Genomic DNA, 144,179 nt, shown 5'->3' on the forward strand with positions numbered 1-144,179 from the left:
TCAGGTGGCGGATGCAGACCTCTTTCTGCTGCAGGGGGGTGAGATATTGTTCCGGGGTGGGAGGCTTGATTCCATGGTTCTCACTGCACAGACTGTATTTACCGGTATTTGACCGCCTTCATAACAAAAGAAAAAAAAAAAAACATTTAAAAATCAAACAGTTTAAAATAAAAAGACGCAAATCTTTGTATTGCCCTGGTGCGTTTCCTGAAACTCCCTTCAGGCTCCACAACCCAGTCTACAGCTTTCTCGCTCTCAGGAATAAATTCCAATGAAGGACACATTTTATACTGTGGATTGCACGGCTGCCTACAGGAAGATCGGACACTGGCAAAACAAAAATAAAAAATTGTGGGCCAGCCCAGCATAACCCTTCCCTATCCCAGCATGCCTCAGTTTTGTGGCACAACAGAACGATCAAAAACAGAGGTAGGACTTGTGTCCCTCAATGGACATAAGTCACAAAAAAAAAAAAACACAATATTTTTCACCATCCATTGAGGAACACGGAAAATCTCATCGTTCGGCATCCAACAGCATTTCAACCGACATGAGAATCAGAGACTGCCTGCCTTTGGACATATTTGACCTATGGCATGTATGATACTATCCTATAGCAACATCTAGGGTTTGGAGTTAGGAAAGGTTTTCCTTCAAAGAAACTGATGTAAGAAGATGGGAGAAAAAAACAAAGCAAAAACAAAAAACAAACAAACAAACCCACACTTTTATACTTGCACCTAGATGGCTGCAGCATCAATCAGCTGTCCCCGATGCCTCCACACCGAGATCAAAGATCAGTCAGTTCTCATCCCACACTCAGTAGGACACAGACAGGGATTTTTTACTCCTCACCAGGAAGCCCTTAGGCAAGTCTGTGGCAGAGGCGGTTTAATTGGGCATCAAAGCTGCCCGAGCAAATGACTTCTACAGACAGCTCTGGTTCGTCCTCCTGAATCTAGAAAGTTGGAAAACATTCCAGATTCTACTGGGTGAAGGTAAGGCAGGGCTGCTCTGCATATTTGAAGGCCCTTAGCCAATCCCCAGGAGTGGGGCTGGTAGGTGACGGAATGAGGCATGCTGGGATGGGAGTCGGGTGGCAGATGGAGAAGCAGTGCCAAGGGAGTCTGTCGATGGTCCTTGAGGGACCCAGGCTGGGGAGGGGTTTACCTTAGGCCCGAGTGGCTTCTACCACCAAAGGCAGTTTGAGGAGAACCTTCCAGAGAGGCAGCGGGGAGCAAGGAGAGGGAGTGCGTAGATCAGCACAATGCAGGGACGGACAAGGGGGAGAGACTGTCAGCTGTAGCAGGTCTCTCTTGAAGACGGCGATGTACCAAGTCTTCATCAAACCTTGCCCTGGGAAATCTCCAGTGTGTCAGTCGGGTAGGACTGGTGCAGATTGTTAGTCGGGAGGACCATGAAGAAGGAACAGCCAGATGGGCCGTGGCAACCATGTGCCCTAGAATGTCTGCAACCAATAGAACTGGGATCAGTGTCTACAGGGAAGCAGAAGGTGTTGCAAGATGCAGTTCACGCCACATGTGCTACTTTTCAAGGGACTGAGATTTCCTAGCCTGTAAGGGGCTTTTGCTAAACTAACAGTAACAAACTGTGTTCCAAAAAGGAGTACGGAGCTGTACAAGGACAAAGTTTGGTGCAGGAGGAAGAAGAGGAGCTGTAAATAGGGTTATCCCCAGATTTTCGGTTGTCGAGTGGGGCATCCTATAAATCCCTAACCCCATCCAAGATGTCATCCCCTCAATAAAAACAACAAAACTCAAGAACAGTTTTCCAGTGTCTGGATGCACATTGAAAATGGTAAGCGACTTGCTGTGCAGCTGTGGGGGACCCTGAAATTTACAACTCCTACGGGGGGTAGTGCCACACAAGAGAACCAACTTTCCTTCAAATTCTTAATACCTGAAATTCTCTTTAAGAAGGGAACTGTGGACCAGATATAACACAAGCCAAGTGATTTTTAGTGTACTTAACTGCAAGTATACTATTGCCAAAGTTCATTTGGTAGAAAAAGCTAGTTCGCATATGTGTAGGTTTGTGACACTTTGTATGTCTTATAATTGTTGGTAGTTTGTATATGCAACATTCTTGTTGAGTAAAAGCACAAATATTCTACAGGATTTTTTCACTTCCCTGCTTTACTGCACACTAGCTAAAAAGATACAAGCAAAACACAAGGCAATATATATCTGAAAGAAGCAGTGACTGCAAGATACTCTTACAACAAATGTGGCAAAATGCGTGAGAAATACAACAAAGCGTAACGTGCCATGAGCTACTTTGCCACACTTGTGGCGCATAGGGCAGCACACTGAAATCAATGGGGGGGGGGGGGGGGGGTGTTTATATCCAATATCCATTGCATGTTTTCATTCACAGAGTAAAATTAGGTGTCATCCCAATATGGCTGCAAACATGGAAATACCTTTTAGGTGAGCGTCAAAAGTAGCGCTGGTGCCCCATTCAAGTGATCACCATTCAGGGGCCTATAAAAACAGCAGAGGTTGGCCAGCAGACCTGGGCACAGTAGGCGGAGCTGGTGGCAGCTCCACAGACAGACAATCATAGACATTGACTGTCTACCATCTATACAGAGGCAGGCTTCCACATTCGAGTTGTCCTGTCTACATTTCAGGTCATTCCCATGGCTAGCTCATGTCCTCCTCTTACATAAGAGCTTATCCATGGAGTAGACGCACTATACAGAACAAAGGACATGTATTTGATCTATTCCACACAAAGGAAGTCCCCAATATTGGCAAAGTGACCACTGAGGCCTACAAAAGCTGAAGGACTCTGTAGCTCCAGGTCACTCTATAAAAAATTATCTGCATCTCTAGGTCGCTTAAGAATATTGTAACCCAAGGGGAATGAAGGGGAAATATGGATCCTCATGGGTAGGGTGGGTTGAATGGGAAACCGTTTATAGAGTCTCCCCCTACAGGACAGAATATTGAAGAGGAAGAATTTCATAAACATGGGGGATGCATGGACAGTTCATGTGTAGGGTTGGTGGAATGAGTTCAGTTCGAACTCCCCCCTACAGGACCGAATATGAAAAATTCATAACTCTACAATATGGACCTGTATCTCCGGGTCCTTTATGAAATTTAAAGCCAAAAGGAGGAAGACGTGGAAAAGTGAAACTTCCCTTTATAGGTTATATTCTTCTTTAAGATCGGGCAGCACAGAGGCTTAGTAGTTAGCACTTCTGCCTTGCAGCACTGGGGTGTATGGTTCATATCCTGACCAGGACACTGCCTGCATGTTCTCCCTGTGCTTGTGTGCATTTACTCCTACAGCCCAAAGACATACCGGTAGGGTAAATGGCTCCATTTGGTGCGCCCAAGATGGCCGATTCACCTCCTAAGAGCTTTGAGTGGATATCACAGATTTACCCCGCTCAACGGGGGCAGGCCTTAGAGAACAGAGGCCGTATTTGGGCAGCACAGAGGCTTAGTGGTTAGAATTGCAGCACTGGGGTCCTTGGTTTAAATCTTGACCAGGACAATGTCTGCATGGGTTTTGCATGTTCTTCCTGTGCCTGTGTGGGTTTCCTCCGGGTACCTCCCACATTACAAAGATATGCTACCTCCTGTTGGTGGTGCAGTGGGCAAGCATAGCTGCTTTCCAAGCAGTTGACCCGGGTTCAATTCCCGGCTAACGCAATCTCACAAGATGTCTCCCATCATATCTGTTTATACAATGTTCTCTCTACAAAAGATTTAACCAGGGGTGAACAAATGCTGTAACCATATGGGCTGTGCAATCCCATCCTGGCTATGTCCTGGTCAGAGATCACCATAGGCCTACCATAGGGCCATGTGATCCCTTCCTGGTTATGTCCTGGTCGCAGATCACTATGAACCTCTCGTAGGGGCCATGTGATCCTTTCCATGTCCTGGTCGGATCTCACTATGAACCTACCATTGGGACCATGTGATCCCTCCCTTCTTGGCTACATCCTGGCCAGAGGGGCCATGTGCTCATCACATTGATCAAATCATTAATTTACAACATTTATCAAAAAAAAAAAAAAAATTATCAAATGGAAAAATGGTATCAGATTTACCAAATCCAGACAATATAAAAAAAAGGAGATGATCCCTCCACTTTGATGTCAAAACTGTAGCCAATCTTGGGGATGAAGAAGATGATCCTGCTTGAGGTCAAAGGCTGAGACTACCTTTGGTAGGAAGAAAGTTCTGGGTCTGCATGTATGACCCTAGGGGTTCTTTACAACCTAAGGTCACCAGATTACAAACTCAAGTATGAAAATCACACAAACAAATTAGGCAAACTACAAGGTCCAGCTTTCATGTAAAGAGTCAAAAAGTGACAAGGTACTGTAGATCAAGGTCAATTCCATATACCAGAGGTCCTGCAGATTGCCAAAAAGAACAGGTAGCAGTGCGGGATCTGCTATCGGTTTGTTGCTTGAGCTTACAAACTCACTACACACAGGCGATGGCCCCAAGAAATGCAACCTTGTGAGTAAGAGTGTAAAATTCCTGATGTATTCAAAAAGCTGTTTCTGGAGTGCCGAGAGAACCAAATTCAGATCTCCTGGAGTCACATTGGGAGCCACATAAGAGACAATGCACAAAGGTCTTCATCAAATAATGTGAAGACAGCAGACTCTGAAACAAGATCAGAGAACAAGCAGACTGGGACACCGGAGTACAGAAAATGACTTTTCTTGACCTCATGCAAGGGGTAAGTCTTTTTAGTATTCTGGCCATCTGTAGCATACATGATGAGGGCATTCAAAGTGCTCCTTTGAAGGTCATACAGAGGAAAAGATTTTTAGTTGCAAGCTCCACAGCCCAAACACTTCAGCCAAACCTGCATGTTTACCAGTTTAGAAATGAGAGTAGACCAGAAAACACATCCAACGCTGTAGCTCAATGCTGCATGGATGAGTTTTAAATGCTCAGTGGCAGAAATCAACTGCTATAGTGATCAGATTATTTCTTATAACCGTAGACCAGTGTTGAAGTTTGACAGATCAAGGTAATGGCAGGGTGGATATAAAATCAATGATGATAAAAAAAAAAATCGTCTTTTATTTAAAACTATTTTTTTTTTTAGAATTTCTTTTTTTATTTATTTTTTATATATCAAATTTACTTTAATAAAATGCTTTTGGGAGACAAAAAAAAAAAATCTAAAAGATAGTTTTCTATTTTAAGATACAATAATTTAGTTAATTCAGCAGGAATTGGACCTCAGTTACGCAGCATGAGGCTGTATATTCTTCAATAATTACATTTTTGGTAAACGTATTCAGTGAATCCAAGTTCTGCAAGCGGAGATAACATGCACTGCATTGATGCATTCCCTCAATTTCACAGTAACCATGAGATAAAACAAAGTTCAGGAATATTCCTTTATCCCATTGTTTTGCAAATCTATGTACACTACAAACTATGATTGAATCGGTTCCGAAATCGCTGTTTTACTAACCTGACAGCTTATTCTAAATAGGAAACCTTCATTCTGTTTGCAAGTATTATAGATTCTAACTACCAGCAAGAATGTTGGCAGCCATCCAGTCACCTGCTGCTGCCACCACATCCCTCACCTTGTTGCGTCACTGCTGCATCACCAGGCATCCCATTAAATGAATGGGACTGTCAGTGAGTCACCCTGGGCAATGGTAAAAAATAGGTTACAGCGCAGAAGCTGCTTGGGAGATCAGAGGTGGGTCCTACCAGCAGATGCATCCTCCACTGGGATGGTAGACGCTTTGTTAAAAACAACATAATAATGGATCTACAAATAGGGACATCCCACGTTTTAACAATGTCTTTCTCAAATGGATATAGGACTAAGGACATTTGGGACGTACAAACCTATTGGCAGGATGTTTTCAAGCCTCCACTAGCAAAGCCTATGAAATGGTACACAGCCCCAGAACTTTCAGTTGTGTGTAAACTGGAGACACCTGGGAGAGCAGAACTAGCCCCCATGTCTAGAATTAGACAGGTTGTGATGCAAGCTGGACATGTGAATTAGCTCACAGTACAAAAGCAAGGCCTCAGGTACTCCAGAACTCAACTGCTTGGCTTCAGGCATACGGTCAGGTGACCAAAGATTGTAGGCCGGCAGTAGGAACAGACCGAGGATTAGAGTTCCACATATCCCTTGCAAGCATGAGGAGCAGTGGGAATGTACTTCCTCAATGCTTAATGGTGAAAAAAAGAGTGCGGAGCACGTGCATGACACCCACCAAATAACTCCGCTACGAGACTGATAAAAAGTGGGTCATTCGGAGGCACGCAGTAATCCAAACAAGGTAGCTCCCATTGCTCAGCCTAAATGGCCTACTTAAGAGAGTCCTTCAGAGACAAAGCAAGTGCCAAGGTAATGCTACAGCTCTGGACCTGGAAGGCGCTCCATGGCTACACGTACGGGATGTTTGGAAAGCGCCAAAAGCAGTGCTCAGTGCCCAAAAGGTCACATCCCAGCCTTGCCTGCAATGCCCACCCCAACAGGGTCAAGCATGCCAAAGTCCTGTGGAGGAAAGGTCGCTTTTCATATCTGCCAAGAAGAGACAAACTTAAGCAGTCCAAGCAGGAATCTTAAAAAAAAAAAAAAAGAAGGATTGTAAAGCAGGTTAGAGATTTTTTTTCTTAGCAGAGCTAAAGAAAAATACATCAATCCTTGTAGGACACTAGCAAAAAAATAAAAATAAAATTGAGGAATGCTAGGACTAGAAGGGTTATGCTGGGCTGGCCTGCAGTTTTTTTCTATTTTTTGCCAGTATAAGCCGAACAAGAACCCCTACTGCCTACCAAAGAGAGGATATCATTTTAGATTAGGAAAAGTTGCCGACTGAAGCTCAAGTTGGCCTTTCAGTAACGTTTCATCTCTGCCCCTTCAATGAAGGCCTGTCCATTCATATCAGCACAAAGCAGAGCTTTTAGTAACTTCAGAACATTACCACCCTCACATAAACGGACAGGGCTCCCCCCTCCCGTCACTTTAATATTATAATACTTCTCCATCCTACGTACCTGATATTGCCAAAAGTATTGGGACATCTGCCTTTACACTCACATGAAATTTAATAGCATCATAGTCTTAGTCCAAATCATTTGGTGGAGGGGGATTATGGTGTGGGGTTGTTTTTCAGGGATTGGGCTTGGCCTTTTAGTTCCAGTGAAGGGAACTCTTGAGGCGTCAGCATACCAAGACATTTTGGACAATTCCATGCTCCCAACTTTGTTGGAACAGTTTGGGGATGGGCCCTTCTTGTTCCAACATGACTGCGCACCAGTGCACAAAGAAAGGTCCATAAAGACATGGGTGAGCGAGTTTGGGGTAGAGGAACTTGACTGGACTGCATAAAGTCCTGACCTCAACCTGATAGAACACCTTTGGGATGAATTAGAGCAGAGACTGCAAGCCAGGCATTCTCATCCAACATCAGTGCCTGACCTCAAATGCTCTTCTGGAAGAATGGTCAAACATTCCCATAGACACACTCCTAAACCTTGTGGACGGCCTTCCCATAAGAGTTGAAGCTGTTATAGCTGCAAAGGGTGGGCCAACTCAATACTGAACCCTACGGAGTAAGACTGGGATGCCATTAAAGTTCATGTGAGTGTAAAGGCAGGTGTCCCAATACTTTTGATGATATAGCGTAGCTCTGACCTGATTAATGCCATCACATGGTTTGCCAAATCCATAATTCCCTTCTACATGGTTATGTCCTGAAATATTCTATGGGGAGTAAACTCATTTGATCCCTTCGGCCTCTTTCTCATGGGATTCAGCTTGTATTAGAGCGGTGAGAACAGAAGGCTTTGACAAAGCATTTGCAGAGCTTTCAGAAAGCTTTTCAAGCACCATTCAACTCCAGTTTGTAAATGCTGAACGCGGATCCTAATGGGAGTGTTGATTACCACTTTAAAGAAGCTGCTAGCAGGCTTTCAACAAGCTCTAAGAAGTGCTGAAGCCTGCTAGCGGCTTCTTTAAAAGTGGCAATCAGCAGCTCATATGGGCGCAGGCCTCTAAGAGCTCCATCTGTACGCTCTATAAAGAGAATCAATATAAGATTCTATTTCATTGGTATCAGACCCCTGACCTGCGCCACTCCATATACCCCTCGGCCGACCCCCGATGTTGTAAGAATAGGGGGACGCCACTTTAGATCTACTGGACCTGCCCTCTACTAACCCCCTATTGGTGGACGGTGCACTCCCTGCTTAAATGCATCTTTGGTACTGGGATGCTCTTCGACCCGAAAAATAAATAAATAAATAAATACTTTCCTTCCAGGCCTCCCACATACCTCCTTCTCTAAACTGTCAAAAAAGCTCTTGGCACACGTGCAAAATTGCAGCGTGGCGTTTTGTGGCTCTGAAGTGGAAAAAAGAGGGAACCCCCCCCACTGTTTGAACTACACTCCAGGATCAGAGATGTTAAAAGAATGGAGTACCCAACAGCCTCTCTAAATGACAATCTTGATCAACATAATAGAGTATGGGAGCCCTGGGTCCTGTTGGAGAATCCTACAACCCAACGCTCCGTAAACCTACATTTCACAGAAATTGCCAATGCCTATGATTGGTGCCGGGCTTTTGGGGCAGGTGGTTGTCTTCTCTTCACAACTTTCTATACCTGACGCTCCTCAACCTTTTCATTATATCTTTCTCCTCCTCCTCCATTTGCCTTTTATACAGGCTAGATTTTGTTGTACTATCTGACTAACACGAGAATTTTGCATACTGCCAATGGTTGTAAGCTGTGCACGTCTACATCGAAGTATGCCATTTACCAAAATGTTTGGTGATCATATGGCAGAAGTACGCTCACTACTACAAAGTGTATTTTCCTGTATCTTATGTTGAGGGGAAAGATAGATAGATAGAGAGGGGAAAGATAGAAAGAAAGAAAGAAGCCGTGTGAAACAGTTCTTCCTTCCCAGCACATTTCTGAACTGGAGCAAAGACACACAGACTAGGAAGACAGATTACTGCACTCTCACTAATCAAACTCATAACACTTCCCTGCTTTACAGATAATCAGACTAGTAAGCAAGCTGGGTTCACTAAGCAATTAGAAGTTATTAGGTCTGGATGTCCCAGCGCTTCCCCGCTATGTGCCTATGCTGCGATTTCACAGAGAACATGCTTATTCAGTACTTTATTGCAGCTCCCCGTACTTTGCTACGCTCCTGGTCTGACAATAAGGCTCATGTTCAGTATGATGACTACAGGGGAAAAATAAGGTATCCGGGAGGAGTCAGTCACATATCTGTTCTCATTATCTACCATCAATCTGATTGGTTGTTAGGTCTGCTTTGAAGTCCAAATCCAGTGTGCGTCCTCAGCAATGGCCATCAATAATAAACTCTCACTAGCAAAAGTAAAAATGACAAAAACTAGCACATTCGGATTTTAATTTCTGCCCCAACACACTTCATTCACCCAGCTTATCATTTTTTGGGGATTTGGTGACTCTACGTTTGAGTTCTCCAGTCAGCCCACCTGCTGAACCCATTATAAGGGGGTTTCCTTCTCCTAGATAGATCATTTATTTAGCATTCATTGCCTGGATGGTGTACCATGGAAGAAAGCCAAGATATCCGATATCGCCTACCAGTAGTCAGACTAAATTAACCTATTTCAGTTTAGCTTTCACTTTTATATTATATGTAGCTTTTAATGCCATTTGGTAGGCCCTTTTTCCAAAATACAAAATCAGATTATTAGTTGCTGTACCTGGAAGAAGGACTGCTATCACTTCCTTTGTAGGAGCCGGAGGTGCTACTGCTAAGAGAGGATGTTCCATACGGGTCCCTCATAGAGGCAGGAGGCGAAGCTCGCCTGTAATGGGAAAACAAACAACGTTTTGCAAAGCACAGCAACTGGGGGGAAAAAAAAAAAAAAAAAAGGGTTTACATGATGCAGAAGGCAGACTTACCTACGCGAACCAATAGATGGCCTCCTGCCTCCAGGGACGGACATTGGGGCACTGCAGCAAGGGGACACAATAGGGCGGCAGAGAGCACCTCCTACAGTAGGAAATAAAATAGCAGCATAGACTGGCTTTAAAAAAAAAAAAAAAAGGGGGGGGGGGGGGAGAGCATTTCTGAAATCAAACACACAAATCATTTTTAACATAAAAATGTTTTAAATCTCTGGTGATCCTCCCATTAAGCTCCCTGTTCAGGTGCTTCCTAATATAGGGAGACAACAAGCTGTTCTCGTCTCCCACCTATGTCCCATGGGCTTTCAAAGGAGACTACAACTGTATGCACACAGAAGTGGCTGAAAAGAGGAGGCAAGCAATCACCAGCACTGAGGTTAAAGAGAGAGAAAAAAAAAAAAAAGGGAAGAAGGATATGGTTAAAAGCACATGTCAAACAAGGTCTGCGGGCCCAATCCAGCCCACCAGGCCCTGTCATGTAGCCCTCACACTGAGTTTTCCAGCTGGAATATGGCATAACTATTCCTCCACCTCACTCCAGCTGTCATTTGTAAATACCCTGCACTCTGTATCCAGTGCACCCCTGACCCCGTGAACCCTGCACCTAGCGTACCCCGTGGACCGCGCACCCCTGAACCTAGCGCACCCCAGATACAACTGGCCTTTTGGGGCAAACATACAGCTGATGCAGCCCACAATGAAATAGAGTTTGACACCTCTGGATTAAATGGTTTACATAATCCAGGATAAAATAATAAAGATAATAAAGAATTAAAATGGCCCCCCTGCAGGCAAATGACAATGTGCTAATAAGCGCCGCATTTTGTCAGACTTGCCTTTCAAAAGGAGCACTCCTGCGCTGAGCTGTCACTGCTCACGAGGTTCCATCTTCCCCCAGTCTTCCTTCCAGGTTTGTGTTCTCCGGCCCTTTCAATGGCCGGGTGGTGATGACCTCACTACCACCCTTGGAAACCACCATCGTCGCATTGCGCCCTCTTCGTTCACAGAACATTGAGTGCGCCATGAATGTAGACAGTACTGCACATGCGCCAGTGACGCCATCAGCTTCAGCTTAAGCCAATGTTAATATCTAGAAAATGGCACAAGTTCAGGCCGTTTCAAAAGGGAAGACTTTACAAGTGGACCTGCAGGACAAAGTTAAGCTTTTAACTTTATTACCACTTTAAGGGGAACATTATTTTATTTTTTCTTTAAATTGAGTTGTTTTGAGCAACAATACATTTTACTAAAAAGCTACAACTTCACTGAACGCAAAATTTAAAATAGGGAGAGATTCCAAACAAAACCGAACGGCATGGATTAGGCTCAGATCTGTAGCTTCCAAGCGTTCACCATCAGCGCTGCAACTGGTTCTTCCAGCAGCTCAGCAAGGGCTCCGCACAACAATATATCCTGATTAATAAATCATAATGCTATTACTAAAGGATAAAGAAACATCAGGAATCTGACCAATTCAACAAATTATCTTTTATCAGGGAATTCTCAGTTTGCCTTGAATATGAATATTCTCATATGTCCAACTTGAGGAGAACCAGGCTATTCACTGCTTATGAATTGCTTAATGTTTGGTGGATCAGACACATCTGTGTTTATATATAGAGGAGATTCAATTTTGAGAAAAAGCAGATCACCCTGGCTTAACTCTAATTTCTAAGAAAGGAAGCTACAACCAGGCTTAAGGGAACAAGCCTTCCATATCAGGCCATTTCACACCATGTTGATGTGCTGAGCGCTGGAAAAAAAAAAAAAAAAGCATAGAGCAGCACATAATACTCCACTGCACTGTTCCCAATAGAAATTACTGAGCTTATGGACAATTTCATAAAGTTTGCTTTAACAGTGCGATGCAGCAATATCGACGCACTGGTACCGCTGTCATAGCACTGCATGCCATCGGCTGTAGATAAACTGGTGTCTTATTTAATGTATTTATTTAAATCATGTCCCAGTAACACAAACACCCCTTCCCCAGCATAAGGCTAAAGATAAGAACTGATGTACAATGTATTTACAGCCGGTGTCCTATCATATACGGTCCCCCATCGGATAGTGTCTGCTGTGTACTGTGCATGCACAGTACACAGCACACACAGATTCCGAAAATAGCGAGGATGAACAGCGCCTGCACCGCGAGTCCAGGTTCTATCCCGACCATCCAAGTGGACATAGAGTTGGAATATAAAAAAGAGCCGAGCGAAGCGTGGCAAAGGGAAGCGTGGCAAAGGGAAGCGTGGCAAAGGGAAGCGTGGCGCCCTCCAATTTTCCCAACCCTATGTCCGCTTGGATGGTGGGGCTACCACCTCCACTCACGGCGCAGGCGCCGTTCAACTTTGGACATTTTATGAAGCATGCGCAGTACGTGGCGGACACTATATGATGGCAGGACACTATCTGCCAGAACACCGGCCATAGAGGACTTGAATCTTGACTGGTTCAGAGGGAACCAGAAAATATTTGATTCATCTAGGGGAGGGCTAATTGGATCGACTTGGGTACAACCAGCTTGTTGGATTTTTAGCATGCAATTACTGCCTCTGACTATAGCCGCTAGCAGTAATCAGGGCCATGAATAAGAGGGAACTACCAGGGCCCAGGCCAGCAGGGTAAATCATATTTGGCATTTGGCCAGGGAAGGAGATTCAAACCTGAAAGCCGTCTTCTTCTCTTACTCACACCAGGTTCTACCCCATCAGCACTAAATGTGTTGATAGGGGAAATTCAAGCGATTTTCTTTCCTTCCACGCAGCGCGGCCTTCCTGCCAGCAGCAGCAAGTACACAATAGGATCCTTCAGGATGGACAATGGGAGAAGAGTCCGGTGAATATGTTATATTTACCAGCCCCTTCCTTTCTTGAATGAGCTTGAGTGATCGGTACCCATCTCACTCATTGTGTTCATTCATAATTGACGCATAGTAAATTAAAAAGTATTTGGGGCCCCCCCCCCCCCCCCGCCCCCATCTAGTAGGCTGTATGGGGCCCAATAATGTCTAACAGCAGCCCTGGCAGGAAACATTGTGTTCTGCCGGCGGAGAAGGCTTCCCACGCCCCACCACCAGCAGAATACAATAGTGCTGCGGGAGGGATTACCCCTGAAACACTGTGTTGATAGAGGAAATTCAAGCGATTCACGTGGTAGATGGGGGCGGGGAAATCGATCCACCTACGGCTTGCCTAACAAGCAGTCGATCTCCAGAAGTCTGACATGCCCCGTATGGTCACACCTACTTCCCTTCAATTAGCAGGGAGTGTAGGAATTGCTGTTTGGAAAGCTGCAGCTGTAACTGTGCAGGCGGTGCGATGGACCACTGCAGACCGACCATTTCTCTTACACAGTACACAGCGGTCCCTATATATTTAGAATGCTGTCAGAGAAGAGGCGTTTATATGGTTAGATATTAAACAAAACATCTAAGGCCTAATCACACTGAGAATGAGACTCCAATGCATTAGGTGCTGATGAAGAGCACAGGTGCACCGTCCACCCTTACAGCTGGCAGCCTGGCAAACTCCATGAAAAGTTAGCAGTCGCTGCGGCTGGACAGTACACCTATCAGTACTTACATTTAGGGGGAAGTATGCACCAAAGGACAAATGCCCAGAATGCAGACTGATTATGTTTAGGGTATCTGTCCTTGGACGCATGTTACCCTCTTTCACACTGCCGTGACTTAAAAGTCGCACGATTTCAGGGAATGCCTGTGTAAACTTGAGGTCTATGGACCTCAACTCGCATCAAAGTCGGACCAAAGTAGTAGAGGGACTACTTTGAAGTCACAGATATGAATGGTACTCATTGGAAATCATGGGGTATGACTTGTCATGCGTCTTTGCAGTCTCAAGTTCCAGGACAAGTCGCAAAAGTGTGAAACAGGCCCAAGACCCCTTTCACTGCAGGCATTTTTTCAGGTGCTACAGCGCTAAAAATAGCGCCTGCATAGCAACTGAAAAAAGCGGCTCAATTCACTTCAGTGTGAAAGCCAGAGTGCTTTCACACTGGAGCGGTGCGTTGGCAGGGCGTCAGAAAAAGTCCTGCCAGCAGCTTCTTTGGAGCGGTGAACTCACTGCTCCTCCACCGCTGCTCCCCATTGAAATCAATAGGGCAGCGCTGCGATTCTGGCAGCATTTTGCGGGTGGATTTAACCAGTTTTCGCCCGCTAGTGGGGAGTTAAACCCGCCCCACTAGGGCCAAATAGCGCCGGTAAATATAGCGCCGCTTTACTGCTTACGCCCGGGGCGGCTTGGTGTGAAATCCCTCTTAGATACACTGGAATCATATAGAAAGTGTGGTGAGCACCTGTAGAGTCACAGGTGAAATCATTAGAACTCAATCACACTGGGGCAGTGGGGGCTGTAGTGGTAAAGCACCGCTAGTTTTAGGGGCGCTTTACCAATGTTATAGTGACGCTTTGGCCAAGTGTAGCGGTGTTTCGCCAGCGCTGCCCATGCATTCCAATGGGCAGGGGCAGTGGAGGAGCGGTGTATACACTGCTTGCAAGACTTTTTCTAAGGCTACTTTCACACCGAGGCGCTTTACAGGCGCTACAGCGCTAAAAATAGCACCTGTGAAGAGCCCGTCTTGTGTCTCGGTGCGCTTGCAGGACGGAGAAAAAAGTCCTGCAAGCCGCATCTTTGCAGCGCTATAGGAGCGGTGTATTCACCACTCCTAAAGCACCCCTTCCCATTGAAAACAAAGGGGCAGCACTGCAAAGAGCCCCTGCAGCCGTTTTGGCCGCTAGCAGGGGTTAAAACCGCCCCGCTAACGGCCGAATAGCGCCGCTAAAACTACGGAAAAGCAGCGTTAAATATAGCGCAGCTTTACCGCCAACATCCACAACACCCCAGTCTAAAAGTAACTTAAATGTCCTGCAAGCACACCACGCACTCGTGCTTTCACACTGGGACTGCAGATGAAGCATTTTGTCGGGTACTATTTTTAGTGCTAAAGCGCCTGAAAAACACCCCAGTGAGAAAGGGGTCTTAATGAGTTGGTTTTGCAAAATATTAAATAGAAGTTAGATAGAAGAAGTAGTCTGGAAAACATCACGTGTTCGAGATTTCTAAATAAGTGAATGTTTATTTCTCACCTTTTCCTAAACTGATCATACAGACATCAACCAAAAACTGGAAACAGATTTTACCATCGGCATGAGCACAGGGTGTGCCAGACGTGCCCGGGCACACCGTAATCACCCCGTGAGGTGCAGATTTCCCCCAGTAAAGAGATAATTTGTAAACCATTTACTACGCTTCGGTTTGTGATTAAAAAAAAATAAAAATAATAATAATTATAGAAAAATAGATGTAAACAAACGTTTGAGCTTCGGGGTGCACACCTATTGATTTTACCATGATTTTTTGGTGACAAAGTCTGTTTAAATATAACACATTTCCATGATTGGTAAACATAAAGGTTTCATTTATCAATGTCTAACATAAGAACCGCTTGTTAAAGCCACCAACCAGAAAACGGTTACACCAACATCTGTAGTACGATAACATTACAGTTTGGGGCACTTTGATAAATGAAGTCTGATCTATTATTTACTAATAGACAATCTGGAGCACCCAGCGAGGCACTTCATGTAATTCACTCACTTGGCTGATCAAAGTGCTATGAAATGATTGCATCACTTATTGATTTCATTTCACTAAGAGTTCCTGGCACGTGAAAGCAGCGGAAACCTCCAGTGCTGAGGAACTACAAATACCAGGAGACATCATTTATTGTTGATGATGGACCCTGTAGCTCCTCAACACCCAATTTCCGATTGTCCATTCTTTTTTTTTTTACCCAACAAAAAGCTATAATATATTATCTCACTGTCCTATACAAGGATTGCTTATTGCTTTCAGCTCAACTTTTAATTTTCTTCTTCTAGAAAGGTAAACCCCATTCATGTAATTTGAGCTGGGCACATATATCTGTAGCGTTTCCTTATCTCTCTCCAAATCACTATGTCCTGTGGCTTTCTCCTGCTCCATTCTTCTGTTATCAGCCTGATAACTTCTGACAAGTTCTCCGACAGGTGACAAAACCAAGCGGAATATTTTGTCAGGGCGGGTGCTATAAATAGATTAGATTAGAAGAGAGATTGTCTATTCGCAGCACAGCTCTGCCTATGTGGAGGGGGGGGGGGGGGTGTTCCTTTCCAGCTGGCTCACAGTGTGTATGAAAAGAATCCACACCCACAGGTGAATCTGAATTTTCTCTTCCTAAGACCCCTTTCACACCACACCGCCCATTGCGTCGGCGGTAAAACGCCGCTATTTTTTAGCAGCGTTTTACCGCCGGATTTGCGGTGCATTTCGGCCACTAGTGGGGCGCTTGTACCCCCCGCTAGCGGCCGCGAAAGGGTTAAAACCGCCAGCAATACGCTGCAATAGCGGCGTTTTGCCGGCGGTATTACAACGCTGCCCCATTGATTTCAATGGGGAACAGCGGTGGAGGAGCGGTAAACACACCGCTCCAAAGAAGCTGCGCCCCAGACCCCCCCCCCCCCTTTTTACTTACCTGAACCCGGTCTTTCCAGCAACGGGGAGGAGCCCACCGGCTCCAGATAGATTGATAGCAGCGCAGCCATTGGCTCCTGCTGCTGTCAATCAAATCCAATGACATGGGGGGCAGAGCGGTCTGTCAATGGACGCAGAAGCAGAACACGGGAATGCGCCTCTCCAATGGGGCACTCGAGGAGGAGGAGCCAGGAGCGCCACTGAGGGACTCCAGAAGAGGACCAACTGCACAGAGGTGGTATCACGTTTGTAAAAAATAAATAGAAAACAAACACACACACCCATTTAGATATCCTTGAAATTGACATTACAGAGGCTTCAAAATAGGTATTTCCAGAAAACATACACTGAGGATAGTAGACATTTATGGGCTTCGAAAATGATGTTTAAACAATTCTGCAATCTTTTATATATAGAAATAAACCAGAATATATTTTTACCACTATAACAAGCCACTGGGAAATGTAAGCACAGTAAATCAGGAGGCTGCTATATGTGAACAATGCATGCCCACACAGCAGGCCTCAAGTCATGATTAGGGTTTGGGGAGAAGGAGAATGATGTCATACATTGACTTGGGCATCCTGCCCTTCACTCATCGCACATGGTTGCCCCAGCAACAGGAATGATGCTGAATTAAGATTCCAAGCTGTGTCACATTCAGCCTCTCATTTCCTCCACCCACCTCTAGCTGGAAGCGACATACAGCACCGAGGGCCCCACGACAACTTTCACCAGCCACATCTAGAGAAAGACTCACCCTACAAACACCAAAAATCACTTTAATGCAAAATGCACAACATAAATCCACTTGTAGTATATGGGCAGAGTCTGAATGTAAGAACTGCCTGCCTTTCTGCATTAGTCCTACATGCATTCACAGCTTGCACTCATGTCTGATGTCAGCACAGCCCCAGCATCCCATTTTGGGTACCTTTTGAAGAGAGGAATGCATATAATCTGCAGCAATGACTTGCTTAGCACAGATTTGCAGTGTTCTGGACCCAAGAGATCCACCCACACATCAAACCACAGTGAGGCTCTGCCAACACAACACAGAGCAGATGCCCCCAACCTTGCGGGGAGGAAAGTGAATCCTGACGATGGTACGGCTGTAGATGTGTGACCTTCACAATGGCGGAAATCAGGCGGGCCACATTGCTGCAAACACCCCGAGGGAAGGCAATGAATGGCAGAGTGCACATGGAGTGGAGGAGATAGGAGCGATGATAGAGGAGAGCACAAGTCAGGATACAAAGGTTATGTTATGGAGGATGCTGAGTACGTGATGAAGGGAGAGGGCACAACGCTGCTTGTGTGATCAGAATATCTGTAGGCAGTTCATATATATCTATCAATCACACAAGCAGTGCTGTGAATACATACAATCAAACATCCCTGTGTAGGGTGGCCTCTCCTCATTGAGAATAGCTAGGCCCTGTGCACTGTCCAAGTGAGCTCAGTCTATGCAATCCAAGCAGTCCTAAAGCAAGCAAAACAGCAGTGTCACAGTCCGGGTGCCACCACTACAGGGTCCCGTACACCAGGCAAGGGGCCCCTAGAAATCAGATGTCTTTACATAAATCAGAGTTGCCCTTTCTCCAACAGAAAAGCAAGATGGTCACTGTATAATGCAAGGTGACCCTCCTGAGGCTCGGTTCACACAGGGGCGACTTGTCCAGGCGACTTCGCCACCTGACAAGTCGCGCCCCGTTCTGTACTACGGAACCGTTCTAATAGGAGCGACTCAAGTCGCTCCGACTTAGAAAAAAGGTTCCTGTACTACTTTTGCGGCGACTTCTGGCGACTTGCATTGACTTCTAAACAGAAGTCGTTTTGCAAGTCGCCGCTGAGGTCGCGGCGCTGCAAGTCGTGCCGCCTACTGTGTGAACCGAGCCTAATTCATCACAAAAAAGGCATGGGGGGGGGGGGGGGGGGGGGTCCATTTACTAAAACTGGAAAGTGAAAAATATGTTGGAGCAGAAACCAATCAGCTTCCGTCCAGGTTCACACCGAGCTGCCGGGAATGAAGCTGTGCGAGTTCGATTTCACTCCAGATTTCAGAGACATCTGCACAGGTTTCTGCACAGATGTCATTGTAAATCGCAGCCCGAAATTGCAAAAAGTCGTACAGAAACTACTTTTTGAAATCGGTGCAGCACGGCAGATGATTAGGACGGTGCGTTGCACTGATTAGGATGGTGCCATTGATGCCAATTGCCGCCGATTTGATATGTCAAAACACTCCAGTGTGAAACCAGGGCTCCAGGGTATTTTTTTCTCGTCAAAGCTCAAATTGAACAAGCTGAAGTTAGAAGCCGATTGGCTGTCATGCACAGCTGCACCAGATTTTGCACTCTCCAGTTTTAGTACCCCTTTCACACTCAGGCCGTTTTCAGGGATTTTAGCGCTAGAAATAGCGCCTGAAAACTGCCTCCCAATCTCTGCAATAGGTGCTTTCACACCGGGGCGGTGCACTTGCGGGACGTTATGAGAAGTCCTGCAAGCAGCATCTTTGTGGCGGGTTGGGAGAGCCGTATACACCGCTGCCAAAATGCCCCTGCCCATTGCAATGAAAGCGGTGCAACATGGTAGTTTTTAACCCCCTTCTTTTGGGTTAAAAGTGCCCCACTATCGGCCGAAAAAGTGGCAGCCCCAGTGTGAAAGGGGTCTAAATGCTAGTCACACACCTGTCAAAAAAATAAAAAAAATTGTTCAAACGCGGTTTAGAAAAAACAAAACGATTTTGCTAGCACGCAATGACTGAATTTTGATCCATAAATCATTCAATGGATGTAAATTAATCCATCCCCCCCCCCCCCCCCCCCCATTTTGCCACATATGCCCAGTGCAAACAGCTCAGGCGAGAAACGCATTAACCTTCCAATTTATCGTCCATTCGCCAGAAGTTTTCCAAACTTTGCCTAATTTTTTGGCTCAAAAATATCACAGAACCAATTTGTGCCCATAAACTGGACGATAAAAAGAAGGAAAAAGAAAAAAACTGTCCAAATGACAGATTTGCAAAGATTTCTGTCTCCTGAAAATATGCCCCAGATAGTTTTATAATCGATCAGATTCATCAGGCAACAAATGCTCCAAGTGTAACCATTATTCACATTGTAACAGCATAACATAGTGAAAAAGATACGGTTGTGATATAAAAAAAAAAATAATATATATATATATATCCTGGGACCTACAGCAATACAACATCCAGAGGAAGTGAGTGGCAAACATTGATACATTGTATCCACACCGATCATCTGGTGTGACACCCCCTCACCCCCCACACTGAATCTTCAGCTATCTTTGCACACCTAACCTCACATACCAATCACTGGCACCTACCACCAACTTAACCACATGCCCCCCGCACTACCCACACATACCAATCACCTGCACCTACCTACTCACTACTTAACCATCTGCATCTATCCTGCACACACCTACCCACCGATCATGATTACCTGGCTGCACACATCTACTTACCCACCACATAACCTGCACACATCTACCCACCCATACTAATCTACCTACCCACCCCTTAACCGCCTGCAACACACACACACCTACCTACCTACTTAACCTCCTGCACTACACACACATTTACCAATCACCTGCACCCACCTATCTACTTAACCACCTGCACACACCTACCCACCCATACTATTCACCTGCACACATCGACCTACCTACCACTTACCCACCTGCCCCTAAGCCTGCACTACACACACATACCGATCACCTGCTGCACCCACCCACATCACTTGCTTAAAATAACTATATGAAGACACAAAGCTGGGGATGCCTCCGCCCACATCCAGACCCCCCACCCCAATCTGGGTCCCCTGGCCCGGGCGGTGTCACCTGCGGGGCTCTGCATGATGGTGCCGCAGCTCCGGCCGGCGGAGGAGGAGGAGGAGGAGGAGTGGATGGGGAGGGGGGAGGGAGGAGAGGGATGGGGGACACCAGGGAGGGAGGGGGGCGGAGTCTGTGCGTCATCTCACTTTCACTTAAAGACACAGAGCAAGGAAGATTCGTGTCGTGCAGCAGATCAGATTGTGCTGTGTGTAGATGTCTATGAAGCCTGGTGTACTGCACACAGTGTGGAGATCCTGCTTCCCATGGATTCCCATAGTGCCCTCCTTTCCTTATGTGGTGGTCACCATCAGTGGTGGCTGGTGCTCAAAATTTTTGGGGGGAGCGCAAACTGAAAAATTCAGAAAAATACTGAAAAAAATACATTAAAGAGGAAGTAAACCCTGATGGGTTTACTTCCTCTTTTTTTCCCTGCAAAGGTAAAGCATAATGGACTACTGTGCATCGCATAGTAGCTCATTATGTGTCACTTACCTGACACAGGAGCCAGCGATGTCGCCGCTGATCCCTGTAGTCCGCCGCATCCATCTTGCTGGTGGCGTCTCGCAGCTCCGACCAATGACAGCGGCGAAGCCGCGATGACGTCACTCCCACGCATGCGCACGGGAGTCGCGTCTCGCAGCTCCGCCGCTGCCATTCGGCGAAGCCACAATGACGTCACTCCCGCGCATGCGCACGGGAGTCGACAAATTAGGCAAATCCATTCTTGGACTTGCCGCATTTAATGCGCCTGCGCGCCGCTGTCTACGGCGCATGCGCCGTAGACAGCGGTGCCCATTTTCGGGCAAATATCTCCTAAACCATATAGGTTTAGGAGATATTGCTTGGACCTACAGGTAAGCCTTAATCTAGGCTTACCTATAGGTCAAAGTGGTTTGAAGGGGTTTACTTCCTCTTTAAATGCCGCCACTGTGCCCCATTAAATACTACCACTGTGGCCATCAAATGCCACCACTGTGCCATCAAATGCCACCACTGTGCCATCAAATGACTTTACTGTGCCATCAAATGCCGCCACTGTGCCCATCAATTGCAGTCACTGTGCCATCAAATGCAGCCTCTGTGCCCATCATTTGCCATTATTGTGCCATCAAATGCCGCCACTGTGCCATCAAATGCCGCCACTGTGCCCATCAATTGCCGTTACTGTGCCATCAAATGCCACCACTGTGCCATCAATTGCAGTCACTGTGCCATCAAATCCCGCCACTGTGCCATCAAATGCCACCAATGTGCCATCAAATGCAGCCACTGTGCCCATCAATTGCGGCCACTGTGCCATCAAATGCCTCCACTGTGCCATCAAATGCCGCCACTGTGCCATCAAATGCCTCCACTGTGCCATCAAATTTCTCCACTGTGCCATCAAATGCCGCCACTGTGCCCATCAATTGCCGCCACTGTGCCATCAAATGCCGCCACTGTGCCCATCAATTGCCGCCACTGTGCCATCAAATGCCGCCACTGTGCCATCAAATGTGGCCACTGTGCCCCATTAAATGCTCCCACTGTGCCCATCAAATTCTGCCACTGTGCCCCATCAAATGTCACCACTGTGCCCATAAAATGTTGCCACTGTACCCATCAACAGTTGCCACTGTGACCCACTCGCGGTCTGACAGGCACTTACCCTATCTCGGTGGCGGGTTAGGCAGCAGATGACAGTGGCAAGCTGTGTCCTCCATGTTTCTCCTCCCCTCCTCCTAATAGGCGTCCAATAGCTGTGCGTATTCTTTCTGCCAATCAGGTGAGGTGTATTAGACCCGCGCTTCCTGATTGGCAGAGAGGCAGTTCACTGTTAGAAAAGCGAATATTAATTTGCTTTTTTTAACACACCTGTATGGACTCTGAGCGAAATGCTTTGTGCTCCGAGTTCACTGTTTTTGAAGCCTTTTAGAGCCTATGGCCCTAATCAGGTGCTTCAAAAATACACCCCCCGCCGCTGTAATTCAGGTGTCCGGCATCTGAAAGGAGCCTGACACCTGAATAGGGGGTGGCGGGGGCTATGGATAGATTCATGCAATGCATGAATCTATCCATTATTCACAGAGGGGGGTGGCTGGAGAGAGGGGGTGGCGCCCGTGTGCTCTTAATGGACGCACCGCCACTGGTCACCATAGACATGAGATGTGCAGACATGATCAGCCTCTCAGGCATCTCCAACAACCAATGAATTCCTTCATATTAAAGTTGAAGTTTAGGTATGGATATTTTTACAAGATTCCATGGGTCCAGCTTGGACCAAATGAAGACATACTATATTACCAAAAGTATTGGGACGCCTGCCTTTACACACACATGAACTTTAATGCCTTCCCAGTCTTAGCCCGTAGGGTTCAATATTGAGTTGGCCCGCCCTTTGCAGCTAAAACAGTTTCAACTCTTCTGGGAAGACCGTCCACAAGGTTTAGGAGTGTGTCTATGGGAATGTCTGAGCGATCTTCCAAAAGATCATTTGTGAGGTCAGGCACTGATGGTGGACAAGAAGGCCTGGCTCGTAGTTTCCGCTCTAATTCATCCCAAAGGTGTTCTATCGGGTTTGAGGTCAGGACTCTGTGCAGGCCAGTCAAGTTCCTCCACCCCAAACCCGCTCATCCATGTCTTTATGGACCTTGCTTTGTGCGCTGGTGCGCAGTCATGTTGGGACAGGAAGGGGCCGTCCCCAAACTGTTCCCACAAAGTTGGGAGAATGAAATTGTCTAAAATATCTTGGTATGCTGACGCCTAAAGAGTTCCCTTCATGCAGGGGCGGCCCATCCATTAAGGGTGCATGGGTTTACAGTGAATAAAAGCTGAAAACTGTAAGCAACCTTTTCAGTGGTAAATGGTTCGTCTTGTCCCTGTAACTGCTACATGTGCAGAACAGTTTGTTCTTTTGAAAAACAACAGACTTACTGATCAGATCACCAGGTGAAAATAAAAGATGTAAAGAAATCCTAAAAACGGGAAACTAATGCAGCTATCGCATCTAAGAATTGGTGAGCTGCAATATAATAAATGTTTGCTTTTGGGTTTAATACAGTTTTTAGTTTAGTAGAACACATTTGGTAGTTAAAGAGGAGCTCCAGTCTCCCCCCCAACAAAAATGTAACGTCAGCAGATACAAATACTGTAGCTGCTGACCTTTAACCTCTTGGCGCTGACAGCACGCAAATGTGTGACCTCCCGTGAAGGTGGACCTTGGAGCAGAGCGGGCGCATATTTGTGTACAATATTGCAAAAACAGCTGTGCCGAAAGCGTCCTGGCACAGTTACCGTCGGCTAATGCAAAATGACGCTTGCGATTGGCAGATTTCCAGTCATGTGACCACCGTGACAGCCAATCACAATCATGATCATAAACTGCGTCACGCCTCCCGGCATCTTAAACCCCTGAAAAGGCGGGAGGCGCCGGCGCCAAGGGGTTAATATAAGGACACTCACCTGTCCAGAGAGCCAACAATATCCTCAGCCGAGCCGATTCTTCAATTGGTTTCGGGGGGCAGGCGCCGACATCTTAACTAAGGGAAACCTCCTACTGCGCATTTGCGAGCTGCACTGCCCTTCTGAATGGTCCCGCAGACTCTGGGGACCTGTGATGTGATTCTTTTTTTTTGCGCTATAAATTTAAAAAAAAAACGACCGACCAATTTTGAAAAAAAAAACAACAATATTTTTTACTTTCTGCTATAAAACATATCCGATTAAACAAATCTAAAAAAAAAAAAATCTAATTTCTTCATCAATTTAGGCCAATATGTATTCTGATACATATTTTTGGTTATAAAAAAAAACCCAATAAGCGTTGTATTGGTAGTTTGAGCAAAAGTTATAGCGTCTACAAACTATGGGATATTTTTTTTTATTTTTTTACTAGTAATGGTGGTGAACAGCGACTTATAGCGGGCGACATTGCGGTGGACAAATCGGACACCTAGCTGACACTTGTTTGGGGACAGTAATCAGTGCTAAAATAAATATGTACTGTCACTGTACTAATGACACTGGCAGGGAAGGGGTTAACATCAGGGGCGCCATGCTGGGTGCTCACAGGTCACTCAACTGTGTTAGAAAAGCAAATGAATATTCACTTTCCTAACACTAAACCACCTCTCCACCAATCAGGTTCTGGGATCTGTTACCCGTCACCTGATTGGCTGAAACGACAAGCGCTGTAATTGGACACCAGGTGTCCAATCATAGCAGAGGATGGGAAGAGAGGACGGGAGAAGACATCGAGGAGCTGTCCTACCGAGACAGATGAGTGCAGACGGCGGGCGGCACACTGGCAGCATTTGATATGGCACAGTGGCTGCGTTTGATGGGGCACAGTGGTGGCAATTGATGGGCACAGTGGTGGCAATTGATGGGCACAGTGGGAGCAATTGATGGGCACAGTGGGAGCAATTGATGGGCACAGTGGTGGCAATTGATGGGCACAGTGGCGGCAATTGATGGGCACAGTGGGAGCAATTGATGGGCAGAGTGGTGGCAATTGATGGTAACAGTGGCTGTGTTTGACAAGTCAACACAGCATGAAATTATCAGCCCCTGATATTTACTGGCAGTTGTAAAAAAAAAAACACAGATTTTTACAAACTGTCAGTAAATTTACTGGCGGTTGGCAACTCTGATGTAGCCTCAGCTATATACAGTTTATCCCACACATCCAGCAGCCACACATGTTAGTGAGGGATGAACCAAATGAACTATGTAAAGTATATCAAAAGCTGGAGTTCAGCTTTAAGTGCCAGTTCACAAAGGTGCGATGGGGGGAAACACTGCGAAATCTACTGCGGGTTCCCACATCGCACCCAACTCGCGAGGTAGTTCACAGTGCCATATGCAAACTGCTGGGAGTGTCAATACAATGTTAATGACACCCCCATTTCAGCTCGCATATCGCACTGTGAACTGACAGTTCGGGCATGAATCGGATTGCATGGGTGTGAACACCCATGCGATCCAAGTCTGGGGTGGACCAAAAAAAGGGTCCTGTGTGAGTTTGGTCCGAATGCGATGTGAGTTCAGCCATACTATCTGTATAGCTGAAAGCACATCTCATGGACATCACATGTGATTTGCACCGCAGAGTGATGCAAATCACATGCGACATCGCACAGCACACCTATGTGAACTGGCACTAAAGGAATTCTCTCCAAAGTCACTGTAACTAGTGTCCCCTTTGTAAGATTACGCTCAATTCTGTTCCAGCGGCAACTAATGTTTTTGGGATTTTGCCATCACTTTCAGTCCCAATCACAATGGTCACGTGGCAAATACAGAGAGTGAATGTTTACCTATGAGCGGCCAAAGGTTAATATAGCTGGAACAGAATTGTCTTTGACAATATTCCTGTTAAAGGGCCATTTTATTCTACCTTTTCATGTGACAACACAGAAGAAATTACACTTGTCTACAATGTAAAGTAGTGAGTGTACAGCTTGTATAACAGTGTAAAATTGCTGTCCCCTCAAAATAACTCAACACACAGCCATTAATGTCTAAACTGCTGGCAACAAAAGTGAGTACACCCCTAAGTGAAAATGTCCAAATTGGGCACAAAGTGTCAATATTTTGTGTGGCCACCATTATTTTCCAGCACTGCCTTAACCCTCTTGGGCATGGAGGTCACCAGAGCTTTACAGGTGACCACTGGAGTCCTCTTCCACTCCTCCATGATGACATCACAGAGCTGGTGGATGTTGGAGACCTTGTGCTCCTCCACCTTCCATTTGAGGATGCCCCACAGATGCTCAATGCTTGGCCAGTCCATCACCTTTACCCTCAGCTTCTTTATTTAGCAACATCAACAAAAAAAGTCATTGGCGCACAAATGAATAGTCCCTTTGTGGAAAACGCTTATCCATGTAATAAGATACTCGTTATTTAGGAAGATGTCCTGTAGTTAGTCTCAATGTGCAGCTGCTAAACCACTTTGGACTTGGTGGAATAAAATGCAGGACATGTTTACATGTTTCAAGCGCATGCGCTTTGACAAAGCGCATACGCGCGAAACATGTACGCAGGCCAGTCGGCATAGCAACCCTCCTCACCACGGAGCCCTCCACATGACAAACAGCCGCTCGGACAAGCGGCATTACACGCAGTGCGTTGCGTTCCAAGCCTCCTATCACGTCAGGCGAACGCCACCTTGCGTCCAACTCGGATACACACCATTCAGCGTGCATTGCACCCTCGTCCCAGAGCCTAACACATCATACAGAGCAGGATTGAACACTTCCCTTCCACTCCACAAGCTCAGCACGGCGGCGCCTCAGTCCCACAGTACATCCATCAACAAAGTGAGTGACTTCTGGAACATAGTTCCTTTTATTTGCACTTGTTTACGAACTCCAGTGTTTTCCCCCTTTTTTTGGGGAGAAGTTTGTTTACAATCACCAAGTCTGTGTAGTTGATTGTTGGCAGTGCAGCCCTGTTCTTATCATCTTAAAGTCACAAATAGAAGACTCCAGGGGTAACTCATCACCAAGCATCTGTCAGTTTACATTTGTTATGATTGATGGATTTTATGCTTTTAACCACTTCCCGACCAGCACACGACGATGTACGTCGACAGAATGGCACGGGCAGGCATATTGGCGTACATGTACGTCCAATATTCGTTGCCGCCGTGCCATCGGGAGCGCGCCGCCGGCGGCGCGCTCCCGCTCTGGTCGGGACCCCCGTGAGTCCGGTCGCGGGACCCGCGGACTCGATCGCCGCAGGCATCCCCGCGATCGTCTCACGGAGCGGCCGAATGGAGGAAATGCTGTATAAACAACATTTTTCCATTCTGCCTAGCAACTAGTGACGCTGATCTCTGCTCCATGTGATTGGAGCAGAGATCAGTGTACACTAAATGAAAGCCCAACCCCCCCACAGTTAGTAACACACCCCTAGGAACACTTAACCCCTACACTGCCACCCACTGGTTAACCCTTTCACTGCCAGTGTCATTTACACAGGAATCACTGCATTTATATAGCAGTGATTACTGTATAAATGACAATGGTCCCAAAAATGTGTCAAAAATGTCCGATGGGTCCCCCACAATGTCGCAGTCACAATAAAAATCGCAGATCGCCGCCATTACTAGTAAAAAAAAAAATAATAAAAAATTATTAATAAAAATGCTATAAAACTATCCCTATTTTGTAAACGCTATAACTTTTGCGCAAACCAATCAATAATCGCTTATTGCGATTTTTTTACCAAAAATATGTAGAAGAATACATATCGGCCTAAACTGAGGGAAAAAAATGTTTTTTTAGATATTTTTGGGGGATATTTATTATTACAAAAAGTAAAAAATAATGCGTTTTTTTCAAAATTGTCGCTCTATTTTTGTTTATAGCGCAAAAAATAAAAACCGCAGGGGTGATCAAATACCACCAAAAGAAAGCTCTATTTGTGGGAAAAAAAGGACGTTAATTTTGTTTGGGAGCCACGTCGCACGACCGCGCAATTGTCAGTTAAAGCGACGCAGTGCCGAATCGCAAAAAGTGGTCTGGTCTTTGACCAGCAAATTGGTCCGGTCTGAAAGTGGTTAAGATCCCAGGAGGATCAGATGTCTTTGTTTTTTATATTTAATAAATGATTTTTATGTGTTTTTTCGTATTATATCACAAGTTTCCTTGATGCGCTGTTTTTTGATTGTTTATTTTCTTTATTTAGCAAGGCAGTGGACGTCTTGGTGGTGTGTTTGGGGTCATTATCACGTTGGAATACTGCCCTGCGGCCCAGTCTCTGAAGGAAGATGATCATGCTCTGCTTCAGTATGTCACAGTACATGTTGGCTTTCATGGTGCCCTCAATGATCTGTAGCTCCCCAGTGCCGGCAGCACTCATGCAGCCCCAGACCATGACACCAAATCTTTAGAAGAGGCTTCCTTCTGGGTTGACAGCCATGCAGTCCGTTTTGATGCAGTGTGCTGCATATGGTCTGAGCACTGACAGGCTGACGTTCCACCTTTTTAAGCTCTGCAGCAATACTGGCAACACTCATACATCTATTTCCCAAAGACAATCTCTGGATATGATGCTGAGCACGTGCACTCAACTTGTTTGGTTGACCATGACGAGGCCTGTTCTGAGTTGAAACTGTCCTGTTAATTTACTGTATGGTCTTGGCCACCGTGCTGCAGCTCAGTTTCATGGTCTTGGCAATCTTCTTATAGCCTAGGCCATCTTTATGTAGAGCAACAAATTATTTTTTTCAGATCCTCAGAGAGTTCTTTGCCATGAGGTGCCATGTTGAACTTCCAGTGACCAGTATGAGAGAGTGAGAGCGATAACACCAAATTTAACACACCTGCTCCCCATTCACACCTGAGACCTTGTAATGCTAATGAGTCACATGACAACAGGGAGGGGAAATGGCTAATTGAGCCAATTTGGACATTTTCACTTAGGGGTGTATTCAGTTTTGTTGCCAGCGGTTTAGACATTAATGGCTGTGCGTTGAGTTATTTTTAGGGGACAGCAAATTTACACTGTTATACAAGATGTACACGCACTACTTTACATTGTAGCAAAGTGTCATTTCTTCAGTGTTGTCACATGAAAAGATAGAAGAAAATAGTTACAAAAATGTGAGGGGTGTACTCACTTTTGTGAGATGCTGTAAGTGGACGAACCATTGATACACAAATCCTGTTATTTGGAATTTAGATCCACTCAATGGTCTTCCATGTTATTGATATATTACACATTTGTGAGGTACCTCTATTTTGCATAATAATGCTACACAGATGTAGGACCAAGAGACACATGTTTATAATACTTCTTTATTGAAAACAATAAAAAATATTGTAACAGAGAGAGTGAATCTTTTCTGAGGGCACACAGACAGCAAAAAAAAACTGATGGGCTTGACAAACCTTCAAAAATTGGCTTTAGATACAGTCTAAAGAGGTGTACGGAGACAATGTTATTGTGGTGTTGTTGTGGACTTGCATGGAAAATACTTACTTGCATCACTAAGGGAGTTTGGGCCACTTTGAGACCCTATGGCTCAGCATCCTGAAACACTATTTATATTTATCACATCCCTGAAGGAAAAGACGTGACTACTATAGTATATGACAAGCCCTGGAGGATTCAGCGTGAATACACAGAATGATGAAGGACTTAGCACCTGCAGCTATTTATGTCACTCACCAGGAGCTGTGATAACAGAAACCATTAACTTACCACACTGCATGGCTTATTCAACGGGGATGCAGCAGTGATGTCCCTGGAAAAGTCCTGGATGTTAAATACTACATGCAAGATTCTACAAATTAGAAAGGAAACATCTGACGATTGGACAGTGAATATATAAAACAGAGCTACAACCAAGACATAACGTACAATATATACAGACATAAATATGTATAGGGGGGTCCCCGAGTTGCGAATGGGTTAGGGACTGCCTGTTTGTTCCTAAGGCGGATTTGTTCGTAATTCGCAGAATGGCGTTTTCCACTGTTTTCCGATGTGCCCGCCTGCGGCACTTGCCGTTCGTAAGTAGGAGTTGTTCCCAATTCGGAGGTTCGTAACTCGGGGACCCCCTGTACACAAAAAAAAAAACCTACGTATACCTATTGTATAAGGGTGGTAAAAATGTTGTGTCCTCTGACATTTGCCTTTTGCAGGCTAGCCAGGGGTGGACTGACCATTTTGGCACTCGGGCACTGCCCGAGGGCCCCATGCCACCAAGGGGCCCCATCAGGGTTGCCAGCCTCAATAAAACCAGTAAAACCAATAAAACCAGGGACAGTATATAAAAATCTGTGTTTTTTTCAAAAAATCCCAAGATTATAGATGCCCCCGCCTCTCCAGTTCCTTTTTGGTGTGTTTATGTGTATTCTGTGTGTGTATACTCTATGTGTGTGTGTGTATACTGTGTGGCCCTATTGCCTGGGGGCCCCATAATCTCATTTTGCCTGGGGGGGCCCATAATCCCCTATTGCCCGGAGGTCCCATAATCTTCTCCTATTGCCTGGGGGCCCCATAATCTCCTATTGCCTGGGGGGCCCCATAATCCCCTATTGCCCAGAGGCCCCATAATCTTCTCTTATTGCCCGGGGGCCCCTCCATGTCAGTCTGCCCCTGAGGCTAGCCCTATTGCCTCTATTGGAAGGAGCTGCCTCCTCAATACAAGTTTACAGCGATATTCCATGACTTCCGGTCCCCCACATCTCAAACGTGGCTGACCTTGTTGGGGCACGTCAGCGTTGGGGTATTCAAGGACCCATTCCGGGGGGGGGGGGGGGGTAGGGGTGCACATGAGCTACCTCCACCTTGTGGCAAATGTGAACTTGGCTTTTATTATGCAAACAGCTGTATCAAATTTTTCTTGTTGCAGAAGAAACAATTGTATCTTTCCTCCTCTACATTTACCCCAGATGGGTTCAACTATCCCTGAAACACATTGGGTTGAAAAGGAGATACTGTTCAATGTTGTTTACATTCGTATAGCCTATATTCAGCCATTATAGACTTTATCAGAATTTTAAATTGTACCATTGTTTATATATATATATATATATATATATATATATATATATATATATATATATATATATATATACTCTCCTAAATGATGTAATAAAATTCATGCATGAATACAATTTTGTGATCTAGTAGTAAGTTGCCTTTAAAGTTCCACACCATGCTTGGGGGGTTTCTCTTTTTCTTATTTAATCCTGGGATGTTGGCAATGTTGTTATGGTCTCCCCTGGTGGCTTTCTATCTTTTGCAGGCCAGGAACCCTCCCTCAGCGAATGTCCTATTATTGTAGCTCTTAGCCCTTGTACACACGGTCGGAGATTCCGACAACCAAATCCGTCTGATTTAGTCCGTCGGATTTTGTCAGACGGATTTTGTCCGAAACTGTTGTATACACACGGTCGGACGAAGTTGTCGGAAAATCCGACGTGATGACGTTATTTCGTTACGACGGGACTACGTTCAGGCTAGTAGCCAATAGCTTTGATGTAGGAATTTGATCTGAGCATACATGGCACTTTGTCCGATCGGAATTCTCTACACATGATCGGAGTATGTCCGATTGGAGCATTTTGTCGGAAAATATTTCCGGCAAGTTGGAAAAGTTGGTCCGACGGATATTCCGACGGAAACAGTCCGATGCAGACCACACACAGTCGGAATATCCGACAAAACGCTCCGATCGGAATCTCCGACCGTGTGTACAAGGGCTTATGCCGCGTGCACACGAACAGACTTTTTCGACGGACTAGGTCCGACGGTCTTCCCGACGGAATTTGGCGGAGTTCCAACGGACTTTCCGAATGAACGGATTTGGGCACACACAAGCACACCAAAGTCCCACAGATTCAAACGTGATGATGTACGACCGGACTAGAATAAGGAAGTTCATAGCCAGTAGCTGCACCAGCGTCAGTTTTCGTCCGTCGGACTAGCATACAAACAAAACTGATTTTTCAACCGGACTCAAGTCCATCGGAAAGATTTGAAACATGTTTTATTTCTGGGTCTGTCGGATTTTTGGGGAAAAAAAGTCTGCTGGAGCCCACACACAATCGTAACATTCCAACGGATTCATTCCATCGGACTTAGTCCGTCAAAAAGTCTGGTCATGTGTACGCGGCATTAGACAACACATTATACATTTTGTATTTCCATCCAACATTTGCTCCTTCCAACCATCACAGGTATATCTTCACAAACACAAAAAAGAAAGATCAAGCACCCATGGTCTGATATTGTGCAAAAAGTTTGGCGATTTGTTCCTTACCTTTAAGTGGAACTCCGAGAACTAGAAACAAGTTCTTAGAGAAGAACACTTACATTAATGCGATTCCCTGGGTTGCTCACATTATCAGTGGTGGCCCGTCCATTAAGGGCGTGCGGGCACCACCCCCTCTATCACGCAGCCCCCTCTATCATGCCACCCCCCTATAGGTAGAATGGATAGATTCATGCATAGCATGAATCTATCCATGGGCGCTGTAGCCACCCCCTATTCAGGCATCTGGCCCCTTTTCGGACACCGGGCGCCTGAATTACAGGGATGTTTTTTTGAAGCACCCGATTAGAGCCAGAGGCTCTAATAGGCTTAGAAAAAGGTGGATACGGAGAGCAGAGCATTGCACTCGGAGCCCACCCAGATGAGTTAGGCCGCGTACACACGGGCGGACTGTTCGCCCAACTTTGTCCGCTGAACAGTGTTTGGGCGGACAGTCCGCTCGTGTGTGGGCTTTCAGCGGACAGTTTCAGCGGACAGTTGGACGGACAAGGTTTTTCGGAATTTCCGAAAAACTGTCCGCTGAAACCTTGTTTCAGCGAACAGCCCGCTCGTGTGTAGGCTTGTTCGTCAAACAAAGTTGCGCGCATGCTCAGAAAGGATTTTCACGCCGAAAGCTATAATGCAGTGTATAGGACGTCGTATTTTTCGTCCCGTCGTACGTGCCGTTCACGTCATCGCGCACGGTTTCAGCAAACTGTTCGTCCGTCGTGTGTGGCCATGTCCGTCCATGCTAAGTTTGAGCGGACTGTTTGCCGAAACTGTTTGACGGACAAAGTTGGGCGAACAGTCCGCGCGTGTGTACGCGGCCTAAGAAAAGCAAATTAATATTTGCTTTTCTAACACTGAACCGCCTCTCCGCCAATAAGGAAGCGCGGGTTTAATACTAGTCACCTGATTGCCTGAAGTCACAGGCATTCCTATTGGATGCCTAGTGGAACGTAAGAAGAAATGCGCGTGAACCATGGAGGATGCAGGAGCCGTCGCCAGACCCACTGCACCGCAGCTCGCCGTCATCAACCGCTGCCTGACCCCCCACCAAGATGGGGTAAGTGCCGGTCAGACAGCGAGCGGGCGAGTGGGGTCACAGTGGCTGCATTTTATGGTCACAGCCGCACAGTGGCTGCATGTTAGGCACAGTGGCTGCAATTGATGGGCAAAGTGGCTACATGTGATGGGCACTTTGGCTGCATGTGATGGGCACAGTGGCTGCATGTGATGGGCACAGTGGCAGCATTTTATGGGGCACAGTGGCTGCATTTTATGAGCACAGTGGTTGCATATGGTGGGCACAGTGGTTGCATATTATGGGCACAGTGGCTGCAATTGATGTTTTTTTTCCCGAATTTTTCAGTTAGTTTGTGCCCCCCTAAAAATTTTAGGAACCAGCCGCCACTGCGCATTATCTTCTTTTTACAGCACTGCCTTCCTGATGTCAAAAGCCACAGAGTCAGCCTGGTTGGTATGGGGGTAAGATGGCAAACAAAAACTTTATGTTGTTACATTTATGGGTCTCTGGGTGTGCTTTCACCAACATCCCCTAAACTCTATATCAAATCTATTTATTTTTTTATTTTTGTTATTTATTGTTGTTTTGGATACAGTGGGAAATTGTTAAAAAGCCTGTTAGGTTTATACTTTTTTTGTTGTTTAGTGAAGATGTCCCCTTACTTTCTGTCCAGGAGACACAACAGGAAGCTTGGATAATGTTAAAATGTTACTAAACCCAGGACCCTGCATTTACTATATCTGGTCTCCCACAGTACACAGAACATAGAAATGCAATTTTTTTTAATTCTCATCAGCAGTATATAACAGTCTTGTGACTTCTATCAGTGTCTGATTAAAGCTTGTAGGATGCGTTTTATTCTCCTCTGACTGTCCTATGAGGCTGTAGGACCCCTGACCCTCTGTCTGGACAGTGCTGATTGGTCCTGTGCTGATTACATGCACCCTCCCCCAAAAAAATAAACTCTCTAGCAATACACACCAAACTGAGCATGTGCAAAGTGCCTCCTAGAGCTCTGTTCTATCAGCAGATGGATTGGGGATATTAGAAGAAGGGGAGGATCAGAGAAGACAGGATCAAGCAGCCTTTTTACACAATTTGGAGGATTAACCCCTTAGGTTCTACAGTGAGTATAACAAACATGCCTTACTGTATATACAGACAAATTTTACTGTTGTGAGTTTAGTAACACTTTTATGCACTGGGTTCCACGTGAGAAGAATTCCCCTCTTGCAGAGTTGTGACAGTAACAGGTGTTTGTTTTTTTGAAATGCTGTCCCTAACCTATTGTTCGATGACAATTTTGAATAGGCCATCACTTTCTGTCTGTCGGTGATCAAAAGGGTGACTCGATAGTAATATCGGACAGATTCATTCCGTCTGACCTAGTCCGTCTAAAAGTCTGGTCATGTGTACGCGGCATTACACAACAAGAGGACGCGTGTACTCCTCAAGAGGGGAACTACCTGACCCAGCTTTCAAGGACAGTCCTCCCACAAGAAATCAGAGGAGACTAACGTATGTACCCCTCAGTGGAGGAACTACTTAGCTCAGAGTCCTTCCACAATACTGGAGGGGACTGGTAGGTATGTACCTCTCAAGAGGAACTTCAAGGCCCGCAATCCCAATAGTGCTCAGTCACTAGGATCTTACAACAAAGCAGTACCTGGCCAGGGGAGCAGATGTGCCATGTAAAAGGGTGACTCACTCCAGCAGGAATGCAGATAGCAATAAAAACCTCACAAAGGTTCCGAAAATTCCCAACACTATCCAAAACGAATAAACGTGCTTTGGTTTTAGTACCAGTAAGAGGAAAAACAGCCGCACTCCAAACTAATTGCCATAAAGGTTTAATGAATGGTCCGACAATAGTGCAAGAAGGGCCATCTGAACTCTGCCACTGACGCATTTCACTCATATTGAGCTTTTTGGGGAATCATGCTTCGCTTCAGTATGTCACAGTACATGTTGGCATTCATGGTTCCCTCAATGATCTGTAGCTCCCCAGTGCCGACATCACTCATGTAGCCCCAGACCATGACACTCCTACCACCATACTTGACTGTAGGCAAGACACACTTGTCTTTGTACTCCTCGCCTGGTTGCCCCCACACACGCTTGTCACCATCTGAACCAAATAAGTTTATCTTGGTCTCATCAGTCCACAGGACATGGTTCCAGTAATCCATGTCCTTAGTCTGGTTGGCTTCAGCAAACTGTAGGCTTTCTTGTGCATCATCTTTAGAAGAGGCTTTCTTCTGGGACGACAACCATGCAGACCAATTTGATGCAGCGTGCGGCGTATGGTCTGAGCACTGACAGGCTGACCCCCCACCCCTTCAACCTCTGCAGCAATGCTGGCAGCACTCATACGTCTATTTCCCAAAGACAACCTCTGGATATGACGCTGAGCACGGGCACTCAACTTCTTTGGTCGACCATGGCGAGTCCTGTTCTGAGTGGAACCTGTCCTGTTAAACCGCGCTGCAGCTCAGTTTCAGGGTCTTTGCAATCTTCTTATAGCCTAGATCATCTTTATGTAGAGCAACAATTCTTTTTTTCAGATCCTCAGAGTTTTGCCATGAGGTACCATGTTGAACTTCCAGTGACCAGTATGAGAGAGTGAGAGCGATAACACTAAATTTAACACACCTGCTCCCCATTCACACCTGAGACCTTGTAACACTAACAAGACACCGGGGAAGGAAATGGCTAATTGGGCCCATCTTGGACATTTTCACTTAGAGGTGTACTCAATTTTGTTGCCATGGCTGTGTGTTGAGTTATTTTGAGGGGACAGCAAATTTACACTGTTATACAAGCTGTACACTCACTACTTTACATTGTAGACAAGTGTCATTTCTTCAGTCTTGTCAAATGAAAAGATATAATAAAATATTTACAAAAATGTGAGGGGTGTACTCACTTTTGAGTTTGTTGGCCTTTTTTTACAGTAGTGTCATGTTAAAGACAAAGTCATTCAGGGTCACATTGGCGCTTCTGTTAAACAGATAGAGCTGTGACGATCCTGTAGACAACGAAGCAGTAACTGACCTAAATATAAGGATTATCGATTCTAAAAACCACATCAGAGTACATGGGATTCTCAGGAAATTCATTGCAGGAATCACATACAATGAAATAGGGTTCACTTGGGGTAATGGCATTAAAAGGATTTTATATTTGGTGGTATGGCATGTTGCAGAAATTAAAGTAAATCTAAACACAAGAAAGTAAAGGCAGCTTATAAATTTTTAAATGTCATGGCTGTGTTAAAGGGGAGGGCCACCCTGAAAAACCAAAAAATGTTAAAAATTACAAAAAATCTAAAAAAAAAAATGAAAAATATTTTTTTTTTTACTTACCAGAAATGCCTGTTGCTAGGCACTTTATCCTAATCTTCCTCTTCCTCCTCCGCGGAGATCTTCTGTCTTCTCTCTTCGTCGCGGCGTCTTCTGGGTAATGAGTCGCGCTGTGTTCTGGGAACTGTGTGTTCCAGAACACAGCGCGTCCCATTCAGAAAGCGCTGCGGGACTCGCGCATGCGCAGTAGGAAACGGGCAGTGAAGCCATAAGGCTCCGCTGCCTGTTTCCCTTACAAGGGATGGCGGCGCCGGGACCCGAGAGCCGAGGGACGGGTCGGCCTCGGGCGGCCGACATCGCGGGCGCCCTGGACAGGTGAGTGTGTTTATTAAGTCAGCAGCTGCAGTGTTTGCAGCTGCTGACTTTTTTTTTTTTTTTTTTTATAACCGGCCCTCCGCTTTAAGCCGCGTACACACGGGCGGACTGTCTGGCCAACTTAGTCCGTCGAAACATTTCAGCGGACAGTCCGCTCGTGTGTGGGCTTCAGCGGACTTTTTCAGCGTGCAGTCTGGCGGACTAAGTATTTCGGAATTTCCGTAATATTGTCCGTCAGACTTTGGTTTCAGCGGACAATCCGCTCGTGAGTAGGCTAGTTCGACGGACTAAGTATGGCGCATGCTCAGAAAGGATTTACACGGCGAAAGGTTGCATTGCTGTGTATTGGACTTCCTATTTCTAGTCCCGTCGTACGTGCTGTACACATCATCGCGCAAACTTTCGACGGACTGTTTTGCATCCGTGTGTGGTCAAGTCCGTTCATTCGAAAGTAGGACGGACTGTCCGTCAGGTTGTCTGACGGACTAAGTTGGCCAGACAGTCCGCCCGTGTGTACGCGGCTTAATTTTTTCCAGTCTAAGAACATTTTCTGCAAGAACATAACAATACCTGTTGATATTGCCAGCACCGAAATCTCAAACAATGTTATCAACATTGGCGTGCGCAGCCTATTGCATTAGGGTGTGCACCCCAAAGCTCAAACACACATGCATGTATAATATTTATATATATGTGTGTATAATATATATATATATATATATATATATATATATATATAATCAGTAGGGCAATGGACAGTGTTGGTAGAGCAGTAGAGCATGTAAGTAGGGCAGAGATTGGTGGCAGTAGCTAATTTTTTTATATATATTTTTATTACCCTTTTTACAATTTTATTCTTTTTTACAATATATTTTACAGTATTTTTTATTATTTTTTTAATTACAATTTAGAAGCTCCATTTAGTTAAATATCAGGGATCTAAACAAACCCCTATTGTCTTAATAGAGACAGGAGGTCAGGCTGTATTGTCTTATTGCTTCTCCTCTTCTTTTCTCCTCTGGCTGCACTGCAAGGGGGATTGGTTCTAGCATATATGCTCCTTTTACCAACTGTCCATGCCCCCCTATGTGTCCCTTTCCCCCTGCAGCGCTGCCATCTTCCTTCCTCTCCTCTTATAAAAGTGATAGATCAATATAATCCATGTGACCAGCACAAGCTTCCTCTTCTGCCAGCAGCTGCTGCGGGTACATAGGGGGATGTTTCAAGATGAAGAGCGGGGGGAAGGGGCCGGTAAATATGTCATCTACTGGGCCCTTCCTTTCCTGAAAGAACACAGTGAGTGATCTACCAATCACTCCTGTGTCCATTCATCAGTGTCTTTACTATTCTTCCGTTTGCGAATGAGCAGGAAGTCTCAAAAAGTTTCCTATTCATTCATCTGTGCAGATGAGCCTACAGAGAAAGGGACTGATAAATCTATGTCCTCAACCACTTTCGGGCGGTGGGGAAGGGGGCCATGTCAAGTAGGCTGTATGGAGCCCCATGATTTCTAACAGCAGCCCTGGATGGTAGCACAAATTCTCCAACACCCAGGTACCAAAGAAAATTTGAGGTCACTGTGACCTCCTCCTCCCAGGGACCCCATGTAGGGGGGCAGTCACATTGGTTCCCAGTGGGTGTGGTGCTGAGATTCTTTTGGATCATTTACATGCCACTGTTTTTAACTCTTAGCCATTGGGTTGTTACACCACCTTTAGGAGAATACTAGGCAAAAACTGCGGAAATTAATGCAACAGTGCATTAACTTAAAGGTAATGCGTTTTTACCCCAAAAAATAGGAAAAAGGGAAAAATTGCATACACAATAGCAACTATACAGCCGCCTGCAAAACTTTGCGGTCAAAACAGGCATCAGCCGATGCACTGACGTCTACCTTGTAGAACTTGGTAAACGTGTGGACAGACAACCAGGTCGCCGCTTTACACACCTGAGCGACAGACGCTTGGTGTCGGAAGGCCCAAGACGTTCTGATTACCCTTGTGGAGTGGGCCGTGACCGGAAAGGGGGGCACCTGCTCCTTCAAGGTGTAGGCTTGTACTACAATCTGTCTGATCCACCTGGAAATGGTGGCCGACGAGACTGCCATGTCTTTCTTTGGACCAGCCACGGAAACAAACAGTGAGTCTGACTTCCGGAAAGGAGCTGTGGCAGACAAATACATTTTTAGAGCCTGAACCACATCCAGAGCGTGAAAGGCCACCTCCTTAAGATGTGTCGACTTAGGACACAAGGACAGTAACACAATGTCCTCATTGATGTGAAACGCCCAGACCACCTTCGACAGAAAGGATGGTTGCGGACGCAACACCACCTTATTCTTGTGAATCACCAAATAAGGCGATTTGCAGGACAAAGCCGCCAGTTCCGAAACCCTCCTGGCCGATGTGATGGCCACTAGAAATACAACTTTCTGGGAAAGAGTCAACAGGGGAATCTCCCTGATATTTTCAAATGGGTGTTATCGGCGCTGCAAAAACCACAGGTTCAGATCCCACAGGGGCAATGGTAGGCACACCGGAGGGACTACATGTTGCAACTCCTGAACAAAAGTGCTCACTAGTGAGTGAGACGCCAAAGGTCGTTGAAAAAAAGCAAGCCAAGGCTCATATTTGTCCTTTAAATGGTGCTTAACGCCAATTTCTGGTCCACCCCTTGCTGAAGAAACAGCAGGATCCTGGATATAGAGAAGGATTGTGGATGCCATCCTTTCTCCTCACAGATGGAGATGCAGGCCTTCCAGGTACGATATTTCTTCCGGGAAGAAGATTTCTGTGCTCTTAACATAGTTTGGATCATCAAGTCCGACCCCGGTTCCTCAACACCTGGCTCTCAATAGCCATGTCGTTAAAGCCAGCGATGGTAAAGCAGGATGGAGAATCGAATCCTCTCCCAACGGCAGTCGCCATGCAGCGTCTGCCACCAGATGCACTAGGTCTGCATACCAAGGATGCTGAGGCCAATGTGGGGCAACCAGTATTACTGGGATCCCCTCGGCTTTCACTCTGCAAAGCAGACGTGGTAACAGTTTCAGTGGAGGAAAGGCGTAGATCAGCTGGTACTGATCCCACGGAGCCACCAGTGTGTCTGACGTGTCTGCCCACGGATCTCTTGTCCGGGACACGAATCTCGTCACCTTCCGATTGAGATGGGAGGCAAGAAGATCCACGTCTGGTGTGCCCCATCGCAGGCACAGTAGCCTGAATACCTCCGGATGCAACGCCCATTCTCCTGGGTCCAGCATCTGGCGACTTAGGTAGTCCGCCTGCCAGTTCTCCACTCCCGGGATGTAAATGGCCGACAGGGCCGTTACATGACGCTCTGCCCACGAATTATGTGAGCAACCTCCAGTGAGGCGGCTGAGCTTCTTGTTCCTCCTTGGTGATTGACGTATGCCACTGCAGTGGCATTGTCTGACTGGATCCTGATCGGACGCCCTTGCGGTCCCATTGACCATGTGGAGAGGCATAGTTTGAGCAGACTGATCAGCAACTTTGATTCCTCTGTCGACCAGAGGCCCTGAGCCGACTGAACCCCCACCACTCCACCCCAGCCGGTTAGGCTGGCGTCCGTCGTGATCACTGTCCATTTCAGAGGTAGGAACGACTTCCCAGTCTGAAGCACCGGGGACCTCAGCCACCAGATCAGGGAATCTCTGACCAACTGGCTCACCTGGATCTGTCGATCCAGGGACAACGGAAATTTGTCCCACTTCGTCAAAATCTCCTCCTGCAGAACTCTGGTGTGGAACTGGGCATACGGTACTGCTTCGAAGGAGGCCACCATGAGACCCAGGACTCGCATGCAAAAGCAAAGCGACGACCACTTGCAGCTCATCAGCAGTTTTACCGCAGCTCTGAGAGTCTGCAGCTTGTCTGAAGGGAGAAACACTCTCGCTTCTCTGGAGTCCAGCAACAAGCCTAGGTACTCCAAACACTGAGTTGGTACTACCACCGACTTTTTTAGGTTCAACAGCCACCCAAATTCTTGCAGGGTCTGCATGGTGATCGCCACATCCTCTATTAACTCTGAGACGGAAGATGCTCTCAGGAGGAGATTGTCTAGGTATCCCATGATCGCGATCCCGCGTTGCCACAGCAACGCCAAAACGGGAGCCATTACCTTGGTAAAGACTCGGGGGGCGGATTCCAAACCAAAAGGGAGATCCACAAACTGGTAGTGGGCTTCCCCGACTGCAAACCGCAGAAAATTTTGATGCCAAAGGCATATTGGTATGTGCAGGTATGCAACCTGGATGTCTAAGGATGCCAGGGAGTCCCCTTGATGGAGTGCAGCGACTACGGAGCGAACTGATTCCATTTTGAACCTCTGCACTTTCAAAGTGATTGAGGGCTTTTAGATCCATAATTGGACATACCCCTTCCTTCTTGGGAACTACAAACAGGTTTGAGTAGAACCCCTGGAAATGTTCCGATTCCAGAACAGGTACAATCACCACGTAATTCAGCAGGTCCCTTACTGCCCCCAAGAGGGCCTCCCGGCGAGCCGGGAGAATGGGTATGCTGGAGGGGAAGAATCTGTTTTGCGGCTAAGAGAGGAACAATCTTGTAGCCATAGGAAATCAGATCGCAGACCCATTGGTCGGACAGACGAGAGGACCACTGGGCTGCAAACTCCCGAAGGCGACCCCCCCCCCTCCCCCCAAGTCAAGGGTGGGGGCAAACCTTCATGCGGTAGCACTTTTGTTCGCAGGCTTGTTAGGCTTGCGGTTCCAAGGACGTTTCTGTCCTTCTGTAGTTGTCCTGTCGGGCTGGGGACGCTTTGCCCAAGCTCTGGGCGAACGAAAAAGCCGTTTGTGAGCGGAAAAGGAGGGCCCTTGCCTACGGCGTGGCTCCTTAGCCTTCCTGGCCTGTGGGAGTAGTGTACTCTTACCACCTGTGGCATTTTTAATAATGTCATCCAAAGAGGCTCCGAAGAGCCGGTCGCCAAGGAAGGGCAGATCCGTCAGGGCTTTCTTGGATGCCTGGTCAGCTGACCAGCATTTCAACCAAATCAGGCGCTGCAGCACCACTGCTGACACTGAAGCCCTGGATAACAGAGGAAGAGTATCCAGGGACACGTCACAAATGTACTTAAGGCCTTGCACTAGTTGGTCTGCTAGTTACACACAGACAGGAGAAGCCTGTTGTTCTCCCAATTCGTGGTGCAACAGTTTTGCCCACTCAGTGTCTGCGACACAAGTGCGGATGCCAGTACTGGTCGCACGGCTGACCCCACAACCGTAAACAAGGAACGAGCCACTGCCTCGGCCTTCCTGTCCGTGGGATCCTTAAATGCAGGAGTCCCCTCTACCGGGATCGTGGTTACTTTTTTTAACCTGGATACTGGGGGATCCAGGACCGGAGGAGCCGACCACTTTTTGAGAAGGCTCTCCTCAAAAGGGTAACGCACTGCCATGTATTTGGGGACCGAAAAGGTCAGTTTCTAGCGACCCCATTCCTTGTAAATTAACTTGTCAAAATAAGTCAGATACGGGAACACCTTAGGTGAACGGGCTGGCTTACGGGACTCAAAAGGGACTGCTACATCAGCAGAGGGATCTGCTGGCTCCTGAATTTTCAGGGTATCACGCACAGCTGTGATAAGTGCTCCAACAAGCGCTTTGTCGTGCACGGACCCGGATAGGGACTCGTCCTCACAGTCCTGGTCAGTGTCATCTGAAATGACAGAACAGGGGTCACCAGCCTCCGCAGGGCCCGAGTCTGCATCAGAGCTCTCCCCAGAGGACGGGGGGCATGGGCTGCTTTTTAGCACCTTTGCGCCCATGCATTCCCTCCATCTTGGCAACGAACAAATTGAGGACCACCAACAAGGTGTCCAAAGGGACTGAACATTCCGGAGGCGAACCGGTTGCAATTGCCTGGATTTCGGGGGAAGAAACATCAGTTTCTGAAGCCATGCTGACCCTACCCTGTCTGCCAGCTGAAGGGGATTTAGGACAGTGACAGTCCCACCCTCCTACTGCTGCTGGCTGAGGGGCTCTTTCCCGCAGGACTACCACTCTGAAAGGTTCTACGCTACCCAGCAAGTAGTGCCTGTAGTCTCTGTTGGCTCCCAGGTGCAGAGGAATCCGCTCTGTGACAGTGAAAGCTGCTGCTAATGGTGCTGAAACCACTCTGCAATGTGCTCAGGCTCAAAGGAAATGGCCTCCCAGCGTCCAGTATAAGGACATAAAACACTGGGAAAATGGCCGCCGGAGCACAGGGACACATGTTGCCGCTAGAGAAAGCTGAAAAATGTGTTCAGGCTTCTAGAAAATGGCTGCCCGTATAAGGACAAATCACAGGGAAAACGGCTGCCGAAGCACAGGATGCTTTCCCTTGCCCACACCTAAGATGGCCACCGATACTGAAACCATGAGGGACAGAGCAGAAAGAAATGGCGGTGATCATTGCTGCAAGAGACACAGGCACAGCCTCACAGGCACTTCCAGGGACATGAGGAAACAGGACTCAGAACACAGCCAGCCAGCGCAGCCCCCCCCCACAGGTGAGAGCCCCCCCCAGAGAGTCCTTGCACATGACACAAACCGCTCAGCAGCCACATGCAGCATCCCCCACAGGGAGGGGGGGGGGAAGATAGGGACAGGTAGAGAAGTGAGGGAGGTGAGGGACCCCCGATTCGACCTCCCAGGGAATGCCCATCTGCTCAGCCCCACCGAGGCAGGGAGAGCTGTACTTACCAGTCCTGAAGAGCTGGGAGACATTCCATTACAGACCCACTCTCTGTTCAGTACAGGGTGGCTGCTGGCCCGGCACACTGACGCAGACATCAGTAGCCTGGTCATATGTGTGCCCCGGAGCATAAAAACTCACCGACCACCTCTGGAGCTGAGGTTTCGGCGTGGCCGACCCAGCGCGGAGCTCTGGTCTGCACGCGCTCGATGGCCGGACTGGGGAGACTACAAGGATAAGGTTATCCAGCCTGTCACCCAGCCGGCTGTTGATAGCAGATCACAGGATCTATCATCTTGCGCAAAAAAACAAGTTTCTGCAGAAAAAAAAGACAGACCGATGGGCCCCGTCAGGGTTCCTTGGTCTTTCTCCTTCACTAGGCAAAATAAAACTGATGACTGCATGGCAGGCTGTGTGGTTGTTACCCAAGGGACCTCCCCTTGGGCGCAACTGGAAAGTTCTGTGTTTTACATAACATGTAATGCCTAGTATTCTCCTAAAGGTGACGTAACAACCCAATGGCTAAGAGAGGAGCTGTGTCGGTCGGTGAATATAAGAGAAATAAATATTTGTACCTGTAAATGTAATAGTTTACAGTGTATTTTATGTGATAGATTGTGTAGCATGCATTTCTTGATCATACATCATGGGACACAGGAGCTTCATTACATAGTGGGTTATATAGGCACCTCTGGTGATTGGACACTGGTTAACCCCCAATTAAGGAGAATTCCTCCCCTATACAACTCCTCCCATATGGGAGGTACCTCAGGTTTTTTCGCCAGTGTCTAAGGTGGTTGGTCACATAAAACATGTGCTATGAAGAAAGCTCTGTGCAGGTCCCTGCGGGGGCCTAAGGGCTATGATAACCGGATCCATATCTCGGGCCGATATTTTGACTCCCAAGATGGTATGGTACCTGGGCCTCGTCAGCCGAAGAAACAAGGTTTTGCCTGCAAGTCCTCTCCTATTGGAAGACTGGGCTCTGGGAAAACCAGACTTGGTGTACTATTTACATAGTGGCACGAAAGTTCCTGGCAGAGTCTTTTACAAGGTCCAGGTAAGAGGTTCCTCTGAGAAGGAACCCAAAAAATCCTGAAGGTTGGCACAACTCTGCCCGCCGTGATGGGTGAAGGCTGGAATCTGTCTGTTTTCAGCAATTCCTGCGGCGAGGACAGGTAAGAGAAGTTAATCCTATATAAATTATATATTATGGATTTCTTCATTTGAGTAGTTGTATGACTTACCTGGTTTCCACCACTAGAGGGAGTAAGAGAACCCTGATGCATACTTGCATGCCTTTCAGATACACACGCTCAGTAAAGCCTGGTTCTTCCAGATGACTCACGTCTCCACTGCAATCTCTGCCACAATAAGGTAAAACAGGGGTCCCGCGCGGCTCCGTTGGTGATCCCCTTCCCCCCTGGACAACCGGCAGTCCTCGTGCACGTGCGCTGAGCGTGCTCCCATGCTAATGGAGGGGGGGTGTGGTTGCGAGCCGTACACAGCGCTTTACTGCGCAGGCGCCGAGCGGCAATTTTAAAAAGCCCAGAGCGCCAGGGGGCTGTAAGTGGAAGACACAGGAGCTGTGGGCAGTAAGCATCCTAAGGGATTGGATCCAGGCAAACCTAAGACACCTACTCAGCATCAGGTTGTGCAGTTTAAGCATATATATTTATTGTGAGACTTGGAGCACAACAGTGATTGCACTTTGTACTAGTACCTCTGCTTTGTAGCTTAGGACTATGTCTCCTCGTAAGAGGGTCTCAGGGGGAGGTAAAAAGGGCACTGCTAAATCACCACCTAGGTCTAGGAGTGCTTCTAAAAATGCCTGTAGATTACCATCCCCCCTGCAAGACTGGAGCCAGCCTCACAGGATGAGTCAGTGCCCCTGTCAGGTTTTGCAGCCTCTCCTAATGTTTCAGCCCCGGTACATGTCACTGAAGACTCCCTTAAGGCTACATTGGAGGGTTTTGAAGGGAGAATCATGAATTTTATTTCAGCTTCCCTAAAAGATAGCAGAAAAAGGGGTAGATCCCCTCCCTCTGCTGAGATTCCTCTCTCAGATGACACCTCTGACAATGAGGAGAGATCCCTATCTTGGGACAGGGATCATGAGCAGTCGGATGAATCAGAGGAAGAGGAGAGAGTCCACTCCCCCCAGGCACTCAGAAAACAGGTTCAATATTATACTGAGTTGGTGCGTACCACATTCAGAATGCCCGCTGCTGAGGTCACCACATCCTCGGTTTCTTCCCTGGGGGTCAGGAAAATCCCACAGACTGCCTTTTCCTTTCCAATTCATCCCTTAATGGATAAATTGTTGTATGAGGATTGGGGACATCCCGATAAACTGTTTGCTCCTCCTAAAAGGTTTTCTATGTTTTATTCTCTGGAGGAAAGTTTCACCAAGAAATGGGGGGTCCCATCTGTCGATGCGGCTGTTTCTTGTGTGAATAGAAACCTGACCTGTCCTTTGGATAATGCTCAGGTATTTAAGGATCCAACTGATAAGAAGCTGGAAACATTATTGAAAGCCTCCTTTTCCATGACTGGCGCTGTAGTGCAACCTACAGTCGCAGCTGTGGGGTTGTGTCAGTTCCTCAAGGAACAAGTTAAGCAGATGCTTGGCCTTCTTCCCAGTGAGGAAGTGGAGAATTATGCAGAAATACCTCAAATTCTGTGTTTTACAATTGATGCGATTTTGGATTCTGTCCAACAAGCATCTCGTTTGTCTCTCCTGTTGGTACACATGCAAAGGGCCCTATGGCTAAAAAATTTGGCAGCTGAGCTATCATGCAAGAAGCATTTGATTGGGTTCCCGTTTAAGGGGGAACGTTTATTTGGAGAAGAATTAGACAAATTCGTCCAAAAAATTTCAGGGGGTAAATCTACTCTCCTTCCAATCAATAAGAGCAAACGTCCATCATTTAGGCGTTCTCTTTCTCCCGGAGCATCAAGCTCTAAGCAGTGGCGATGGCCTTCCCAACCTCCCTCTACAGGAAAGGCCGTGCCCAGGGGCAGAAAAAGACTTGGGGGCGAAAGCCTGCCAAGCAGAGCCCAAAAGCTTCCTTGTGAAGGGGCGCCCCCGCTCGGCCGAGTGGGGGGGAAGGCTCCTGAAGTTTGCAGAAGCCTGGCGGGAAGAGACCCGGGACAAGTGGGTAGTCTCCTCGGTATCTCTGGGCTACAAGCTAGAGTTTCAGGAGATTCCACCTTCTCGCTTCCTAAGGTCAAGGATCCCCAGGGATCCAGTAAAGCAAAGACCGATATTTCTGGCTTTAGATCACTTACTATACCAGGGGGTGATAGTGGAAGTGGACCCAAAAGAACAGGGTTCAGGCTTTTACTCGAATCTCTTCACCATTCCAAAGCCAAATGGAGGTGTCAGACCTATCCTGGATCTGAAGGATCTGAACCTGTTTTTACGCATCCGGTCCTTCCAAATGCAGTCAATACACTCTGTGGTCTCCTCCCTGCAAGGGGGAGAGTTTATGGCATGAATAGATATCAAGGATGCATATCTTTATGTGCCAATTTTTTCCGCACACCAAAAGCATCTAAGGTTCGCGGTAGATCAGCGCCATTTTCAATTTGTGGCCTTGCCGTTCGGTCTCGCTACGGCTCCTCGAGTCTTCACAAAGATTCTAGACCCTCTCTTGGCAAACCTAAGAGCTCAGGGTATAGCCATCATGGCTTATCTAGACGATTTGCTTCTCATAGAGAAAACAGTAGCGCTCCTGAACCACAGTGTTACCAGAACGCTAGAACACCTGGAACGCCTAGGTTGGATTATAAACCTAGAAAAGTCGTCCCTACAGCCTGCTACCAGGTTGGAGTATCTGGGCATGGTCATCGACACCGCTCAGGGCGGGGTGTTTCTACCAAGGCCAAAAGCCTTGGCTATAGGGGGTCTGGTGCGCCTAATTCTGGGCAGAAGATCTTCCCCCATTCGGTTGTGCATGAGACTGTTAGGGAAAATGGTCGCCTCCTTTGAGGCCGTTCCATTCAAGGCCTCTGCAAAGATGCATCCTTGCGGCTTGGAACAGGAAGCCCCAGGCCTTGGATCTTCCTATGTGTCTATCCCCAGGGACACGCAAGAGTCTCGTTTGGTGGCTACAAACCGAGAATCTGCTGAAAGGCAAAACTTTTCTTCCTCTTCCATGGAAGATTATAACTACAGATGCCAGCCTGAAGGCTGGGGAGCAGTGTTGGAGGAGACGTGCTCGCAGGGGAAATGGTCTGCGATCGAGAAGCTATTGCCCATAAATGTCTTGGAGATCCGGGCAGTTTATATGGCTCTCATAAACTGGTCTTACAGACTACGGGGTCTCCCTGTTCGGGTTCAGTCCGACAATGCCACAGCAGTGGCCTATATCAATCACCAGGGTGGCACCAGGAGTCTGGGTACACAAAGAGAGGTGAATCGCATACTTGCCTGGGCAGAAAGGCTTGTTTCATGCCTTTCTGCAGTCTTCATTCCAGGAGTGGAAAATTGGCAGGCGGATTTTCTGACCCCCCAGCAGTTGTGCCCAGGAGAATGGGCTCTGCACCCCGACGTGTTTCGAAACATATGTCGCAGGTGGGGCACTCCAGACGTGGATCTGTTTGCGTCCAGATTCAACAGAAAGCTGGACAAATTCGTGTCAAGGACAAGAGATGTACTTGCTCAGGGGTCAGATGCTCTGACAGTTCCCTGGGATCAGTACAATCTGATTTATGCCTTCCCACCGTACCCGCTTCGGTCATGGTTCCTGGGAAGAGTCAAGAGGGAAACACAGTCGGTTCTTTTGGTAGCCCCGGCTTGGCTCAGGCGACCTTGGTACGCAGAGATCATGAAGTTGGCAGTAGACAGGCCGTGGATCCTCCCTCTCCGGCCAGATCTACTCTCGTAGGGTCCAATTTACCATCCTGCTTTACACAGTCTGAGTTTAACGGTTTGGCTGCTGAGACCCACATTCTGAGGGATCGTGGGCTTTCGGGGCCGGTCTTTTCTACTCTGGTCAATACCAGAAAGCCGGCCTCCAGGCTTATTTACTACAAAATCTGCAAGGCATATGTTTCCTGGTGTGAACCCAGGGGATGGCATCCTAGAAAGTATGTCACTAGCAGGATCTTGGCTTTCCTCCAGTCAGGCCTAGAAATGAATTTGGCCGTAAGCACTATCAAGGTGCAGATTTCGGCCTTGTCAGTGTTTTTCCAGAAGCCACTTGCATCACATTACCTTGTGCGGGCTTTCATCCAGGGGGGCTATGCGGATAAGGCCGCCAGTCAAACCTCTGCTATGCTTATGGAATCTGAATTCGGTTCTCTCGGCTTTGCAGGGGCAACCATTTGAACCTTTGCATCAGGCTTCATTAGTTCTTTTGACTAAAAAATTGGTTTTCTTGATAGCCATATCCTTGGCTGGAACCTTATCTAATTATTCATGAGGACCGGGTGGTAATGCGTCCCAACAAGTCCTTTCTGCCTAAGGTGGTTTCAGGATTCCATTTGAATCAAGATGTAATCCTACCATCCTTTTTTCCGGACCCACAGTCCGCAGAAGAAGAATCTTTGCACACTTTAGATATGGTTAGGGCAATCAGTATCTATCTTCAGGCAACTGCTCAGATAAGAAAAACTGATTGCTTATTTATTTTGCCGGAAGGCCCTAGGAAGGGCCAGGCGGCATCAAAATCCACTCTCTCAAGGTGGATTAGACAGGTTATTTTTCAGGCCTATAGTGTAAAGGGGAAGATCCCTCCTTTTAAAGTGAAAGCGCACTTAACGAGGGATATAAAGTGCTTCTTGGGCAGTGCATCACCAGGCCTCCCTGGCTCAGATCTGTAAGGCTGCAACTTGATCATCAGTCCACACATTCACCAGATTTTATCAAGTAGATGTCAGAGGGCAAGAGGATATCGCCTTTGGGCGCAGTGTACTGCAGGCTGCAGTTTAGATCCTCCAGTCCTTGGCGGTCTATAATTCTGATCTGTGTCTCCCTCCCCTCAAACTGAGCATTGCTTTGGGACATCCCACTATGTAATGAAGCTCCTGTGTCCCATGATGTATGATCAAGAAAATTGGATTTTTATATACAGCTTTTCTTGAGCGTACATCACGGGACACAGGGCTCCCGCCCCTCTTGGGTTTTACGTGGTTTCTTATCGCTTTGCTACAAAACTGAGGTGCCTCCCATATGGGAGGGGTTATATAGGGGAGGAATTCTCCTTAATTGGGGGTTAACCAGTGGTGCCTATATAACCCACTATGTAATGAAGCTCCTGTGTCCCGTGATGTACTCTCAAGAAAAGGATTTTACAGGTAAGCGGTATATAAAAATCCTATTATTTAGCACCTAAAAAAAATTTCATCCATTTAAAAGGATGTGATTTGCCAAATTTATTATTAGGTACACCTGTTCAATTGCTTGGCAACACAAATTGGTAATCGGCCAATCCCATGGCAGCAAATGCATTTAGGCATCTGGACGTGGTGAAGTCGACTTGATGAAGTTCAAGTCGAGCATCAGAATGGGGAAGAAAGGGGATTTCAGTGACTTTGAACATGGCATGATTGTTGGTGGCAGACGGGCTGATCTGAGTATTTCTGGGATTTTCACACACAACCATCTCTTCGCTTTACAGAGAATGGTCCAAAAAAGAGAAAATATCCAGTGAGCGGCAGTTGTGTGGAGGAAAATGCCTTGTTGATGTCAGAGAATGGGCAGACTGGTTCCAGAACGGGCATACCAAGGTATGCAGAATACCATCTCTGAACGCACAACACACTGAACCTTGAAGCAGATGGGACCACACCGGGTGCCACTCCGGTCAGCTAAGAACAGAAAACTGAGGCTACAATTCGCACAGGATCCCCAAAATTGGACAATCGAAGATTGGAAAAACCTTGCCTGGTCTGATAAGTCTCGATTTCAGCCGTGACATTCAGATGGCAGGGTTGGAATTTGGTGTGAACATCATGAAAGCATGGATCCATCCTGCCTTGTATCAACGGTTCAGGCTGGTGGTGGTGGTGTAATGGTGTGGGGGGATATTCTTTTGGGCACACATTGGGCCCCTTATTACCAATTGAGTATCATTTATACACCACGGCCTACCTGAGTATTGTTGCTGACCATGTCCATCCTTTTATGACTACAGTGTACCCATCTTCTGATGGCTCCTTCCAGCAGGATAATGCGCCATGCCACAAAGCTCCAATCATCTCACCACTGGACAAAAATGGGTTCCAAGCCCACTCTAAAAAACACAAGTAAAATATTCCAATATACATTTAAAAAGGCCAATATAGACAACTCTGCCAATGCTAGTTGCCTCACGTGCTTTAGCTTCAATATTCTGAACTCCTGATCCAGAGTAAGTATACATATAAGGTAAGTGTATGTCATTTTTTTCTTGACTCTGCGTACTTCTGAGTTAGTGACGCAAAGTACTGAAGCTAGCAGGTCTGCATGACAGCCAAGCAATGGGCAATTGTAGATGTCAACAGCACTGGCAGCCTGCAGGTTTTTCTTGGATAAGATTACCTTTGGGACTGTATACATAGTCTGTTATGGTGTCCACCATAAAGTATTACAGCATTTTAAAAAAATACCAGTTTTCTAACTCCCACTGTAACCAAGATTAAAAAATTAAAAAAAAATAAAAAAAAATGTAAAAAAAAGTTCTCCTCACAAGATCAGATTACTATGAATACCAAACTTGTATTTTACAGGTTTTTGATATACACTAGTTTATCAGCAATGAGATGCCAGTGCATAATTAAGACAATTAGAGCCCCCCCACATCAGTTTTAATCATTGTAATGCCTTACCGATTTGCCATATACAAGACAGACATCAGAATCAAATACTGGTTTCTAAAATCCCAACTGTAGGTCCCAGAGATTATCGCTACCAACAGATATGTAACGTTTGCTAGGTAGAGTATGAGCTTGCAATAAACATAGTAGGTACACAGAGCCTATTGAATATCCGGGATCTGGTTTTAGCATAGATCATTGTAAATGCTTCCTATTGTGGTTTTTCCCTTTGTGAAATAATGGAAACAAGATTTTTTTTTTTTTTACGTTTTTAAAAGTAACAGAATTCTCATCTTGTGCCAGAATAGGATTTTTGTACTCACCGGAGTCCTCTGGGGGACACAACTTGATGATAATAAAGCATAGGATTACACTGCCGTCTACAGGAGAGATGAGCACTATGCACATAGAAAACTGAAGCCCAGCTGCCCTATGGATAAAACGCTTCCAACCGCATTCTCAGTGATGTCACCGCTCTCTAGTGAATGGATAGGTGGCATTCTCAGTGATGTCTCTAGTGAATGGATAGGCGGCATTCTCAGTGATGTCACCAGTCTCTATTGAATGGATAGGCTGTATTCTCAGTGATTTCACTGGTCTCCTGTGAATGGATAGGCTGCATTCTCAGTGATGTCACCACTCTCTAGCGATTGGATAGGCCGTATTCTCAGTGATATCACTGCTCTCTAGTGAATGGATAGGATACATTCTCAGTGATGTCTCTAGTGAATGGATAGGTTGTATTCTCAGTGATGTCACCGGTCTTTAGTGAATGGATAGGCTGTATTCTCAGTGATGTCTCTAGTGAATGGATAGGCTGCATTCTCGGTGATGTCACCAGTCTCTAGTGAATGGATAGGCTGCATTCTCGGTGATGTCACCGGTCTCTAGTGAATGGATAGGCTGCATTCTCGGTGATGTCACCGGTCTCTAGTGAATGGATAGGCTGTATTAGTGAAGTCACCGTTCTCTAGTCAATGCATAGGCTGCATTCTTGGTGACGTCACCGGCGTCTAGTTAATGGATAGGCTGCATTCTTAGTGATGTCAATGGTCTCTAGTGAATTGGTTAGGGATACATTCTCAGTGATGTCACCGGTCTCTGGTGAATGAATAGACTGTATTTTCAGTGATGACGCTGGTCTATGGTGAATAGATAAGCTGTAATCTCAGCATAGGTGTGTGCTCTACGGTTATTACAACATTCTCCTCCCCCCCTTCCGCCACTCCACCTGCATCTCCTGTCCCACCGGGAGACCCAAGCCACCAGCCAGCATGTCCGCCGGCTGGCTGGAGTCCCGGACAAAGCCAGATTCAGCTTTGATCGGGTCTCTGATGTAGAAACCGGAAAGCAACGTCACTTACGGTTTACTCAGCAGCCAACAGTCCCATTTTTTTTAAAAAACACTGATCTTGGTGTTTTAAATACTTTGGAGTGCAGAGGAGGGTTTGGCATCTTTTAGAGCCCCAATCCATCCATCTACAAAGAGTACCTGCCTATTACTCTCACAAGGGATGTTTACATTCCTTGCGACAGCAATAAAATTGATCAGAATAATTTTTTTAAAAGGACAGTGTAAAAAAAAAATAAAAAATAAATAAAACCAACCCCAAAAAAGGTAAAGTGCCCCACCCCTCCTTGCTTGTGCGCCAAAGAAAACGAATATGCAAGACGCGCCCGCAAATGTAAACAGTGCTCAAATCACACATGTGAGGTATTGCCACGATCGTTAGAGTGAGAGCAATAATTCTAGTGAAAGACCTTCTCTGTAACTCTAAACAGGTAACCATTAATTTTTTTTAAAGCGTTGCCTATGCAGATTTTTAAGTACCGTTGTTTTGTCGCCATTCCACAAGTGTGCGCAATTTTAAAGCATGACATGTTAGGTATCTATTTACTCCGTGTAATATCATCTTTCACATTATACAAAAAAATTAGGCTAACTTTACGGTTTAGTTTTTAAAGTGTACTTTTTCGTAAAAAATTGCATTTGAAAGACCGCTGCGCAAATACAGTGTGACATGAAATATTGCAATGACCGCCATTTCATTCTCTAGGGTCTCTGCTAAAAAAAAATATATATATATATATATATATATATATATATATATATTTAATGTTTGGGGGTTCCAAGTAATTTTCTAGCAAAAAATACTGATATTTACTTGTAAACACCACATATCAGAAATAGGACTGGGTTCGAAGTGGTTACTATTTAATTTTTATCTTTTTAACATAATCCTAATAAAATATATGTTTTTATACAATTAAGAGCTTGAATATTTGTGGTTGCCTTGGAAAAGTCCCACTAAGAGGAGATACAAGATGTGACAATATAAAGGGATGATGGCAACTTTTGCCCAGTACTAGGTGAACTATACTTTTGCAATACTTAACCCGTTAACCCACAATATTACATAAAAAAATAAACACTCAGACTAAATCATTGCTTTTTAGACACTTTAAAGAAATTTGATAGACACAACATGAAAACGACTCTGGTGCTGCAGAGGGGTCAACAAAATATATGTTAACTTAAATAACAATACTGAAAACATACGAGACCACAAAAAAACAAAACATGTATATTAGGAACCATGAAGCATATGGTTGCAGAGAAGTCAGTGGCCGTGGAATTTGGGGCCTGGGGTGACAATTATATCACTATACGGAGAGTTCTGTGCCATCCTGACAGCATTCTGATTCTTTAGCACCAAGAGGCTGTAGAACTTAGCAGATGCCTGCTTCTTCTTATTGCTCTCACACATTTTATTCAAACTAAATGAGGTGATTCCAGACTGGTTCATTTTCTGTGGAAGAAACCGAAGATCAGGCAGGAAAAAAAGCAAATACGACAACATACTGGCAGGTTGTTAGCAGTCACATAAAAGTATTGAAGAGATCTGCAGGCTTGGAGTTTGCCTTCATCTAGAGCAGGGGTCTCCAAACTTCCTAAACAAAGAGCCAGTTTCCTGTTCTATAGACTTCAGGGGGGCTGGACTGTGGCCAACAGGAATATCATTTTTTTTTCTTGCTTCAGTGGGTGTAAATAGTGTCCCATCTTTGGTATTAGGGAGAGGAATAGTACCCCATTGTTGGTGTCAGTGGGAGGAATAGTGCCCCATTGTTGGTGTCAGTGGGAGGAATAGTGCCCCATTGTTGGTGTCAGTGGGAGCAAATAGTGTCCCATGTTTGGTATTAGGGAGAGGAATAGTACCCCATTGTTGGTGTCAGTGGGAGGAATAGTGCCCCATTGTTGGTGTCAGTGGGAGGAAATAGTGTCCCATGTTTGGTATTAGGGAGAGGAATAGTACCCCATTGTTGGTGTCAGTTGGAGGAATAGTGCAAGCTTGTTGGTGTCAGTGGGAGGAATAGTGCAAGCTTGTTGGTGTCAGTGGGAGGAGTAGTGCAAGCTTGTTGGTGTCAGTGGGAGGAATAGTACCCCATTGTTGTTGTCAGTGGGAGGAATAGTACCCCATTGTTGTTGTCAGTGGGAGGAATAGTGCAAGCTTGTTGGTGTCAGTGGGAGGAGTAGTGCAAGCTTGTTGGTGTCAGTGGGAGGAATAGTACCCCATTGTTGTTGTCAGTGGCAGGAATTATGTCCCATTGTTGGCGTCAGAACAGCAACTTGTATTAGTGGGATGAATAGTGCTGCAAGGGCTGGATAAAGGCAAACAAAGGGCCACATCTGGCCAGCGGGAATAGAATTTATTTATTGCATCAGTGGGAATAATCAGTGCCCCATCTTTGGTATTAGGGGGAGGAACTGTACCCCATTGTTGGTGTCAGTGGGAGGAATAGTGCTCCATTGTTGGTGTCAGTGGGAGGAATAGTGCCCCATTGTTGGTGTCAGAAAAGTATCTTGTATTAGTGGGATGAATAGTGCTGCAAGGGCTGGATAAAGGCAAACAAAGGGCCACTATATTGCATTATATTATTATATTAAAATTCTGTGTACTTGTCTCTCACTTGTGCTCTTGTGTTGTCACCTTGTCACAGGGGCTTCAGATGGAGACCATAAATGGTAATTTTAACACATATTACACAAGTATGAAACGCATATGGCGACAATTCTCTCTGACCTTACCAAATGCTTTCTAAGTTTCAGAAAGTAGTCCGATACCTAAACCTTTTTGGATCAATGTAGTTTTGACCCGAATTAAAGGAGAAGTCCAGCCTGAGCTTTTTGGGCTGGGCTTCTCCTCTGGGTCACAGGAGTGCAATTAGTTTTGCACTCCTGTGACCCGTTTTCAGCGGAGAGCGGTCTGAAAGCCGCTCTCCGCTAACATCACTGCCATCAGTCGAGGTATCCTCTGGGGGATCTGTGAAAACTGAGCCATCAGCGATGTTCGGTAGCTCAGTTCTCAGTGCAGAGACGGAGGGGGACAGAGCATCGGTCTGATGCGCCAACCACATAGGCAAGTATGAAACTAAAATAAAATAAAAAAAACATACTTCTCTGTTAAAACATATCTTGTTGTGGGCTTCAATGCAGCACAAAAAGACTCCAGGTGCCTCAAATCTACATTTTTACACATGGAAAATAGATAACTGTCAGCAGCAGGGGAGAGGTGACATCTGTTGACCATCTTCAGCCCAGGAACTACACTTTACAGCCGAATAGTAAAATGTACCTTTAAACATAACACATTCATATTTACTCATCTGATGAAAGTTGATTCTTACTCTTAAGAAGTTTAGCATCTTCTGTGTCCTTTTGGTCCATTGGTGCTCATCAGTGTCTTCAGTACTCTCTGCTGGCTCCTGAGGATGTGATAATTATAAGAAAATAATGCAAATTCAAGATTTTTTTTTTTTTAAAGGATACCCGTCTTGCTGTTCAACTTAGTTAGCTGATCATCAAATGTCGAGCAGGCATTTAAATGTACCTTTCAACATTATGTTTCAGCACCTATGAGGCTCTGAATTTCAGGCTGCACTCAAATGCAAATGTTGTCACTTCCTAACAGTATTGGTATATACCCCTTCTATGCCTCTTATCATTCTGCTGAGCAGCTTTACTGGCCAATAGGGAGGTGCAAGAGTCCGCATTTTGACTCCCAACACAGATCGGTAGTGTCAAAATATGCATGAGGAAGATGTATTTTAAAAGGTGAATAACAAAGTTTGGCGTGGTTTCCTATGTCTATAATCTAACTTTTCATAACTTGCAGTTCTGTATTTGCGGTCATTCATTACTTTAACCACTTGACCTCTGGAACATTTACCCCCCTTCATGACCAGGCCATTGTTTGCCGTACGGCACTGCATTATTTTAACTGAAAATTGGGCGGTTGCGTGACACTGTACCCAAACACTTATGTCCCCTTTTCCCACAAATAGAGTTTTCTTTTGTTGGTATTTGATCATCTCTGTGTTTTTTTTTTTTTTGCGCTATAAACAAAAATCAAACAAACAAAAAAACAAACAATATTTTTTACTTTCTGCTATAAAACACGTACAATAAAAAAAAAAAAAAAAAAAATAAAAAAAAAATTGTAAAAAAACCCCAATAAGCATATAATGATTCATTTACGTAAACATTAAACAATATGTCATATATTTATGTATTTTTTTTTTATACTAGTAATGGCAGCAATCAGCGACTTACAGCGGGACTGTGATATTGCGGTGGACATTTTGACACTTTGTCTGGACCAGTGACACCAATATAGTGATCAGTACTAAAAATTTGCACTGTCACTGTACTAATGACACTCGCTGGTAAGAGGTTAACATCTAGAACTATCAATGGGTTAACTGCGTGCCTAGCCAGTGTTTGTGTGTTAAAAGCAGCATGCAGTTACTAGGGGAAGTAATGGAGTCTAGTCCCTGCCTTGTAGGAACACAGAATCCATTCCTTCTCCCCCTGTCAGAACCGAGATATGCCTTCTTTATCTGTGTATTGCCGATGATTGGCGGGTGCCTGCTGGCGACGTGCGTTTGCCCCCTGCACATGGATGTCTGAAATATATGTGATCCCAGCACACAGCTGCCGCCCTGTAGCAGTAAAACTGCTATAGGGTAGACGGAAAGCAGTTAAAAAAAATAAAATAAAAAAATAGAAGAGCAAGTCGGCGAGCTTATAGTGATTCTTCAGATTTCCAAGCTCTCCTCACTTTATATCTAACCCCTTTTCGAACCCCCCTCCCCTTTTTTGTTTTTCCCTTGGTGTTTATGTCTTTGAATACTACTCTCCCTAATTTTCTTGAGCGGAGGAGTCTTGGTACCACTTGCGGTTTGCTTTTTACTTTTTTTACCCAACCCCCCACCCAAACACACACCCTTTTCAAGGTGTGTGTGTGTTTTCAACTCCTTTTTTGTTTCTTTTTACATTAGCTACTGATAAGTTCTCTTTTTATCTTGTTGGTACTTCACATTTATGGCCTCCCCTTCAGTTCTAGAGGCCTATCTGTACCCCATTTAGCTGCACAGATGATATTTGTATCTGACTGTTCACTCTCTTTTGGAGAATCCTCCTTGGGACGAATATTTGTATTATTTTCCTCTTTTATTCTTGTAACATGTAATGTCATATCTAAAATGGTTTAATAAAAACATATTTGACCACAAAAAAAGAGCAGGTCATTTATATGGTCAGCCTTAGTAACACAGGCAACCCCCTGTACTTCAACAGATGATACACACTGAATTCCGATGTACACGCTGAATGTGAAACATAGGTAACCTCTCCTTTGGACCTCAAATATTAAAAATAATTACTCCGGGGGGCGTGACCGGAAGCCGAGCTGGAAGGACGCTGTGAGTGAGAGCTCTCCTCCAGCCCAGCGCTACAACGGCCTATTTCGGGGGTTTTACAGCACCGCGCGATGGGGAGATCGCGAGCCACCAGGTCCTCGTCTGCCCGGGGATCATCCCAGCCACCCCCGGGTCCGTCATCCTCCCTGAAATCATACTTCCAGCCGCCCGTGCTCCCGCCGGGCGAAGGCCGCAAGATGGCGCCGGACGACTCGACCGCGTTGCCGCGGGACCTCCCACCGCCGCCGCCGCTGATGAGCGAACGCCGAGCGGTGCACCTGCACCCGTCTGCCGTGGACCCCCCCTGGGAGATGGAAGATCTGGGACACCCCCCGTGTGATTCCGGCCGTAGCCAGGCCGCGGGTGTGAGCGTGCCGCGATCCGGCCTAGGCCGCGCGGACGGCGTGAAGCCTGCAAGCCTGGAGGCCCAGCGCAGGCACACGGAGCCTCTTTACCTTCCTGGCCACACGGGATCCTGGGATGGCTGGAGGGCCCATCAGGAGCCTCTGCTTGCTGCATCAGCACAAGGGGTGAGTGAACAGCCTCCCCCCCACGCCTCCTCCCCCACCTCTCCAGGGACTTACACTGCCATTCTGCAGCCCCACCTGCCCTCCACGCAATGCTCAGAAGCATTCCCCCGTCTGTTGCGGACGGCCTCGGACCCAGAGATGAGAGGGTCCCCTACCCCCGTTTCTTCAGGCGCTACAGGAGACCCCCATGGCCTCCCCAGCCGAGCGGTAGCAGCAGCTCTCCCCCTCTCTGATGTGGGGCCCCAAGATGCCTTGAGGCCACTCGCTCCCCCCAAGGCCCAGAGGCAGCCCCGCTCCCGGGAATCCAGCGCAGTCAGAGGCCAGGACACCGGCCGTCTTTCTTATGCCCAGGTAGCCCATCCCCGCTCCCCACGGTCCCAAGGGGCCTCTCCGGACCCTATGACTCTCTCTCCCCATGCTACATCCTGGCCGGACCACGGACACCCCTTGTCCCCCTGGCCCCCCTCCACGGCCTCGGGACCCCCGCAGGGAGGCTCCCCCCACCGTCCCCCCCAACGTCCTTCGAGTCCCCGCTCCCCCACGGAGCGACATGGGGATGGACACCCCCCCTGGCACGCATATTTGACCGCTATCCCAACTAAGGATGACTTTAAACAACTGGTGGCGGACGTGAAAGCCACCTGCCGAGCTGAAATCCAGACTCTGCATGCTGGCCTTAAACACCTAGCTAAAAGGGTCGAGATGGCGGAGGAAGAGATTCAGGAGACTAAAATGGCTGTACACCGGACCCAACTGGAGAACTCGGATCACCGCCTCCTCCTGCGGGACATGCAGCGCCATGTAGAGGACCTCGATAATAGGGGTCGCAGGAACAACATTCGTGTTCGGGGACTCCCGGAGACGGATGGACCCGAGGACCTACAGATTTCCCTGCAAACGCTATTTAACGAAATGCTGGGAGAGGACCCGGCCAAACATATTGAGATGGACAGAGCACACCGGGCCCTACGTCCTAAAGGCCCTGCTTTCAAACCAAGAGATGTTGTTTGCAGGATACACTCCTTCCCCCTCAAGGAAGACATTATGTCTAAATCCCGATCAATTCGCAACCTCATGTTTGATAACGCCCCGATCCAGGTGTACCCGGACCTCTCCTGGATAACCCTCCAAAAACGTCGGATGCTGCAGCCTCTCCTCCGCACTTTGCAAGACAGGAACATGCCATACAGATGGGGTTTCCCCTTCTGCCTCACAGCCAGACATCAAGGGAAATCGGCCTCCCTTCGCTTTCCGGAGGACCTCGACTCCTTTTGTGACACCCTGGGCATACCTGTCCCTAAACTCCCGGCCTGGGACTTGATAGCCTTCCCGCCACCTCTGCCGGTGCTCTGGCAGAAGGTACCCTCGGCCAAGAGACACAGAGGACCGGATCCGGATCGCAGACCGCCTACGCACAAATGACACGGATTCCCCCGCCGGTGGAACTCCCTGCAGTTTATTTTTGACCCGGTTTCCTCCTTTTTTGCCCTCCCCGGAGTGCTCTCTCTCACTTTTTTTTCCCCACATAGGGTTTGCTCCCCATTCCCTCCCCCGAGGGCCTGAGCTTTACAAGGTTTCTACTTGGAACTGTCTTTTACCTAGGGCTGGCCTAGGTAGAGTCCGAGAGCAGTTCGACTCCCAGGTTACTGATCCCCCCCGTGGTTCATTCCACCCCTTGGTTCCTTCAGAGACTATTAACTGTTGGTGTCTACCTGCCCGGCCCCCCCCCCCCTTTTTTTTGGCGTTTCCGGGCCAGGAGACCTATTGGAACCGTTTAGGCTCGGTGTCCCTGTAGGGCATCCGGACCTAGCGTATGTTACAGCTAATGCTAGTTATGTTCTTTGTCTATGTTTCTCTCTTTTCTTTCTTTTCTAGATCTTCTCTCTACCCCGCCCTCTGTGTGGATATCGCTAAGAAGTCGTCTTGGTCGCCAGTCCTTCCCCGACGGTCGCCTCTCTCCCCGGGACACTCTTCTCTTCATCGGTCTCAGCTAAGTATGACTATCCCCGACCACCCCCCTGACTATGGCTAAGATACTGTCGCTCAATGTCCATGGGCTAAACTCCAACAAAAAACGCCATCTTGCGCTTCGGGAATTTCGGCAATCCGGGGCGGACATAGTGATGGTCCAGGAAACTCACTTTAACCGGGGCGATTCCTTTAAGTTTGCCTCTAGACATTTCCCCCAGGCTTTTCAGGCCTTCAGTACACGCAAGCGGGCGGGGGTGGCTATACTTGTCCGGAAGGGTTCCCCCTTTACGTGCACGTCGACATACCTAGATCCACAGGGCCACTATGTCATACTCCGAGGTACCTGGCACACGCAGGCCCTCACCCTGTGTGCCCTTTATGCCCCTAACGCACGCCAGCACCGTTTCCTGTCCGGAGTTTTGTCCCGCCTTTTTAGAACACACTCCGAGCTTCTGGTGATAGGGGGGGACTTCAACCTTGCTCCGTCAGTCCCACAGGATCGCCATGTGGGAAATCCGCAGGCGCCCCAGCCCAGAGTCCTGAGGGACTCTAAGTTGTTCCGCCAGATCACCAGAAGACGAGCCTTATTTGACGTTTGGCGAACCCTGCACCCCCAGGCCCGCCAATATACGTTCTACTCGGCCCCCCACCGCACTCACTCACGCATTGACCACTTTTTTGTAAACAATCACACGTTGAGGGCTGTCCGCTCCGCACACATCCTACCTATTTCCTGGTCTGACCACGCCCCGATAACCATGACGCTAGACATTGGGGTCCCGCTTCGCAAGCCTTGCAACTGGCGACTGAATAACTACCTATTGCAGCATCTCCCGTCCAAAGCGGAGCTGGAGTCTTCACTCCAACTGTATTTCGCTGAAAATGATACTCCAGACGTTACCCCCCCCACCTTGTGGGCTGCCCACAAAGCCGTTATACGGGGTCGCTGCCTTGCCCTCTCCTCGGCACTGAAGAGAGACGCACAGGCCGCCAGGCTGCTGGCTGAAGGTCGATTGAAGACCCTCGAGGCTAAGCTCCAAGGAGCCCCTTCCCTGACACTGATTAAGAAAATTGTACAGACGAGAATGACTCTAAGGGATCTTGCTCTGGGATCAGTGGAGAAGGCGCTTGTCCGTCTGCGACAGCTCTATTATGATAAGGGGAATAAAGCACAGACCCTGTTGGCTAGGAAACTGGCTGATCAAACACAAGCTTCTACGCCTTCCCAAATCAAAACCAATAAAGGGGACCTTTTGTCTCATCCACAGGCCATCGCGGACACGTTTGCGGCCTTTTACACTGATCTCTATAACAAGCAGGATATACCCCATAATCCACCCTCCCCCGCATTGACTGCCCGCATTAATAGTTACCTGGAAAACATGACACTGCCCCGACTGAAGGATTCGGACCTTCACGACCTTAACGCCCAAATTACAGATGAGGAACTGCTAGAGACTGTAAAAGCGCTCCCGGCTCACAAATCCCCGGGCCCTGACGGATTCCCATACGAGTATTATAAGACATTCCTACCTATCCTGAGTCCCTACATGACCAAGATGTTCAACTCCTTCCTAGCGCGCACCCCGGCCCCGACTGAGATGCTGGCCTCCTTTATCTCTGTCATTCCGAAGCCAGATAAGGACCCGACTCTCTGTGCCAGCTACAGGCCTATTGCTCTATTGAATTCAGATTTGAAAATTTTTACAAAAATTCTAGCGAATCGCCTTAACGCGATTCTTCCGGCTCTGATCCATAAGGACCAGGTGGGCTTTGTAGCTTACAGACAGGCGGGTGATAACACTAGGAAAGTCATTGACCTAATAGACGTAGCTAATAAGACTGCTCTCCCCTCCCTGGCCCTGAGTTTAGACGCAGAAAAGGCATTTGGCCGCCTGAGCTGGCCTTTCATGATGGCGACTTTACGCCACATGGGATTTCAGGGTCCTTTCATGCAAGCAATACGGCACCTCTATACCACCCCCACCTCGCAAGTTAAAACTCCGTATGCTGCGTCTCCAACCTTCTCTATTGCCAATGGCACCCGCCAGGGCTGCCCCCTTTCTCCTTTGCTGTTTGCTCTCTGTGTGGAGCCCCTGGCGGAGGCCATTAGAAGCAATCCAGATATCAGGGGCATTTTAGTTCGGGATAGGGAATTTAAAATATCTTTATTCGCTGACGATGTCATCCTCACCCTGACTCAGCCTAGGACATCCCTGCCCATCCTGAGTGCGGAGCTGCAGCGATACGGGGAGATCTCGGGTTACAAAATCAATGCCTCCAAATCAGTGGCCCTCCCGATTAATATGCCAGCGACGGAAGAGGCTCACTTACGAGCGGTGTTTCCCTACAGATGGGAGAAATCCTCTCTTAAATACTTGGGGGTTCTCATTACCCCCTCCTTCCATACCCTCTACCAGGCCAACTTCCCCCCCCTCTATAGGGAGATCAGGGCACTTCTCCATAAATGGAAGGCTCACCAAATATCGCTCTTAGGGCGGCTCGCGTCTATTAAAATGGTGATCCTCCCCAAACTTCTTTACTTATTCCAGACGCTCCCAATCCCGATCCCTTACGCGCACCTCCGTATGCTCCAGAGGGACTTATTGAAGTTCCTATGGAACTATAAAAAACATCGGGTTCCCGCCTCCGTCATGATTGCCTCGCGCTCGGACGGGGGTCTGGCGTTCCCCGACCTGGTTAGGTACTACCAAGCGACGCAGTTACGGGCTATAGTCTCATGGTACACGCAGTGGTCATACAACAAGTGGTCGGAGATAGAGAAGCTATGGTTGGCCCCGATGCACCCGAATAGCCTGCTCTGGGGCACGGAAACACAGGTTGATACGAATCGCCTACTGGGGCCGATGGTCCAGCTTAATCAGCTCTGGAGGAAAATCTCCCGGGAACACAGGCTCCACTCGGAGGCGTCCTTGCTAACCTCGTTTCTTTGTAACCCTAAACTCCCGGACGGCCTTACTCACCAGATGTCTTGGCCCTGGGCGTCCCGGGGTCTATTTCATCTGGGACATCTAGTGGACCCCAGATCGAGAAAACTGCTGTCTTTCTCGGACCTACAGACTAAACACGACCTCCCCCAATGGACGTTCTACAGTTATCTACAGATCAGACATTTTGCGCAAACAATAGCTCCGAGACTCCAATTTTCCCCGCCCACCCCCTTTGAACTGATCATACTCGAGGGACGGAACCGTCGGGGAATGATATCAGATATATAACGCATTCTTAACGCGCACCACTTTCCCACAAAGGGCAAGCACAAGTATATGCTGAGATGGGAAAGAGAGCTGGGTGAGGAATTCCCCCTCGAAGCTTGGCAGGGGGTGTGGAGGCAGGCGGCCAAATCCTCCTTGTGTACACTTTACAAGGAAAATTTTTATAAAATTCTCTACCACTGGTACCAGACCCCAGCCGTGCTCCACAAAATCTATCCCTCTGCCTCTGATCGATGCTGGCGCTGTCTACAGGACAGGGGTACCCTATTTCATATATATTGGGCTTGCCCTTTGATAGCCCCATTCTGGACATCAACCCAACAGCTCCTTGGCCGGGTATTTGAGGTGCCTATCCCGTTTACGCCCAAGTTTTATCTCTTTGGCCTGTCCCAACCGCGGATGGCTAAGCCGTCCCGGCAGCTCCTGCGGCATATCCTTACTGCAGCCCGTTGTCTAATAGCCCTTAACTGGAAGAGTCGACTGGCCCCATCTATGGAGGCCCTCTACTCCAGGATTAAGGATGTGGAATTAATGGAGAAGATGACGGCCAGAGTGAGGGACAGGCTGGAGGAATTTGACCGAGTATGGGAGAGATGGCGGCTGCGGGAAGACTAGAGGTGAAATGGTTGAGGTATGACGACCTGGATTTCTGGCACTTTCTTCTCTTTCTTTTCTTTCTTTTCTTTCCCCTTTCTCTGTTTTTCTTTCTCATCTCTCCTGTTTTTATAGCGATTCTCATTTGCTATGCATTTTGTGTCTGGTTTGGGCCACATGGCAGCACGTACTGGGTCGTGGGGGTTATGGGGTGGATGGCTGACTTTTGGTGCCTCCCGCCCCGTGACACTCCATCGCCCGAACTACTGGACTCTATTGCACATGCCTGTGCTCCGTTGCTGCCTGTCACATATCTATATTTACTTTTGCATAGCTCTATATGTGTTTGTCTTTTATTGCACTTCTGTACTGTTTATATACCTCTGTTTTCACTGATGGTGAATAAAACGTTATTTGAAAAAAAATAATTACTCCTCACCTCTTGTACCAGGCTGCTTTCTTGGTCAACTGTCTGGTCAATGCCTGCCAATTCAGGCATTTCTGAGGGCTCTTCGTTGTAGTTGGAGCTTACATCTGTCACTGCAGCAGCCTCAAGCTCTGGTAGATCTGGAATGATTAAAAGAATAGGCAATCAATGTCTAACAGATGAGGAACGGATATGCAAGAAACATTATTCTTTCATTAAGAACCGAGTTCAGCACCCATCTGAATTTCATTGCTGCGGGATACAGTGAAATCATCTACCCAATCTACCCGCACATTCATCACTGACACAATAAAGGAGAATTGTTCATAATATTCTTACCTTGTTCCTCTTGATTTTGCAGATGCGTTTCAACTTCGGGTTCTGCTGGTGTTTCTTGTGCTTTTTTAGTAGCAGCTGACTGCTTCTTATTTCTAGAGTCTGATCTCTGGTTTTGTGTAAACAGCTGAACAGAATTATATTAGTATACATGCAAAAGTCTGCATTAAAGTGAAACATTACATACTCAATCTAAAAAAATAAATAAAAATAAAAATGTATTCTTAAATGGGAATTTTGAATTTCTAGTGAGGAGTTTGTTATAAAAATTAAAGTGGACCGATGAGCAAAAGTAAAACTAATTATATATATATATATATATATATATATATATATATATATATATATATATATATATATATATATATATATATATTATAGGATGCGGTCTATCATTACTATTAAAACAGCAGCATTGGTCTTTCAAAGTCCGATTTGGTGTGACCGGGGACTAAGAAAATCAAATTTCAAAGCTGTATGTCAGTGCGACTTGGCTGAATATCCCACTCGCTTATGGGAATTGCCTAGTTATGCCATTGTCTATGTGTCCGAAGCCAGAAGTGCTCTATACAATATGGAAAAAAAGGTATTAAAAAAACAAACAAAAAACCCAAAAAATGATTTGCTTTAAAGAAATCCAATATGAAAAACGTTTAACCACTTAAGGACCACCTCCTGCACATATACGTCGGCAGAATGGCACGGCTGGGCACAAGCATGTACCTGTCCGTTACTTTTTAAGTGCCCAGCCATGGGTCCTGAGCTCCGTGACCGTGACCGCGGGACCAGCAGACCTGATCGCCGCTGGTGTCCCGCGATCGGGTCACAGAGCTAAAGAACGAGGAGAGGTCTGTGTAAACAAACCTCTCCCTGTGCTTCCTACTGAGCCTGTCACCGATTGTCTTTCCCTATAAAATCGCTGATCGCCGCCATTACTAGTAAAAAAAAAAATATATATATTAATAAAAATGCTACAAAACTATCCCCCATTTTGTAAACGCTATAACTATAACTTTTGCGCAAACCAATCAATAATCGCTAATTGCGTTTTTTTTTTTACCAAAAATATATAGAAGAATACATATCGGCCTAAACTGAAGAAAAATAATTTTTTTAATATATTTTGGGGGATATTTATTATAGCAAAAAGTAAAAAATATTGCATTTTTTTCAAAATTGTCGCTCTATTTTTGTTTATAGCGCAAAAAATAAAAAACCGCAGAGGTGATCAAATACCACCAAAAGAAAGCTCTATTTGTGGAAAAAAAGGCACCAATTTTGTTTGGGAGCCACATCGCACGACTGCGCAATTGTCAGTTAAAGCGACACAGTGCCGAATTGCAGCCAAAGGACCAGGCCCCTTTTTGCAAATTGGTCCAGGGCTTAAGTGGTTAAGAGATCTCTGAAATCACAGTTTGGGGAATAACATTTTTACAGACTGCTTACCAATTGAAGTTCAGCACTGATTATTGGCTGGGCCGGCTCGGACAGCAGCCATGGAACCCCTCCAGTTTTCTTCCACTCCATCATGCAGCGTGTGGGGGGAGCAATATCAGAGGTGATGAGGGTATCTGACGTGTCTTCCAGTTGCTGACGGAAGAAGTTGCTTGAAATCTGCTTTAAATCATCCACCATAAGATTCCTTTTTTTTCTTGCTCTCTTTCTCTTTTCAATTTCTGAATACAGAAAAACAAATCTTTAGAAACCAGTCAACTAGAATGTTAGTTGTATTATTGTAATTTGTCTCCGCTCCTCCCAAGACCTGATGCTCTCTACCTCCCTTGTTCGCCTCCGCGACTTCTCCAGAGCCTCTCCCATCCTCTGGAATTCCCTGCCCCAGTATGTCTGGTCAGCACCTACGCTGTCTGCCTTTAGGTGATCGATGTGAACTTGTTTATTCAGGGAAGCCTATCCCACATCCACCTAAGAACTGTACTCTACCTACCCCCATCAAATCATCCCCCGCAGCTATTACCTTTTGTACCACCTCCCCTCCCTTTTTTTTTTTTTATTTTTTTTTTTTTAAATCAACCAGGTTTATTTCGATTTACAGTGCATACATGTTACAGATTACATTTACAAAAATGGTACATATCGTACAGATCCTCAAATAACAATTGTATAACCATCTCAAATCTTCAATGTCACATCACATTTTATGCATGAAATAAATAAAGCAAAAAGGTACCTTGTGTCAGTGTTTTGGGTTACTTCACTACCCATGGGCCGGAGGATCTACTTGTCATTTACATTACTATGTATTGTGCATAAACAGGCTATGAACAAGTGCTAGACTCCTGCAGCCACCTGTCCCAGATTTTGTAGTATTTCTCAGGACATCCCCTATTGGTGTATATAAATTTTTTGTAGGGGAGGGTGTTGTTTATTTCTGCTTTCCATTCTGCAATGCTCGGGGGACAAGTCCTCATCCATTTACCTCCCCTCCCTTTAAATTGTAAGCTCCACTACATTGTAAAGCGTTGCGCAAACTGTTGGCACTATATACAGGCATACCCCACTTTTAAGTACACAATGGGGTTTATTTACTAAAGCTGGAAAGTACAAAATCAGGCTGGACGTCTGCATAGAAACCAATGAGCTTCCAGGTTTTATTACCAAAGCTTAATTGAACAAGCTGAGGTTAAAAGCTTGTTTGTTTCTATGCAGAAGTGAGCCTGATTTTGCACTTTCCAGCGATGGTAAATAAACCCCATTGTGTACTTAAACATGGGGTATGCCTGTAAATCCTGTATAATAACAACAATAATAATGTCACATTTTAATAACATAAATATTTGGTGTGTTTTACAAGGGTTTTAAAGTGGTTGTAAACCCTTACAAACCACTTTGACCTACAGGTAAGCCTAGATTAAAGAGGAAGTAAACCCTGATGAGTTTACTTCCTCTTTCATTCCCTGCAAAGGCAAAGCATAATGGACTACTATGCATCACATAGTAGCCCATTATGTGTCACTTACCTGACACAGGAGCCAGCAAAGTCACCGCTGTCCCCTGTAGTTCTGAGCGTCCATCTTCTTAGTGGCTGTCTTTGGGTAAATATCTCCTAAACCGTATAGGTTTAGGAGATATTTCTTGGACCTACAGGTAAGCCTTAAAGTGGTTGTAAACCAACACAGGGGGCGGGCGGGACGATTTGAACGACTATGGGGTCCCTGGCTTGATACCCCCGGGCTGTCACCCTTGGAGCTGGTTATGGGTTGATTGTTTATATAGGGAGTATAAGGGGAGATATAATGGGGAATGTGGTGTTATAGAGGGCAGGCCAGGTGGCACTGGGGCTGTGGCCCGAATGGACCGTTCTGATTTGTACATGTGGTATGATGTTGAAATAGGGAGATGACTTATATCGATTGTGGTGTTTGACATTGCTAAGTGAAATGTGCCTTTATATGTATGCTGTTTGAATATGTATATTGTGCTGATTCTGTTATGGACTTTGTGTATTTTTGTACCAATAAAATCCGTTTTGAGTTAAAAAAAAGTGGTTGTAAACCCTTACAAACCACTTTGACCTACAGGTAAGCCTAGATTAAGGCTTATCTGTAGGTCCAAGAAATATCTCCTAAACCTATATGGTTTAGGAGATATTTGCCCAAAAACAGGCACCGCTGTCTACGGTGCATGCGCCGTAGAGAGCGGCGCGCAGGCGCACTGAGCGCGGCATTCTCAACAACGGAGCTGCCGCGCGTGTTGGCTCCCGTGCGCATGCGCGGGAGTGACGTCATCGCGGCTTCGCCGAATGACAGCGGCGGAGCTGCGAGACCCCACCAAGAAGATGGATGTGGCGGACTACAGGGGACAGCGGTGACTTCGCTGGCTCCTGTGTCAGGTAAGTGACACATAATGGACTACTATGCGATGCATAGTAGTCCATTATGCTTTGCCTTTGCAGGGAATGAAAGAGGAAGTAAACTCATCAGGGTTTACTTCCTCTTTAAGTTCTGACTTGTGAGAGAGAAATTCTTTGTTTCTTAAACATATATAAATAGCATACACATTACGTAAAATTACGAATTATGCTTTAATTACGAATCAACGAAAACAACGAAAATACAAACGCATCCAAATATGAAATGTAACGGAAATACGAATCAACAAATAAATAGCTCTTACGAAAATACGAAAGAGTCCGATACGAAAACCCACGTCTTACAAAATTACGAATCGTTACGAATCAACGGAAACGAACAAACTAAACTAAACTAAACACATTTTTCTGTTTTGCACATGTCTATCAATCAGCAGCTCTCCGTTCTGCTCCTCCTCTCTCACTGGAGCGCTGAGCTGTGGAGGTGCAGGGAGATGCCGTCTTGGGTACCAGTCCAGGCACCTGGCGAATCCAGACTCCGTGGTCGGGATGACGCAGTGCCTGGACTGATTTCTGTGACGTCAGCAGAGAGTGGACTTCAGCCCGCTCTTGGCTGAAAACGGTTCACAGGAGTGAAAAAACGAATTGCACGCCTGTGATCCATAGGAGTAGCCCAGCCAAACCAGCTTTGGTGGACTTCTGCTTTAACCACCTCAATACCAGGCACTTTCGCCCCTTCCTGCCCAGGACAATTTTCAGCTTTTAGTGCTGCTGCATTTTAAATGACAATTGCGCAATCATGCAACACTGCACCCAAACAAAATTTTTTATCATTTTCTTCCCACAAATAGAGCTTTCTTTTGGTGGCATTTGATCACCACTGGTGTTTTTTTTTTTTTTTTTTTTTTAGGCTAAACAAATGAAAAATGGCCGACATTGTTGAAAAAAACAAGTTTTTTTCTTTGTTTCGGTTATAAAATTTTATTTTCTCTTTCACTGATGAGCACTGATGAGTTGGCACTGATATGTAGAATTGATGGGCACTGATAGGTGGCATGGACAGGCGGCTGTGATGGGCACTGACAGGCGGCTGTGATGGGCACTGACAGGCGGCTGTGATGGGCACTGACAGGCGGCTGTGATGGGCACTGACAGGCGGCACTGATGGCCAGCACTCTTGATGAGGAACTGACAGGTGTTACTGCTTGACACTGTGGTGGGCACTGATTTGGTCCTGACATCCGTTTCTGATGGGGCACTGACTGGCAGCTGTGGTGGCACATCTGATGGGGCAGTGCTAATAATCAATGTGCCGATTCCCCCCCCCCCCCCCCCATCACAGGGAGAGCTGGCAATCGGCTTCATACCACGATCGGAGATGCAGTGTGTCAGACTGTCACGGGTGCGTGCATGTTATTCAGCTGGACGTCAAATGACGCCCAGTCAGGATAGCAGAACCACCGACCGGCCGTCATTCTGCTATAGGCCAGGCAGGAAGTGGTTAAAGTATAACTAAAGGCAAAACTTTTATTTTAGTTTTGGATAGAGTGGAGAGAGATTAGATCCCCTGTCAGTTTGTATTGCTGTCTGTGCCCCCATTGGGAAGATTCACACTCTCTATTTGTCCTGTTTAACATTATCATTGAAAGTGAATGCAAGATAAAATTCCAAATTGTGGGTTGTCCCCAGAAAAGTAATAAAGGGGAAATGTTCCAATGGGGACACTAGTTCTGGTAACCCCAAGTAATTGCTTTGATTTGCAAGGGTTTCCTCTCCCTTCCTGTTTGGCTATGGGACATGAAGTGAAGTTAAATCTCCCCAATGGGACAAAGATGGCAAAAATAAACTTTACACAAGTTATAAAACTCTCCCTTGCTCTAATTAAAATGCAAAAAAAAAAGTTTTGCTTTAATCTTCCACTTAGACTGGAAACAGAGAGAAGCAGAGGGCTATGGTCACCAAAGAGATAAGCCAACCTAAGCAAAAAAAAAGGGAGAAGAAGGAGAGAACGGACTATACCGGTACCTGACCAAGATATAACAAACAATTTATAATACATTTTTAATGTTTTAATACAAAGTCCACACTATACAAATATAAAATTCATGAAAAAAACATATGTTCCAATATACTTTTGTAGTCAAAATCATAGATACTGGTTGACACGTTTCACCGATGGCTTCCTCAGAACCAGGTAAATAAGACTATCTTGATTAGGTACCGGTATAGTCCGTTCTCGCCTTCTTCCCTCCTTTTTTTTTTTTTTTTTTTTTAGGTACCCCCTTAGCTTTTTACATATATTTTGGATAGATAAGCCAACCTGTTGAGATTGCGTTACTAAGGAACAGGATTGAAAAACAAAGGGAATTAGCGTTTTAAAGAGGATGTAAACCCTGATGGGTTTACTTCCTCTTTGTCTCCCTGCAAAGGTAAAGCATAATGGACTACTATGCATCGCATAGTAGCCCATTATGTGTCACTTACCTGACACAGGAGCCAGCGATGTCACCGCTGTCACCTGTAGTCCGGAGCGTCCATCTTCCTTCCGGGTATCGTTGCTCCGGTCACTCACAGCGCCGGAGCAGCAATGACGTCACTCCCGCGCATGCGCACGGGAGCCGCCACTAACGGCATATCGCCACTAACGGCATATCGCCATTAGCAGCGGCATGCCGCTAACGGCGATAGTGCGCCTGCGCGCCGCTGTCTACGGCGCATGCGCCGTAGACAGCTGTGACTGTCTTTTAGTAAATATCTCCTAAACCGTGTAGGTTTAGGAGATATTTCTTGGACCTACAGGTAAGCCTTAATCTAGGCTTACCTGTAGGTCAAAGTGGTTTGTAAGGGTTTACAACCACTTTAACTCACAAATCCACCAAAACAGTGCCTCCGACCCAACCACACCCTATCTGGACTCTGGATGGAATATTTCAGAATCAGAACTAACAAATTCGTCCTTTCGAATTCTCGATCAGCAGAATTTTCGTTATTTCATATTTTTGTTGTTTTGATTTATGTTTTCCGAATATTCGTAATTTCGATCTTTCGTTCATTTAGATTTTTGTTATTTTGAATCTTTGTTCAGTATTTTAGTTTTTCGGATTTTCATTCTTTCGTATATTCCTTTTTTTTCATTTAAATTATTTGGTATTTTTGTTGTTTTCCCATATTCGTTCTTTGATCGTTCGTTTTTCGGTCAAATTGTTAGTAAACCGTTCATTCATTCGTATGCTTACGAATTAACGAATTTTAACAAAAAACTAATTTGTAACTAAACGAATTGCACATGTCTACTGATTGACAGTCAGCAGCTCTCTGGCTTGGTTCTCACAGCTCTTCAAGCATCTTCGTTGTTCAATCGCTCGGTTCTCAGTGCAGAGGAGGCATTGGACCCATGCTGCATCCACCTAGGTAAGTATAATTGGGGGGGATCCCATACTTCTCTATTCACCTTCAAGATGGGTTGCTGTGTATATGAGGTCTTTGGGCCTCACCTCTTTATACCAGTCCGCTGTTCCCTGCCCTCTAGCTCTGGGGACACTGACCTGTATGCTTGGTGAAGGGCCACACATACTTTGTATTTCCAAAAAACGTAAGGATTACAATTTTTTTTTTTAAATAATGGTGAGTGGTCCAGATGGCAGGAGATGATTAGGCATACTTCCAAGAAAGTTTTCTTTCATGTGTATCCACGTCTCTCCAAAATGCTACACTATCACTAAAACAAAGAATAATCGCAAGAGTCCTGTGATGAAACGGTCACTGCAATGCCTGACCTTGGTTCTGTAGTCACTAAGCATAGCACTGATCAGGGTAAGGTTAAAGCCCCATACACACTATCAGATTTTCTGCTGATTTTCTCCTTCAGATTTACCAAAACCATTAAAATATGAGGTCAAACCTTAGGAGTTTCAATTTGTATGCAATCAGGCAGTCCCTTGCACTACATGGTTTTGGTAAATCTGAAGACAAAAATCAGCAGAAAATCTGATAGTGTGTATGGGGCTTAAGACAGACAACCAAAAAATGCAAAATACTGTCTGCAAAAGAGCTATCCCAATCCTCCTTTCATTTCTTCTGAACAGGATCCTACGGTATCTTATTCCTTTCATAGAAGGAAGTGTTAACCTAACCTGCTATAGGAAGTATTAAACAGCTATCCTCAAAACATCGAACAGTAAAAGTAGCTTGATCTGTATCTGTGGCTAAAGATGTCAGGATTCCCCAGGATACGTTCAGTCATTCCCATAAAAGGCTGTAAAAATACTAGAATACAAATTTATTTTATGGCAAATAGTTCTGGAGATGATAAAAACCACATGATACTCGGACAGCCTTTCTTAACCTTTTAATCCCAGAAGAACCCTTGTAATAATGTCAAAAGGTTATACACACACACACACAAAACTCACTGTACATTAGCAAGAACAGTAAGTTATAGATATAATAATAAATAAAATAATAAAGTATGTGACATAGCTAGATTTGATGACTAAATGTCGTTTATGAGATTAACCCCTAGGGGCTTCCAGGATGGCGAAGGATCTAGGGGTCCTAGTAGAAGACTGAGCAGTAGCATGCAGTATCATGCTGCAGTTACCAAAGCTAGCAGAATATTAGCATGCATTAAAAAAAGGGAATTTACTCCAGGTATAAGACAATTCTGTCACTTTATAAAACTCTGGTTCAGCCGCATCTGGAGTATTCCGTCCAGTTCTGGTCACCAGTCCTCAGAAAGGATGTGCTGGTGCTGGAGTGAGTCCAGAGAAGGGCAACTAAGTTAATATGGGGACTGGAGGACCTTATGAGGAATGTATTCTCCCTGGAGAATAGATGCTTGAGAGGAGATATGATAGTGATTTACAAATATCTCAATGGTGATTCCAGCGTAAGTATGAAACTTTTCAGTCTCCGGGAGTATAGGAGGACACGGGGCCGCACGATGAGACTGGAGGGGAAGTGTTTTTTACCTTACGCTGTATAGGGGGTTTTCACTGTCAGGGTGGTAAAGATGTTGAACTCTTCCACAATCGTGGTGTTGGCAGGAAATACAGATAGTTTTAAAAGACTCTTGGACGTGTATCTTAGCAAAAACAATATACGGGGATAAGGAAAATTATTTTTCTATAAACACACACCTACACAGGTTGAACTGGATGAGCTGTTATCTTTATTCAACCTTACCATCTATGTATCCACCTGCTCTATATGTTATAATTATTTTCAGTAAGTTCAGTAACAATCACTAAATTAAACATAAAATGATAATAATGAGTAGAAAAGAAACACAGTCATAAGTGGTCAGTGGAGAAATGCCTTCTACATTGGTGGTCAGGGGAAGAGGCACCCCTTTTTGATCAGTTAGAGAAGTCCACTCTTCGTACAAGGCTTTCCACAAGACTTTGAAGTAGGACTGTGGGAATTTTTTGCCCATTAAAACAAAAGAGCATTTGTGAGGTCAGATACTGCTATTGTGTAAGAAGTGTAGGCAAGTGCACTCTATTTTCTCCACTGCAGGTGGCGCTCATTTGCAGTGGCAATGCAGATGGAGCAGGAAGTCGAGAGGACCCTAGTTCCTCTATGGTTTGCTCGTTCACAGAGAGGCGGCATGTGATTGGATGCTGGCACCCCATGTGACTTTGGTGGCCATCCCGGGTAAGGCAGAGTCTGTTTAAGACCCTAGCTCCCAGGTTTGGCATGGAAATGGCGAGTGGCCAGAGTGGGGACAGTGCTTAGCATCAGGGAAAGGTTCCAGAGCAGAAGTGAAAGTGCACCTCCCCATTTGGGAATGGACTGGCCAGGTCTCACTCCACTCCTAGAGACAGATGCTGTCAGGTTACCTGAGACTACCATCCTCTGTCACATTGCTGTTACATGTTGCAAGTGCTCCCGGTCAGGTTGCCTTCCCGCTAGGTATATTGTGTATTGCTGACTTTTGCAATACAATAAATTCCCGTTTTAGCATCTGGACTCTGCCGTCACACCCTGCTGCACCTACTCACAACCTATCTTACAATTGGACTCCAATTTATCACAAAGGTGTTCAGCAAAAGTCAGGGCTCTGTTCAGGCCACATTCACACCAAACTCACCAATGTCTTTATGGAGTTGGTTTTGTGCACAAGGGCACAGTCATGCTCTTGTCCAAATTGTCTGTGTGCTGTAGCAAGAACAGCGCTATTCACTGGAATCACCTGAAATTTAATTATTTGGAGGGGTGTCCATATAATTTCTGGTTATATATGTACTATACTATTTAACATAGCCTACTTGTTAGAACCATATTTTAGTACCTGTAATGTCGACTGGTTCCAGTACAAAGCTAACTTCAGACTGAATTGAGCTGATATTTCCAGCTTCAGGATTTTCCGTTGCCGTTTCGAGGTCTGTGTTACCTAAATCAGCTGCGGACAAAACAATGCACATTACTAGAAATAGGCATGGGCTGCCCTACCAGAGGAAGTAACCAGTGAATTACCAAAAAAGCTATTTCAACAGACAACAAAGATTATTTCTATATAGTTGGCCATTGACCTGACAACAAGAACTCTAATGCCGCGTACACATGATCAGAATTCTCATCGGAAAAAGCTCTGATGGTTTTCCCGTCGCAATTCCGACAGAATTTCGCTCAAACTGTCTTGCCTACACACGGTCACACCAAATTCCGACGGTCAATAACACCGCTACATACAACACATTCAACGGCACTATAAAAGGGAGGTTTATTGCTTCCGAGCATGCGTCGGAATTTTGTGTGTCGGAATTGCATACACACGATCGAAAAATCCGAAAAAATTCCTTCGCAAAAATTAAGAACAGGCTCTCAATCTAAAGCCCATCGGAAATGCCGACAGAAAAAGACAGACGGGCATACACATGGTTGGAAAAATCCAATGAAAAGTTCCCATCGGACTGTTTCCATCGGAAATTCTGGCAGTGGGAGAAAATACAGTATCTTCTAGTCTTGATGTGGGTCAATCTAAGCGCCATTAACCACAGCAATTATTGTTCAGTAATAACTGTGGTCAATGCGCAATTCCTTTACTCTTATATGTACAAAATTAAAGGTTCAAGTCTTTTGACAGAGTGCCACCACGTGCTTCACTGTGAATGATGATAGAAAAGGTTCAAAAACATGAGTTGCTAGCACCAATTTTCTCAACCATGGCTATAAATACTGCATGGCTGCAACACATGGTTTAGCAAGTTTCACAGAATCTATTGAATTGCTGACATGTATTGATCATATATAACCACTCGCTCTGCTAATAACTGACCTTCCACAGCCTAAAAGGTAATTAGTGAGAAGACCTGTGATTACTGGCAAGGTCATCCAATGTCACTTGAATTGATTTGCATCAAAAGCCCAAGGCCTTTAACTGTGGCTGAGTCCCACAATTCATGCATGCTACTTCTCATACATATAGCAGATCAGCACTAACTTTATTCTAGTGCAATACTCAACAGGTATTTACATTGTGTAAGGTGATGTACAATACCCAAGAGACACACAATCATACACAATAAAACAATTGCTGAACACAAAATAAAAATATATGTAGACATATAGTCAGAAAACAATTAACTTTTTGTAATTGCGTTTACATTGAAATTGGATAACCTTGTAACAAAATGGTTGCATATACATACGTGCAGAAAGATCACTCTCAAACTGCTGCTCTTGGCCAGGCGAGCTGGGTGGCATAGTCACCTCTTTACTCACATCTATATTCAGGTCATTGTATTCTGCAAACAAATGACTGTCAGCTAAAGTAAAGAAAAACAAAAAAAAGAAAAAATAAGAGAATGTACACATATAAACAACAGCCATGGTCCCATGGTTTTGTTGAAGGAAAATTCCTTTTAGCAGATGAATCTATAGAAAGGGTTCGTTAAGGTAATGTAGAGCTTCATGCTTGTGTTAAGCTGCCATACATTCCAGTACTGCAATGTGCGTTGTTCCTGTGTGATTTCTACATCAGTATTTTAAGGCCTTAGGGTTTCTTCATACAGGACTAGGGTAATAAAGATGGCTTGTCTCCTACCTGCTTGACCATCACTCTACCCCTTTTACCACCCTCATTAACCACACATGACAACAACTTGGATTTTAATGGCCATAGCTGCCCTTTATCAACATAATTGTATAAATATCATGTCAACAATAACACACAATGAACGGAGCCCCCAAGGTCCCAGTAGGGCTCAATTAAGCTAGTACCTGCATCCCTTAACTGTAAGCTTCTAGCCACAAAACCACAAACTCAGAGACAACAACAAAGTGCAGGTACACCATACCAAATACCGGAAGCCGTGCCTCAGAAGGGTCCCTACACTGCACATTTTGTGGCCCATATTGACCTATAAGGACCTTGTACCCTGCCAGCTGCCATGACACAACAGGTCCCGAAATGACCACTCAAGTGACAACTGAACCAACCAGCACAGAATAATAAAGGGTAAGGAGGGCGGGAAGTTTTCCCCAATTTGGCTCCCTTACGACTGAGGATCTCCTGAGACCCCCCTGCTGACCACCCCCTTGAGACCACTCCTGCTCCAAAACTTGGACACCAATCTGGTAAGTCCCACAACCCTTACTTTTCTTTAAAATCTGCCAACCCCATTCCTGGATCCAAACCCCTTTAACCTCTGTCATGCCGGCCCTCTGTCTAAGCCCTTTCTTTTGTACTCTGGGCCTTTTTTTTTTTTTACTTTTTATCTATTTGTGGATCTTTCAAGTGATACCACAATGAACAGTGTAATAAATCCATGTAACAAGCCTTTTAAGTGTCTGGAGATTGGTTAGAGCAATGACAGAGTCATCTTTTGATTCTAATTGTTCAGAATAGTGTTGTATATTATACATATATCAATGAAACCACACAGCTAGACACACTCAATGATCTAACATACCGAAAAAATTGGCAGCTGTGTCTTCATCTCCAAAGAATTCTTGATTAAAAAATCCTTCATTATCATCATTCGCACCCACAAAACTGCTCTCAGGCAGAACACTGTTGGTGCTTACTTCAAAACTGCTTTCCATAGTAATGTCCTGTCTCAGTGGATCTAAGTTTCCTGTTGAATAGACAGTAGAGAGTCATATACTGTATGGCAAAAAAAAAACACACCTGGAATTATTTACTGTGGCCAAATTCCCACTGTAACAGGAAGCAAACTGATATAACAAAATGTGGATAATATTTAGAGCCCATGACAGCCTCCATGTTGGAGAATATATTAATATTATTATTATTATACAGGATTTATACAGTGCCAACAGTTTGCACAGGGCTTTACAACATGAGGGCAGACAGTACAGTTACAATACAATTCAATACAAGAGGAATCAGAAGGCCCTGCTCGTTAGAGCTTACAATCTAGCAACAAATAAATATTGAGAAATGCATTTTGTTTTGTTAAGTCCGTGCAAAACCCTTTCATGTGTCCCCAACTCTAAAAGTTTATTATAAGATGGGGCAGATGCCATTTTTGTGTATCTTGCTCAAATTGGAGCAGAGAGGAATTGGGGTTGATTTACTAAAACTGCAGAGTGCAAAATCTGATGCAGTTCTGCATAGAAACCAATCAGCTTCCAATTTTTTTTTGTCAAGGCTTAATTGAAAAAGATGAAGTTAGAAGCCGATTGGCTACCAAGCACAGATTTTTCACTCTCCAATTTTAGTAAATCATCCCCATTGGATGCCTTCAGCTGCCATTGTTCTCTGCTGGACTTCTGGTATGTCCCTGCACCTTTAGAGAGGAATGAGCTGCCCCCAGGCATACCTGTTATTACCCCTTAAATAGGCATGGTATGTTTTGCCACTATTGCAGTGTGATTTGGAATTGTGGGCAGAATCGCAGGGATTCTGCCTGTGATCCCAAATCGCCAGATAAGTGTGCCAGGAATTAAATTTTATTTTGTTTTTCTCATTGCACGGGTTCCTTTATCCTCTTCCGCTCTTTATTCTGACACAACTTTGCTGGTCCGGGGCTCCTGGGAGTGGCAGGAGAGCCTGGCAACAGTCGAATTTCCGCCAGCAAAAGATTGAGAGCAGGTTCTCAATTGTTAGACGGAAAAAGTTTATATCGGAAATCCCGATCGTGTGTATGCAATTCAGACGCGCAAAAACTCACGCATGCTCAGATTCAACTACGTGATGGAAGCTATTGGCTACTGGCTATTGATCTTTCTTTTTCTAGTTCCGTCGTACGTCACCGTTGACGGTCGAAATTTGGTGTGACCGTATGTATGCAAGATAGCTTGAGCGAAATCCCGTCGGGAAAATCATCAGAGCTTTTTTCCTACCAAAATTCCGATTGTGTGTACGCGGCATTAGTATCAGCCTTTTGTAGTTTCCTGCACAACAGAATTCAGATAGAGCGAGGGTGGGGCAGGATTAGAAACTAATTAGGTGTCTGCGTGCAAATATACTTTGCAAATAGAAGAGAGCAATCTGCCACTCTTTCACTGTCCAATCACAGGCTGATGGCAGAAAGGTGACCAAATCATATTGCATAACTGCAGCATAGAAAAGTCAGGTCACCAAGTGTGATAGGGCTCTGTAAATATCAGAACTGAATAGGCAGAAATACAAACCCTTTGGAAAATAAACCAACATATACTGTATTTATGGATGTATGTATGGACTTACATGTTTGTCTGAAATTCAGCTATCAATACAACTTCTTGATAGTCCAAGTAGATTTCCCTACATCATATTGGTACACAAAGTGCACAACGCCATCTACCTCATGTTGAAATAGAGACAAAAACTCACCTAAGCTCTACCGCATATTTATAGGATGATGAGCTAAATAGAGGTGCTCAGGCCATTGTGTCCCATACATCAAAATTGCAAAAAAGAATGCCGGTAACTTGATTGCTTCTTCTTAAATCTTTATTCAGCACAGAAATCAGTGTGAGAGCAAAGCGTTTTGATGTCGCACTGCTGTCTGTGCTCAATAAAGATTTAAGAAGTAGAAATCGAGTTGCCGGCATTCTTTTTGCAATCTATCCCATATTGGTTCATATGCCTTTATATAAATAAAAAAAAAGCATACAGTTTTACATACAGACTAATAACTCATTGGGGTTTATTTACTAAAACAGGAGAGTGCAAAAAAGCTGGTACAGCTGTGCATATTAGCCAATCAGCTTCTAACTTCAGCTTGTTCAATTAAGCTTTGACGATAAAACCTGGAAGCCAATTGGTTTCTATGCAGAGCTGCACCAGATTTTGCACTCTCCAGCTTTAGTAAATCCCCAAAGTTCAAGTAGATTACCGCTCCAGGTGATAGCCCCGTGTTCACACCATCCTAGTGTTTCACGAGTGGAAGAGTGCTGGCTCAGCAAAGACGATAACAAGAAAAATAGGAGTAGTAGAGTAGGTGACCAGTGATTTATGTGTATAAAAGAGAGATTGAGGTCAGTGGTCCTACAGCTATGACTAACGGTGTGAAACGCGTCAGATTTCATCTGTACCCGTGCCTCTGTTGGCGTATGGACTAGTTTTTATCCTTATATCCAAATGCTGCTGTCCTACTCTATTTTTCTTGTTTAGTAAATCTCTGCCATTGAGTCATTTTGTCTGTATCTGAAGCAGCACTGCCTTTCAATTGTTCCCAATCATTTTACCAATACAGCCTGTGTGTATAAATATAAAGCAGGGGATTACAAAACAGGCATGTCTGTTATTTATAACATATAACATAATAGACTCCTCACCAAAACTTTCTTCAGTAGGTTGCTTGCTAATATCCTCTTTCATCGTGATGTCCTCTGCTCGGCTTTGGTTCAATGTGAAATGATCCACCACATCAATGGTACTGCAAGGTACACAAAACACAGAAATACATAAAGAACTGAAATCATAAACAACCCAGGCTACTATCTGAGTGAAATGTCATACTCGGTGGTCACTGGCTATGTTATTAAACAATTTGTTGTCACAGAAAGATGTTGATAAAATTTAACGTTACCACTAGATTTTTTTTCTCTATTTGCAATGGAACACATGGTTTTCAATCTAAACACTAAGCCAGCAGAAAGGTGTCTAGTGAGCGTCCAGTGTGCACAAACCCTTAGATTGCTAGGTTGCTATTTTATAAATCAGTGACCATTTAGGAGGGATCGCTTATACATGCAACATGCTACATTAACTGAAATTAGTTTTTTTTTGCTATTTAAATTTTTTGATGAAAAATACTTATCTTAAACTGAAGTGTATGGTGTACTGACTTATATATCTGTAGAATATGTGAAAGTACTTGCTGATATTTATTCAACAAACATTTCACAACTTGCTGGACTTACCGTCAAATCATGATTGTGCTAGCTGTTTATTTTTCATCACTTTATAAAAATACAATACAGAACAAAGATTCTTAAACCACTATGTGTATATTGTAACAAAAATCTCCAAACTTCAAGAAAAGAAAAAGCAAAATACTAAGAAGTATCTATGCTACCAAAATGTGTTCTAGATGCAAGTCCACATATAAAATCACTTGCTTTTAAATTTGTAATGGACATTAATATACCACCTGCACTAAGAAGGGCATGCCTTATGCACCAGGGGGTTGCAGAGACTTTCACATTTGCACCAATATATACAGTATCTCACAAAAGTGAGTACACCCCTCACATTTTTGTAAATATTTTATTCTATCTTTTCATGTGACAACACTGAAGAAATTACACTTTGCTACAATGTAAAGTAGTGAGTGTACAGCTTGTATAATGGTGTAAATTTGCTGCCCCCTCAAAATAACTCAACACACAGCCATTAATGTCTAAATCGCTGGCAACAAAAGTGAGTACACCCCTAAGTGAAAATGTCCAAATTGGGCCCATTTAGCCATTTTCCCTCCCCGGTGTCATGTGACTTGTTAGTGTTACAAGGTCTCAGGTGTGAATGGGGGGCAGGTCTGTTAAATTTGGGGTTATCGCTCCCATACTGGTCACTGGAAGTTCAACATGGCACCTCATGGCAAAGAACTCTCTGAGGATCTGAAACAAAGAATTGTTGCTTTACAAATGGTGTGGTTTATACATTAATGGCTGTGTGTTGCGTTATTTTGAGGGGACAGCAAATTTACACTGTTATACAAGCTGTACACTCACTACTTTACATTGTAGCAAAGTGTCATTTCTTCAGTGTTGTCACATGAAAAGGTAGAATAAAATATTTACAAAAATGTGAGGGGTGTACTCACTTTTGTGAGATACTGTATGTCTGTACACCGAACAGGTGACATTGGAGTGAGAATACTATTCACATGAAGGACAACTGGCCAGCAAAGTGCAACAATTAGCAGGTACTCAAATACAAAAGAAACTGCCACAATCAGCCATATTAGACAACAATCAATAAATGCCACTGAAATTTCCTGACAGCTTTCTTTGTTAAAATAAATACAACACTCTGTGGTTGAAGGAAAGTAGACTTTGCCCTATGCAAGTGCAGTTGTTCCAGAGCTTAGTAAATGAGACAAAAGTGCAGCTGATTTGTTGCATCATCCAATCACGTGCAAGAAAAAAAAATGCTTTTTTTTATTTTTTTTTACTTGCATGTGATTGGGTATTCTTTGCAAAGTGAAACTTCGCCTTATTTCCTAAGCTCTGAAGCATCTGCAGTCGCAGAATGCACATCTATATGTCTTTAGTAAATCAACCCCTATGAGTATGTGTGTACTGTGACAGTAAAAGAAAAAAAAAAAAAAAAAGAAAGGAAAACTTCTGAAACTTACTTTAAATCAGGCAGCTGATCATCAAAATCATAAAACGCTTCTTGAAAAGTGATGGCATCATACTTAGCTTCCCGATTGCCATCGGAGAGATCTAACATTTCTAGAAATAAAGTAGACCTAGATTAGACACAACATAACACCAGCCAAATGCACATTTATCAATATTACTTTTTTTCCCCCCTTTTGTTTTATATATTTCATTTAGTAAGCAGTAGAAGAGCTCAAAACAGAACATTGACCTATTCCATAGACAGCAATAACACCACAGCATGTAATAATACTGAATCACTGCATAAGAAGGAGGTGGTCTTTGGAGGTCCTGGCCTAAGGTGAGCGGACTATGGATCCAGATCTACGGGCGTCTCCGCATTCCATCTCATTCCAACGTTAAAATGAACTCTTATGGGGCTCTTCTCTTTAAACCTATTGAGGAGTTGCTTAGACCAGAATGATAAATGGTAGCCAAACGGACCATAGAAAGGGCCTGGAATTTCCCAATTCTTAGTTTTAAAGCAGTAAAACGCTGTATGAATGATATTATGGTCAACAAGAAACTGACAGCAATTTTGTTAGACACCTATGATAAATGTATCTGAGTTTGGCAGCCTTGGATTTCTTCCGCACCTCCATCACCTTTTAACAACCTCCTTTCAGCAATTTGATATTTCTCGATACATCGACCCGAGAGACCCTTTCTTTATCTTCCTTCTTGGCTTTCTCTTTCTGGTCACGTCTTTTGTGCTTCCCACCCTCCTTTTTTTTTTTTTACACTTCTCCTCCTAAGTTTAGACTTATTTGAACCTTCGAGTCTGTATGAATGTTTGTTCAGTCGCCAATCTTTGGACATGACGGTTAGAGCATGTTATGTTCTTTAACACCTTCCCGACCAGCCGCTGCAGTTGTAGAATGGAAGGTTGGCTCTCCTGGGTGAACCAACGTAGCTGTACATCGGTTCGCCTTTTGACCACTAGGCCGGAGCCAATGTGCGTGTCCTGCGATTGCAATGACCGCCTGGCACCCATGATCACTCTACACAGAGACAGAACAGAGATCTGTCAATGTAAACAGACAGATCTCCGTGGTGTCAGGGGTAAGGAGGGCGATCTGTTGTTCATACTAAGTATGAACAACAATGGCTCTCCTCACCCAGACAGTCCCACCCACAGTTAGAATCACTCCCTAGGGAACACAGTTAACCCCTTCCCTGCAAGTGACATTTTCACAGTAAATCAGTGAATTTTTATAGCACTGATCGCTATATAAATGCCAATTGTCTCTGAAATGTGTCAAAAGTATCCGGTCTGCCATAATGTCTCAGTCCCAATAAAAAAAAAAAAAAAAAAAAAAAAAAAAAAAATCGCTGATCACCGCCATTACGAGTAAAAGAAAAATCTGAATGATAAAATCTTTCCCCTATTTTGTAGGTGCTATAAATTTTGTGCAAACCAATGAAAATACGCTTATTGCGATTTTCATTACTAAAAATATGTAGAGCTGGCTCCTGACGAGCATGCGCTATATGTTTTTCAAAGTTAATTCTCCTGAAACCACAGTTGGGTTTTGGGGCGAATTTTACTAAATTTATGGTTTCAGTACCAGTCTGGCTGGGTTGCACTGGGTTCTCCTTGACTGCAGGTGTTGCTGTCACTGCCAGCAAGTGTGAGAACGCAGTCTAGCTGGGTGTATTGAATGCCATGTTTTCTTTCGGAAACCAGCCCAGTGGGAGTGTTCTCTTGATGTGCATTCTGGGAGGTGGTATTTAAGGTACTGACATCATGTGGACCGGGGTTTCGGTCCAGGGTGGTTTTTCTGTCTGTTTGGTTCTGGTCCTCCTGACCAGCCCCCATGGCCCTCCTGGCCTGGGGTGCGGAATCATGCATTTACAAGTCTCGGGGCTGGCTGGCCTGAGGCGAAGCAACTGCAGGGACAGGCCTGAATGGATGTCGGGGGCCTATTGATTCAAAGGTGGTCTGGTGCCGTCTCGTCTAAGGGAGAGGCCCAGCAACTGGAGAAGCACCAAGGGGAGCACTCTTCAGGAGAAGGCTGTGCACAAGGCTGGCTTCTCTGAAGGACCCTGGAGGTTCAGTTTAAGGACACTTCATGGATCTACACTCATACGGTATCACCGGACCGGCTGAGAGATACTGGTACCATATGATAGCTCTTTAAATTTGTCTACGTCCCTCAGTCTACATTCAAGTTTGTGGCAGAGACTTTACTCCTTAATAGGGCTGGACTTACCATTGGGCTTGACTGGGCTCAAATCCATGGGCCCCGCTGAGATACATAGCCGAGTGTACTTGGCTCGGCTCCGCTCACAGTCAAGCCAGGTTCCGCCCTATGATGGACATAACACAGGGATTGGGTGCGACTGTGATTCGAACTGTGTACACTCGGCTACGCTCGGGACTGCGAGAGGACCCGAGAGCCGCTGTATATTCAGCGACCCATCGCAGTTTGCTACGGAAGGGACGTTCTGTCGCCACCATCTTGCTACACCCCACACTCATCCACAGTAAGGATACACTAAGAAGGGGTAAAGTGGACATGTTGTTACACTCACCGGAGTTTTGCATTTTAGAAGTATTTATAACGTCCTGTATTTCACGATATAAACTGACTTTACTGTTATAAAATATGTGTAAAATGCAAAACTCCGGTGGGTGTAACAACATGTCCGCTTTACCCCTTCTTAGTTTATCCTTACTGTGGACGAGTGTGGGGTGTACCAAGATGGCGGCAGTGGTATGTCACTTCTGTAACAAACTGCGATGGGTCGCGGAATATGGCGTTACATTGCCGAGAGGAACCGAGAGCCGTCGAGATACACAGGAATCTGTATCTTGGCGGCGCAATTTTTAAACTTCAAGACTGCAATGAAAGGCTGCAAATGACAAGGCTACACTGACAATGCTGCAATGACACTGGACAAGTCTGCAGATGGACACTGATAAGGCTGCATTGATGGGCATTTAAATGTAAGTTTTTTCCTTAAACTTCCCTCCTAAACTTGGGGCGCGTGTTATACGGCGATAAATACGGTAATGTATAGAAGGTAGGGCCTGAAAGTGACTCAAGCCCAGGGGCCCCCACCTCCCCAAGTCCTGCTCCTTAAGTTTTCTACATTCAAGTCTGTGGCAGAGACTTTACTTAACACTCCACCGGCTGCTAGACCTAGCGAGAGGAGGTCTATCCGGGGGTTGTGAAATCCAGCTGTGAAACGGTTAGTTTCTGGATTTCTTCATCATATGACTTATTTTTTTGCAGTCCAAAGTACCTGAATTTAATCCTAACCCTCTACCCTAAACTGAGAGACTCTGTTTATACTTCAAATAAATAACCCAAAAGAAGACTCAGTGTCAGTTTCCACATTTCTTTGGGCCATCTACCATGGGAAACCCTAGATGGAGAAACAGTCAAGAAGGTAACGGTAAGCCCAATAAAACCAGCAGCTCCTTTGGGGTCAGTGCTACATATATGTAGAAGAATACCTATCGGCCTAAACTGAGGAAAAAATTAGCTTTTTTTTTTTTAAAAAAATTGGGGTTATTTATTATAACAAAAAGTACAAAATATTGTTTTTTTAATCAAAGTTGTCACTCTTTTTTTGTTTATAGTGCAAAAATAAAGACCGCAGAGATGATCAAATACCACCAAAAGAAAGTTCTATTTGTGGGAAAAAAAGGACATCAATTTTGTGGTACAACGTCGCACGACTGCGCAATTGTCAGTTAAAGCGACGCAGTGCCGAATCGTAAAAATGGCCTGGTCATTGAGCAGCCAAATCTTCCGGGGCTGAAGTGGTTAAGGCTGAATTGCCAACTACCCCAATTGGTACCTTATGATCTCACAGTCAATTTATTGGTAGATGGACCGTTTTTGTTTCTATGAGACCTTGAGGTCCTCTGGGACCATTTGCTATCCCTATTGCATGTAACTTTTATTATGTTGTGAGAGCAATTCTCTTACTTGCTAATATTTTGTTTGTTGTGTAATATTTGACAGTCGGCTCCGTTTATGGCATGTGGGGTTCAGCTTCAAGTGGAGAGTTCTCAGAGAGGTAATACAAGCCACATGCAAGATTAAAGGGCTACCCGCTCATGTTTATTGGTCAGCATGTACAGCAAACAAAACGGATTCCCACGCAAGAGTAGGAAACAAAGTCCAAAAACAAATGTTAAGCCTCATGGCTAGTAAATAGACCTCGCTGGGTCTGCTCTAGTCCTGCAGACATGTTCCCTCACAGCCTGCTTGTCTTCTTTTCTCAGCACCCACATGAATTAACCCAGGGAAGGGAAATTATACCCCAGGTGGGGAGCAAGGAGTGACCAGTGTTTAACCCCTCATGCCCTGCTACAGACCTCTCACTGCCACCCATTTATGCAAATGGAATAACATTTTTATAAAATGAGGAGGCTATCACATGGCAATATGGGCGGTAGCTGTGGTTCAGGAGTTCATCTTCACAAAGCTATTGCAGGAGATACATAATAGAAGACAACAACTAAAATGTCCAAAATTTTGATACTATTTATCATAGTATAAAAAAGTTTTAGGGGGTGGAAACCAACAGCAGGGGCAATTGGCGGTTATGGTTTTCGAGGGAACTGCTGTGTTTTCTTCAGGATTGGCTATTGGAGAGGAGGGGAGACTGTAGTGTGGGGCTAGTGGGGATTGAAAAGAAAAAAGAAAAAAAAGAAAAGTGGGATAGGGAGGGAAGGCAGGGGTGATCCAGGGAACAAAGTTAGCACGGGGGCTCCTACGTTTAGTGTGGTTAAAGAAGGTTCTTATACTCATCTGTGGAGATTTACTTTAGGAAAACCACGTTGTATGACATTTTGAGTCAGAACCTTTAATGAAACTTGTGGAGTCTTCCATCAGTTTAATGTCATTGATTCTGTGCAAACCATTGTTGAATATAGACTTTCAGAGTTGTGGTAAGGTGTTGTGGGTAGGTGGAAAGAATAAACGTGTCTTGGGGATAATATTAATTACTCTTTATTACACATCACCGACATATTATGAGTCATGGTCTAAGCTTTATTTCTTGGTTTTCTACCATTTCAGGATGAAAAATGTCCACTGTAAATCTTGCTATTGCTTCAGGGGAAGGGAGAGGAGATGAATGTAGTAAAAACATCTCCCCTTAGAACATTACCTTAAATATGATGTGCTTTTGAAACATGGATACCCATTTCTAAAGAATATCATGGTGGCTAAGTGGTTAGCACTTCCACCTAGAAGCAATAGGATCATCGATTTAAATCCCAAACAAAGCTTGCATGGAGTTTGCATGTTTTCCCTGTGCCTGTGTGTGAGTTTCCTCCCATGCTCCAAAGACATGCTGGTAGGTTAATTGGCTCCTGTCTAAATTGGCCCTAATATGTGTATGAATGTGAGTTAGGGACCTTAGACTGTAAGCTCCATGAAGGCAAGGACTAATGTGAATGTATAATATATATGTAAAGTGCTTCGTAAATTGATGGCGCTATACAAGTACCTGCAATATATAAATAAAAGCCAACTACTTCATAAATGGATATTACAGTTTAGCTGGGCACCAGTGGGTTGAATTACCTGTTAGATTGTTGGCTTCTCTTATTCATCAATGATTCCATCTTCAGTTTTTGTTTTTACTTTTGCAGCAGGACACCGTCAGAGGAGCAGGAGACACGATTTGTAATGGCTGCAGCCATTCGATTATACTGCAGATTCTGATGGGGATGTCTCACCACTTACAGGGGATAGGATTATGGAAGCTGCCAGCCTGCCACTGTCGACTTGTTTTTAACCGCTTGCCGCCCACCGTCATCTGATTGCCCCCCCAATAAAGAGGACCAGTCAACACCCATTAGAGTACCTGTCACAGTCCATCAGAATACCTGTCACAGTCCAGAGTACTGTAGTATCTGTCACAGTCCAGAGTACCTGAGTACTTATCTACAGCCCATCATAATACCCGAGGACCTATTTGCAGCCCATGCCTCATAGAATATAAATTGGGGTGTTTGATTTCCAAAATGGGGTAATTGTGTGGTGGGTAATTCCACTGGGCTGGTGCTCAAGGACCTTTAAAAGTGTAATAGGTAGGAATGCAATGAGATGTGTAATTTATGCTCCTAGAACGCCTGAAGGTACTACTTCAATGTTGGTGCTCTGTATGTGTCCAGGCTGTGTAAAAGTCTCACATGTTGTATCGCCATACACGGGAAGAGTAGCAGAATGTATTTTGGGGTGTAATTTTTGCTATATACATGCCATGTGTTAAGCCTCATACACACGATCGGACTTTGTACAAACTTTCCCGTGGATTTTTGTACAAAGGGCGTCGGCCGTGAACTTGTATTGCATACACACGGCGGGACTTTTTCAGCCAACTTTCACCAAATCACGTGGTTTTTCTGCTCTTTACCGCCACCTTTGGTCAACTTTTGTATTGTTGTCTGATCTTTTGCATTGGTTCTGAGCATGCGTGTTTGTACTTTGTACAAAATTCCTATGGTTTTATGTACACACGATCGGACTTTGCTCCATTGGACTTTTGTTGCCGGAAAGTTTGTCCGTTCGCACAGCCAACAAAAGTCAGATGAAAAGAATTTGTCCGATGGAGCGTACACACGGTCTGATGTTGCTCCAAAACAGCTAATTTGCATGTTTGTTGTCAAAAAATCCGATCATGTGTACGGGCCTTTAGAAATATCTTATAAATTTACAACTTTGTGTAAAAAAAAAAAAAAAAAAACACAAACATTCGGTGCACCCCTATTATGTATGGCTCAATTTGCTCTGGACCCACACCAAAAAACGTGCAGGACCCTGTTTTTTGTGTTTGCGCTGGAATTGGATTGCATTAGTGTTCGGAGCCATGTGATCCAATTCCACAGCTCACACTGCATTCTGCGAACCTATTTGGGGGGGGGGGGGGGTCATTAACTTTATATTGACACCCGCAGCAGTGAGGGTTTTCTTGTAATTTTTGCTTGCATGAGGGGGGAAAAAAAAGGAAGGAGGCTGGTTTTAAAGTGGTAATAAACTCAACTTTTTATTTTTTATTTTTTTTAAAGATGCAGGTAAGCCTATAATAAGGCTTACCTATAGGTACAGTAAATATATCTCCTAAACGTGCACTGTTTAGAAGATATGTTCTTTAGTAACAGCTGGTGACGTCACCGTCACATGCACACTGCACTTTCAATGGACAGCATGTCGTCCTTCAAGAGAGCTTTGACGCAGCCATGGCAGCGTGCCGCTGGAGGGCTTCCTTGTAAGGCAAGTCTGTCATAATGTGCTAGTATGTGATACATACTACCACAATATGACATTACCAGTAGGGGCCCAATGTTTTTTTTTTTAGTTGCAGTTTACTAGCGCTTTAGGTCCTCAGGATAGAAAAAGGCAACATATTATTCATTTTACAAATGACTTGCAGACCTGTAGGGTGTTATTAGTCTTTACCTGTTTTATATAAATCAAGTTCTTTGCAACGAACCCATTTTATCACTAGGGACTTATAGATACCTGGACGGAAGGCTAGCTTCATTTTGAGCAGAGATTCATTGCAGTCGGCCAGCAGATATTTTGTCTTTCGGTTGAATACTCGCACTACTCCAAGAAGCAAATGTCCCGATATTCGTAAGGACATCACCGTCTACAAGACAGATATTAAAGACATTAACAGTCTATTCCCATCTAATTTCCACAGCTACACAACACAAAAAAATAAATAAATAAAAAAAACACGTACCTTTGCAGACAGGATATTTTTGATGGCCATTTCAAGGTTGCATTCAAATATATTACTCTTGGTCAATTTCTTATGCCAGTGAGCCGCTATCCATATCTTGGCCAGGATCCCATGCTTGTCCAGAAGAACATGTGTGTAAAACATTTTTAAAAAAACTCACAGACATCTAAAAGCTGCAATACATGATACTGATTGTTATTCATTTGACATTTCATTTTGTTTACCAACAATACTGTAGTTGTATGCTTTTCTAAAAGGAAAAGTAAGTGACTATTAGGAAATAACTATAACATGCTATGAAAACTGGTAGTACCTATTGCAGCTGCCCAGTACAAGGCCAGTGCAGCATTGATATCATATGTGTGCACAGCCTATTGCATTAGGGTGTGCACCATAAAGTTCAAAAACACGTGTGTCTACATATATATGACCCCGGGCACATTTATTTCCCTGCCGACACATTGAAAGACTCTTATGGCAGAGACGGTAAGAGGGAGTGCTTTCCTATCTTCCCGCTGGCACACATGATAGTGATAATGCTAATGCACATGGGGTGATTAGGGTGTGCCCAGGCACATCCGGCACACGCCTATGGTTGAAATCCTCTAGTAGGGTGGTGTGGGATCTGATCAAGCTGGCTTGTAAAGAATAATAACTAACCTACCATATACACTGCTCCCTATTTTGCAATAGGGGTCCATCCACCTCTAGCGACACTTTACAGATTATAGGATGATGTCAATACAGATTTGAGCCTGCACAGAGCATGGAGGCAGGGATCACTGTGGTCTGGTTGGCAGAAGGGATAATGCAGACCAACAGGCAAAAGCAGCCCTATCTAAATTCAACAAAGGTGATCAGTACATCAAACATCTAGAGCTCACACTCAAACAAAATGGCTACACGACATTTCAGACTTTGACAGTGACGATTGGGATGACATATGGGACTTCCCTTTCAGATCCCTGGTCTGCTTGAGAGGCCAACTAATACACTTCAAGATGGTCCATTGCGCATATTTTACCCTACACAGATTACACAAAATGAACCACGCCCACACGTGGAACAATACCTGGTGACTTTACTTGTGTTTTTTTGGACCTGCCCAGCCATTGTTGAATATTGGAAGGAGATATTAAGTGTGATAACACAGGTCACCACCATACCACGCCAACCCTCCATGGCAATATGTATATTGGGCACAACAGAACAAATAATTCCAACGGTGGCAAGCCGCACCCTGGTCAGGCTACTTTTATTTGCCCGCAAACAAAGCCATAGCCCTCAGGTGCCGTAAGCCTTCTCCTCCTCCTCCTCTCTCCCTGTGGAAACAATTGGTCAACAACAGCCTACCTATTTACAAAGATTGTTATGCTAATAGGGGTTGCCCTCAAAAATATGACAAGGTTTGGTCCAAATGGCTGGCAGATTCCTCCACAGCCTCAGACTCCCACCCTACTTAACCCATTGTCTTCTTCTAATGAATAGGAATCTGCAATTGCGAATGTAACATATATTTATGAGATGCACGTTTTAGCTCCACGCTGTCCTTCTACCCATGGAGCCAGCCTGCTGCGACCATAGTAATTCCTTAAATTCCCTGCCTTGTTTCATGTAACAGTTTACCCTATGTCAAAACTCTGTATGTACCAAAGTTAACACTTGTCATGAACAGTGTATCACTTGTCAAACAGATTTGCAGGAAAAAAATATATATATATATATATATCAGAACATGCCATTGTACTGTTTTTTTGTGCCTTGTCTGAAGATTTCCTGTGCTGTTATTCAATCTTTAAGAGCCCTTTTACACCGCGCTGCCGTTTTACCCTCGTTTTAGCGGAGCTATTAGGCCGATAGCGGGTCGGTTTTAACCCCCGCTAGCAGCCAAAAAGGGCTTAAATCCGCCTGCAAAACGCCGCCGGAGCACCGTTTTGCTGGTGGTATCGCAGAGCTGCCCCATTGATTTCAATGGGGGAGCAGCGGTGAGTTCACTGCTCTTTCACTGCTCCAAAGAAGCTGCTGGCAGGACTTTTTATGATGCCCTGCCAGCGCACCGCCCCAGTGTGAAAGCCCTTGGGCTTTCACACTGGAGTGAATGGAGCCGCTTTTTTCAGGTGCTATACAGACGCTATTTTTAGCGCTGTAGCGCCTGAAAAACACTGGCAGTGTGAAAGGGGTCTTATTATAGAAAACACAAAAGTGAGAATATTCTTGTGTGTGAGAATTTGCTCAACCTGCCAACTAATACTGGACACGAGAATGAGAAAGATAAAATGACACCATGGAATAGAAGCGTCCACTATTGCATGCTCTGGTGGTCATATTGGAGAGGACATGGTCTCATTTAGACAAAGGACAAATCAGAAGGTATTAGTGCCAGGAGTAGAGGCCCATAAAGTGCAGCTAAAATAAATGCCAGCCATGGCATAGGCGGGGGGGGGTCGATTTAATAAAACTGGACAGTTCAAAATTTGGTGCAGCGCTGCATAGAAACCAATCAGCTTCCAGGCTTTTTTGTCAAAGCTTAAGGCTGCATTTTCACATGTGTTCAGCTTCAAACTTGTGTGATTTCATTTGTAGCTTTGATGCTACTTTGGATGCGTGCTACTTGGGTGAGACTTTGGCTGCTGCACAACTGTCTCACACAAGTGTAAAATGTACAACTCCGGTGGGTGCAACAAGATGTGTGCTTTCCCCCTTCTCAGTGTATCCTTACTATTGAGAAGTGCGGGGTGTAGCAAGATGGAGATGATGAAATGTCATGTAGCGCCGCCTCCTGAAGAGCACGTGCTATGCGGTTTTCAAAGTTAAGGTTACATCTGAACTGCAGTTTGGTTACAATTGTCTAAATTAGGACTTCAGCATCAGTCTGACTGGACTAGGAGATGTTCAGCCTGGCCAAAGGGGGCACTGTCTCTTCTGGCAGGTATGGAACTATGGTCTGGTTGGGGGCTTAAGTTACTGTGTTGTTGGAGCCCGTCCAGTGGGAGTGGCGCTCTTGCTGTGCATTCTGGGAGAGGGTATTTAAGATGCAGACGTCATGTGGTTCAGTGTTCCGGTCCATAAGGATGTACTGACTTCATGGTCCTGGTCCTCCTGACCAGCCCCCAGGAAGGCTATGGCCTAGGGTGCGGATCCACTTGTCTCTGGGCTGGATAGCCCAAGGCAAGGAAACTAAAGGAGGATTCTGAGCTGGTTGGGTGCCGTCTCTGGTTTGGGAGAGACCCATTAACTTCACAGCATTCCAGTGGAGGACTTCTCAGAAGAAGACCACGTACGGGTTGGTTTCTTAGCAAGAGCCTGGAAGGGCTGAAATACCCAAGAGAATCTGGTCTCATGGATATCGCCAAGCTGGCTGAAAGATCCAGGTATCACACAAGTGTTCTGCAAGTTTAGTTTCCTTTTTTTTTTTTTTTTAATTTATCTTTATTGAACAGTTTTTTAACACATACAGAACATACAAAAGGTCCCAGAAACCCCAGTCCCCCCCCCCCCCCCCACCCTTCCCACCCTCTCCCCCCTGTGCAGCCCTCCGATCAACTTCTGAGCTTAATCCATGTTCACCAACAGTACCTCACATATAAAAAACATATCTTATACCGTTAATAATTTAATAATTTTCCCAAGACCCACGACGGGGACGGGAGTCAACCTAAGTATAGCGACTCCCTGCCCCGTCCTTTACCCGACTCTCGAGGAGTTCTCCCCCCACCTAGCGATTAGATCACAGTATCTGTGGCATCAAGCCAACACCGCCACACTCTCTCAAATTTATTGGGACATCCTCTACGGAGATATGTGGCTTTGTAGAACGGCAGAGCATTATTAATTAAACCTTTCCAATAAGACACTGTAGGAGGATCAGGTTTCTTCCAACACAAAAGGATAGCTTTACGTGCATAAAATAACGTCAGAGAAATCAGAGTCCTCTGCGCCTTTCGAGGTGCCAACTCCCCCACCAGTCCGAGCAAACATGCTGCAACTGTGACTGGGATCGGCACCGAAAGTACTGATTGTATAACTTGCGCCACTCCCCTCCAGAACTCCTCAATCTGCGGACACTGCCAAAACACATGATCAAAGTCAGCTCGGTCGGCTGTACAACGCCAGCACCCCCCCGCACCCGTACCATAAATTCTGGCTAATCTGGCTGGGGTGTAATATACTCTATACAGGATTTTAAACTGGATAAATCTGTCTCTAGCTGATACCAGCGTCTGGAACGGGTAATCCCACATGTCATCCCAGTCCTCCCCCTCAAAGTCCGGCACCAAGGCACTCCAAACGAAAGTTTAGTTTCCTACGTGTTCTACAACAACGTCTGTGGCAGAGACTTGTTCCTGAGTAAGCACCTTGTTGGCTGCTAGGCCTTGTGAGAGAGGGACTGTCCAACTTGAGTGAACATCCAGTTGCAAATGGCTATTCTCTGGATGCAGTCAAAGTAACCAAGTTCTTCAATATTGACTTTGACCCTAAGAGTACCGTAACTTCCTTTCCAACCCTCTGATCCCACTTTAAGAGACTGTTCATTGTCTAAGTTTTTTGCCAATAAAATTGTAGCACTAACCCCCGAAGGAGCTGCTGGTTATTTTTGGGCTTCCCATTACCTTCCGCTTCTCCTTGTTGCACGTCTAGGGGATGTCGTGGTAAATAGCCCAGTAACTTGAGACTGACAATAGATCCACTTGAATGGATTTTATTTGCAAACTTCAACCATTGAACAGTCTTTCATCTTGGGATCAGAGGGTTGGAAAGGAATTCAGGTACTCTCAATGTCAAACTATATAAACGTTAAGGAACTTGCTTACTTTGACTGCATCCAGAGAATAGCCATTCGCAGCTGGATGAACACTCAGATTGGACAGTCCCCCTCTCACAAGGCCTAGCAGCCAACAAGGTGCTTACTCAGGAGCAAAGTCTTTGCCACCGACAGTGTTTCAGAACACATAGGAAACTAAGCTGTAGAACATTTGTAGGATATTTGGATCTTTCAGCCTACTTGGCGATATCCACAAGACCGGATTCTCTCGGTTACTTCGGCCCTTCCAGGCTCTTGTTAAGAAAACCCCCATACGTGGTGTTCTTCTAAAGAGTCCACCCCTGGAATGCTCAAAGTTCAACGGGTCTCTCCCGAACTGGAGATGGCACCCAACCACCTCAGAATTCTTCTCTAGTTTCCATGCCTTAGGCTAGCCAGCCCAGAGGCATTAAAGTCGGGTGGAACCGCACCCCAGGCCATAGCCTTCCTGGGGACTGGACTGGAACCCCGAACCACGTGACATCCGTATCTTAAATACCCTCTCCCAGAGGGCACAGCGAGAGGGCCACTCCCACTGACCTGGCTCCGAAAGAGTGTAACATAAGCACCTGACCAGACCATAGTTCCACGCCTGCCACCAGAGACAGCGCCCCCCGTGGTCAGGCTGAACATCTCACAGTCCAGTCAGACTGACACAGAAGCCATATTTCGACAAATAGACCCAAAGCAAACTGTAGTTTGGGTAAAGTTTTAACTTTGAAAAACATAGCGCGTGCTCTTCAGGAGCCCGGCGCCGCAAAATCCATTTAAGTGGACCTGTTTTCAGTCTCTTGAGTTACTGGGCCATCTACCATGGTACAACCATAGACGTGAAGTGAGGAGAAAGAAGGGAACGGTAAGCCCAATCTAACCAGCAGCTCCTTCGGGGGTTAGTGCTACAGTCACTTCCGTTACACATTTTGATGGATCGCCAAACATGAAGAAACAGAGGCTCTTTGAAATGTGTGACACAGCAGTGCTTACTCACAGGGCATGGTAAATACGTGTCACTGAAATTAAGGAAGTGTGGGAAATCTTCACAAAGGTTACAAACTTCCAGTTTATTCAGATTAATAGAAGTAGGTTACAAATAATAATAATAAAAAAAGAATAATAATTTGGAAATGTATATATAGGATTTTACATTTTGACTATATCTTTATCTATGGCCACAGAAGACCCAGCATATGAGATATAGCTTTGTATACCCATAATTCAATATCCAAGCAACAAAGACTTGTGATGCATACACAGCTCATACACCTGTACAGGATTGCTATGAACGAATGAATGAATGAAGATATAAACCCAATCACTAAATTCTCATAGAATCACCTCACATCATTTCAATCTTTTAAACTCTGTAGCTTTTATTAAAAGAATACCTGGTGAACCTGCCATGATTGGGCACTTCCTGTCATAAAGGTAACAACTGACTCCTGATTGTGCTCCTGCTTTTTCACCCTGTCACATGATGCCCTTAGTGAAGACTAAAGGCAAAGCTCAGAGTGTAGGTGTATCGTCACATATGGCGACCCATCACATTTGGCTACTGGCTGGAGTGCGCGACGCCGCCATATGCGTGCCAACACTTTTGCGACAAAACAGCACACTAAAACCACCAGATAGTGTGACGGAACTGATGTTGAATTGCGATTGCGCAGTTATTATGTGGCTCCGCCCCTAAGTCAAAGTTCATGCCCCACCATCCAAGTGGACATAGAGTTAGAGTATAATTATGCTGAGCGATACGAGGCTGTGCCCGAATCGTGGCGAGTGAAGCGAGCACGCAAGGGGCCCTGTTGCAAAGTGGTGTCTTACAATCAATAATTATACAGAAGAGGAGCTTGTCTGTAACGTCACTTAAGTCACATTATCTGACAGTTTCACTGCTCCGTATTGTCGTAAAAAAAAAAACTTTGGAACGCATATCGGCAAGTTACGCATGCACAGTGCAAAATTTCTCAGCGGATTGTCACTTCCGTAGCCAAACATGATGGGTCGCCATATGTGACGAAACACAGGCATGGTTCACAGAGAATTAATGTGCAGCCAGTGCTGGAGGGAGTGCAAGTAGACAAGAAGTGGCTGAAAAAACGCCAGAGAAGATCAGCAGCAGTGAAAAAAAAAAGTGAAAACGTTACTTTAAAGTGGTTGTAAACCTGTACATTTACCAAGTGAAGGGACTGGTCCCAGGTAATCAAACAAATCCTCCAAATAAGTTGTACCCATTTATCTGCAGCCCTCTATCCCTACTGCCCTTTAACAGTTCAGAATTTATACAGCTTGTCCGAGCTTCAGAAAGCAGGGGGCGGGGAGCTGAACCTACCCACTGCCAAGCTCAGTGATGAGAACTCAGATTCAAACCGTTAATGGGCAGGCTGAATGTACCAAGTTGATTGATGGATGGATCAACTTGGGTACAACCAACCAGATTCTCTTGTGATTACCATCTTCTCCCGGTGGGGACCGCATCCCCTGGCCCCTTCCCCGGGAGAAGATAATGGCCTGGCAGGAGGGAATCCCACATTAACACGGTCTGTGTTGATGGGGGGAAATCTTAGTGAAATTTGATCCATGTATGGCCGGCCTTAGTGTTCTTAATTGAGATTTACACACTATAGGGGGATATGATTTGTTCATATTTCTTGTCTGAGGTTTACAACCAATTTAAATAAAAAAAATATATAATACAACAGTTTATGACACCTGTGGTGGTACTTTAGCCAACTAAATGCCATCCAGTAAGGCCTCATTGACACGGCTGAATTGGCGGTAGTATGGCAAGTATCTTGCAAAAATCTGTAACTGAGAGCCCAGGAAGCAATTATCTGCGATGATTACCGATGGATGCAAGTAGCTTGCGTCGAGCGATGGCCATCTGTCCCTAACTGCAGGTAATTTCTCCCTCCACAATTACTTCTGATTACACCAGCAGACAGCTACTGTCAGCCTGCCATTACTTTTCACAGGCTTCCCCTCCACAGCTATTCACAAACCTCCAGTTTATCATAAAGATACTTTCTACACCACGGCCAATTGGATGATGTGAACGAGGCCTTAGGTTTTGGTTCTACTTTAATGCAAATAGAGAGCATAAATCTTTATCAGATTGCTACTTATTTAGCACACTACTGCATCTTGATTTTTGTCTGACACCATTTCCATTAATGAAATTCTCTATGATAAACACAAATCTGGCGCACATAAAAGGATACCCCCCCCGGAGACCAACAAACCCCAGAACTGGGTGTTCTTCTGTAGATTTCAACAGATGTATTAGAAGCAAGCACACATTTTTTTTCTGGGTGGCAACCCCACTAGGATACAGACAGTCTACAACCCGTAACCTGTTTGAAGAGTATGTGCAAAATTATTGGCAAGAAGTTATGGGGCACGCAACTTGTCACTAAATTTACGTACATGTGTTGCCTGAACCAGTACCAGGACAAGGCCCTTTAACACCCTAGAGCACATACGTCAAACGCAAGGCCCATAGGCTGAAATTGGCCCGCCAGGCCTTGTCATGTGGCCCTCTCACCCAGTTTTGCGGCTGGAAAGTGGCAGAACTCTATTCCGTCACCTCTGACTCTCATTCTCTGGCCCGCTCCCTACTGTCATTTGTAAAACACAGAAGCCTTTGCTCTCAGTGGCTCCCGGAATTAACAGATCCCTGCCTGCACTCATGGCGGGTAGAGATATTCAAAGAGAACGATATCCCAGGGGCGGATCCAGAGCCTAGTCTGGGAGGGGCACTGCCAGAAAATATGATTCATCAGGGAAATGGCTGGTGTTGGCGCTTCAATCATCATGGCACCATGGTTGTTATAGTGTCAGGGTGATTGTATCACATTATTTATATTATTACATTGTAATATAAGATGAAATCGTTCAACTCACCATAATGCAGAATCAGTGGGAGCCATGAGTGTGCTACTTGCCACACGTTGCGGACTGTCACTTGCCATGTCACCTGCCACAAGTTGCAGATTGTCCACTTGCCACGTCACTCTGCAGACTGCAAGGTGGAGAAGATGGAGGGAGGAGGTGGGTGGAGCCAACACTCACTCAGAGAAGGAAGAACGCTCTGCCACTGACAGTGGATGCTGGACATTTTAACTAGTCTGTCTAAACTGCAGCATTAATTGTTCCCCTATTTGAGGCTCCTGTCACGTCGGCTCTGAGACTTTACTCCTTGCTAGTGCCAGACGGCCCAAGCGCTAGCAACGAGTGCAGGAAAGAGGCTCCACCCACCTCCTCCAGCTCCTGGTCAGTGCGGCGCAGCGGCTTAACAACATTAGATGAGTCTCTCTCGCGATGCCGCTGATGTGAGAGAGAGACTCGGGCAGAGGCAAGTGACAACATGATGTGTCAGTGTGGTATTTTCGAGGGGGGGCAATTGCCCTGTGTCTCCCCCGTAGGAGTAGAGATGTATTGAAGCTTTGGGTTGAACTCTGTAGATAGCACACCCCTAAACCCTGCCCTCTGTACGCAACACACTCCCGAATCCCTGCCCTCTGTACGCAACACACTCCCGAATCCCTGCCCTCTGTACGCAACACACTCCCGAATCCCTGCCCTCTGTACGCAACACACTCCCGAATCCTGCGCTCTGTACGTACACTCCTGAACCCTACGCTCTGTACATAGCACACCCCTGAACTGCGTGCTCTATGCATGCTGCACCACCGGAACCACACTCTGTACATAGCCCACCTCTGAACCCTGCTGCCACTCTGTGCCGTGATGATGTGACTCCCGTGCACATGCGTAGGAGTAACATCATCACGGTCCGCTTGAATGGAAGGACCAACAGACAGAACCCGTAAGGGGGACCAGACGAAGATGGAAGCACCCAGGACCAGCATGTAAGAGCTAGAGGGCTCTGTTTGACAGGTAGGTCTGCCATAATGTGACACCTGGGGGTCCTTTTTATTTGGTTTTAAGGAGGTCACATCCACAAGATCAATCAATAAAATGTTACATAAACAATAAAACAATCTGGTATGTGCTCCAACCCAAAACCAATTAATGCCGCGTACACACGGGCGGATTGTATGGCGTACTTAGTCCGTCGAAACACATTTCAGCGGACAATCCGCTCGTGTGTGGGCTTCAGCTGACTTTTTCAGCGTGCAGTCCGGAGTACTAAGTATTTCGGTTTTTTCGAAATTCTGTCCGTCGTACTTTGGTTTCAGCGGACAATACGGTCGTCAGTATGCTAGTTCGACGGACTAAGAATGGCGCATGCCCAGAAAGGATTTACACGGCGGAAGGGTGCTTTGCTGTGTCTTGGACTTCCTATTTCTAGTCCCGTCGTACGTGCTGTACACGTCATCGAGCAAGTTTTCGACTGACTATTTGTGTATCCGTGTGTGGTCAAGTCCGTTCAGTGGAAAGTACGACGGACTGTCCGTCGGATTGTATGACGGACTAAGTACGCCATACAATCCGCTCGTGTGTACGCGGCATAACATGAACTCATGCATAAGAATGCCCCTACAGCCTACCATACATTTTAAAAGAGAAGTATGGACTTTTTTTTTTTTTGCAGAATCATACTGGTCCAATGCTGCATCTGTCCCCCCAACGGCTCTAACACTGAGAAGCAAACGATCAAACACTGCCAATCGCTTGGTTCTCAGGGCTCCCTGCTCTGCTTCCCCTCACTGAAGCGCTGGGCTATGGAGGGGGCAGGAGCATCTGGTTCAGCCCCCCAGCAGCTTGCTGAGAGCCTGGGCTGGGGGCCAGTCCAGGTATGTGGGCAGATTCTGACTTCATTGTCGCAATCTTGCTGGAGCCTGGACCGGCTCTGTGACGTCAGCTGGCAGTGGTCTTCGGCCCACTGTCCGTTGAAAATGGGTCACAGGTGTGCAGAATAAATCATATTTATCATAATCTTATTTCAACGTTTTAACACTTTCCTCCTAGAAATCCCCCTGAATACCAGGGAACAGCCAGACTCTCTGGATCCAGGGTGGCAGCAGGAGTCTGGACTCCCTCTGCAGCAACGATAGAAATGATAGAGTTACCACCCACAAAAGCTACATCCCCATATTATGGGAATTTCTTGGCATATTCAGTCATTCCCAGTTGTATAATTACAAGAAAGTCTTGCCAGCTGAAAGTAAAGACCTCATATGGCGCTACTGCAACCACATGGCAGTTGAAACCCCGGGCATCCTGCTGGTTGTGAACTCCGCGTCAGGGTTTACATACTCAACGTATCAGTCTGAAGCACACTGATCAGAGTTCTGCCCATTTCCATAAGATGGCTGCATTAGTTCCCTTTTTTTATGCTTTCTTCTTTTCTCATATGTTAATCCAGGCAGCACATGTTTTTCACGACACAAACACTCCAGCAGAACGCACCAGTTTACATGGATGACACAAAACTACTTAACACTAACATCTACTGATTGGTAAAGCTGCTATAGATGTAGGGGGGATGTGTATGTGTGTGTCCATGTAACCTGGTAATGGGATGGGTCAGACAAATATTCCCATCGCACATGTCAGGTAAGTGGGTGCTGTAGCGACCATCAGCTGGAAACTGGAAACACTCAAAACAAAAAAATTATGTCACCAACACACCAAAGACTTCTGGAAAAAAAAAAAAGGGAAAAAAAAGGGTCCAATGATTAATTTGACAATCACATGAAGGCGTCCTGCTTGGCCACAAAAACTTTGCTCTTTTAGCTGTGATGTGAGCGTCAAATAAAGTGTTTTTTTTTTTTAGATCTTCTGTGTACTGGTGATGGTGACATACCTTTCGTTTTGGATTTAGGTTGGAGCAGAGAACACAATGTTGTAGTGACTATGTAACATTTTATTGATTGGTCACATGGATGTAACCTCCTTAAAGTGAAACTTTGGTTCGGCTCTGTACTGGCTCCATAATGGCTTCATCAGAGGGGGGGGGGGGGGGTCCTGATGAAGCCATTAGCCCTGATGAAGCTGTCAGCAGCTGATACATGTGATGATGTCAAGCCCAACTCCACCCAACACGTTTGGTCTCACGATGATGTTATTAGGAGTGTGGCTTTGCAGCACAAATGCATGACATTAGTTAAAAAATAATAATAATAATAATGCCTAGTTGTGAGAGAAGGAGCAGGGAAGGAGCAAGGGGAAACATGACATGATGTTTAGGGTGAAGGTCCGCTTTAATTTAAACTTTGTATTAATAAAACCAATGGTGCTATGAAAGATATTTGTGGTGATCATTGCAGCACCTAAAAAGTCCCTTTAAAAGTATTCTTGTGTTTTCGGTCTTCAGTTATTTGGGATGTGGTGCATATAAAATTTCAGGCTAGCCTCATTGTATATGTTAGGTCAGCAGTATAGGATTGTGGGTCATGTTCCTTTTGCTCCTCCCTCGTGCTGAAGCCCCAAGGCGGCTGCTTCTTCTGCCTATCTGTGGCCTGCTCCTGTTTTGTACCCTAGAGGTATGCCCATTTACAGAGATGTATGTTCGCTTTTATAGCATCTTTAAAAAAAAAAAAAAGATTTTTTTTGAGGAGTTGGATGGAAAGCCGTGGGCCCTGCTATGGCTCTGTGACTAGAGTCGCTGCACTGACCTTCATACAAATGTGCAAGCAATACATTTTAAATATGCTTCAAGCTGTGCTCCATCTGCAGAATTTCCTCTGACCGAATCATTTGAATATTCCGCTTTACAGCATATTCATTATATACACAACCACTTCAAAACTGGACAGCCTGCATGCAAACAGCGTACACCCACTACAAATGGGCAGACCATCATTTAGCACTGAGCAATTCCCCTAAACTTGGAAAAGTATTTTTTGTCCAAATTAAATTGACTAATTCATTCTTCTGTATATGACTGCCTTCCTTCAGAGGGATCAGTGGGAAGCCATTAAGGCTCTGCAACATTACAGAAGTTGATAGTCTTACACCTGGGACTGCGTTCTAAGAGCTCTCAGATCACAATCCATTCAGTTATCCTCTCAGGACTGTCACACTGGCGCCCCTTCAAGGCTTCCTCACAGCCCTAAAGCATCCTGGGAACCTTGTTTTTGTATAACATCAATGTGTTTCCCTTTTCACACTGAGGTGGTTTTCAGGCGTTTTAGCGCTAAAAATAGCACCTGTAAAGCGCCTCTCAAATGCCTCTCAAGCATTCCCAGTGTTAAAGCGGGGTTCCACCGCCGTTTTTTTTTTTTTTTCCTGGGGGGAAATGACAAGGAGTACGATTTTGAATAGTTCCACTTACTTGTGCCATGCTAAAACTCTCATGCTGCCGTTTTTCCCACTTTTTCCAAGTTTATAAAATCGTCTCCTGACGGTTTCCATCTTGCCTGTGGACATGTGAAGCCCACAGGCATTCTCTTCCGGGACACTGTGCTGCTGATATCCCAGCATGCACCGCCCGTTCAAGCGCCGATCTCACGCATGCGCAGATCAAGCAAATCCGAGCGCTGACAATAACTGGGCGCCGCGCAGACTCCTAGGAACTTTAAAAAAGGATCCCAGGAGACAGTGCGGCCAAAAGGAAGTGCAGACCTGCCGCTGAAACACCGCCCCTAGCCGCAGCCGCACCGTCCATATCCGGAGACTACAGGAGACCAGGAAATTGAAAACAAAAAAACAAAGAGAAGATGGTAGCAGCAAGGTAATGGGGATATAATTAAATTACACCCTATTACAATCTTAGGGGCATAGCGGTTTAAATTCGGGTGGAGCTCCGCTTTAAAGCCCGAGCCCTTTCACACTGGGGCGGTGCGCTTGCAGGACTGGAAAAAAAAAAAAAAGTCCTGAAAGCAGCATCTTTGGGGCGGTGCTGGAGCGGCATATACACCGCTCCTAAACCACCCCTGCCATTCAAATCAATGGGCAGTGCTGCCAAAGCGCCTGCAAAGCACTTCGGCAGCTGCACTTTTCGGGCACTTTTAACCTCTTGTTAACCCCTTCTTTGGGGTTAAAATCGCCTGCCCAGCGCCGGTAAAACCAGCGGTGCTTTACCGCTAGCGCTCGGGTGGTCCGAGTGTGAAAGTAGCCTTAAGAGGCGCTTTTCAGGCGCTATTTTTAGCACTAAAACGCTGTAGACTATCTTCATAAAATAACATTGCCTGGGTGTCTCCGGATTCAGTACTTTCAGAATCAATGACCCTGAACAAGCAGAGGATATGTATACTTGTACAAAGATGTCTAGTTGGTAGAATGGTTTATAAAGTGACAGCAAAGCTAAAGCCAAACACTGCAGCCAAAAAAACTAAAGCCAAAAATTGTGTAGCTCAGTTGAGTTATACACAAGCAGTAAATAAAAGAAATGTGAGAGAAGTGGTACCATGCATTGTCCATGACATCATAACAGATACTGAGAATTACACCCGACATACAGGACAAGAGAAGTGGTACTGTGCAGATTCCATACATAGAGCAGTGCTCGACAAAACCCGGTCGCCAGGTCGCATTGGCGACTAGAATCAGCGACCTTGCGCCTGGGGCAGCATAGCTGGGGGTATCCCGTCTCCGTGGACCCCCCCCCGCGCGATCGCGTCGGGCTGCGCCGCAGGCGGCCGGTAATTGAGCCCCCGGCTTTGAGGCCTTCTGTGATCCTATGGTTCCTTCTGGAATCTGGCGCCCTCTTGTGGTGGCCGTTGGAATTACAACCAACAATGCTAATGGGCCAGTCTTTCTCCATCCCTTTACTTAGAACCCCTAAACAAAACAAAATATATATATATATATATATATATATATATATATATATATATATATATTATATATTATATATATTTTTTTTATTATTTATTCTAACACCCTAGAGAGTAAAATGGTGGTCGTTGCAATACTGTCTGTCACACCATATTTGCACAGCGGACTTACAAGCGCACTTTTTTTGGGGAAAAAATTTTTATTTAATAAAAAAAAAAAAAAAAAAAAAAAAAAGACAAACAGTAAAGTTAGCCCAATTTTTTTTTTTTTTATATTGTGAAAGATAATGTTACGCCGAGTAAATCGATACCCAACATGTCACGCTTCAAAATTGCGCCCGCTCATGGAATGGCGACAAACTTTTACCCTTTAAAATCTCCATAGGCGACGTTTAAAAAATTCTTCAGGTTGCACGTTTTGAGTTACAGAGGAGGTCTGGGGCTAGAATTATTGCTCTTACTCTACCGATCGCAGCGATACCTCAAATGTGTGGTTTGAACACCGCTTTCATATATGCGTTCGCTTCTGCACGCAAGCTTGGCGAGACAGGGCGCATTTAAAACAATTTTTTTTTCTTATTTTAACTTTTATTTTTATTTTTTTCACTGTTCTTTAAAAAAAAAAAAAAGTGTGTCACTTTTATTCCTATTACAAGGAATGTAAAAATCCCTTGTAATAGAAAAAAGCATGACAGGTCCTCTTTTATATATGCGATCCGGGGGGTCAGAGACCTCACATCTCATATTTACACTAAAATGCAATTTAAAAATGTCCCTCTAAGAGCTATGGGCAATGACTTGGAGACAGGTGGGGGGCTGGGGGCTATCTTCCCCTCACTCGTCTCCATGTCAGGCCAGGGACAGGTCCAGATCGCCGTCACGGACCTGGCTCCTAACTTTTTTAGCTGGCTCCTAGATTCCAAGCAAATTTGTCAACCCCTGACATAGAGAATAAAAAGAGATACTGAGAATTAGCCTGGGTTCACAGCATTGGGTCCGGTGCGTCCCTATTCACTGATTCTGGTGCAAATCAGGTCTGAATGTTTGCTTGAATTCACACCTGAATCAGAACCAAAGATGCACAGGACCCTTTTTAAATGCGAATCGCGCCTGCCTCAGAGCTGTGTGAACCGGCTCCATTGAGAGCCAATCACACTCTCCTGTCATACGAACTGGATGTGGGGAAACCCTCATCCAATATGCATTTGTGTGAACCTGGCCTAACACCCGGCATACAGGATAAGAGAAGTGGTACTGTGCAGAGTTCATACATACTGAGAATTACTCCCAGCATACAGGACAAGATGGGAGAGAATTCATAAAGAGTCTCATAGATACCCCTTGGAATGCCTTTAGGGAGCTCCACCAACATGGTCCGTGCTCGGTGTTGGATTCATGTGCCTGTTGGAGCTGGGCCTATACTGGACACACCTTCCTCGGTGCTCCCTCCCTCCCCGGCCACTGTGCCCCTTACACTGACAGTCACATGGCTGAGGAGTTTGTAGTAGAGGTGGGTGTCACGGCACATTCGGCTACCCATCACATTTTGCCACCCGCTGGAGTGCGCATGTGCGACACCGCCATATGCGTTCCAACACAGGGCCGCTCGCCACGCTTCGGGCCCGGCCTCGCTTAGCTCGCCACGCTTCGGGCACGGCCTCGCTTAGCTCGCCACGCTTCGGGCATGCCCTCGCTTAGAAGTGACGTTCGTATCTTTTATCAATCCGTCTAGTTGTGTGTGCCTGTTTATTCGCTCCTGTTTGTGAGTAGATATAGTTTGTTTTACAAATAAATTGTTCTTTTTAAAACTACTACACAATGGAGGATATCTTTTACTTGTTATTTTGAGCATTGTTGGTCGGCTAAAACTACAAGGAAGAGTGGCACTGTCAGAAGTCCCAGTCACAGCTCATCTGATCCCCTGGAATTTCCCCTGCAAATTTACTTTCTCGCTGTAACCTTACAGCTGTGAGGTAATTATTTAGGATTATCCACATTAACACGGGATACCGTTTGGAGGAGAGCTACCTTGGCACATTTGCACTATATGTTTGGTTGTAAAATCACATTTTAGATCTGCACGATTGGACTGTGTATGGGACACTATCGAGATTCACCATTTGTCGTTACAATTTTTTGCTATTTTTATTCACTAAGGATCATACTGTTGGTTTTTATGGTCTTTGCACTTTTAAACCATTCATAGATTTTTTTGGACTATTTACTACACTAAGCTATTGATATACAATGTTTGTAGTTTTATTTTAGATGTTAGATTTTTTCCCCCCTTTTTTTGTTTTATCTTAGACGATTCACTCTATTTTATATAGCTATTGCAATCCACTTTTTACACTGTATAGCTGGAGTCCCCCCCGTTTTTTATTGTCCTTTATTATTATATAGGCACTGGTATGATGCACTATTAATATACTTATATATATATATATATATATATATATATATATTTTTTTTTTTTTTTTCAGATGTTCATTTCTATGCACTTTTTTGCACAGTTTTTTTGATACTTTGTGAACGATTGACAGTCACTTTTTATCACATAAGCTTATTGTTTATGTTTATTTATTTATTGTTTATTTATTTTTCTCTTGGTATTTAAGGAAGCGCAACACACCCTCCCTCTATCATTTCTATTTCTATTGAGAGTTCACTCATAACAGTGTCTGCTGCTCCGATTAGAACCTTTTTTTCACTCCACTTCCAAAATTGTTCTTTTTTTGCCATAGAGCGCAGGAGCCTTTTTACATACACACGCCCTCGCTTAGCTCGCCACGCTTCGGGCACGCCCTCGCTTAGCTCGCCACGCTTCGGGCACGCCCTCGCTTAGCTCAGCATAAATATAATGAAACTCTATGTCCGCTTGGATGGTGGAGCTTGAATCTGGACTCAGGTGTGGAACGCGTACAGCGGCGTCACGCGCATGCGCAGTCCATCGGGTAACCAAATATGATGGGTCGCCATATGTGAAGATACATGGGCAGAGTCTAGTGGGGAACTGAGAGGCTAGTCCCCCATGTAGATGTGATGTGAAGCAGTGCTATGTCATGTTTACAGTACATACAAAGAGCAAAACACAGATAATGATAAACAATACTATAATAAATGTTGTGGAACTTTAGAAATTGTAAACAAAACAGTAAAATGCAAATCTCCTACCTAAAGGCCAAGCTCACACTAGTGCCATGTGAATCTGCGACTCCACTGAGAGTTCCCGCATCACACCCGACTCGCAAAGACAGTTCACACTGCACTATGCAAACTGCTGGGAGTGTCAATAGAAAGGACACCCCCAAATCAGTTGGCATATCGCAGTGCCAACTGTCAGTTTGGACATGAGTCGGATCGCATGGGTGTGAACACAAAACGCACTTAGTTCTTGAGCTTTTTTAGTGTGTTTTTTAGGAGCGGAGGGTGACCCAATCACATGGATGGTACTGCTACACAAACCTCTGCCAAGAACACAACGCGTTAGCATAGCGCAAGTGTGAACAGGGGCCTTGTGCCTGTTCACATGGCTGGCCAAGGAGAATAGTAAAAGAGGGTGACTGAGCCCCAGGTTTACCACCCTCCTAAATTGCCCATCTACACAAGGGCATACACCCACACAGGCAGCTGCAAACCTTAACCTCTTCCTGCCCACCCTGGCATCCCTTTAAAACGTTCTGAATGCCCAGGGGGACTGGAAGGATCGGCACATTGGTCACATGACCAGCTGCTGGTCCCACTGGCTACCAATCGTTAGTACTGATCAAGGACTGTCCTTGACAGTTCGGCCCCTGAGTTAGGCGTGTGCATTGAAGGAACTCTCATTACAGAAACATTGGCCGCCCCATGACACACATGTGCACTGCGTGGGCATTACAACCCATCCTTTTTCTGCCACACGTTATGCGGGCAGCAGCAGGTTCAACGACATGTCACATTTGGCAGGTGGTATTGCTGCCAAACACAACCTATTCAAGTGAATGGAAAAGCGAGGGAACCACCCTGCAACCATGTGCAAAGCATGAGGATGAGGTGCGGCGGGTGGCGGGCAATAAATTGCCTCCTCACTGACTGTCAAATGCCTCCAGAAAAAAAAAAATATAATAATAATAATTGATCCACTGCTGATGGTGGGGACGCTATGCTATGGTGATCAACCGGTGGCCCTCCAGCTGTTGTGGAACTACAAGTCCCATGCAAGGCTGACAGTCAGGGCTGGTGCAAGGATTTTTGCCAACCCCTTGGCTCCACCCCCTTTGCCCTGACCGTGTATACCCTACCTTTTTAATGAAGCGCCCATCAAATTCAGCCTCACCAGCACCCATCAAATGTAGCCCCACCAGTGCCCCATCAAATGCTGCGCCACCAGCGCCCCATCAAATGCAGCCCCACCAGTGCCCCCACCAGCGCCCCATCAAATGCAGCCCCACCAGCGCCCCATCAATAAATTTTTGCTTGCTTCCATTCATTTGGGTGTTGGGACACACAGTCCTCCACTGCTGCGATACTGGCACTATGTGCGAATGGAGCGGTGTCTAGCTGCTGATGCCGAGACTTAACTACTTGCTGCAATGAGAAGAGAGTAAAGAGAGTAGTACCACCAGCGGCCGGGTGCCCTATGTAGCACAGTGCACCCTAGGCGGCTGCCTAGTTTGCCTAATGGTAGCACCGGCCTTGCTGACAGTTACAAGCATGACTCCCAAAGGCATGATGGGACTTGTAGTTCCACAACAGCTGGAGGGCTATGGGTTGAGCACCCATGCATCCCATTTTTGCAAACAAGTGGTTGGCGGGGTGTTTACAGAGCTTCCCCATTTACTTGAATGTGTGGCGTTGCGCAGGCTTGCTTCCAATGATTGCTACATATCAGCTAAACATTGCCGCAAGGCATCGCAGCATGTAAACACCCCCAATCACTGCCTAATGCAGATTAATGGGGGCAGTTTGCTGGTGGCAAAAACAGAGTCTAAACCTTGCCAAGTGCAGCCAGGCATCTAGCATGCTCTGAAGTTGGCCAGGCATGCCAGCTCCTTCATTTCTCTCAGGATGGGCACGTATTTAGGGCTCATCCAGCCCACAACACGTCCATTAATGGATAATCAATGCGTTGTGTTGTAATGCGCTGGTGTGCACTTTGCACGTGTTGCATTTGTTTTTTGTTACCTTGCAGCGAGGTGCGTTTATGCGCATTTGCGTTTGTGTTGTGCTGAAGAAAAAGTAGTGCAGGCGGTACTTTTCTTCAGCGCTGGGAAAATGCGATGCAACGCGCTGGTGTGAACTGCATTCATAAGGAACCATTGTTGTTTATTTGCCCTGCGTTGGGAATGCGCTCAAACGCATCGCATCTGGTGTGAGACCCATTTCACACTGGAGAGCTTTTCAGGCATTTTAGCGCTAAAAACGTCGCCTGTAAAGCGCCTCTCATGACTCCCCAGTGTGAGAGCCCGATTGCTTGCACACTGGGGGCGGTGCACTTGTGGTACGTTCTGAAAAGTCCTGCAAGCCGCATCCTTGGGGCGGTTTGGAAGCGGTGTATACACGCCCCTGCCCATTGGAATGAATGGGCAGCACTGCCAAAGTGCCTGCAAAGCGATTCGGCAGTGCCCCAACAGGGGTTAAACGTGCCCCGCTAGTGGCCCGAAAAGCGCCGCTAAAACTAGCGGCACTTTACTGCTGACGCCCGGAGATTCCAGTGTGAAAGTAGCCCACATATTCGGGCACCGTTCACCCCACATGCAGTGTGGGAAACGGACGTTTCCGTGTGCATGTTCCGCTTCGCACAGGAATGCGCTGCCCTTTTTTAGACCCGCGCCATGAATTTTTCACGGCGCCCTAGCACACCAGTATAAAAAAAAGTTGTGATTGCCGTACACACATACATTTGATATATATATATATATATATATATATATATATATATATATATATATATATATATATATATATATATATATATATATATGTTCCTTCGGCGGCCCATTGAAATTAATAGCTGAAATTCAAATAAAACGCAGCATTATTACGTGAGCCGGCACTTAAGGCCTCATTCACACCTACGCGTTCTCAGAACGTGTGTAAAACCGCCCTACAAAAAAAAAAACGTGTTGCTTGGCAAACGTGGCTAGCAGATATACGTTTTTGTCATAAGCTGTTAAAAAAAAAAAAAAAAAAAAAAAAAAAAAAATGGAAAAAAGGTGCCGGAATTTCTTTGGTGCATTTGTCGAAATGCACATTAGCGTGACGTGCAGATATGAACGGGGCCTAATCTGAGAGCGGTAGGGAATGCGGACTGGCAGCCATGTTGGTCATGAAGTACATATATAACATCTCTATGTGACTTTACTTGCCACATACTTGTGTCAGGGTAGTAGTTTACAGCATATTATATATATATATATATATATATATATATATATATATATATATATATATATATATATATATATATATATATATATATATATATATATATATATATATACACACAAGGCTGTTTCAAACTTAACCTCACAAGGTCACCTCATATTTGTTATTATAATTCTAAATTATAATAATAATACTAATTCTCTGGAGAAAGCCATGCCTGGGAACCCCCACGCTCCCCCACCCCCTTCCCTCCGTGGACTACAATCCCCAGCATGCCTGGCAAGATGAACAGAAAAGGGAGGGATACAACCTGACAGGGCTTAGTAAACAAGATGGCGGCGCCCGCCCTTTTTTTTCTGCCTCAGGCTCGCCGAGCGGGAAACCCGCAGCGCGAGGGCAGAGAGGGTCACGTGAGACCTGCACCAAGCCTCAGAGCTGGAAGACATCGGGCGGCGGCGCGAGGGCAGGGTCGCGCGATGCGAGAGGGCTCTGCTCTGATTGGCCGATTGTGGAAAATGTCCCCAAATATATGTAAAAAAAATAACAATAAAAATGATAAAATGGGACAGGAAATGAAGTATGAATTTACCCCCTAAGGGGTGGGTTACACCGTGGTCATTGCTGTCCAGCTTTTTTGCCTGGCTGCTGCACTTGCTGGCTAAAAACAAGCATGTGGCAAGTGAAGTCAGCTTATCACAAATAAAGGAGTACCATGGGTGCCATGACAACCAAGCAGAAGGCATTTTCAGACGCCCATATGCACGTGGGGGGGGGGGGGGGGGGTGTCATAAGCATGTCTTTACCATCCCCAGCTGTGCCCCCCTTTAGCGGCAAAGGCCGGGGTGTACACATTAGAATTATACCGGGCACGTTCGGCACCCACTATCGCCCGCTTAATGCGACCCATTCTGGTGAATTCAGGTAATGAGTGCAATGCACTTAAGGGGTTAATGCAGGCGGACATGTTGCCTCCTCACCCCCTGTCAACCGCAGATCGCTTTTCAGAGGTGGGGCATTCCTTGGTCTTCAGTCACACCTTGAGGTACTGCAGTGACACCCGCTGCACCGTGTTTTTTTTAAAGTTTTTTGTTGGAGCAGCACCATTCATTTGAATGGGCTTCACTCCGCTTCAAAAATGCGCCAAAGAACCTCCTGTGCCTAAATTTTGACACAGAGCCAGGCGTGTTAGGTGTTGCGATGTTAACGCCTTTTGTTGCTTGAAAACCGCAGCAATATCGCACCGCGTTTGGGGAGCCTTATTTACACACCTTTTATGAAAAAAATGGGGCCACTGACTGGCCACCTTACAAAAAATGCCGGTTGCTTGGCACGCAACACGCACGCTCCATTAACCACTTCAGCTCTGGAAGATTTACCCCCCCCCCCCCCCCTTCATGACCAGGCCATTTTTTGTGATAAGGCACTGTGTTATTTTAACTGACAATTGCACGGTCGTGCAACGTTGTACACAAATAAAATTGATGTCCTTTTAAAAAAAAAATCCCAATAAGTGTATATTGATTGGTTTGGACAAAAGTTATAGCGTCTACAAACTATGGGATATAGAGATTTATATATATATATATAAACACACATACATATACACACACATACACATCTTTTATAATAAAAATAAAGGGCCCATCTTGCAGGGTTGCCAACCGCCAGTAAATTTACTGACAGTTCGTGTTAAAATATGTGCTCCTTCAGTAAATTTTCCATGTTTTGTCAGGAAAAATGCTGTAGGAGGTTGGCAACCCTGCTACTGTGACTGGCCACCTTATAAAAAAAAAAATACCGGTTGCCTAGCACGCAGCACGCACGCTCCATTAAAACAACCAAATCTACTTCTCTTCATATGTGTCCTAGGTGAATCAGACACAAGAGAAGCTGAAGGAAAAGAGTGACAGCCAGGAAAGGAGCATCTCCACAAAAGAATGGGCAGCCAACATGTTTCTCTCCGCAGGTTTCCTTTAACTGATGTTGATAAAATGGACGGACATGGAAAGGAGAGCTGTCAGAGGGGCGATGGTGGCTTAGCTGACCCGGAACAAGAATGTAAGTCATCAGTTTTGGCTTCACTTGCTGCATGCTTGCTTTGGATGAATTCCAGTCTTTGGGACTGATTTATACTTGTGCTGGTCCACTGAAGAGCAGTCCGTGTGTAATTTTTCAGAGGGCATCATCTCTTCTTCACCGCCCTACTTTAACACCTAAACGCCCACAACACCTGGTGACCACTTGAATGGGCCACGTTCTGCCTGCTGGACACAATAGCGGGGATCATTGTTGCCATGGCCTGTGTATACCCCCCAAATGGCTGCCTTACAGCAGGGGTCTCCAAACTTTCCACTTTACTGTCCCTCAGACTTTGGGGGGGGGGGCTGGACTGTGGTCAGTGTGAGTGGAAAAGGTCCCAACGTCAGTGGGAGTAAACAATGTCCCATCTTTGGTGTCATTGGGAGGAATTGTGGCCCATCCTCTGTGTCACTGGGCCCAACTGTTGGTGTCATTGGGAGGAATTGTGATTCTTAGTTGGCGTCGGTGGGAGTTGTGCCCCATTGTTGGTGTCAGTGGGAGGAATTGTGCCCCATTCTTGGTGTTATTATGCCCAATTGTTGGTGTCATTGGGGAGGAATTGTGCTCGTTTGTTGGTACCGGTGGGAGAAGTTGTGTCCCATCATTGGTGTCAGTGTCAGTGTGAGGAATATTGCCTCCTTGGTTGGTGTCATTGGGCCCAATTGTTGGTGTCATTGGGAGGAATTGTTCCCCTTCGTTGGTGTCAGTGGGAGTTGTGCCCCATTGTTGGTGTCATTGGGAGGAATTGTGCTCCTTCGTTGGTACTGGTGGGAGGAGTTGTGCCCCATCATTCGTGTCATTTTGCCCAATTGTTGGTGTCATTGGGAGGAATTGTGCTCCATTGTTGGTATCAGTGGATGAAATGGTGCCCCAAGGGCCTACCTAACAAAATCAAGCGAAAGGCCGCAGTTTGGAGACCACTGCATTACAGCATAGGTAAGGGGTGGGGTTGTAAAATCACGTCTTATGTGTAAATGTACCCTTGGGTTTAGTTCAGCCCTATGGGTGTGACCAAGCATGGGCACATTTCCTCTTTTTTTTTCCTGCACATTCCCGTACATCACGTGCAGGGCAGTCCATTCATGTCAATGGGCTGCCCGAAATGCGGATAAAAAAAAAAATCTGTCTCTTATCCAAAGAATGCGCTGCACCAAATCGCAGATGCTTGGGGGGGGGGGTGCCATTGACATAAGAATTGCAGCATGCCAGCGCATTTCTCTGCATGTCGTTAGCGTGAACCTAGCCTTAAGCCTTAGGGCCAGTTCACAGCAAAACACGGGGCACAAAAACTGATTCTGTGCACGTTTCCCGCACCGCGTTCTAAACAACCTGCACTTGCGATCTGCAGTGGCTGTCAGTGTTAACTTAAAGTGCAACTTCACCCTAAAAGGGCAAGTTCAACTTCAACTATGCCACCTCTTTTTTTGAAGTTGCAATTATTTGTCACATTCATTTATTTTTATTTTTTCGTAACATACATATTTTTTGTAACATACAGTGTCATCATATGACTGGTGTGGGATACTGACTAGTGACAGTAAAAAAAACAAAGAAAAAAGAGAATCCCCCTTCGTTGGGACTTTGTGGGCAACAACCACACGTAGGTAGATTAGAAAATATATTTATTGTGTATATATAAAATCGCTCGATCATGAAATGATTTTTGGTTTAAAAAGAAGACATATCAAAAAAAAAAAAAAAAAAAAAAAAAAAAAAAACACAACAGGTTATATGATTTGCATTACAATTCATTTTACTTCCTGATACAGAGTTGTCTCCGGTAGCTGACGCGTTTCTGGTTCAAGCACCTTCGTCAGGGGTATTTGGTAAGAGTATATGCAGTCATATTTTTGTCTTGCATGCAAAATGTTCCATCATGCAACTTGAAAAAATAATAATAAATGAAGCACTGCCAGCGGGGGGGGGGGGGGGGGGGGGTGTCGATAGGTGCCCACCAAGAACACCAGTATCACACGATAATGTCATAGGGAGTCATACGTGGCAAACTACCAACAAGGTCTGTAGATTTCAGTTTTGACGCTATCCGACACCTCAGTGTGGCTTCTTATCCAAATTAGAGATAGATATATATATATATATATATATATATATATATTTTTTTTTTTTTCTCTCTCTATCAATCACTTTGAATCAATATTAGACCTCCCCATGGGGAAAGGAACCCCCGTCTAAGCATCACCCGCTCTGCAGTACTCCATAAAGCATGCTATATATGGATAAGAAGCCACACTGAGGCTTCGAATAGTGTCACTACTCAAATCTACAGACCTTGTTGGTAATTTGCCACGTATGACTCCCTGTGATCACCAGGCAGAATAAATAGGTGAGTTTTTCCCTTTGACATTATCGTGTGATACTGGTGTTCTTGGTGGGCACCTATCAATAATCTCGCTGGCAGTGCTTCATTTATTATTTTATTACTATAATTAAGTTGCATGATGGAACATTTTGCATGCAAGACAAAAATATGACTGCATATACTCTTACCAAATAGCCCTGACGAAGGTGCTTGAACCAGAAACGCGTCGGGTACCGGAGAGTAAAATGAATTGTCATGCAAATCATGTAACAAGTTGTGTTTTTTGTCTTTTCTTTTTTCGATAAGTCTTTTTAAACCAACGATCATTTCATGATCAAACGATTTTATAAATATATATTTATATATATATATATATATATATATATATATATATATATATATATATATATATATATACATATACATACATATACATATACATATACATACACACACACACACACACACACACTAAATATATTTTCTACTCTGTGTGGTTGTTGCCTACAAAGTCCCAATGAAGGGGGATTCTCTTTTTTTGTTATACAACAGGGATGTGGCAAAAACACTTTTGTCTGACATGTTGACATCTCCTTTTTGCTGTAAAAAAACAAAAAACGAATCAGATTTATTTTTTGCTTATAACAGTGATGACCAGTTAAAGTGGTAGTATGGTCATTTTTTTTAACTTTTACCTACAGGAAAGCCTATAATAAGGCTTACCTGTAGGTAAAAAAAATATCTCCTAAACCTGTACGGTTTAGGAGATATTCCCCTCGGTATGCGCCGCTGACTGCAGCGGCGCATGCGCACAAGGGGGTTCTCTCCGTGAAAATCCGGCAGCGCTCGTGCGGCCGGACTGAAATCTCCCGCACGCATGCGCGGGAGTGACGATATCGCGGCTCCGGCCACTCACAGCGCCGGAGCCGCGATACCCGGAAGAGACGCCGAGGGAGCATGTCGGCTCCCTCGGCGTGGATCGGGCCAGATGTCGGGGCCTCGTTCTAAGGTAAGTATTTCATAATGAGCTAGTATGCGGTGCATACTAGCTCATTATGCCTTTTGCTTTGCAGGTTTAAAAAAAAAAAAAAAAAAAAAAAAAAACATTGCGGGTTTACTACCGCTTTAACTGTTTAACTGTCATGATCGGCTTTCAACTATGACAGCTTGCTTTCTATTGTGATACTGTGATTGGCTACAGCTAATCATATGGTACAAGGTGACAGACACCATGTGATATCTGTGAGCCAATCAGTTTTGCTTACATGCAATCATGTGATTACTATGATTGGTCATAGCGATCACATGATGTGAGCGGCCAGGTACAGAGCACCGTGAGCCACTGTGTCACAGGATCGCACAGTAGCTGCCACCCTCCCGCAACCAATGTACTGTGGGCGGGTGCAGTCCAGCACTATTTCAGCTCATTGAAATGAACTGGCTGAAATCGCACTATCCCCCGGATCTCATGTGAATCCTGCCCCCCCCCATATGGCACTTGGAGGGTATCCAATCACAAGCAGCAGCATATAATCGACTTTAGAAGGGACCATGGGGGGGGGTCTTGCATATTCATATATACATACGAATCCAAAACAGATATAAAAAGACAATCACGGATCTTGCAGTGGAGACAAATTGGAGCAGCTGCATTTTATTGCCAGTGTTTTGATGGAGATCTTTCTTGAGAATAGACGATGTGTTTTATAAGCAAATGTCCCTCAATAGTCCGATTAGCAAAATTTTCTCTACAGTGAAATTCCCGAAATCCCTTCACTCATCCCTATCTATTGACTTCATTTCTGTTCCCCTTTTTGGTAAAGAACATCTTGGAGAATGGCAGCGAATCTATACCAAGTCAGATAGAATGCTTCGATTTTTATTACAGTCCCATTATATAGACAAATAGTTGTTCCTGCTGTTTAACCAGATTACAAATATCTTCGTGGAGGATGCAGGTTATTGATTACATGTCTATATTTAGCATTTTATTGATTATTTACCTTTTTCTCTTGCTGCTTTTCAGAGGTCTTCTTAGGCAAGGCTTGTGTTCCACATACACTCCTTTTCAAACTGTGAAAGTACGTATTGTGTTGTCCCTTTTTTTGTATATGCTTGTTGTATCCACTCACAAATACACTATATTACCAAAAATATTGGGACACCTGCCTTTACACGCACATGAAATTTAATGGCGTCCCAGTCTTAGTCTGTAGGGTTCAATATTGAATTGGCTCACCCTTTGCAGCTATAACAGCTTCAGCTCTTCTGGAAAGGCTGTCCACTAAACCTTGTAGACGGCCTTCCCAGAAGAGATGAAGCTGTTATAGCTGCAAAGATTGGGTCAACTAAATATTGAACCCTACGGACTAGGGGCACTTTCACACTCACAGCGCCCGGGCGTCAGAGGTAAAGTGCCACTATTTTTAGCCGCACTTTACCATCATTTTAGCTGCGCTTTTCGACCTCTAGTGCCTTTAATCCCTGCTAGCGGCCGAAAAAGGGTTAAAAGTGGCAGCAAAGCGCACTTTGTTGGTGCTTTGGCAGCACTGCCCAGTGACTTCAATGGGCAGGGGCGCTTTAGGAGCAGTGTAAACGCCGCTATTAAAGCACCTCAAAGAAGCTGCTTGCAAGACTTTTTGTTGGTGTCCTGCCAGCGCACTGCTCCAGTGTGAAAGCACTTGGGCTTTCACATTGGAGTGACAGGAGAGGCGCTTTACAGGTGCTATTTTATGCAATTTTCTATGCAAGTGCACCGCTTGAGTAAAAGCCCTCAGGCTTTCACATTGGAGTGACAGGAGAGGCAGTATTTTTAGTGCGACAGCGCCTTAAAAAGTGCCCCAGTGTGAAAGGGGTCTAAAACTGGGATACCATTAAAGGTTGGTGTCCCAATACTTTTGACAATATAGTGTATTCTTTAAGATACATTTTGCGTTTAAACACATACAACACCTGAAGTTGTCATTCAGTTCCAACTCTACTCTTAAAGTGGTTGTAAACCCTTACAAACCACTTTGACCTACAGGTAAGCCTAAATTAAGGCTTACCTGTAGGTCCAAGAAATATCGCCTAAATGGTTTAGGAGATATTTGCCAAAAATACAGGCACCGCTGCCTACGGCGCATGCGCCGTAGACAGCGGTGTGCAGACGCACTGAGTACGCCGCTGTCAACGGAGATATGCCGCGAGTGGCGGCTCCCGTGCGCATGCGTGGGAGTGATGTCATCGCGGCTTCATCGAATGACAGCGCCGGAGCAGTGAGACCCACCGAGAAGATGGATGCTCCGGACTACAGGGGACAGTGGTGACTTCGCTGGCTCCTGTGTCAGGTAAGTGACACATAATGGACTACTATGCGATGCACAGTAGTCCATTATGCTTTACCTTTGCAGGGAATCAAAGAGGAAGTAAACCCATCACGGTTTACTTCCTCTTTAAGCCACAGCCACTATCCAGCGCAATGAACATCACATCCAACCACTTTGTCTCAGCTGCGGGGGCCCAACTTATGATCTGCACACAGGACCACTGCTTTCATACAATGCCCCTGACCTGAGCTCATCATTGCCCATCCATTCCAGATGCTTATATGTGACATCACATACATCCCATACAAGAATGTGGGCTCTATGCAAGATTTGGATCAGTAGGAGGAGTGTGCCAGGACAGGTAGATGTGTCTCATCTCTGCTTCCTTTCACCGCTCTGCCTATCATAGATGAGAAGAGTGTACTGTGGTTGGAAAAATGAGCAGGAGGGTACGGTGGTGGGGCAGATGTGCAGGAAGGTACAGAGATGGAAGAGATAAGAAGGGGGTTCAGCAGTGGGACAGATGAGCAGGGAGGTAAAGTAGTGGGGCAGATGTGAAAGCAGGTGTATTAGTGGGGCAGATGAGCAGGGGGTTACAGTGGTGGGTCAGGAGAGCAGGGGGGTACAGAAGTGGGACAGATGTGCAGGAGGTAAATTGGTGGGGCAGATGGGTTCAGTGTTAGGACAGACAAGAAGGTGATTCAATAGTGAGACAGAAGAGATACGGCTGTGGAGCAGATGTGCAGGGAGGTACAGTGGTGGGGCAGATGAGAACAGGGGTACATTGATGGGGCAGATGAGCAGGGGGGTTACAGTGGTGGGAGAGAAGATCAAGAGGGTACAGTGGTGTGGCAGATGTGCAGGAGGCACAGTGATGGGGCAGATGAGAAGGCGGTTACAGTGGAGGGACAGATGAGAGGGGGGATTACAGTGGTGGGAAAGATGAGCTGGGGGGGGGGGGGGGGTTCAGTGCTGGGGCAGAGGAGAATGGAGGTACATTGGTGGGACAGATGAGCAGGGGGTTACAGCGGTGGGGCAGAGGAGTGCAGAGGGATGCAAAGAAAGGAGTTACATCGGTGGAACACATGAGTAGGGGGTTACAATGGTGGGGGGGGGGGAAGAGTAGGGGGAACAGAGGTGGGACAGATGTGCAGGAGGTACAGTCATGGGGCAGATGAGAAAGGGGGTTACAGTGGTGGTGGAGCAGATGTGCATAGAAGTACAGTGATGGGACAGATGAGAAAGGGGTTACAGTGGTAGGGCACATGAGCAGGTGGGTACAGTGGTGGAGCAGATGTGCAGGGGGTTACAGTGGTGGGGCAGATGTACAGGGTGTTACAGTGGTGGGGCAGATTTAAAGGGATTACAGTGGTGGGGACAGTGATCTGAGGTGTGAAGGTGCATGAATTGGCGCTGATCCGGAGGCGTGAGTGTGCAGGATGTTAATTTCGGCACGCTCAATTTCTTTGAAAACATTTTTTGCTACCCCTGCCCTAGACCTTCTCTCCAATTCCCTTTGAATGGAAGGACATCTGATACACAATTACAAAATGTTACACTTATAAAGAAGAAGTTATAGAGCGAGATAGATACATTTCAGGTATTGGTAAGCCATCAAACACAAACCAGTTACTACAAATAGAGAGAAGCCGGCCCATACCTGCAGATTGTGGACATTTAGGAACGGTTCCATAGAAGCGACCACGTTGGGTTATTGGAGACTTACTAGTGGCACCTGTCAGTATTCTGGGAGATAGGAAATCAGCTGTGTCCCGGAAAATCCTTCCCATTGGGCTTCCTTGTACAGATTTGTCACGTTCTTTGAAACCTTTAAACTAAGTACACACAGGTATTTATATTTCTTTTTAAATAGTAGCTTGTAACACATCTATAGACCTTTATGTTCAGCATTGTGAAGGCATCAAACCAGTCTTTGCACCCACAGCAGCCATAGAGTGCCGAGCCTGCAGTCAGTGACTCCCATATTGGCCATGTCTAGATATTTTTAAATAAAAATGAAAAAGAAACTTATCAATCACCTGACTGGTAAATGTGATTTACAAAATGACTCGTCACCAAATATAACCACAAAATAAATCTATACTTGTGTAGCATCACCAATCCTTGATCTTCTGGTCTTTCTTCGGACATCTCGTGACACCACAGATGTATCAATCTTTGAAAAATCTTTTCGATGTAAATAAACCAATCTTATAATACAATTTGTCTTCTTTAGTTCCTTCACCAGCTCCTTGAAAGAAATAAACGTCAAGTCATCCTCTGCCTCCCACCTGTGTCCAATCATCAATCCCACCAGAGATAACGACCTTCCTAAATGTTCAGGTCTAAATGCACTTCTAATGATGTACACTATAGTGTCAAAAGTATTGGGACGTGAACTTTATGGGCATCCCAGTCTTAAGCCCCATACACACTGTTCAATTTTCTGCAGATTTTTGTTTTCAGAGTTACCAAAACAGGATAATATGAGGTCAAACCTTAAAGCCCTTGTACACACGGTCGGACATTCCGACAACAAAATCCGTCTGATTTTTTCCAAAGGATTTTGTCCGAAAGTGGTGTTGCATACACACGGTCGGACAAAGTTGTCGTAAAATCCGATCATTCGGAACGTGATGACGTTTGTGCCTTGCGACGGGACTACATTGCGGCTAGTAGCCAATAGCTTTGGTGTTGTAATTTGATCTGAGCATGCGTGGCACTTTGTCCGATCGGAATTCTCTACAAACAATCGGACAAAGTCATGTTGTCGGAAAATGTTATAGCCCAGCTCTCAAACTTTGTCGGTCGGATATTCTGACGGAAACAGTCCGATGAAGCCCACACATGGTTGGATTATCCTACAACACGGTCCGATCGGACATTTTCCGTCGGAATAGCCCTTGTACACACGGTCGGAGATTCCGACAACCAAATCCGTCGGATTTTGTCCGAAACTGTTGTATACACACGGTCGGACGAAGTTGTCGGAAAATCCGACGTGATGACGTTATTTCGTTACGACGGGACTACGTTCAGGCTAGTAGCCAATAGCTTTGATGTAGGAATTTGATCTGAGCATGCGTGGCACTTTGTCCGATCGGAATTCTCTACACATGATCGGAGTATGTCCGATCGGAGCATTTTGTCAGAAAATTTTACCAACAAGTTGGAAAACTTGGTCCGTCGGACAGTCCGATGGAGACCACACACAGTCAGAATATCCAACAAAACGGTCCGATCGGACACATTCCGTCGGAATCTCCGACCGTGTGTACAAGGGCTTAGAGTTTCAATTTGTATGCAGTCAGGCAGGCCCTTGCACTACATGGTTTTGGCAAATCTGAAGGAAAGAATCAGCAGAAAATCTAATAGTGTGTATGGGGCCTTAGGCTGGCCATACATTATACAATAATCTTGTACAACTTTCTTTTAGATTTACCAAAACCATATAATAGGAACCCAAACCTAAACACTTAATTTGTATGCAATCAGGCAGACCCTTGTACTACATAGTTATAGGTAAATCCGAATTAGAAAATTGTATGGTGTATGGCCAGCTTTAGTCAGTAAGGTTCAATATTGAGTTGGCCCACCCTTTGCAGCTATAACAGCTTCAACTCTTCTGGGAAGGCCGTCCACAAGGTTTAGGAGTGTGTCTATGGGAATGTTTGACCATTCTTCCAGAAGCATATTTGTGAGGTCAGGCACTGATGTTGGACGAGAAGGCCTGGCTCACAGTCTCCACTCTAATTCACCCCAAAGGTGTTCTATCAGGTTGAGGTCAGGACTCTGTGCAGACCAGTCAAGTTCATCCACGTCTTTATAGACCTTGCTTTGTGTACTGGTCCAGATCATTTAGGCAAATCTAAAGAAAATTGAATTATAAAAGGAGAGAGGGAGAGAGGGAGCGAGGGAGAGAGAGAGAGAGAGAGAATATGCTGCTTTCAGGCACAGCGCTGGATCAAGATCGGGCTCTGAGTATTTAACTACTTCCCACCCAGCCAATGTACATATATGGCCGGGTGGGAGCCGCCTCCTTCTGACTGGATGTTCAGGAACGTCCTTCAGAAGGAGGGGGATCGCGCACGCGTGCCCACGCAGCGGCGCGATCCCGATGCGCTCGTGTCACCCGGACACAGTGCATCTCTGATCGGCAGGAGGGCTCTGTGATTGGCCCTCCTGATCACATGATGGCCGTGTCCAATCACGGCCATCATGTGATGTAAACAAACAGCCGGTTGCTAGGCAATCTGCTCTCCTCTCCTCACACGGAGGTCATTGCTGAGGAGAGGAGAGCAGATTGCTGCAGCCGGCTGGTGATCAGTGAGAATGAGCTGTTTTTACAGCTTTTTACTCACTGATCACTAGTCTAGTATAAACCTACAGTGTAAACACACGTCACCACAATACACGTCACCACATATGTCCCACTAAAATCACATGTCCCAATGATTATCTGCACACATATGTACGTGATTACCTGTAGGTCCAAGAAATATCTCCTAAACCTATACAGTTTAGGAGATATTTGCCCGAATACAGGCACCGCTGTCTACGACGCATGCGCCGTAGACAGCGGCGCGCAGGCGCACTGAGCGCGGCATTTCCAACGACTGAGCTGCCGTGCGTGTCGGCTCCCGTGCGCATGCGTGGGAGTGACATCATCGCGGCTTTGCCGAATGACAGCGGCCGAGCTGCGAGACCCCACCGAGAAGATGGATGCGCCGGACTACAGGGGACAGCTGTGACGTCGCTGGCTCCTGTGTCAGGTAAGTGACACATAATGGGCTACTATGCGATGCATAGTAGTCCATTATGCTTTGCCTTTGCAGGGAATGAAAGAGGAAGTAAACTCATCAGGGTTTACTTCCTCTTTAACATTAGTGCCTATTGAAAATCTTGGTCAGCTTGGCATGGCACTGCTCCCGTAACATTTAACATTAGCGTCTATGGAAATTCTTGGTCAGCTTGGCATGGCACTGGTCCCGTAACATTTAATATTAGCGTCTATGGAAATTCTTGGTCAGCTTGGCATGGCACTGCTCCCGTAACATTTAATATTAGCGTCTATGGAAAATCTTGGTCAGCTTGGCATGGCACTGCTCCCGTAACATTTAACCGTAACAAGCTGACCAACATTGCACCGCACTGCACAAGCGTGAGATCGGCAGGTGCATGCTGGTTAGTCTAGGGGTATTTTTATCTTAACCACTTCAGCCTTCAGATTTGGCTGCTCAATGACCAGGGCATTTTTTGTGATACTGCACTGCGTCATTTTAACCAACAGTTGCGCGGTCATGCGGTGTTGCACCCAAACACAATTTACGACCTTTTTTTTCCCCACAAATAGAGCTTTCTTTTGGTGGTATTTGATCATGTCTGCGGTGTTTATGTTTTGGGCTATAAACAAAAAACGAGCGTCAATTTTGAGAAAAACACAATATTTTGTATTTTTTGCGAAAATAAATATCTCCAATTAAAAAAAAAAAAGCAATTTTTTTTTCTCAGTTTAGGCCGATATGTATTCTTCTACATATTTTTGGTAATAAAAAAAATCGCAATAAGCATATATTGATTGCTTTGCGCAAATATTATAGAGTCTACAAAACAGGGGATAGATTTATAGTATTTTTATTATTATTATTTTTTATTAGTAGTGGCGGTGATCTGCGATTTTTTTTATCGAGACTATGACATTATGGCGGACCCATCGGACACTTTTGGGACGATTGACAACTATACAGCGATCAGTGCTATAAAAATGCACTGATTACTGTATAAATGTCACTGGCAGGGAGGGGGTTACACTAGGGGGGCGATCAAGGGGTTAACTATGTTCCCTAGGGAGTGATTCTAACTGTGGGTGGGACTGCCTGGGTGAGGAGAACCATTCATTGTTCATACTTAGTATGAACAACAGATCGCTCTCTTCACCCCTGACAGCACGGAGATCTGTCTGTTTACATTCGAGTGGAGTGGAGTTACTCTGTGTGGAGCGATCACGGGGTTAACTGTGTTCCCTATGAGTTTGTTATAACTGTAGGGAGAGGGGAATGATTAGAGGAGATGACAGATCGTGGTTCCTAGCTATTAGGAATTTACAATCTGCATCTCCTCTCACAGAACAGGGATTTGTGTTTTTTTACACACACGTCCCTTTTCTGCCTCTCGTGCCTGTGATAGCACATGGGCGGTAGTCACCGCAACCGCGGTCACGAACATCGGCTCCCCCGCAGTGCATCGGGCATGCGCGCCTGCTATCCCGCTTAAAGCGGGAGTCCACCGGGACTCCACGTTTTTTTTTTTTTTTTTTTTAAAAGCCAGCAGCTACAAATACTGCAGCTGCTGACTTTTAAAATAGTGACACTTACCTGTCCAGCGCGCCCGCGATGTCGGCACCCGAAGCCGATCTCTAGGTCGTCTGTCGGGTCCTGCCGCCGCCATCTTGGGTATGGGAATCAGGAAATGGAGCCTTTCGGCTTCATTTCCCAGTTCCCTACTGCGCATGCGCGAATCACGCTGCGCAATAAGGATGCTCCCCGCTGCCTCTGGGATCTGTGCGTTTCCCAGCAGGCAGCGGGGCACTTGCGGGAAGGGGCGGGCACTTGCGGAAAGGGGCGTAAGTTACGCCCCTTTCCGCAGAGAGCTATCCCGGAAGTGGGTGCAGTTACCTGGATTATCCAGGTAACTGCACCCCCCTCCCCCCTGAAAGGTGCTGATTGTGGCACCGGAGGGGGGGGAGGGTTCCGATGAGCGGAAGGTCCACTTTAGGGTGGACCTCCGCTTTAAGGGAACCGATGTACAGCTACAACGGTTCATGGGAACATGGCAACCTGCCACAGTATAATGAAGGCGGCCGGTCGGCAAGTGGTTAAAAGTCATATTTCATCCAGAACTCTGCTTTAACTACTTCTCATGCTTTAAAAAGAAACCAAAACATTAATGGCTATAGGTGTAACTACAACAATCCCCTTTAGATGATCGATGTACATTGCATGCATTTTAATAAACGGTTTCAAATTCCTACCTTTTGTGCATTGAAAAAAAAAAAAGCTGTTTGTTCCATATTGTCCTGCACAGACTGATTCTGAAAGGGAGTGACTGCTTCCTTATAATCAGCTGGTGCATCTCAGTATTCTAATGAGAAAAGCTGCAGGGTCTGCATCCCTTTAGATGTATTTAACCCTTGTATCTCAACAAGGCTGAAGTTCCTATTGCTTACAACCTGACTTAGTGCAGACTTCTGGGAATATCAGTGAGCCAATCACACAAGCAGGAAATGACATTTCTGGAGGGAGGGGGCGCTCTGTATTCCATCTGTGTACAGAACACCTCCAGGTTTCCCAATTGCATTTTACAGAATATTACAACGGCAGCAGATTGAAAAGCAAAGGTCATTTTTAATAACATTCAATTACAATATATGTTTGGGATGAAAATGAACCGTCATGGTATTTATTTCACAACTGGTTGATCCAACGTTAGCAACCCTAAACACCATTATTGCTATACAGCACATGCCTTCTGTGAAGTGTCTGCGTGTAGGTCGTTCCATTGGATTGTGCTAAATGGTCATTGTACACACAGATGGTAAATAAAGACCTGTGTTGATGGGCTTTTTGTTAGCCTCAAGCAAGTTTTCCATTCCCAAACAAGTGTTTGAATTCCAAATTCTAGGCCACAGATACCAAACCCTCCTAGAACGTTCTTCAAACCTTTTTTTTTACAAAGTCCTCCGCCTGTAATATACTGAATTCAATTACAGTCTGATTGAGTTCATACCAGGTTGGTGTTGACTGTAAAGCCTCGTACACACGATCGGACTTTCCGCAAACAAAAACCGTGGAAATTTTGTCCGAATGGCGTTGGCCCAAACTTGTCTTGCATACACACCTTCACACAAATGTTGGCCAACAATTATGAACATAGTGACGTACTACGTGTCTTTTCAGCTCTTTAGCGCCACCCTTTGGGCTCCTTCTGCTAATTTCGTGTTAGTAGAAGTTTTTGGCGAGTGTTGATTCGCGCTTTTCTTTTCGCGCTTTTCATTTTCGTGCTTTTCAGTTAGTTTCTGAGCGGCAGTTCGTCAACCAGACATGTTGCGGAATCGGAGGAGATAACGTGTTATTTATTATCGGCCTTGGAGTTATTGCTTTGACATTATTTTTTTGGTTGAATAATAATGATTTGATTTGGTATATTTTCTATATTTTTGGATGCATAGAATGCACTTTTTGGTTAAAGCGGGATTCCACCCTAAAGTGGAACCTCCGCTGATCGGATTCCCCCCCCCCTCCGGTGTCACAATTGACACCTTTCAGGGGGGAGGGGGGTGAAGATACCTGTCAAAGACAGGTATTTTCACCCACTTCGGGCATAGACTCCCGTGGGAGTCTACGCCACTTTCTGCCCTGCCGCGCTGTCTGCTGGGACACACACACGGGTCCCAGTGACAGCGCAGAGATTTCCTATTGCGCGGCGCGGCTCGCGCATGCGCAGTAGGGAACCGGGAAGTGAAGCCGATTCGTTTCACTTCCTGATTCCCTCACCTGGAATGGTGGCGGCAGCAGCCGAGGGCCGAGCGATCGATCGGCCTCGGCATCGCTGGAACCCGGGACAGGTGAGTGTCCATTTATTAAAAGTCAGCAGCTGTAGTATTTATAGCTGCTGGCTTTTAATATTTTATTTTTTGGTGGAATCCCTCTTTAAGTTCTATTGGCAGATATCATGTCTGATTTTATTAGATTTATTTTTTTAATGCGCAATAAAAAAAATAGTGTAGAATAATATTCGGCTGTGTGTTTTGCTTCAAATGACAGTTTGGGAGTCGGCAGTTACATTTAAAAAAAATAAAATGTAAAATTAACAAGAGACACCAACATAGCTGTATCTTGGATCTTACAAAATACAGGATAATGGTGTTGTGGTAACTTGCCCAAATAAAAAAACAAAACATAATAATATTATTCTTGATATCACTAGAAAAAAAAAAGCCTTTGAAACTTTGTTTGCAATAACTCCATCAGTATCACCAGCAAAGCAGCTTCATTATTATCCCATTATAGAAGAAGAGAAATGTGCGCTGCATTCCGAGATTTCATAATATGCCACGAATGTTAATTCTCCATTACGAACGCTTGTTTACAAGACCGTCCGCTTCTGCTTCCGAGCATGCGTGTTTGTACTTTGGCTTTTGACGGACTTGTGTACACACGATCGTAAAGTCCGACAACACACATTTTTCCGCGTAAAATTTGAAAACCTTCATTTGTCTGCGGAAAGTCCAACAATTGTCCAATGGAGCGTACAAACGGTCGGATTTAACGCCAACAACCTCCTGTCATCACACATTTGCCATCGGAAAGTCCGATCGTGTGTACGAGGCTTTAGAGGACCAATTACGGTGCAGAATTCCTCCGAAGTACAATCTGTAAAGAGGTTGGAGAGTCGCCGTCTTTATGAGCCGAGGTTCCGATATCCTCCGATGTGGAGCGCCCTCTTACCGGGTGTGACTCCTGAATGGAGCGTCGGCTGGCCCAGAACGCAGCTTCCAGCCGGTGCTCCCGGATCCTGCCATGAAGGTCATTCAGCTGGGCCAACAACCTCTGATCCTGCTGGCGCATCTCACACTACGGAGAGCAATGGAAAAATGTTTTTTTTTTAAAAATCAACAAAGTAGATGTGTACAGTATATATGACTTTTTGTTAATTAACCACTTAAGGACCGCCTCACGCCGATATACGGAACGGTTGGGCACCTGTACGTGGCTCTTTAAGTGCCCAGCCATCCGGCAGCGCACTCCCGACCTGGTGCTGTGCTCCGTGATCATGGCCCGTGGGACCAGCGGACCCGATCGCCGCTGGTGTCCCGCGATCGGGTCACAGAGCTGAAGAACGAGGAGAGGTCTGTGTAAACAAACCTCTCCCCGTGCTTCCTAGTGTGGTTGTCACCGATCGTCTGTTCCCCTTTATAGGGAAGGACGAACAGTGACGTCACATGCCAGGCCACGCCCCCCCTACAATAAAAAAACAAAAAACAAAACACATAACGTCATACATAACCCCTACACTGCCCCCTAGTGGTTAACTCCTTCACTGCCAGTGTCATTTACACAGTAATCAGTGCATTTAAATAGCACCGATTGCTGTATAAATGACAATGGTCCCAAAAATGTTTTTAAAAATGTTTTTAAAAATGTCCGATGTGTCCGCCATAATGTCGCAGTCACAATAAAAAAAAAAAAAATTAAAAAAAAAAAATCGCTGATCGCTGTCATTACTAGTAAAAAAAAATTATATATATTAATAAAAATGCTATAAAACTATCCCCTATTTTGTAAACGCTATAACTTTTGCGCAAACCAATCAATAATCGCTAATTATGTTGTTTTTTTACCAAAAATATGTAGAAGAATACGTATCGGCCTAAACTGAGGGAAAAAAATTTTTTTAGATATTTTTTGGGGATATTTATTATAGCAAAAAGTTAAAAATGCATTTTTTTCAAAATTGTTGCTCTATTTTTGTTTATAGCGCAAAAAATAAAAACCGCAGGGGTGATCAAATACCACCAAAAGAAAGCTCTATTTGTGGGAAAAAAAGGACGCCGATTTTGTTTGGGAGCCACGTCGCGCGACCGCGAAATTGTCAGTTAAAGCGACGCAGTGCCGAATCGCAAAAAGGGGCCTGGTTCTTCGGGTGCAAATTGGTCCGGGGCTTAAGTGGTAAAAATGTAAACCAAAGTTTTTTTTTTTTCAGTTTATTTTTTTTTTTTATAACCACATTAGTAAAGTTTGTCGAGAGACCCATTCAACTTTTAGGTTCATTTACTGTCTCCTTCTCGGTTTCACATCATTGTGTTTTTCTCCCTAATCTTTATTGTTTATTCCAAAAAAAGTAATAAAGCGAAATCTTTCCGAGCATTAGTATAAAATCTTCTTCACTATTTCCCACTGCTTCCATCTTTGTAAGGTTCTAGTCTTCCCTTACCCCTTTTTCATCCCTCGTCCCACCGATTTCTCTCCCTCCCACCCCCTCCCCCATCCCTAATTGGTTTGTTCTCTATCCTCATTCCTCTTCTTTTTTGTTTTTCCGGGTCTGCTCAGGTCCTGGTACCTTCCATCATCTTTCCTATGTATGTTCTCCGAAGTTATAAAGGTTCTCCATCCTCCCCAGATGTTGTTGTATTTTTCTGTGTACCCTTTTTCTCCGCAGCATAAGTATTCCATTGTACTATAGTATTCTATTTGTTCAAACCATTCCCTTACGCCCGGTTTTCCAGGGCCGGCGTCGGGAGAAGGAGAGAGGAGACACTATGGAAGCTGCTCCAGGAGAGCACACTGGTCAACGGAGCAGCTTTCCCTGAGCCCGCCACACTCTCACCACCCACATCCAAGGTAAGGACAGCGGGTGGTGGTGGGGGGCTGTGTTAGTGCCGCGGGGGCAGTAGTGGGTTGTTTGCCACCTCCCCCACAAAAACCCCCCACCACCTGCCACTGGCTGTGTCTCAGCCAATCAGGAGGAGTGTCCCGGACAGCTTATCCATTTGTGGACATCACTGGAGAGAGAAGGGGCTCAGGTAAGTACTTAGGAGGGTGCTAGGGAGGCTGCTACACACAGAAGGTTTTTTTATCTTAATGCATTCTTTGCCTTTACAACTCCTTTAGCCCACACCTGTGCGATCTCAGACATCGCAGTTGATTTGCACCCGCAACGCCAATCACATGCAATGTCTGTGCAGTGCGAATTCAGCCATACAGTTGTATGGCTGAACTCGCATTGGATTCGCAGAAAAAAAAAAAAGGTGCAAGGACTTTTTCCCCCCCGAAACTGGAATTGGATCGCATGGGTGTTCTCACCCATGCGATCCGATTCCTGTCCAAATCTGTGAACCAATCTGGGGGTGTCATTAACATTGTATCGACACCCACAGAGGGCAGTGTGACCTGCCTGTGGGAGAAATGCGATGTGGAAGCCGGCGCTATAATGGCTCTGGTTCCTGCATGGCATATGTGTGAACCTAGGCTTAATGTCAGCTCCTTTGAGCCCCCCCCCCCTTAAATACTTACCTGAGCCTGATCTCGATCCAGTGCTGTACACCTCTGCCACAGTGCTCTCTTCCCTCTTTCACAGGAGGCTCGGCAGCAGCGAGAGGCATTGGCTGCTGTCAATCAAATCCTGTGATCAGAAAGTGGAGGCGGGGGCTGAGCCACACTGTGTGTGCCAATAGACGCCCACAGTGCAGCTCAGGATGGAGCCTGCAGGAGTGCCTCCTACAGCGATGCAGAAGAGAAGAGGAGCCAAGACCGCCAGGGAGGGCACCCTGAAGAAGAGGTTTGGGGGGAGCAGGTAAGTATGACATGTTTGTTATTTTAGAAAAAAATTAAACCTTTAGAATCACTTTAAAGGAGAAGCATGGGGTATATAAAAAAAAAAAAAAAAAAAAAACACCCTTCCCCTTCCTGCAGCTGTCCCATGTTGACTCTAAGCTTGAGCACTGTAAAGGACATTTTTAAGTTCTGTATATAATTGTATTCTCTTTTGTATGTACTGCACACAGCCCTCACTGTGCACACAGCAATGTTTTCATTACATGTTTGCATTCTTTCAAATCCCGACTAGAACTAGCCTGCCTATGTTACGTCCCTTGTTACTATAAACGTACAAAAGTGCAATATTCATGGAAAGATGCAGAGTTTATCTTTTTGTGTCTGTTCCCTACTAAAGTCATTATTATTAATTGTGCCGGGGCACACCCTAATCACCCTGCGCACCAGGGCCGATGAAAAGGCAGTACAGCCCGCCCTCCTGTACCAGGCCCATGTCCTATTAGGACCAGCTGTACTGCCTTTTGCAGATATCGAGCCTCCAGTTCTACCGACTACTCGTCCTCTCCTTCCCTTTGACTGCGCTGTAAGGGGATCAGTTCTAGCATCTGCGCCTCCATCCTGTCCTCAGACTCTTTTTTCAGTGTTAAATGTAAGACATGAAAAGTCTGTTTAGAACCCTGATATTTCACCAAAGCCCCCCCAAAAAGGTAGTTAAAAAATGTAAAACAAAAATAAAAATCTAAAAATAAAAAATAAAATAAAGGGACTCGTTTGCGTGTGCTTTGCATTTGCCGAGGCCCCCCCAAAAAATGCAGTAAAAGAAATATAAAAAATAATTGAATAGGGAAAAAATAAAAGGGACTCATTTACACTGGCCCCTGCCTAGCTATTGCCTCTGCTGCTCTGTGTTTTAGCTTTGGGGTGCACACCCCCCTAATGCAAAAGGCTGGGCACGCCTATGGTGCGCAGTATTGAGGTGGTTAAGCTGTACAGAATCTCCTTTTGCATCTCTCAGTCCCCATGAGCACTGTCGTTATAGGTGAGGTTGGTCACACCCCTCTCTCGCTGATGTCAGATATGAATGTACTCCCCCCCCCAGTTGGTTGTCTCCTCCCTCCCTGTGTACAATGGGGGGGGATGATCTCTCCCCCCATGTTGGTTGTCTCCTCCCCCTGTGTACAATGAGGGGGGCGATCTCCTCCCTCCCTGTGTACAGTTAGGGGGTGATCTCTCCCACCCCATGTTGGTTGTCTCCTCCCTCCCTGTGTACAACGAGGGGGGCGATCTCCTCCCTCCCTGTGTACAGTTAGGGGGTGATCTCTCCCCCCATATTGGTTGTTTCCTCCCCCTGTGTACAATGGGGGGTTAGTCTGCCCCCCTGTGTACAATGAGGGGTAGTCTCCTCCCTCCCTTTGTACAATGGGGGGTAGTCTCCTCCCTCCCTGTGTAGTGGGGGGGGGGGTGATCTCTCTTCTCCCATGTTGGTGGTCTCCTCCCCATGTGTACAATGAGGGGGGGTGATCTCTCCCCCCATATTGGTTGTCTCCTCCCCCTGTGTACAATGGGGGGGTTAGTCTCCTCCTCCCTCCCTTTGTACAATGGGGGGGGGTTGATCTCCCCCGTGTACAATTAGGGGGGTTATCCCCCCTATCTCGGTGGTCTCCTCCCCCTGTTTACAATGAGGGGGGGTGATCTCCCCCCCCATGTTAGTGGTCTCCATACCCCTGTGTACAATGGGGGGGGGGGGGGGTGATCTCTCCTCATGTTGGTGGTCTCCTCCCTCCCTGTGTACAATGTGGGGGGGGATGATCTCCCCCCCATGTTGGTGGTCTCCTCCCCCTGTGTACAATGAGAGGGGTGATCTCTCCCCCCCATGTTGGTGGTCTCCTCCCCCTGTGTACAATGAGAGGGGTGATCTCTCCCCGCCATGTTGGTGGCCTCCTCCCCCCTGTGTACAATGAGGGGGTGATCTCTCCCCCCCACGTTGGTGGTCTCCTCCCCCCCTGTGAACAATGAAGGGGGGTGATCTCTCCCCCCCATGTTGGTGGTCTCCTCCCCCTCTGTGTACAATGAGGGGGGTGATCCCCCCCATGTTGGTGGTCTCCTCCCCCTGTGTACAATGAGGGGGGTGATCTCCCCCCCATGTTGGTGGTCTCCTCCCCCCTGTGTACAGTGTCTCCCTCCCATCTCAGGGGTGATGATGTGGGACTGCACAATGATAACACAATGTTGTATGATCCACCAATCCCCAGTTCTTACCAGCTCCCTCCTAAGCCAGCACAGGGCGGGTTCCAGGGGCCCCTCCATAGTCAGATCTCTCCTGCCAGCTGCAAACCTTCTGATCTCAGCAGCTGACAGGTGAAGCATGGGCCCACCTGGAGGGCATTGTTGGCATCTGGCGGTGAGAATGCAAAAAGGAATTGGGGCATTGATAAAGGATGGGTGGTGCACTGTGGCCCCTGGGCGGGTGGGGAAGCAGCCCCCTTTAAATGCCCACTTGTGGTGGGATTTAAAAATGGCGATCCCCACTAAGGACAGGGGGACACTGTTCCCCGAGTCGGCCACTAGATGGCGCTGAGAGGCCAGTCTCCTCCCACATGGTCGGTGATGGAGCCGAGTCCGGGGCTGTCTCCTGGGTCATCATCGTACACCAGCCGTCTGTCCGACCCGCTGCTGCTACACACAGTGCTGGGTGCCCAGCAAGAGCTGTCCCTGTACTGAGGGTGGAGATCTATTGTGTCTGGGGGAGGATGCAGGCCATTCCGGGGGTGTGCACAGGTCAGTGTCTGTCTGTATGTATGTCTGTCTGTACAGATTGGGGTCTGTGTCCAATTGTGTGCAGGGACTACTTTGTACGTCCTCCTTTGTGTGGGAGGATTGATGGTGACAGGGAGTCATACACACAGATTGGGGCTGCCGACGTGTTGCATGATGCTCAATGTGACAGCTGGCCCGCTAATTGATGGGGAGGGTACCACAAGGCACCTGGCATGTATAGATCAGTAGTCCTCCTCCTGGGGAGGGTCCTAGAAGGCACCTGGCATGTATAGACCTGTAGTCCTCCTCCTGGGGAGGGTCCGAGAAGCCACCTGGCATGTATAGACCTGTAGTCCCCCCTGGGGAGGGTCCTAGAAGGCACCTGGCATGTATAGACCTGTAGTCCCCCCCTGGGGAGGATCCTAGAAGGCACCTGGCATGTATAGACCTGTAGTCCCCCCCTGGGGAGGATCCTAGAAGGCACCTGGCATGTATAGACCTGTAGTCCTCCTCCTGGGAGGGTACCACAAGGCACCTGGCATGTATAGACCAGTAGTCCTCCTCCTGGGGAGGGTCCTAGAAGGCACCTGGCATGTATAGACCTGTAGTCCTCCTGGGGAGGATCCTAGAAGCCACCTGGCATGTATAGACCTGTAGTCCCCCCTGGGGAGGGTCCTAGAAGGCACCTGGCATGTATAGACCTGTAGTCCCCCCCCCGGGGAGGGTCCTAGAAGGCACCTGGCATGTATAGACCTGTAGTCCCCCCCTGGGGAGGATCCTAGAAGGCACCTGGCATGTATAGACCTGTAGTCCCCCCCCCGGGGAGGGTCCTAGAAGGCACCTGGCATGTATAGACCTGTAGTCCTCCTCCTGGGAGGGTACCACAAGGCACCTGGCATGTATAGACCAGTAGTCCTCCTCCTGGGGAGGGTCCTAGAAGGCACCTGGCATGTATAGACCTGTAGTCCTCCTGGGGAGGATCCTAGAAGCCACCTGGCATGTATAGACCTGTAGTCCCCCCTGGGGAGGGTCCTAGAAGGCACCTGGCATGTATAGACCTGTAGTCCCCCCCCCGGGGAGGGTCCTAGAAGGCACCTGGCATGTATAGACCTGTAGTCCCCCCCTGGGGAGGATCCTAGAAGGCACCTGGCATGTATAGACCTGTAGTCCCCCCCCCGGGGAGGGTCCTAGAAGGCACCTGGCATGTATAGACCTGTAGTCCTCCTCCTGGGGAGGATCCTAGAAGGCACCTGGCATGTATAGACCTGTAGTCCTCCTCCTGGGGAGGGTCATAGAAGGCACCTGGCATGTATAGACCTGTAGTCCTCCTCCTGGGGAGGGTCCTAGAAGGCACCTGGCATGTATAGACCTGTAGTCCTCCTCCTGGGGAGGGTCCTAGAAGGCACCTGGCATGTATAGACCTGTAGTCCTCCTCCTGGGGAGGGTCCTAGAAGGCACCTGGCATGTATAGACCTGTAGTCCCCCCCCTGGGGAGGGTCCTAGAAGGCACCTGGCATGTATAGACCTGCAGTTCGCCCCCCCCCCCCGGGGAGGATCCTAGAAGGCACCTGGCCTGTATAGATCTATAGCCCCCCCCAGGAGGGTCCTAGAAGGCACCTGGCCTGTATAGATCTGTAGTCCCCCTTCCCCCATCAGCAGTGTTGATTGCTGTGTGTTGTCAGGTTGGAGCGGGCGGAGGTGCCACAGGGACTGTTGTGCTGATGTCATCCATGCCTCCTGGTGTATTAAGTGTAGGGATGGTTTGTATTTATTACTACAGCAACGATTCACCTTAATTTATGTATGTACGTGTGTGTGTGTGTGTGTGTGTGTGTGTGTATATATATATATATATATATATATATATATATATATATATATAAGGATTGGTGTCCATCAACCTGATCAGTCTCAGCCTTCATCAATGTAAGAGGATTGCCTGCTTTCTTCTGTATACAATCCTTTATGAGGGACTTCCATCAGCACATGTGTGGTTGTGTACGTGTCTGGGGGCACCGGGCATGATTGGTGTAGAGGCGTGGGGGGCAGAGTGTCATGGTGACACTTACTGTATACTGTCACCATTTATAGTGTGCTGGATGGAGAGTGGTGTGTTGTGCTGGATAGCCCTGGTGATGTTTGTAGTGTGGTGGTGAATGGACAGATGTGTATTGTGGAGGATAGCCCCGGTTTGTGGTGGGGTGGTGAATGGACAGATGTGTATTGTGGAGGATAGTCCCGGTTTGTGGTGGGGTGGTGAATGGATAGATGTGTATTGAGGAGGATAGCCCCAGTTTGTATTGTGGTGGTGAATGGACATATGAGTATTGTGAAGGATAGCCCCGGTTTGTATTGTGGTGGTGAATGGACAGATGTGTATTGTGGAGGATAGCCCCGGTTTGTGGTGGGGTGGTGAATGGTCAGATGTGTATTGAGGAGGATAGCCCCGGTTTGTATTGTGGTGGTGAATGGACAGATGTGTATTGTGGAGGATAGCCCCGGTTTGTGGTGGGGTGGTGAATGGACAGATGTGTATTGTGGAGGATAGCCCCGGGTTGTGGTGTGGTGGTGAATGGACAGATGTGTATTGTGGAGGATAGCCCGGTTTGTATTGTGGTGGTGAATGGACATATGAGTATTGTGGAGGATAGCCCTGGTTTGTAGTGTGGTGGTGAATTGACAGATGTGTATTGAGGAGGATAGCCCCGGGTTGTGGTGTGGTGGTGAATGGACAGATGTGTATTGAGGAGGATAGCCCCGGTTTGTGGTGTGGTGGTGAATTGACAGATGTGTATTGTGGAGGATAGCCCCGGGTTGTGGTGTGGTGGTGAATGGACAGATGTGTATTGAGGAGGATAGCCCCGGTTTGTGGTGTGGTGGTGAATGGACAGATGTGTATTGAGGATAGCCCTGGTTTGTATTGTGGTGGTGAATGGACAGATGTGTATTGAGGAGGATAGCCCCGGTTTGTGGTGTGGTGGTGGACAGATGTGTATTGTGGAGGATAGCCCCAGTTTGTGGTGTGGTGGTGAATGGATAGATGTGTATTGTGGAGGATAGCCCCGGTTTGTGGTGTGGTGGTGAATGAACAGATGTGTATTGAGGAGGATAGTCCCGTTTGTAGTGTGGTGGTGAATTGACAGATGTGTATTGAGGACGATAGCCCCGGTTTGTGGTGTGGTGGTGAATTGAAAGATGTGTATTGTGGAGGATAACCCTAGTTTGTGGTGGTGAATGGACAACTGTGTATTGTGGAGGATAGCCCCGGTTTGTAGTGTGGTGGTGAATGGACAGATGTGTATTGTGGAGGATAGCCCCGGTTTGTGGTGGGGTGGTGAATGGACAGATGTGTATTGTGGAGGATAACCCTAGTTTGTGGTGTGGTGGTGAATGGACAACTGTGTATTGTGGAGGATAGCCCCGGTTTGTAGTGTGGTGGTGAATGGACAGATGTGTATTGTGGAGGATAGCCCCGGTTTGTGGTGGGGTGGTGAATGGACAGATGTGTATTGTGGAGGATAGCCCCGGTTTGTGGTGGGGTGGTGAATGGACAGATGTGTATTGTGGAGGATAGCCCCGGTTTGTAGTGTGATGGATAGATGTGTATTGAGGAGGATAGCCCCAGTTTGTATTGTGGTGGTGAATGGACATATGAGTATTGTGAAGGATAGCCCCGGTTTGTATTGTGGTGGTGAATGGACAGATGTGTATTGTGGAGGATAGCCCCGGTTTGTGGTGGGGTGGTGAATGGACAGATGTGTATTGTGGAGGATAGCACCGGGTTGTGGTGTGGTGGTGAATGGACAGATGTGTATTGTGGAGGATAGCCCCGGTTTGTATTGTGGTGGTGAATGGACAGATGTGTATTGTGGAGGATAGCCCTGGTTTGTGGTGGGGTGGTGAATGGACAGATGAGTATTGTGGAGGATAGCCCTGGTTTGTGGTGGGGTGGTGAATGGACAGATGTGTATTGTGGAGGATAGCCCCGGTTTGTGGTGGGGTGGTGAATGGACAGATGTGTATTGTGGAGGATAGCCCCGGTTTGTAGTGTGGTGGTGAATGGATAGATGTGTATTGAGGAGGATAGCCCCAGTTTGTATTGTGGTGGTGAATGGACATATGAGTATTGTGAAGGATAGCCCCGGTTTGTATTGTGGTGGTGAATGGACAGATGTGTATTGTGGAGGATAGCCCCGGTTTGTGGTGGGGTGGTGAATGGACAGATGTGTATTGTGGAGGATAGCACCGGGTTGTGGTGTGGTGGTGAATGGACAGATGTGTATTGTGGAGGATAGCCCCGGTTTGTATTGTGGTGGTGAATGGACAGATGTGTATTGTGGAGGATAGCCCTGGTTTGTGGTGGGGTGGTGAATGGACAGATGAGTATTGTGGAGGATAGCCCTGGTTTGTGGTGGGGTGGTGAATGGACAGATGTGTATTGTGGAGCATAGCCCCGGTTTGTATTGTGGTGCTGAATGGACATATGAGTATTGAGGAGGATAGCCCCGGGTTGTGGTGTGGTGGTGAATGGACATATGAGTATTGAGGAGGATAGCCCCGGGTTGTGGTGTGGTGGTGAATGGACAGATGTGTATTGAGGAGGATAGCCCCAGTTTGTGGTGGGGTGGTGAATGGACAGATGTGTATTGAGGAGGATAGCCCCGGGTTGTGGTGTGGTGGTGAATGGACAGATGTGTATTGTGGAGGATAGCCCCAGTTTGTGGTGGGGTGGTGAATGGACAGATGTGTATTGAGGAGGATAGCCCCGGTTTGTGGTGTGGTGGTGAATGGACAGATGTGTATTGTGGAGGATAGCCCCGGGTTGTGGTGGGGTGGTGAATGGACAGATGAGTATTGAGGAGGATAGCCCCGGTTTGTATTGTGGTGCTGAATGGACAGCTCCAACTGACTGCTGACATCACTACCCTTCTGTGCAAGGCTCCAGATTAATGACAGCAGCCAATCAACAAGCAGCTTAGTGCAGTTACAGTAATGAAAGATGATTGTTTATTGCTGAGGATTAGGATATAGCAAAGGGATAAAAAGAAAACATACGTATTAGGAAGGCGAGGGGCAGCAGTCATCTTTCACTGCTTGGAGATGATGAAAAATGAAACCTGTTTCCCGTTGGCTACACTGCCTGATTAATAAGTCTGCTTCTGTTACCGGACACACGATCCTAGATGTATGTTCAGATATCTGATTTGAATGGAGTATTGTGCAGAAATAAGTAAGGTAGGTTCCATTGACACCTCTCTCATTTGCTAGCTGCCAGGGGTTGTTATTGCCCTGGAACAAGTATGCAGACCAGGAGTGATCATCAGGTGAAGATCCTGAGTGGAGGACAACGATTGTTTAGGTGCAAAATGCATGCAAACCTATATCAAACTGCTTGCGTTGCACATTTACAGGCACAGGATTAGGGTGTGCCCAGGCACATCCGGCACACCCTGTGTGCACTCCTATGCTGTTCCGCCATTTGACAAGTGATAGACTTGGCATTAGGCTTAATCTTAACCTCTTGACGCCGACAGTGCGCATACATGCAGCCTCACTGGACCAGGCTTTTTTTTTTTTTTTTCTGTGGGGCCGCATAGATGCATATTGGTGTTTGCGCTGGGTGTGCGCCGCACAGGGCGCTCCCGGCATAGAGTGGGAGATCTGGGACCCATAGGAACGATCGGTCCCCGAAGTCCTAGTTCTGGGTCACCTGATCACTGTGATAGCCTCTGATTGGTCACTGTGATGTCTGCCCCTGTGTTTCTCTGTGAATGGAGAAGAAAGATACATTGTATCTCTCTCTCTCTCTCTCTCTCTCTTTGCAGAGAGAAAAACAACTTTGTGTAAAAAAACAAAACAAACAAAAAAAGAATACAAAATAAAGACAATGTGTAGATCAAGGTTTTGTTTGGGTCAAAGGTCAGGGTCAGTATACTTTGGGCAGACTGTAAACACCTTTAAAAAAATAAAAAATAGTATTAGAGGATAATAAAAAGCAAAATGCGCACTATTGTTTCTGGGCTGTACTACGGGTACAAACAACAACTAACATACACATATGTGATATCTCTGCAATCATTAGGAGCAGGAGAATTTATTTTGGGCCGTTCTTTTGGTGGTAGATCATGGTAGGAACAAGAAATATACAGCTACATTTAATATATTATATATATATATATATATATATATATATATAATTCTCATTATGTTGGGCCAGTTTTCCTTTGATAATAGAAACAAAACAAAAGATATCTATTACCATTTACCAGGACTCTGTGCAGGCCAGTGAAGTTCCTCCACCCAAAACTCACTCATCCATGTCTTTATGCACCTTGCTTTGTACACTGGTGTGCAGTCATGTTGGAACAGGAAGGGGCCGTCCCCAAACTGTTCCCACAAAGTTGGGAGCATAAAATCGTCCAAAATGTCTTGGTATGCTGACGCCTTAAAGTGTTTGTAAACCCTTACAAACCACTTTGACCTACAGGTAAGCCTAGATTAAGGCTTACCTGTAGGTCCAAGAAACATCTCCTAAACCTATACGGTTTAGGAGATATTTACCTGAAGACAGTGGCACGCAGGCGCACTGGGTAAGCTGCAGATCGCGGCGATATGCCGCGAGTGTCTGCTCCCGTGCGCCTGCGCGGGAGTGACGTCATCGGTGCTCCGGCGAATCACAGCGCCAGAGCAGCGAGACCCACGAAGACCCACCAAGAACACGGACGCTCGGAACTACAGGGGACAGCGGTGACATCGCTGGCTCCTGTGTCAGGTAAGTGACACATAATGGACTACTATGCGATGCATAGTAGCCCATTATGCTTTACCTTTGCAGGGAATCAAAGAGGAAGTAAACCCATCAGGGTTTACTTCCTCTTTAAGAGTTCCCATCACTGGAACTAAGGGGCCAAGCCCAACCCTGAAAAGCAACCTCACGCCATAATCTCCCGCCATCAAATGGTTTGGGCCAGTGCACAAAGCAAGCTCCATAAAGACATGGATGAGCGAGTTTGGGGTGCAGGAACTGGACTGGCCTGCACAGAGTCCTGAACTTAACCCAATAGAACACCTTTGTGATGAATTAGAGTGGAGACTGCGAGCCAGCCCTTCTCGTCCAACATCAATGCCTGACCTCACAAATGCGCTTCTGGAAGAATGCTCAAACATTCCCATAGACACACTCCTAAACCTTGTGGACAGCCCTCCCAGACGAGTTGAAGCTGTTATAGTTGCAAAGGGTGGGCCAACTCAATATTGAACCCTACGGACTAAGACTGGGATGCCATTAAAGTTCAGGTGCATGTAAAGGCAGTACTTTTGGAAATATAATGTATGTGATAGGTCAGCAGCACATGTATGTTCCAACTCTTCACTCCTCTACACAATGCTTTGTCTAGAGTTCCACTTAAAAGCTTTTTTTTTATTTTTTCTATTGACTACAGTGGCGTGGAAGACACCAGCGCCATAGGAATCAATAGCAATCCATGTAATAATCAATAGATTACATTGTTTACCGTATGGTCAAGTACACAGATGTGAAGTATGGAGTGACCTTTAAAAGGGAACTAAAGGGAATGACCATTTATTGTAAAACACATTGTTGTTTTTTTTGTTTTTTTTTATAATTTAATTTATTTCAACGTATTTTCTACCTTTCCTCTCAGCTGCCATCTGATGCAATCTTGTAAGCCCATGATGAGCAGGACCACCTTCGGTCAATGGCTTCTCCTCACTCCTTGGAGCTAAGTGACATCAGCAGAAGACATAATGCAGATGGCCTCGCTCGCCCAGAGAGCTCAGGTACCATCAGAGGATTTGAGAACCCATCCTACGAGGAGATAGGGGAGACCAGTTTTGGCCAAGAGTCACGGGATGCCTTGCAGTCGAGCCCTGCAACGGAGGTGAGGGGATGGGGCAAAGAGAATGGATCTCCCCACTCCGAGGACAGTCGAGAACCTGAGTCGGCAAGCCATTCCATAGATTACGGTTTCATCTGTTCCTTGGTGCTGCTGGTTAGTGGCATTATTCTGGTGTCCGTAGCCTACACCATACCACGGGAGGTGCGAGTGAGCCCCGATTCTGTGTCTGCCCGTGAGATGGAACGACTAGAACTCTATTATGCACACCTGGGCTCCAACCTAGACAAGTGCATCATCGCAGGCCTGGGCCTTCTCACGTTAGGGGGCACTCTCCTTTCCATACTGCTCATGATCTCCATCTGTAAGGGGGAACTCTACCGGAGAAGGAAATTCAGCGTGGCCAGAGGGCCCAGGACAAAATACGGTTCTCTCAACCTGAGAATGAGACAGGTGACCACAGAAGGTGGTCAGGTGCTGGTAGAACATGAAGTGATGGAGATGACTAACAACATTACCCACCAAGGGCACGAGCCTTAAGAGCACCAAGGACATTTCAAAAATGCCAACACGGGTTAATGATTTAGATGAGCAAATATTCTGCTATAGAGGCATTAATGTTTAATGAGGCCAGAGTATTCCGTCCTGAGAGGTTCCTGCTGTTTCGATGTCAGTGACGCTGGGGGAAGGGGGGGGAGGGAGAGAGAATTATTTCTAGATACACTGTAAAACAGGTTGATGACAATAAGCATGACTGCTGGTGTGGTAAGAGAATATACAGCCACAGGACCTCGGGTGCACGCTGGGGGTTGCAGTACCACACCGGCCGTCGAGCTGCAGGTTGTCTACCTGTGCTGTAGAATGTGAATGTTCCGATTATAAGAATGTTGACCAGGATTTCTTAATCAATAAATCCTGCTTTAGCACAGATTGAATTTATGACTGAGCCTAAACTGCATCCATTTGGCTTCGCCAGCCTGCAGGCCTCGGGCAGTCGAGGCTTGGCTGGCATGGTGGGGAGTCATTTATAAAATCAGGGCAAGACAAAAACCTGAAAACTCTACATTTCAGAGATGTGCCCTTGTGACAGCTTAAACTATGTATGCGTTGTGAATGCCACATGCTTTAGCAACATACATAGAAAAAATGTAATATTTCGTAGCTTCCCAGTCCTTGGGTGAGGTGGCTGCTTTATTTTCTTTTTATTTTTCTTTCAGGCTAAGAACATTTTCAGTGAGCACAGAAAATACTTGCCAGAAATATAGGGTTAGATTTACTAAAAGGCAATTGAACTGTGCAGTTGCTCTAGTCTAGAGCTTAGTAAATGAGGCAAAGCTTCACTCTGCAAAGTATACCCAATCACATGCAAGGGAAAATGCAAAAAAAATAAAAGAAATTTTCTTGCACATGATTGGAAGAGGGAAGTCATCAGAGCCTTCCCTCATTTACTAAGCTCTGGGGCAACTGCACTTACAAAGTGCAGTCTATTTGCCTTTAATAAATCTTTGTTGCTTCCTGTAAGCCAGGGGACTCGAAACTTTCTAAACAAAGGGCCAGTTTACTATGCTTTAGACCAGGGATCTGCAGTTAGCGGACCTCCAGTTGTTGCAAAACTACAAGTCCCATCATGCCTCTGCCTCTGTCAGAGTCTTGTTATGCCTCATGGGATTTGTAGTTCTGCAACAGCTGGAGGTCCGCTAATTGCATATCCCTGCTTTAGACTTTGTGGGGTTGGGGGCGGAATGTGGCCATTGAAAGTAGAAACTGTCTTTGTGTCAGTGGGAGTGAGCAATGCAAAGAATTCCTCCCCTTAGTACATGTAAACATACACTAGGGAAAAAATAGCGCCCCCCCGTCGTTGGCCTCAGCGGGAGGAGTAGCGACCCCCCCCCCGTCGTTGGCCTCAGCGGGAGGAGTAGCGACCCCCCCCCCCGTCGTTGGCCTCAGCGGGAGGAGTAGCGACCCCCCCCCCCCCCCCCGTCGTTGGCCTCAGCGGGAGGAGTAGCGACCCCCCCCCCCGTTGGCCTCAGCGGGAGGAGTAGCGACCCTCCCCCGTCGTTGGCCTCAGCGGGAGGAGTAGCGACCCCCCCCCCGTCGTTGGCCTCAGCGGGAGGAGTAGCGACCCCCCCCCCCGTCGTTGGCCTCAGCGGGAGGAGTAGCGACCCCCC

The 144,179-nt window shown here is 45.8% G+C and overlaps 3 protein-coding genes, 1 long non-coding RNA gene and 1 other non-coding gene across 7 annotated transcripts in view; 2 read left to right on the plus strand and 3 right to left on the minus strand.

Moving 5' to 3' along the window:
• Nucleotides 1-20,434, minus strand: part of SNPH (syntaphilin) — a 23,414-nt gene extending 2,980 nt beyond the window's left edge. The window contains exons 1-4 of the mRNA XM_077460433.1: nucleotides 20,361-20,434; nucleotides 9,952-10,042; nucleotides 9,750-9,854; nucleotides 1-116 (exon numbers count right to left, since the gene is read on the minus strand). The exon at nucleotides 1-116 is cut by the window's left edge and continues 40 nt beyond it. Coding sequence (XP_077316559.1) covers nucleotides 1-116; nucleotides 9,750-9,854; nucleotides 9,952-10,042; nucleotides 20,361-20,376 — 328 coding nt within the window. The 5' untranslated portion in view covers nucleotides 20,377-20,434. The remainder of the gene's footprint in view (nucleotides 117-9,749; nucleotides 9,855-9,951; nucleotides 10,043-20,360) is intronic.
• TRNAG-UCC (transfer RNA glycine (anticodon UCC)) lies at nucleotides 3,614-3,686 on the plus strand. The gene has a single exon. It is a non-coding gene; the product is annotated as a tRNA-Gly (tRNA).
• Nucleotides 20,435-53,772: 33,338 nt separating the features above from the next.
• On the minus strand, nucleotides 53,773-111,755 carry RAD21L1 (RAD21 cohesin complex component like 1). 2 transcript variants are annotated; one of them, XM_077460434.1, is made up of 13 exons: nucleotides 111,670-111,755; nucleotides 90,507-90,679; nucleotides 90,281-90,410; nucleotides 82,763-82,862; nucleotides 80,739-80,839; nucleotides 77,924-78,088; nucleotides 76,661-76,777; nucleotides 75,301-75,411; nucleotides 66,626-66,855; nucleotides 65,183-65,306; nucleotides 64,856-64,983; nucleotides 56,013-56,090; nucleotides 53,773-54,136 (listed from the first exon to the last, which is right to left on the minus strand). In XM_077460434.1, the coding sequence occupies exons 2-13, from the start codon at nucleotides 90,648-90,650 to the stop codon at nucleotides 53,948-53,950; spliced, it is 1,617 nt and encodes a 538-aa protein (XP_077316560.1). In that variant the 5' UTR covers nucleotides 90,651-90,679; nucleotides 111,670-111,755; the 3' UTR covers nucleotides 53,773-53,947. The 2 variants fall into 2 exon arrangements, with proteins under 2 accessions (XP_077316560.1, XP_077316561.1); XM_077460435.1 differs by lacking the exon at nucleotides 56,013-56,090.
• Nucleotides 111,756-126,449: 14,694 nt separating this feature from the next.
• LOC143936102 (uncharacterized) lies at nucleotides 126,450-133,922 on the minus strand. Its single transcript, XR_013263616.1, has 2 exons — nucleotides 133,658-133,922; nucleotides 126,450-128,698 (listed from the first exon to the last, which is right to left on the minus strand). It is a non-coding gene; the product is annotated as an uncharacterized LOC143936102 (long non-coding RNA).
• Nucleotides 133,923-133,990: 68 nt separating this feature from the next.
• Nucleotides 133,991-142,946, plus strand: TMEM74B (transmembrane protein 74B). Of its 2 annotated transcripts, none has more exons than XM_077460437.1 (2): nucleotides 133,991-134,176; nucleotides 141,820-142,946. In XM_077460437.1, exon 2 carries the CDS (start codon nucleotides 141,874-141,876, stop codon nucleotides 142,549-142,551), a length of 678 nt encoding a protein of 225 aa, XP_077316563.1. In that variant the 5' UTR covers nucleotides 133,991-134,176; nucleotides 141,820-141,873; the 3' UTR covers nucleotides 142,552-142,946. The 2 variants fall into 2 exon arrangements, with proteins under 2 accessions (XP_077316563.1, XP_077316564.1); XM_077460438.1 differs by lacking the exon at nucleotides 133,991-134,176 and adding an exon at nucleotides 138,714-139,390.
• The last annotated feature ends 1,233 nt before the right edge of the window (nucleotides 142,947-144,179 follow it).

The sequence above is a fragment of the Lithobates pipiens genome, unplaced genomic scaffold, assembly GCF_037356315.1.
Source record: "Lithobates pipiens isolate NorthernLeopardFrog02 unplaced genomic scaffold, aLitPip1_a1.2 Scaffold_28, whole genome shotgun sequence".
Lineage (NCBI taxonomy): Eukaryota > Metazoa > Chordata > Amphibia > Anura > Ranidae > Lithobates > Lithobates pipiens.

Excerpts from the sequence above, each read along its gene's own strand:
- TMEM74B (XM_077460437.1), top strand. The coding sequence starts at position 141,874 with ATGGCTTCTCCTCACTCCTTGGAGCTAAGTGACATCAGCAGAAGACAT.
- RAD21L1 (XM_077460434.1), bottom strand. The coding sequence starts at position 90,650 with ATGTTTTACACACATGTTCTTCTGGACAAGCATGGGATCCTGGCCAAG. Across the intron at positions 80,840-82,762 it reads GATCAGCTGCCTGATTTAAA|TACCATTGATGTGGTGGATC; the intron begins GTAAGTTTCAGA and ends TGTACCTTGCAG. Across the intron at positions 64,984-65,182 it reads GCAAAATCAAGAGGAACAAG|ATCTACCAGAGCTTGAGGCT; the intron begins GTAAGAATATTA and ends TAATCATTCCAG.